Source organism: Myxine glutinosa, chromosome 5, assembly GCF_964187855.1.
Source record: "Myxine glutinosa chromosome 5, kmMyxGlut1.1, whole genome shotgun sequence".
Taxonomy (NCBI): Eukaryota; Metazoa; Chordata; class Myxini; order Myxiniformes; family Myxinidae; genus Myxine; species Myxine glutinosa.
This window is the reverse complement of record NC_136265.1, coordinates 130009219-130151540: the sequence shown is the minus strand read 5'-3', so window position 1 is coordinate 130151540 and position 142322 is coordinate 130009219. Positions and strand designations below refer to the sequence as shown.

At 47.6% G+C, this 142322-nt stretch overlaps 1 protein-coding gene across 1 annotated transcript; it reads right to left on the bottom strand.

Annotated features, from left to right (window-relative positions):
- Nucleotides 1-24244: 24244 nt before the first annotated feature.
- On the bottom strand, nucleotides 24245-77265 carry LOC137428395 (putative serine/threonine-protein kinase MARK-C). Its single transcript, XM_078778701.1, has 12 exons — nucleotides 77209-77265; nucleotides 77002-77088; nucleotides 72253-72294; nucleotides 71939-71987; nucleotides 64502-64576; nucleotides 62106-62176; nucleotides 61871-61927; nucleotides 59391-59624; nucleotides 39619-39741; nucleotides 39392-39444; nucleotides 36017-36069; nucleotides 24245-27493 (listed from the first exon to the last, which is right to left on the bottom strand). The coding sequence occupies exons 2-12, from the start codon at nucleotides 77080-77082 to the stop codon at nucleotides 27477-27479; spliced, it is 855 nt and encodes a 284-aa protein (XP_078634827.1). The 5' UTR covers nucleotides 77083-77088; nucleotides 77209-77265; the 3' UTR covers nucleotides 24245-27476.
- Between the last annotated feature and the right edge of the window lie 65057 nt (nucleotides 77266-142322).

Sequence of the window (142322 nt, the reverse complement as noted above, 5' to 3'; positions counted from 1 at the left end):
CCGCTACAGCGGGGGTTAGCCTTGCGGGCCCCATGACAATCATGGTTCCCTGTTTGAGGCAATGTTTTTTTTATGGCCGGATGCCCTTCCTGACGCCAACCCTTGGTGACGCTCTTACGATGCGCAGGGATACGGTGTACCTATTCTAAATTGGGGTACACACTGGGATCATTCATCCCAGCAAGCTGGTACTCAATTTGCCGACCTCAGAAGGATGACAGGCTGAGTCAACCCCCCTGGCGTTAATTCAGCGATCGACCGGGATTCAAACCCAGGATCCTAAGCCGGCACCCTAACCGCGAAGCCAACACCAGGCTTAAATTGTAGGCTGTTAAATAATTGAAGGAACTAAGATAAACCCCTGTGTGTCAGACCTGGTAATCATTCCTTTGTCCCTTATGGCAACACACACATGGAAACACTTAGATAGGCCCTTTAGTGCAACATTAAATAGTTCCCTTCCCTTACAATGACTTTGGAAGAAAACGGGCAGGAAGCCAGATCGAGGCACTGCCGGATGGCCGCCGCCGGCCACACCACCGGCTGGCCTAGCAACATCGGTGACACGAGTTGTAACCCACGCCACAGGGAATGTGTGATTAGTTGGCGCGGAAGGCACGAACCTCCAGCCAATCAGGGCGAGAGGCGCGAAGACGCAACTGAGAAGGAGGTTGTTCATTGGAGGGAAGGCGCTAGAAGGTTCGGTGAACAGCGGGAAGCTACGAGGCGCTGATTGGGGTGCGCACCACAGCTGACGTCACCGGTGAGGTTATAAAAGAACGTGCTGGACGACATTCTTTCTCTTTGCTCTCTCTTCTCTCTTGGCGCTGCACGATCTCTGTGCTTGAAGCTCTTGCCCTTCTTTTTGGTCTCTGCGCTTCTCTTCTTCGTCTTGAGCGGTCCTGGTGGTCGTGGGTTCGCCATCTGCGTGGTGCTTGGAGCGGTGCTCGGAGCTTGGAGTGGTGCGAGTCGCATCGAGGCCGGGTGGAGCGTGCGAGCGAGGAGGCTGGGGTTCCCTCGCGCCGGAGCTTGGAGCCGGACGGGGCCGCGTTGGACGACAGACAGATAAGGCCGCACCCCACAGAACATTACACGACAAGACAATTCTTTTCGTAATCCAGTCCTTTGTTCGTTTCAGAATTGAGGTGTATGGGATCCCAATTTAGGATTATTATTTATTCATCGTCGCGTTTCATTGTTTCGGGGTCAGAATAAATCGTTATTTTTGTACATCGAATTTGATTCCCGTTTTGAGTTAATTCCCCTGCAGGATCGGAGCTGCCGTCGGTTCCCCATAGGTAAGCACCTGCCTCCTCTTCCTCTTCCCTTCTTCCCATGGTTGATAGCAGAATCCGTATTTGTTTGTCGCCTCCATTAAAGCCAATCGGTCTTCGGCGGTCCCTGGTGTTGACTGGAGGGATTCGCACGGATATATATATATCTATATCTATCTATATCTATCTATATATATACATATATATATATATATATATTGTTGCAGACGCGGTTTTAGATGTTATATTGACCGAGCGGTGGTGTATTACCGGGTCCGAACAGTTACTCCCCGATTAGCCCGATTCCACCCGACGTTGACCAGATCGCCCCACAGATATTCAATCGGGAAACCTCTAAAGCGACCGAAAGAGAAGGAAAAGAGAAGAAGAAGACAGAGTACGGAGGAAGAACAGATTTATTATACACACACAAGCAAAAAGAAGAACGACCAAAATTATTTACAAGCAATGGATGGAAAAAAGCAGTCACACAGCGAATCGTTAACTTATTCTATTCAATTTACTTAATCCCAAGACAACGAGTAGGACAGGACGTTCACACTTACACAGGGGATATTGCAGGCAGGTAGGGCTTGAGGTGGATTGCTTGAGAGGGAGGCAAGGTCGGAGGCAGCAGCTCTCAATTCCTCGCGGTTTTTGGCGGGAAAACCCTCCGTCGCGTATCCGCTGCTGTAGACGTCACGCGCTGGTTCGGCACACCTGCTCCTCTTCTTCTGGTGGAGCCGTCTCCCTCCTTTCAGCGCGTCTCTCCAAAGCTGGTTTCCTTGCCGAGTACCTCTCCTCTTTGGCTTGGAGCGTTTCGCATCTCACCGCTCCTCTTGGTGCTGCCTCTTCGCTCATCTCCCAGGTCATCTCGTAAAGCAGTCCCTTACAGTCGCTTTTATAACTCGGGGCGGAATCAAGCCGCCGGCTGTGAGGGCACGCCTACCGGTTCGCTCACCGCGGTGCTGATTGGCCATGCGACCCTCTGGCTCACTCCTCCCCTCTATGACGGGGTGGAGACACGCCTTTCTTCTCCGAGGTTAGCACATGGGCAATGGCGGCTTGCGGGATTGAACACAACTCGCACCCTTTTTAAAGGAACTTTGGAGAGCGGAGATGTTTGGGGAAATTGCAAGGGCCTATGCTTATTTTGTTTGATACAATGCAAAGTCAATCTAGTGGGAAACACATATTTAGCCTACATAGAATAAGGAAATACACTATTTAAAAAGATATATCGTGACCTGCGTGTAAGTTTCATGGAATTAACTAGGAGGACGGCTGCGACCATTATTTACATTAACAGGGTGTTACACATAACAAAACCATACTTTTTACATTCGTTACACTTCCTCCAAAATTGTTACACTTCTCAAATTCGTTACACACTTCTCAAATTCGTTACACACTTCTCAAATTCGTTACACACTTCTCAAAACCGTTACAATATCTATATATATATATATATATATATATATATATATATATATATATATATATACACACACACATACAGACTTCGCATTTAATATGGAATATTTTTTTGTGGGGATGAACTTACTTTTCAAGATGTCTTAGAACCTAAAGTTCATTGGAATTATGTTGAAATTATTCTAGATTTTGTTCGTGTGACCTTTAAAAGAAACAAAAACCACATTTGACATTTCGAAGCAAATAAATTGATCCTTGAAAGTGATGTAAACTGATATCGAACTCAAATCACGGACAGTACTGTGTTAAACTTCTGTGCGTTTTCCAGAAGTATCTCTTTATTTTGCACATTAGCCAAAAATTTTTTTTAACAAAAACAAAAGTTAAATTACGACTGGGATTACGGACAGTAAAATTACAGTTCAGTACTTCCTGTAACCCCCACGAGCATTCAGGAGAGCACGTACACGTCGAGTCATGCTGTTCACGAGATTTGCAGGAATCGCTTGCCATGCAGTGACAATAGTCTGCTGCAATTTACGCACAGATGTCGGCTGCTGGTCCAAGTGGTCGATTTGACGCGTTAATTCTGCCCACAAGTTCTCTATCGGATTCATATCCGGGGACATGGCAGGCCACTCCATATGCTCTACACCACGGTCAGCAAGAAAGTGTTGGATCATGCGAGCACGATGAGGCCGTGCATTGTCATCTTGGAACACAAAGTTTCCTCGAAAGGCTGCACGGGCAAATGGAAGCAATTTCTTCCAGAATGGCCCTGTACTTGAACTGGTTCAGGTTTCCATTCAGAACAACCAGGTCAGTTTTGCCCCCTGCATGAAAAGCAGCCCAAAGGGTCACCCCACCACCTCCAGCTTGGACTCTTGGCACTATACAATCTTTGTTGTAGGCTTCATGCACTTGTTTGCGCACTCGGACGCGGCCATCTTGACGATAGACCAGAAATCTAGACTCGTCACTGAAGATCATGTGATTCCAGTGTCCTGGCTGCCATTGACTGTGCTCTCTGGCCCACTGCAATCGGCGCTGGCGGTGTTGTCTGGTCAGGCGTGGCTTTCTCAGGGGACGCCTGGCACGATAGCCTGCTTGAACCAGTCGTTGGTCGACTAGCCTTCTAGATACAGGCACATTTGTCAGTTGCTGCCACTCAGCCCTAAGCCGATTAGCTGACTTGGTACGGCCATTGCGGACTAACCGGTGCAGCTGGCGATCATCCCTCCTTGTGGTTCTGCGCGGACGTCCTGGCCTCGGTCTTGGAGGAGGGACACCCCTCTGAGCATTTCGTTTCAGGATCTTTGCCACCTGACCTTGAGTGATGCCATACTGCCGAGCAATAGCATGCTGTTTCATGCCAGAATTTCGTAAAGCCACCACTCCATGACAAACAGCATTGTCGAGTTGACGGACCATCTCCAGAGGAAGCGGCAATAACTTTTGGAGACGTGCAGCAGTTGTTTTCCACTAATACAGAACGCAACAACCCTTATATACCCGACTGTGAAGCCAGTCATCAAATATACCTGTCCGTACATTTTGTCACGCCACCTGTGATATAATCCTGTTGTTGACTTCTTGCTGCGACAGACAATCAGTGACATGGTTCTTTTAACAAATAAATCACCAAAGTGTAAAAGAAACTCACCAGATTGATATACTGGGTTAAGAAAGTAAACCCAATTCAAGAAAAAAATATATTCCATATTAAATGCCAAGTCTGTGTGTGTGTATATATATATATATATATATATATATATATATATATATATATATATATATATATATATATATATATATATATATATATATATTGTTGCGAATATGGAATTTGGCCTCCATATCCGCTTGTAAATATTCCCCTATTTCCCCAATACTCCCCAACTATCCCCAATCCCCCATTCCCTAGTCCCATTGTCTGTAAACAACACTCTGTAGAACCGACCTTCCCCTTTTTCCCCCATTAAATGTCGTGCCCAGGTCCACCGCATCTCATGTAGACAACTTTCGGACATCTTGCTAGTTATTCTTAGTCTATGTCAGTTAAGGACTCGTTTCCATTAATTCTGACTCTTCGTTGCACCAGAATGTGATTATATGGCACCAGTAGTGAGTTTAGGACCTTCCCATACCTCTTCCCATCTTCTTCCCCAAACAACAACAACAACTACAACAACAGAGGGGCACGGCGCTGCGCGGGGGAGTGTGCGTCCTCACACCGGCTCGGTTAGCCGCCATTGACGATGCGCTCCGACGGGGTTACCACGAAGGGGCTCCCTGTCAGCCCCTCGTCAAGGGCGGAGCCGGTAACCCCCCCGCACGCACCCAATGAGAAGCAACGAGCCGATTCCATCTGGGGCGGAGCTAACGAGCCGAGGGCGTGTCACTCCCCGCCGGATCTACGCAGCCACTTGCCGGATGTGAGGTGAGATGCGCCCCCAGCTTGGAGAAAGAGAAGTCACTACCTCCGAGCGCTGAGAGACCTCCTGCATCTTTTGGGCCGCGCTATCCTGTCCCTGAGCACAAGGTGCACCTTGTGCTGGCCATCGAATACCCGCTTTCCTTGCCATCAATCCCCGTGTGAGTCAGCCTTTTGTCCCGTTTATCTGTCGTCTGTTGGGGTTAATATAAGAGTGTGTCTAAGTGCCTGTCTTTCTATGATGTCCCTCTTGTAGTTGTAATCTAACCTTCCGCCTTAATATAATCTCCTCCGGAGGTCTTGAGAACCGTATCCCTGGTGTCGTGTCATTTTAATCCCAGCCGTGTGTCTTTTCCTTCATTGATCTAGCGTAGCGCGATTAGTCAACGTTCGGGTATAATCGGGTAACTTGTGCAGACGTGGTCATACCAAACCGCTCGGTAAACTAACATCCACCACCGCGTCTGTAACAATTGGTGTCGAGGAGTGGAATTCGAACCCGGGACTAAATTTATTAGGCCCAAATTTGTAGTAGAATCGATTCGGAGCGCGTTTCCCGCGCGAAATTATAACGGCGAAATTTGAATTTGTTATACGAAAATAAAAACCCGAATTTTGAAAGTCGCGCTATGGCAGACCAAGACAGCTGGGGTCCGGTAGAGGAGAGTGAGGCAGGGTCGGTCCAGGACCAAATTGAGGGACGCGAGGAGAGCGAAGCAGTGAGGGTAGCAGGTTCGCAAAATAGCGCCGTCACGCACGAAGTAGCGGGCGCGCAAAATGGCGCCTCGCAGATGGCCACGGCGTCCACGCCCGCGACCGTGGCAGCGCCCCTGGTGGATTTGAACCTTTTTTTTCTACAAATGAAGGCCCTTATGGCCCAGAATAGTGAGCAAATGAGGGCTAATAGTGAGCGATTGGAGGGCCAAATGGGGGTAATGAGGGACGAAGCGAGGGCTCGGAGTGAGCAATTGGGGGTAATGGGAAACCAAATGGGGGTAATGGGGAACCGGATGGATGCTCAGGGTGAGCGATTAGAGCGCCAAATGGGGGTAATGAGGGACGAAGCGAGGGGTACCGGTGAGGGGTTAGACAATAATTTTAAGGAGTTAGACAAGAAATTTGGGAAGTTAGACAATAATTTTGAGGGGTTAGACAACGGGATAAAAGAGGTGAGAAATGGGTTAATAGGGTTAGAAAACAGTATGGAAGGCAAATTGAGGGACATGAGGGACCAAGCGGAAAGGGAAGTTAACCAAATGGGGCAGCAGATAGAGGGGGTCAGAATGGGGGTAGAAGCCAAACTGGATGCTCACAGGGAGGAAATGGAGCAGATGAGGGTGGCATCTGGGCAGGAGATGCAAGTGATGGGAGAGGAGATCAGGAGAGGAGTGAGTGAGGAGGTCGGAGGAGTGCGCGAGGAGGTGAGGCACTGTAAGGAGCGCATGGAGAAGGAGGTGAGAAAGGGGACTGTAAAGTTACAAGGGGGCATAGAGGACCTGACGAAGGAGGTGGAGCAGCTGACGGTGGGACAGACGGAGTTAGTGGAGCAGGTTCAAAGGAACACTGCGGTATTAGGAGGTTTAAAAGCGACACAAAATGACCTAAAAAATGACTTGGTAGCGACGAAGAGGGAATGTCAGATGGTACGTGAGGGACTGACAACGAGGTTGGACGAGGTGATAGAGGTAATGGAGACGAAGGACCGGCAGGTGAGGACGCACCTGGAAACGGTCAAGGTAGCCTTAGAGGATGAGCTTGAGGAGACGTACCGGGGAATAAAAGAGGTGAAGCAGAAATTAGAAGAAGTGGAAGAAGGGGTGAGCGAAATTAAGAAGCGACGGATAGAGGATAAGAAAGAGATAAAAGAGGAGATAAAAGAATTGGTCCGAAGTCTGTGTCTGGATCGTGATGATGTGCTCATTAACCGGATGAGGGATTCGCAGGTGATGGAGGAGAAGCGAAGAGGAAGAGGACCCGGTGTAAGTGGTGACCAATATGGTCGTGCGTATGATGCGCCAGGTGATTTAAGCAGCTTGGGGGTCGAGATGGACCCGGGTGTTCGTGAGAGGCCGTTGGTGAAGTGTGCGACAGGTCTGGTGTGCGAAAAAGGAGGTGTGCGAGAAAGTCCGACTCTGGGGTGTGTGAGGAAAAAGTGCGTGCCAAGGAGTGAGGGTGCTGGCGAGAGTGAGTCGGTCGTAGCGCGGGTGCGAGGGGGCACATGGAAGCGCGGTGTGGTGAGTGTTACAGAGGGTGTAACGGGAGAGTGTGCGCGAGAAAGGTGTGTGACGGACAGGTGCATGAGGAAAGAGTGCGCTGTCAAGAGTAAGGGTGAGTGCGCTGTCAAGAATGGAGGTGAGAGTAGTGAGAGTGACAAGGAGAGTGAGTTGGTTGTGACAGGTGAGCGAGGATGTACACCTGGGATGGAAGGATGCACACCTGGAATGGTAGAGCGTGAGTGGGAATGCACGCTGGAGTTGGTGGTGAGGCACGTGGTTGGGTGTGCGAATGAGAGCACACCTGTGGTTGTCACAGAGGAGGTGACAGAGGAGGTGACAGAAGAGGGGGCGCGAAGAGGTGTGTTGGTGAGGTGTGCGACCAACGAATGTGTGCCAAAGTGTTCGGTGGTCAGGTGTGTGACCAAGGCTGTGAGTGGAATGAGAGTACCTGGGTGTGTAAGGAAAGGTACGAGGAGCATGGAGACGGCTGGATGTAGGAGCACGAAAGGGGTAGCGTATGCGTGTAAGAACCCAGGTGAAGCATCGACGGTAACCAGGTTAGAGGTTAGGTCGACTTTTAGCCGAAGCGGGCCCTCGGTGCGTGCCGGGCCTCGCTTTGAACGGCCGCGTCCGTGCTCCACTAGGCGGAGCGGGCAGCTGGATAGGAAGGGTCGTCATGGCGACCACTTTTTGGTGAGACGTGCCGGCAGGTCGAGAGCGGGACATTGGATGGCTCCGTGCCGAGATGGTGCGTGGGATCTCGGCACGGGTAAGCCCCCGTCCCTGCACCGAATGCCGGACGCATCCAGCCGCTGGCACGGAACAACCTGCATTCATGGCTTGGCTTTACGAAGCCGGGCTTTGGACGGGAATTGGCGCACCGAGAGGCATTAGTGAGTAGACTGGGTGATGAGGTTAGTGTTTTGGACCCAAAATTAGAGAAAAACAAAATTTGATGATTGGCAAAGGATTGGCAGTAGTGATTGGCAGATGATGAGTAGGATTGGCAAATTTTTAATTTGTTGAAATTTGATGTGCAAAATTGGTAGTGAGCGATGGGCCCGGTGGGTAAGGCTGGCATCCCTGCCACCCTTCCCATGTGGGGCAAATGCGCAATAGATTATGGGGTGTATGGCAGTGAAAACTAGCCCGGGTGGGTTAGGTTATATTGATAGGGATCTAGCGAAGATGACATTAGGTAACGTTAAGTTTAGTTAGTGACTGATACCTGTAGTGGGGACGCAGGTAGATTAGTATGGATGATAATGACGTGGGAGCGCAATAGTTTAAAGGGACGACTGGGAAGCGCAAGTTTTAGAAGGGAGTAGTTAGCTGAGATGATGCTGTGTGTGTGAGAATTGAACAGGTGTGATTGCACAGGTGTGCAACTGGACAGGTGTGTGGAACAGTGTGTGAGTAGTGAGTGTGTGGATCAGCGCGAATGCGCTTGGGGAGAGAAGGGTGCAGGTGGCACCAGGTGTGAGAGCACAGGTGTGCAAGTGCAGGTGTGTGGAGTAGTTGGAGTAAGTGGTACGGAGTGGTGTGCATGGTGCGAAGGTGTGAATGGGGGAAGAGTGGACCCCCATCACGGATACCCGGGGCGGGTAGTGTAAGTGTTAGGTAGAGGGTACAGGTAAATTGTGGTTGGATATTGGCATTTGTGGTGCGGTTGCAGAATGGTGTTGTGGATGGGTGCATTAGTGTTGTGGAAATGGCTGGGCGTGTAGCCTGTTAGTGTGTGTAGTTGGTTGGGCACTCCACCACTGTGAGGATGTCGGCCAGGTGAGGCCGCAGGTGGGCTCTGGGAGCCGGTAGAGTTGTGGATGGGGCCCGAGGATCCGGAGGATGGACCCGGGTAGCCCAGTGCCAGAGAGGGCACCGAGTGGGGAGAGCGCCAGAGGGCCTTCCCCAGGTAGTTAGGTTAGGGTAAGGAGCAGGTAAGCTCGGAGGCAACTGCAGTGGTGGAGGTGTGCAGGTGGGTAGACCCACTGGGAGAGGTACACGCCACAGCCCAGAAATTGTGCGAGGGCACCGGGAGATGAATCGGGGGAGTGAGACCCCAAATTGAAAAGCACCACAGTTTGGCCAATGGGAATTGGTTTTTAGAACCCATAGTGTAAGAGGGCCAATGGTTTGGCCGGAGAAAGACCCCGGGTAGTGTAAAGTTGTTAAAGTCATTTAGGAAATAGTTAGGATTGATGAACCTGTCGCACCATACGCAGCCACTTACCTGTGGTGATGATGATGACTCCACACCTGTGTTTTCTTTGTCTTGGTGCAGGAAATGAGAATTGCTGTGAGGATTTGTGAGACGCATCACGACGTGGATGAGACATTGGGGTGATTCCATCTCTCCCTCCCTAGGAGGGACTGATGATGAATTGGTGATAGCAAATTATGATGTTGAGTTGGAGATGGCAAATTTTGATGAGAGTTGAAAATGGCAAATTTGATTGGTTAGGAGGGAGAGAAGACGAATTTGGTTTATGGGAGGAACGGGGAAGACAGTAGGGATGTTTGTTGATTTGTAAAGTAGATGTTTATGGGTAGTGTTGTGTTTTGTGGATACAGTAAGGGGTAAGGGAGGGGCCATGTAGGTTACCTGGTGGGGGGGGGGGCGTACGATAGGAACGTACCTGTCTCACCTGGTTCCCATGTGCCCCCAGTGTGCATCATCTTGTATTGCGTGCACTTTTGCGCCCTTACCACCTTACTCACTTGTCTTCTTCTTTTGTCTCCCACCTCCGAGGATCTGGCTTTGGGGTAGAGAGAGAGGAGAGAGAGGTGCTGGCTCCGCAGTTGTGGGCCTGCACTTTCGCTGCTTGCTGCTTGGATCGATACACCATATGGACCGCAATGTTTGTGGCCACCCACAATGGACCGCAGTTCTTTTGCGGCCAAGCACCACCCGTGGAAGGACCTATGGGTCAACGTGGCACCGATGCCAAACAGGTGAACCACTCTTAGTTGGCCCCCTGGCGGCCACAATACAGAAATGGACGCGGTTGGCGCCTTTCTTGATTTTTTAAAGAAGTAAGAAGGCCAAGTGCACCACATGAAGGCAAGACCAGCGGCAGAACATCGGCCGGCTGCGACACCACCGGTGATTTATAAACACTTTATTGGTGCACCGGATGGTGCTCACTGTGTGATGGGGTGGTGCTTTTCGTGCTGGGAAAGGGTGCTCTGCACGTTATTAAAGGCCGTAGGCCACAGAGCACTCGTGGGTTGGTGTATCGATGCTGGCATGCGTGCTCTCTCTATGCATAACATCTGCATGTGTCCCTCCAAAGACAGGTCCTGGATCGTAGTGTAAATAGCAGCGTAGTCTTGTAAATAATGCTCCCTACCGGCTGTATGTTTAGTTTGCGAATTCTTTCCGCAATTCGGTTATCCTGTGGGTGTGTTTCTGTGAGGAGAAGGGTGCAACGTCGCAGGGGGACATATTTACTCATTTGTGAACATCTGTAAAACTGTCGCACTCAGGGTAGAGTTAATAGTAGAGGGAACTACATCTGCGTGCCACACTAAAGTAGGTAAAAATTTATCGGGTCGGGACGCCCCGAGGGTAGAGAAGGGTGCAATGTTGCGAATATGGAATTTGGCCTCCATATCCGCTTGTAAATATTCCCCTATTTCCCCAATACTCCCCAACTATCCCCAATCCCCCATTCCCTAGTCCCATTGTCTGTAAACAACACTCTGTAGAACCGACCTTCCCCTTTTTCCCCCATTAAATGTCGTGCCCAGGTCCACCGCATCTCATGTAGACAACTTTCGGACATCTTGCTAGTTATTCTTAGTCTATGTCAGTTAAGGACTCGTTTCCATTAATTCTGACTCTTCGTTGCACCAGAATGTGATTATATGGCACCAGTAGTGAGTTTAGGACCTTCCCATACCTCTTCCCATCTTCTTCCCCAAACAACAACAACAACTACAACAACAGAGGGGCACGGCGCTGCGCGGGGGAGTGTGCGTCCTCACACCGGCTCGGTTAGCCGCCATTGACGATGCGCTCCGACGGGGTTACCACGAAGGGGCTCCCTGTCAGCCCCTCGTCAAGGGCGGAGCCGGTAACCCCCCCGCACGCACCCAATGAGAAGCAACGAGCCGATTCCATCTGGGGCGGAGCTAACGAGCCGAGGGCGTGTCACTCCCCGCCGGATCTACGCAGCCACTTGCCGGATGTGAGGTGAGATGCGCCCCCAGCTTGGAGAAAGAGAAGTCACTACCTCCGAGCGCTGAGAGACCTCCTGCATCTTTTGGGCCGCGCTATCCTGTCCCTGAGCACAAGGTGCACCTTGTGCTGGCCATCGAATACCCGCTTTCCTTGCCATCAATCCCCGTGTGAGTCAGCCTTTTGTCCCGTTTATCTGTCGTCTGTTGGGGTTAATATAAGAGTGTGTCTAAGTGCCTGTCTTTCTATGATGTCCCTCTTGTAGTTGTAATCTAACCTTCCGCCTTTATATAATCTCCTCCGGAGGTCTTGAGAACCGTATCCCTGGTGTCGTGTCATTTTAATCCCAGCCGTGTGTCTTTTCCTTCATTGATCTAGCGTAGCGTGATTAGTCAACGTTCGGGTATAATCGGGTAACTTGTTACCACGAAGACGCATCGGCACGTGGTCATACCAAACCGCTCGGTAAACTAACATCCACCACCGCGTCTGTAACAATATATATATATATATATACACATACACACATACTAGCAAAAGTAGCCGGGTAACAATGAGTCGATTCCTGACGGGAATATGATATCCGCAATCTGCGTCCACCATCTCGAGCAGGGGTTCTTAACCTTCTTCCCTACTTGCACCCCTTGCAAGGCACCAAGTAGTTCTCGCACCCCTGTCCCCACTGTCATGAAAGAATAATAAAATTATCATGGCTATCAATAACAGATTCATCATAGTTTTAAATTTATTTATATTTTACAAATTTACATATTTGGCAACTAAATGATTCATTACAATACCAAGGTAACTTCAAATTAGTATTCCATTTGCTCGTACTTTGCATGGTGTGTTGCAAGAAATTGTGCTTGTGCACCAAGCTCAGTGACTTCCTTGCTGTTGTTTGTTCTCTATGATGGTATGGAACCTCGGCGTCTTGGAGCTGAGTGCTATTCGCATGCCGTGCTGAGCATCCAACCGATTTCTGCACTTGGTTTTGATATGAAGCAGACACGAAAATCCAGTTTCACACAGATACGTGGTCGCAAAAGGCACTAGCACAGCGAGAGCCTTCCTAGCTCCTCCGGGAAATGTTTCCAGCTGAGACGCCCAAAAGTGCTCCAGATGTCCCTCGGTGAACTCCATTTGGATTCCATGGTTGCTTCTCAAATCGATGAGATCTTCTTTGACGTCACTGTCATCATCAATATCCTCCAAATTTATCCGGAAAGGGTGCCTGATCCAGTTATCACACGCTTGCAGCTCTGCACCCGAGAAGTAACCATGGAATGAAGTTTGCAGCATTTGAAGATTTTCAATAATAGTTGAAAGCCAGGTTGCAAGGAAGCATCCTCAGTGACTGTTCCTTCAAGGGATGGACAATTCACCAAATTTCCCTTCGTTACACGCCTAATCCATAAAACAAGTTTTTCTTTGAATGCAACCAGCTTCTCGCTTGCAGTCACAATGGTGAGCCCCTTTCCATGCAGAGAGCGATTGAGCTCATCGAGTGCTGTGAACACATCAGCCAAATAGGCAAGCATCTGAACAAACTCAGGAGAATCAAAATATTCAGCTATGTCTTGTCGCTGTTCATGGAGAAACTGCTGAATTTCCTCTCGCAATTCAAACACAAGGGATAATACACGACCACGTGATAAGCATCTCACTTCTGTGTGATACAAAAGCACAGTATGTTCTTGACCCATTTCTTCGCAAAACAACTGAAACAGTCGATGATTCAAAGCTCAACCACGAATCATGTTCACTATTTTCACACAAACATCCAAAGGAGGAAGGGGAGGGGGGAGGCAGGAGAGGAAGGGGTTCAGATATATGCTGGTGGGTGAATGTGGCTCACGTTTGAGGTAAGCGTGATGCCGATCAGGAAGATGAAGAAGCCGTACTACCAAATTCATACACTTCTGGAACTCCAAAAAACGAACTTTTTTTTTTTTTCAAAATGTTTTATATTTTTGCCTAAAACACTCCCAGGCACTCACTGATGAACCTCTGAAAGTTTGACGAAGATCCGTTCAGCCATCTCAGAAAAATGGCGAGCCACACAAAGAGACATCTCTCTTATATAGTAGATAATTAATTGATATATTAATTATAATAACTAGGGCATGCCCGTACTATATATATGCCCGTACTATATATCTATCTAAAATTATATCCCCCCCCTCTATTTACATGAAATGGTTTGGTCCATTCGCAACGCCAAAGCGAACGGCGAACGGCTTGCGAGTACAGTGACAATCCCCCCCCTCTATTTACATGAAATGGTTTCGTCCATTCGCAACGACCACAGAACCCCCCCCTCTATTTACATGGAATGGTTTGGTCCATTCGCAACGCCGGCACACGCGATCGTTCGCTGCTCTCTGATTGGTTGAATCGTTTTTTGGACATAGCTCGGTAAGTAATTGTCCGATTAATATGAAACCTTGAAAAGGCACATCCTCGGGTCCCCAGCAATATACCTGGCAAGTTAAAAGTATATCGGACCCGTGGTTGTCGAGAAACAGCGGTCACAGACAAACAAACGTACAGACAGAGATTACTGGAATTATAGATAGACTAGGGCATTGCCCGTACTATATCTATATCTAAAATTATATCCCCCCCCCTCTATTTACATGAAATGGTTTGGTCCAAAGCGAACGGCTTGTGAGTACAGTGACAATCCCCCCCCTCTATTTACATGAAATGGTTTGGTCCAAAGCGAACGGCTTCCGGAGTTTGGTAAAGAAATCGCCATCGCGTGCACAAACGCGCAGGAAAGCGAATGAATCGCAAATTCGTTTTTATTAGTTTTAAAACATAGTTTAACGCCAACATAGTTTGCAAACGTGAAATAAATGAATACGCTCTCAAATGTGCCATCCGAGGCAGAGTGTGTCCGCCACGTTCGGCACACGCGATAGTTCGCTGCTCTCTGATTGGTTGAATCGTTTTTTGGACATAGCTCGGTAAGTAATTGTCCGATTAATATGAAACCTTGAAAAGGCACATCCTCGGGTCCCCAGCAATATACCTGGCAAGTTAAAAGTATATCGGACCCGTGGTTGTCGAGAAACAGCGGTCACAGACAAACAGACGTACAGACGTACAAACGTACAAACGTACAGACAGAGATTACTGGAATTATAGATAGATAATCTATAAATTATATATATTGTACACCGCACCTTTCCTATGCCATCTCCAGGCATTGCAAATCGTCATTGCTGGGCACCGAAGGGGGCTCGGCAGTGACGCACGCTGAAAGGGAGTACTCAATTTTCACTCTGGTTGTTTGTTTTGTTTGTTTTCTTGCTTTCTTGTTTGTTTTCTTGCTTTCTTGTTTGTTTTCTTGCTTTCTTGTTTGTTTTCTTGCTTTCTTGTTTGTTTGTCCAGGCGATATCTCAGCCATCCTTTGAGCTAGGAAGCTGAAATTTCGGCACAGTAGTGAGCAAGTCCTTTGTCAAAAACGGTATTTTTTGTTTTTTGATTAATCAATTAATTGAGTTATTTAATTATTAGCGATTAATTAAGTACTTATTTAATTAATCAAATTTCCTTTCTCTTCTGACCATTAACTCAGGCACCTTTTGAGTTCGGAAGCTGATATTTGGACATGCCAATGACCAGGTGATTTGGCTGCAAAGGCTATTTTTGATTTATTAATTAATCAATTAATCAAACTAATCGATTAATTATTTAATTATTCGGTGAATGACTAAATGTTTTTTTTTTAAAGTTACAGATTCTGATGAAATGGTGGTGGTTTATGTGTTCTATGACTGAATTGATTAATAATTTAATTTTTTAATGATTATTATTTATTTATTTTCATTATTAATCATTTATTTATTTTCTTTCTCATTTGGCCAATATCTCGGGCACCTTTTGAGCTCGGAAGCTAATATTTGGACATGACATTGACCAAGTGATGTGGCTATCAAGGATATTTTTGATTTATTGATTAATAATTTAATCGATTAATTATTTAATTATTCGATTAATTACTTTTAAAAAAAAAATCAGTTACACATTCTGATGAAAGGGTGGTGGTTTATGTGTTCTGTGACCGAATTGATTAATAATTTAATTTTGTAATGATTATTATTTATTTATTTTCATTAATCATTTATTTATTTTCTTTCTCATTTGGCCAATATCTCAGGCACCTTTTGAGCTGGGAAGCTAATATTTGGACATGACATTGACCAAGTGATGTGGCTATCAAGGATATTTTTGATTTATTGATTAATAATTTAATCGATTAATTATTTATTGATTAATCGATTAATTAATTATTGATAATTCAATTAATTATTAAAGTTTTTCTTAATGAGTTATTTAATTAAATTTCTAAAAGATACATCTTCGGATGAAGCACTAGTGGTTTAGTTATGCTATTAGCCAATTGATTCAGAAAATATTTTGTGATAATCTTTTATTGATTTTAATTATACAATTAATCAATCAGTGTACACCTCTCCCTCCCAATGCAGCCTCTGAGCTGCACTGCGGTCTTGCCGGGCGCCAGAGGCGCCCCGGCAATGCCGCGCTGTAGGATATTTAATTATTTGGCATGGGGGCGGTGTACTTTGAATGTATCTTTACTTGTACGATAATATAATTATTATTATATAATTAATAATACAATAATTAATTAATATTGGGATATTAAAACCAAGAAACAGTATATAGCCAAACCAAGTTTACATACTTAAAAACAGTCACAGGAGATCTCACTACGGTGCATGTCAACACTCCTACTCGCAGGCCAGTCTACACCCCATGCTGGAACTACAGGAAATAACTCCAATACCTTTTTGCCGACTAGTTATACATGAATCCGCCACCACGATAACTCCGCCCCATCGCCGACGAGCACATACATGTATTCGCCTCTTATCTCTCGTTCTCCTTTGCACGCTACAAAACGTAATACACCCACTCTATTACATCAGCTCTTGTTTCAGAGCATAATATTTATTTATGTGGTCAATTGCATCATAAAAGTGACAAATTAAATATAATTTTTCTCCACATCCAAAAGATCAACCATGTTTGAGTACAACAAACTCGCACCCCTAACAGACCTGTCTCGCACCCCCTAGAGCACCCCTGGTTAAGAACCCCTGATCTAGAGCGAATTTTAAAAATAGATCGCAGGTACAGTGGACTCTGATGCAGTGGAGTGACACCCTATCCCATGGAAGATACACTCAGAAAATTCTTACGAAGTACCAAGCTATGCTTCTGCAAATTCAGCACTTTCAGAGATATAAAGGTGCAAAGTTTTTCGTGTTTTGCAAGATGGTGCCCATGCCACCTGACCGAACCTATGACATCATAATTATCATTAAAAAAAAAATTGATACAGGTGGAGTTGCACCTCTGTTGAAAAATTCCTGTCAAACGGACCAACGATTCCAGAGTAAAATCATACTTATTCTGTGCGGACAAACAAACAAACAGACAAATGGACTTAAATGCAATAACCTCTCCTCTGGCGAGGGTAATGAAAGGTGAGGTTAAAAACTAAATTTCCTAAATGAGGGACCCTCACTGCAGACAAGGGGAAAAGATAAATAAAAATAAATAATGTTGGTAAATAAATAATAAATAAAAACTTAGCTCTGTCCACAACGCAGAGCTAAGTGGTCGTCACCTCGAACCACCGTGCGGGAAAACTAACAATGGTGCAGAGTCGGTCTCCACAGCGTCAGTCACATACATGAAGTAATTCGGGCAGACGCTCCTTCAACAAACCACTCGATCCGAAGCGCTAAGAGTCCCATGAACTGTCGCCCCACCTTCTCCTCACAGTGAAACCGACCACGAAGGCGAACACTGCTCTCTCAGCACCAGTGAACCCGAGACAACAGCGCCCACTCAAGCCAAGAACCAGAGCGAGAGACAAGGTTGCGACCGCTTGCCACGCACGCCAGGATCAGAGAGAGAAAATGTCGTCTGCTGTTGCTTTTCCTCGGAGCGTCACAATGATGTCATCCTTTTGACCAATCGGCCAGTGCCGTCGAATCGTCCCAACCAATCGTCCTTCAGGGCGTGGACTCACGACCATTCTTGGCGCCAATGACAAAGGTCGAGGCATGGCCTCCCCGTCACGAGTTGTAGTCTAATCTCTCGAGAATGTTCGGATGACGGCGCGAGGCGGGGTTTACTGGCCCGATCGGCAAATGTGCTGGGTTTTTGTTAGCCCTGACGGCATTGGTTGTGAATGGAGCGTTTGTGGCATGCCTTTTTATTTGTAATAAAGACAGAGGGAAGATCACAAGGGGAAATTTACACACTGGAATTTATCTTTAAGCTCAATAATTGATAAGCACAAAACCACGCCCCTTATGGCGACATGCAAACGCTCTTACCCAGACAGTCGGTCTAATTAGGTACATCGAGATCCTTCTACGCGACACTCTGAGCATGCTAAACATACACAATTCTAAATTCCCTAAGGTATTTCATCCCTGCCTTCACAAACGTAACCCCTACGACAATAAACGTAATAACACAGCATAATTTTCAAATAATGACCACTCAATTGCCACTGTGCAACAAAATTATGATGTCACTTCAAAATACACTTATGGTTTAGTTTTGGTAGAATAAAGTACAATGCCCCAAATTAAAGCTTATAAACGGGGAGGAACAGATAATAATCACAACGGTCTAACCAGAGGGGCCTCAAAATGAATGTCACTGGTTAGATCTCAACCTTTAGGGTGACCATCCTCAATAAGGTGACCATCCCCCACCAGGGCAACGTACACAACTGCCATGCAGACTTCACCGTGCTGTTTAACCCTCCGGGGATCTTTGCCTGGACGAGGGTTAACCGTGACCATCACCGCCGCGCCTCAGCACATTGCACCATTCCTGTGTGTTTTATATTTCACGGCGATGGCCCCGCTTCACACAGGGGTGACAAAGGCATCATTGGCTTGAGGTTGCTGAATGAACCTCCAAAGATCTCCTCATCCTCACAACAAGGTGAGTTGTTTTGCTTTGTGATCGTACTGCTTTGAGCTCCCAAGGTTAATCACAAAGAAACTTTCTACCGTCAGATTTTTAACCACGGTATACCTGAAAATGGGTTTTATACCGTGATGGTGATGAAGTGGTTATTTGGCCCATTATTGTTGTGTTGCACTCCAGAGTTAATTTATTTACGAACCCAAGGTAATTTCTTCACTACACCTTCACTCCTTGACACTTTAGACCCTTTCCACCCATTATACCCCTTAAACTACACACCTGAGACCTTTTAAACCCCTAAGACCTCTTTCGACACTTTATGCCCCTGAGAGCCCTTTGACCCTTTACACCCCCTGAGATCCCTTTGACCATTTACACCCCTTAAGACCACTTTGACCCTTTACACCCATTATACCTCTTTAGACCCATTACTCTCTTTAGACCCTTTACACTCCTTAGACCTCTTTGACCATTTACACCCCTTAGAACCCTTCAAACATATACACTCCTTCGAACACCGATTGGCTCCTTTTAGCCCTTTCCACACCTTAGAACCTTTCCACCCATGAGACCCTTCCCACTGCTTATAGCCCTTTAGACCCCTTACACAACACACATAAGACCCTTAAAACGCCTTAGACCTCTTTTGACCCTTTATGCCCCTCAGAGCGCTTTGACCCTTTACACCTCTTCAACCAATTCAACCCTTTACACCCTTTACACCCCTTAGATCCCTTTGACCCTACACACTCCCTTAGAAACTTCCCACCCCTTTGACCATTTGCACCCTATGAGACCTCTTACACCCATTACACTCCTGAGACCCTTTATACCTATTGGACCCCTTCATCACTTTACACCCCCTTAGAACACCTTTAGACCCCTTTTTAACTCTCCACACACCTTATACCTCTTTAGACCCCTTACTCTCCTGAGACCCATTTAGACCATATACACCCCTAAGACCTCTTTGACCATATACACCCCTAAGACCTCTTTGACCATTTACACCCCTTTGACCATTTAGACCCCTCAGACCCCTTTCCATCCCCCTTAGACTCTCTCATCCCTCCCACCTCTCTCCCACTCATCTCTCCTCCTCCCTCCCCCCTCCCCTCTTTCGTTCTCTTTCTCTCTCTCTCTCTGACCTCTCTCGCTCTGACCTCTCTCTCACCTCTTTCTCACACATCTCTCTCTCTCGCCCCCGGCAGGCCATTTTGTGTTGGGCGTGGCAAGATGGCGTGCACTCGTGTTCGTGTGCTGTAGCTCTGTGCTTCCCTTAGACTCTCTCATCCCTCCCACCTCTCTCCCACTCATCTCTCCTCCTCCCTCCCCCCTCCCCCCTCCCCTCTTTCTTTCTCTTTCTCTCTCTCTCTCTGACCTCTCTGACCTCTCTCTCTCTCTGACCTCTCTATCACCTCTTTCTCACACATCTCTCTCTCTCTCGCCCCCGGCAGGCCATTTTGTGTTGGGCGTGGCAAGATGGCGTGCACTCGTGTTCGTGTGCTGTAGCTCTGTGCTTGTGTTGGTTTTCTCCCCCCATTCATTTTTCCCCATCGTGCCTTTGTCGTGTCCTTCTTTACCACCTGTCCCTCTTTCCCTCCCTTGAGACAGAGAGAGTGAGAGAAGAGCCCAAAGGTGAGAGCAGTTCGGTTCAGTTTACCTGCTCCGTCGGTGCTGTTTACCTTACTCACGTAGTGAGAACTTTATTATTTATCGATTTTATTTATTTCGTGTCCTTTCCACCTGGTCAAAGTGGAAAGGTGAGACATCGCCGTTATGGCGAGTGTTCGTGCACGGCAGGAAGGGTTTGAAACCCTAACAAGGAAACATGCCTTCGTGTGTGTCCCTGCCGAAGGTGTTCCTACCGAGGACATTATCCTAGCTGTCGGGAATGTTATCGGCGATCAAAATGTCCGCGCCGCGTCCCGGTTGAACCAAAAGTTTGTTGTCTTCGTGTCGGACGAGAAGTTGGTACACGATGTGGTTAGTACCGGTTTAACATTGAAAGGTGGGCAGTTCGTCATGGTTTCCCCGATGGACACACCGGCGATTAAGGTAATTATTTCAAATGTCGCTCCGTTTATCACCGACGATAAACTAATGGCTGTTCTGTCCCGGTAAGGAACTGTTTCACGAATCTCAACGATTCCCCTGGGATGTCGGGATGAACGAGTGAAACGTTATGAGTTTCCGGAGGCAAGTATTCATGCCTCATGGTGCTTCCTGATCGCGGCGACGACACCGGACCGAAAATTTCGTTTAAAACTTCGGTAAATGATCGTCAATATCAAATGTACGCTTCGTCAGGCACCTTAACGTGCTTCCTTTGTCGAGCCTTCGGACACGTTAAAAGGTTTTGTCCCAAAGCATCTTGTACGAAGTGCGGCAAATTGGGACACACCGATGCGGGCTGTAAAAAAGAAAATGCCCGACCGTGGTTCCTCACGCCCCGACCGTGCTTCCTCACTCCCCGACCGTGCTTCCTCACGCCCCGACCGTGCTTCCTCACGCCCCGACCGTGCTTCCCGACGCTCAAACTGTGCTTCCCGAAGCCGCGGTGCTACCTGAAGCCCCGACTGTGCTTCCCGACGCCCCGACTGTGCTTCCCGAGGTCCCGACCGTGCTTCCCGAGGTCCCGACCGTGCTTCCCGAAGCCCCGACCGTGCTTCCCGACGCCCCGACCGTGCTTCCCGACGCCCCGACCGTGCTTCCCGACGCCCCGACCGTGCTTCCCGACGCCCCGACCGTGCTTCCCGACGCCCCGACCGTGCTTCCCGACGCCCCGACCGTGCTTCCCGACGCCCCGACCGTGCTTCCCGACGCCACGACCGTGCTTCCCGACGTCCCTACCGTGCTTCCCGACGCCCCGACCGTGCTTCCTGACGCCCCGACCGTGCTTCCCGACGCCCCGACCGTGCTTCCCAACGCCCCGACCGTGCTTCCCGACGCCCCGGTGCTTCCGAACCCAGTGAGATGGCACTTGGTGATGCTAGTACTGCGAGCGAACCCATGAATGAAGAACTTGCCCTACAGACCAAAAAACGAAAAGCACCACTAACAAATAGCCCCGATGGTACGATAAAGAAGGCTGTCTTGGGCAGAGACACTGTCTCTGCAAAAGAGGGCAAAACGTCTACAGCAAACGAAAATATCGAACACCAAAGTGGAACAAGCGTTACGCCTAAGTCCCCCGTCGGTGAAGTGATGTGAGTTGACAAAGTGGAAGACGCAAAGCGGCCATCTTGGATTTTGATGTGGCAACCCAATTTTCAATAGCGTTCTCCCTTATGCGTAGATACACCCACACACCAGATTAGAAGTTAGTAGTTCGTTTATATTTCAAGATATTTCGCTCACAAGGTTCAGACATGTATATGGTGGCGGCCATCTTGGATTTTGACGTGGCGACTCAATTTTCAATAGCGTTCTCCCTTATGCGTAGATACACCCACACACCAGATTAGAAGTTAGTAGTTCGTTTATATTTCAAGATATTTCGCTCACAAGGTTCAGACATGTATATGGTGGTGGCCATCTTGGATTTTGACGTGGCGACCCAATTTTCAATAGCGTTCTTCCTTATGCGTAGATACACCCACACACCAGATTAGAAGTTAGTAGTTCGTTTATTTTTCAAGATATTTCGCTCACAAGGTTCAGACATGTATATGGTGGCGGCCATCTTGGATTTTGATGTGGCGACCCAATTTTCAATGGCGTTCTTCCTTATGCGTAGATACACCAACACACCAGATTAGAAGTTAGTAGTTCGTTTATTTTTCAAGATATTTCGCTCAAGGTTCAGACATACATGGCGGTGGCCATCTTGGATTTTGACGTGGGTTGCACCCACACACCAAGTTAGAATTCGGTCCTTCGCTTGCGCATGCCTGCACGCATGGACGGACGCATGGACAGATGCACGCACGGACAGACGCACGCACGCACGGAGGGGAAAACCATAGTCCCCCTTTCGCTCCGCGGTGCGACGGGGGACAAAAAAGGACATTACTGATTTCCCAGGTTCTGAAAATGAAGCCTGCATTGAACCAAACACTGCAGCCATTTTTGAGCCTGAAAGCGAAGCCCTACTGGTCCCCCCTCAAGTAACTGAGCGGACTGGGAAATCGTAACTCCGGCTACGCAGAGATCTGCAGCCATTTTCCAAACCATACAAAAAGAAAGCTAGCACCAGTCTGCTCGTGAGTGTGGACCAGAGCATCCAATTAAACCCCAGGAGATGCCTCCAGAGGAGCTCGTGAGAGCCGCAAGTAAGGCCCAAGATCCAGGTGGGACATTATCAGACTTGTCAGAGTCTGAGGACGAGGTGGAAATGACTGAGCTTTCACAGTCATCAGCATCTCAGTCACATATACCCCCCAAACTCATCGTGTCGTTTCTAGCTGAAACGTACAGACAACGTAACATAATCATTAAAGACTATTTTGATGATTTGTGTGCATTCATACATACTGCAAAATCCATAATTAAAACACCTGAACATTTTGACCTGAATAGATCACAATGCCACAGGTTAAGAAAATTCATCACACGTGCAGGTGTAGAGTGTTCCCAGCAACAGGCTGATTTCATCAATACAGGATGAAAACTATAAAACTTGCAACTTTAAATATTAACGGCGGTGGTGCTAGCCACCTCCGCCCGGTTCAAGTAAAAAACATATTTCAGCGGAAAAAGGTGGATGTGATCTTGCTTCAAGAAACTCACATCACACCTAATGTAGAACATGACTGGCATCAACCTTTTAAGAGCTAATGCTATTTCAGCAATTTATCAGCTTCATCTGCTGGAATCAGCTTCTTGCTGAAGCTGGGCCTGGTGTGTGAATCATGCCATTTTCAGGAGGTAATAAAAGGTCGGCTTAGCTCTCTCTCAAACTAGTAAGCCATAACTTCCATTACACCATATTTAACGTGTATGCACCAAGTGATAGCGTAGAGCGTAAGTCCTTCTACGCCTCTATGATAAATCACTTAAGATCGGTTGATTTTGATCATTGTGTGTGTGTGTGTGTCGGAGGTGATTTTAATTGCACCTTCGATCCATCAATTGATAGAAACTCTGTCGAACCCCATCCCGAGTCCCATGTACACTCATCCCATTTTTTTTAGCACAATGGGTTTAATGGATGTTTGGCGGTTGCACCACCCAAACAAATCCCAGTACACCTGGTGTCGATGCGCCAATAGTCGAGTATCCTTGGCAAGGCTCGACAGATGGTACATTAACGTACCCTTTAAAAATACTGCGGTTTCTTCAAATCTTTTCCCTTCCGTGTTTTCAGACCATCATATGGTAACCCTAAACCTTTCCTTTCCTCAACCCACAAATGGAAGCACTTATTGGAAGTTTAATGTTAGACTTCTAGAAGACAGTGTGTTTAAAGAAGCCTTTCATGTTTTCTGGGCAAGTCTAGTAGCAAAGAAATCCTCCTTTTCTTCATCCAGCATATGGTGGGATAACATGAAATCTCAAATTCGGGTTTTTTGTCAGTTTCCAATCACACAGCACAAACGACAAGCACATTACAATGGTCCGGTTGGAATTAGATATTCTAAAATTGGAGAGTAAATTGGCTCATGAAAATAATGATGCCAATTACCGGTTATTGCTTGAAAAGAAAACTCTTTTAAGGAATTTAGTTCAAGAGAGAGCAGAGCATTTTTTTTTTTTTTTTTTTTTTTTTTTTTTTAAGAGAGCAGCCGGTACATTAATTAGACTTGGAATACAAAATGTAAAATTATCAGACACCCCAAAACAAGTCTTTCTTTCATTTAGAATCTTGAAGCAAGCCATCACAGCTAATCTCTTCTGTCTTGGACTCAAGAGGCAACGTTGTTGTCAATGAGGATGATGTTAGACTAAACATTATTGAATTCTATACAAAACTTTTTGAAGAGCAGACTGTTTGTAATGATACAATGATGGACTTAACCTCTCACTTCCCCTCCCTAACTGAGGCTCAACAGTTGGAGCTTGACCTACCAATCACCCTCCCTGAGCTAACCTGTGCTCTTGCTGCCATGGATTTGGGGAAAGCTCCGGGTATCGACGGTCTACCTCTCGAATTCTTTCTGACCTTTTGGGACCTTTTAGGCCCCGAGTTGCTGAATGTTTTGGACGCTTCTATAGACTGGTATAATGCCGCTGAGTCTAATAAGAGCCGTAGTATGCTTGCTCCCGAAAAGTGAAGATCCCCGACTTTTGGTGAACTGGCGACCGATCTCCCTGCTGTGCACGGACTACAAGCTTTTTTCAAAAGTACTGGCTAATCGACTAATAAAGGTTATTGGTGATCTGGTATTACCAGAACAGAGTTACTGTGTTCCTGGAAGATCCATCCATGATAGTTTCTTTAATCAGAGATCTCATTGATTGTAACCGTGTGCAAAAAGACTTTGGAATGATGTCGCTTGATCTTGAAAAGGCATTTGACAGTATTGACCATAAGTTTATGCATCATGTATTACAGGCATGTGGCCTCGGAGCAAACTTTCGATCCTACATTTCCTTGCTATACACAGACGTATTTAGTTTAATTAAGATTAATAATGTGTTGGCTCCCCCCATCAAGGTTCGGAGAGGGGTACGGCAAGGGTGTCCAGTCTCTGGTTTATTGTTTGCTCTTTCTTTAGAGCCCCTTCTCAATCTACTGAGAAAGAAGATTTCTGGAATAGCACTTTCTCCTATGAGTCCACCGCTAACCCTATCTGCTTATGCGGATGACGTCTGCATCTTTGTAAAAGATAAAGACGATATTGATATCCTTGATGAGTGCCTATCAAAGTCTCACTCTGCTTCCTCTTTAAAAATCAATTGGAACAAAAGCAAGACGTTATGGATACCCTCCCTTTATCGCAACCTTCCTCAGCCTGTACCACTGCCGCCCCCAAACCTCCCTGCAGGGTTACTGTGGGGAAGTGAGGGAATTAAGTACTTGGGCATATTCCTTGGTTCCCCACAGTATGCTCAGAAAATTGGGACGGGGTAATTGAGCAAGTGGGAGAAAGATTGAACTGATGGAAAAGAGTTTTACCTCATTTGTCTTTCAAGGGCCGTGGGCTAGTGACCAACAACTTAGTTGCCACACTGTTGTGGCATAGGTTCATCTGCCTGCAACCACCAGAGGCCCTGCTCAAAGCACTCCAGGGCAAACTGGTGGACTTCTTCTGGGGAGGCTACCACTGGCTACGACCAAATGTGATATGTCGCCCCTCGGCTGAGGGTGGCCACAACCTCGTCGACATCAAAGCCCGCCTAATGGCCTTCTGGCTGCGGTCCATTCTACGTCTCCTCTACATGGAACATCTGCCAGGCCGGCTCCCTGCACGCCTTGTACTACAGTGAGCGGGTAGGCTCGGGTACGATTTCGAACTTTTTCAATTGAACCTCCAACATGTCGACATATCGCTCCTCCCTGCTTTTTACCAAAGCCTCTTGAATGCCTGGCAGAGCCTTTCTGCGAGTCGTCAGGCGGACACATATGTCACAAAAAGACTAGCACATGAGCCTTTGTTTTATAACCCTCTTTTTCCTAACATTCCAAAAAGTCGAGACTTTTGCCAACACTTTATAGCAGCTGGTATCGTGAAGGTGCGGCATCTCCGACATGACTCAGGGTATGGTTGGAAATCCATAAGTGAAATCGCAGACCTGACAGAGATCTGGTCCCATAGGGTGATTGCAAAAATTTTGAGGAAAATGATTCAGGTGGGACGGCAACTTGGCCTAACTTGGACTCAAGGTACAGAAGATTTGAATGAGCCAACAGTGCCTAAATTGATTGTTGAACCCATTCAAAATGATTTTCCCCCTGTTAGCGATGGGTCAAAGCTTTTCCAGACGATGGACAGCAAGGGCATCTATAATAATATATATATAAGATGTGCCTTAAATTGTTAAATGGGAACCCTTCGTTAAATGGAGTTACCCGATGGAAAGGATTGTTACCCGGAGGACCCCCCCCCCCCCCTCCGAACCGATCTGGGAAGCCATGTATAGTGAGCCCATATCAAAAAGAACAGGTGATCTTCAGTGGCGTTTGGCCCACTGGATTGTTCCCTCCAACACGTTCATTACACATTTTTCTCCTGTATCTGTTTGTTGTCCCTTCTATACAGGCAATGAAGACTTGTTTCATGCATTCATAGACGGTGTCCGATTATTTCCTTTGTTTCATTGGTTGAATTATATTGCACACAAAATGCACATTACTTTTTCTTTGAGAAATTTAATCTTTTGTTTTGCTCCTAAACAAGATCCTGCATATAAACAGTTTAGTTTCCTAATAGCAACTGCAAAACTTGCTGTTTATTCAACAAGAAAAGATAAACTATCTGGCAAACCGACAGAGCACTGCAATATCATGGTGTCTTTTAATGCATTGGTCTCAGCGAGATTGAAACTTGAGTTTACCTTTTCCAACGAGACCGGAAATCTTTAAAACTTTATTGATACTTGGTGTGTCGGTGGTTTTTGTGAGGTTGAAGAAAACGAATTGAAAATACTGTTTGAGATACTGATTATGTTTCTTATTTGATGATCATTGGGTGGTTCTTCTTTTTGTTGGCATTATTGATTTGATTGCAAGACATGTATATTGTTACTTTTTCTATTTTTGTAATAAAAGGACTCAAAAGTCTGTCTCTGTCTCTGTCTCTCTCACCTGTGTCTCTCTCTCACCTGTGTCTCTGTCTCTGTCTCTCTCTCACCTGTTTCTCTCCCCCACTTATCGACTGTAAGCGGACAGCACATTCAACAAGTGAAATTCCTTGTTCATTCAATGTACTTGGCAATAAAGTTGATTCTGACCATGACAGAGAGAAGATCCCTGAAATTTGCAGCTGAATGCAACCTCATCATCTTCACCATGAAGGAGAGAAGATCCCTGAAAGTTGGGGCTGACAGAAACCTTGTCATCTTCATCATGAAGGAGAAGATCCTGGAAAGAAGAGGCAAAATGAACATAAAACAGATATTGTGACAGAATATCACGTGTTCAGATGTGTGTGCAGTGTGCAAATTAGACATCAATTTCACAAATTAGTCTTCGCCTTCTTCTTTGCCAGCCAGGTGTTCACATACCATACATATCCCCTAGTAAGAGGTTAGGCTGAGAACATGTAGAGTAGATGAGTAAAGTAAGAGGTTAAAGCTGGTTAGTAAGAGGCTGAGAACATGCAGAATTGGCCCACGTCTTTCAGGAACTGGTTGGCTAGGCCTGACATGATTGTAGTGGGTAAACTCAGGAATTTGTAGTTTGCTCAGGGTGCCGGTGTTGACTTGTCAACTCTTCAGGAAAGACACCGAGAGATGTTTAATGTCTCCAAACTCATGCTACCAGACAGAATACCCAGCACAAGGTCCACCTGAGGGACCACACATTTGTGACCAAACACACGACCTGTGAAGCACCATTTGATTTCATGAAACGGGTGGAATCACCAGGAAGGACATTGATCAGATTATGGTTTCCACAGTTGGAAGTGAGGGCAAGCTGGCATTTCTGGCATTTACCCTTCGTCGGACCAAAAAAGCCAAATATAGTCCGACACAGGGCCTCACGAGCAAGACTAGCTCTTTATTCGACAGTGCATGGTCAGGGTGAGAAGTAAAGCAGACCAGACAGTTCAGAGGTAAATTCGCTATGTCTGTACAGCCTTGGACATAAACAACAACAATATTGCATTTTAAAGGCCATTTTCTCTGCTAGAGCGGGGGTTAGCCTTGCGGTCCCCATGACAATCTTCTCCATTTTGCCCTATTTTCTGCATCTCTCCTTGTTAACCTCCTTGCCCGCATTTCTTCTTCCACCATCTTTAGCCAAGTCTTTCTCGGTCTTCCCCGTCTTCTACTTCCTTCTACATTCATTTCCATCACTCTTCTCAACCAGTCACTTTCATCCTTCCTCAACACATGACCAAACCATCTCAACCTGTTCCTCTTCACAGCATCAATCACAGGCTCTATTCCCATCATCTTTCGCAATTCATCATTTGTCTTCCTCTCTCTCAATGATACTCCGCACATCCGTCGAACCATTCGAATTTCCACCCTTTCCAACCTTCGTTGCTGCTCTACGTTCATTACCCATGTCTCGCTCCCATAAATCATAACACTTCTCACACATGCAGCATACACCTTTCCCTTCAGCTTCAACGACACTCCCCTCATCATCAGCACGCCACTCAATTCCCGAAACTTCTTCCATGCACATCTCACTCGAGCAACCGTTGCCGAGTCCGATCCACCTTCTCCATTCAGCATGTCTCCGAGGTAGCAAAATGCTTTCACACCTTCCAGCTTCACACCGTCTCCAAGATCCAACTCAACATTTCTTCCATCTGCAGCTCCCTCTGTGCACACCTTACATTTGAATGTAGCTGCCACACTGGTTAATGACCCTCTCAGACCACTACATTTTTCATGAACCCACTCAGCGCACATTGTACACTGAATGGAGTTCACTCTGACACCCTTCCTACACACAGCACAGGGCCACTTCCCAGTTCTTTCCACCTCACCACATGCTTTACCACTTGCCATCACCTTCGTCTTTCCGATATTCACCTTCAGACCTTTTGTCTCCATACATTCCTTCCACGTGTTCATCTTTTCCTTCAGTCCATCCATACTTTCCGCAATCAACACCAGATCATCTGCATACAACAACTCCCACGGTAAACCCTCCTTTACGTTCTGAGCCAGCACCTCCATCACAGCTACAAATAGTAGTGGACTTAGTACCGACCCCTGATGCACTCCCACCTTCACCTCAAACTCACCACTGTTCCCGTCCTTCGTCCTTACAGCTGTGCACGCTCTTTTGTACATTGCCATCACTACTCTGATCAACCATTCCTCCACTCCGAACTTCATCAATGCCCATGTCAATACTTTGCGTGGAACCCGATCGAATGCTTCCTCCAGATCAACAAACCCAAGAAACAACTTCTTCCTCTTCTCCATGTACTTCTCCTGCAACTGCCTCACAACAAAAAGCGCGTCTGTCGTTCCTCTTCCTGGCATGAATCCAAACTGCATTTCGTCGATCTTCACTTTCTTCCTTATCCTCCTCTCCAACACCCTTTCCAATACCTTCATTCCATGCTCCAATAACTTTATCGCTTGGTACCAGCCACACTCCAGAGGGTCACCTTTCCCCTTGTATAGAGGGACGAGGGTACTCAGTTCCCAATCCACTGGAATGCGGCCTTCTTTCACCACCAGATTACAGATCTCTGTCATTCTCTTCACACCCCAACTTCCTGCTGCCTTCAACATATCTCCCACAACTCCCGTCGGCCCTCCCGCATTTCTACCCTTCATTGCTTTTATCGCTTCCTCAACTTCCTTCTCAGTTATCTTCTCTGCCGGTCCTAAAACTGGGTTACTCTCTATGTTGCCATCCCATATCATTCTCTGTATTCAACAGCATTTCCATATATCTTTTCCATCTTCCTTTAATTCCATCTGGGTCGACAACGATTTGTCCCACTTCATCCTTCAAGCAACTCACCCCCATCACATCACACCTCTCTTTCGCTATCTGCTTTGCAATCCTGAATACTGCTTTCTGACCCTCTTCCGAATCCAAGCGTTCTCCGAACATTTTCCTACATGCCTCCTGCGCCTTTGCTACCTCTTTCTTTGCAGCCTTCCTGGCTGCCTTATAACTTTCATGCTCTGCTGTTTCTGCTCCCGTACCCTTCGCCTTCTGCCACTCCTTGAACTTCTTCCTCTTCTCGTCAATCCTCTTTCCAACTTCATCATCCCACCACCATGTTTCCGAGTGCCTCGGTGGTCCTTTTGTCCATCCACATACCTCACCAACGGCTCCCAACAGACTAGCTTTCATTGACATCCAACCACTTTCAAGCTCAACCACATCATCCTCGACCCGACTCAGCCTCTCTTTTAATGCCTCCCTTACTGTCACCTCTTTCAACCTCCACACCTTCATTCTCGGTTGGTACTTCACCCGCCGAGCTCTCCTCGCACCTTTCACCCTTACGTTGCAGACAACCAAGTGGTGCTGTGAAACAGCCTCCTCCCCTGGGATCACCTTTGTGTCCCGGAGGTGCCCCCTATCGCCTACGCACCATCAGGTAGTCAACGGTCGTCGTCGACCCACCTGACGTGTATGTAACAAGCTTATTATCCTCTTTCTGGAACTGAGTATTACAAATCAGCTCCATCAGCAAACTCCAAAATCCTTTCACCTTCTCCATTTCTCACACCATATCCGTAACCCCCATGAACTCCGTCAAAACCATCCATACTCCTTCCCACATGTCCATTTAGGTCTCCTCCTACCACAACAACTTCCTCATCTTTCACGTTTTCCATCAGCTTCTCTATCGCACACCAGAACTTGTCCTCTTCATCGCTTCGACCAACCTGCGGAGCATATCCTGAGATGACGTTCACCAAGAGCTTTCCAATCATCATTTTCACCATCATCAACCTATCACTCACTCTAGTCACCCTCACCACACTGTCTACAAACTCCTCAGAAAACAGGACACCAACACCATTCACGCCCTCCAGGCACCCTTGCCACACAAACTTGTATTTCTGTCCCTGCCTACCCTTCACCATTCTCACACCACTTCCCTTCCATCTCGTCTCTTGCACACAACATATGTCTCCTCTTCTTCTGACCAATACTTCCACCACTTCTCCTGATCTCCCTGTCATTGTCCCTACATTCCATGTCCCAAACCTCAGAAACCGATCTCCACTTCGGGCTGTACCCTGCCCATATGTAGTTGTAATTGTCATGGTTCTCTTTTTGAGGCAATGTTTTTTTTATGGCCGGATGCCCTTCCTGACGCCAACCCTCTTAGTCGCCTCTTATGACACGCAGGGTTACGGCGTATCTATTCTTATCCAGGGTACACACTGGGAAACGTTTAAAACATGGAAATTCTGGGGGGTGGGGGGGGGGCGTCGTCAGCATCACGGCTGCGGTTTAAACATATTTAAATAATATTTAAACAAAACCATGAAAAACAATCTGGGAAAAGTCTCTAAGAGAACGTGGATTTGAGAAAGCAGGAGCAGAGGTGAAAGAAAAACGAGATATAGGGGGCGGGGCACAAGTCGAGACGAGGAGGCCGCACGAGACACCAGGGCGCACGAGGCGCGAACAAAGAAACGACTAATTACACACAAATTTGCAACAACTACAAAATCAAATAGAAACACAATACCACATGCACAACAAAATACACAGCGGAAATTTGACAAAGAAACGAACGGGAAAACACACAAACTTTGATGCCGTGGAGAGATCGAAGCAAGCCCCGTCCATCATCATGATGAAATCGTCATCATGATGAAATATTTAATTTAGAGGTAGTCACAATAAAAAGTCAACAACGTGGGGAGAGGGGCAGAGCTTCGTTCACGTATCGTCACAGACAGGTACAACATATAAATGGGGGATTCTCTTCAGGAAAAGAATAAACAAATAATGGTGGAAAAAACACTCACAGATGCATCTGAAACAGTGTTGGACAACAATGAAGAAGGCAAATTTACAGTCACGTGAAAAAGTAAGTACACCCCATGTAAAGTTTTGACCTTTTCAACATATTTCAACATACCATGATCTTCATTGCAACAATATTGATAGATAAAGGTGATATAATATAACAAATATCATGAAACATTTACATTTTTGTAGTCCATTGTATAATTTAAATAAACATAAATGCAAATTTCGCATGTGGAAAAAGTAAGTACACCCTTGGCTCTAATAGGTGGTATTGCCCCCTTTGGCAGAAACAACCTCAAGTAGGCGTTTCTTATAACTGTCTACCAGTCTCTGACATCGACTGGGAGAAATTTTTGCCCACTCCTCCATGCAGAATTCTTTCAGCTGTGCGATGTTTGAGGGGTTTCTTGCATGCACAGCTCGTTTCAAACCCTCCCACAACATCTTGATGGGATTTAGATCCGGGCTTTGACTTGGCCATTCCAGACCCTCCATTTCTTTCTTTTCAGCCATTCCTTGGTGGATTTACTGGTATGTTTAGGGTCATTGTCATGTTGCAAGGTCCACCTTCGGTTGAGTTTCAACTTTCCGACAGATGGCCTCACATTATCCTCAAGCACCCTCTGGTACAATGAAGAATTCGTAGTGGATTCTATGATGGTGAGCTGCCCAGGCCCTGATGCAGCAAAGCTGCCACAAACCATAATATTTCCACCAACATGCTTTACAGTTCATATCAGGTTCTTGTGGTCAAATGCTGTCTTTGGTTTTCGCCAAACATGTCTTCTGGTACTGTGGCCAAATAGCTCTACCTATGACTCATCTGTCCAGAGCACATTGTTCCAGAAGTGCTGGTCTTTGCCTCGGTGTTCATTGGCAAACTTTAGTCTTGCCCTGATGTTCTTTCTGGACAGCAAATGTTTCCTCCTGGCACACCTCCCATGTAGATCAAATTTGTACAGCCTCTTTCTAATGGTAGACTCGTGCACTTTGACATCAACAGTGGCAAGAGCTACCTGTCGGTCCCGTGACGATATTTCTGGGGTTCTTAGAGACGTCTTTCAGCATCTTGCGGTCTGCTCTCGGGCTGAACTTGCTGGGGCGGCCGGGCCTGAACAAGTTGGCAGTTGTTTGGAATCTTCTCCACTTGTAGATGATCTTCCAGACAGTCGAATGATTGATTTCAAATTGTTTGGAGATCTTTTTAAATCCCCTCCCAGACTCGAAGGCATCTATAACCTTTCTGAAGGCCTCAGAGAGCTCTCTTGATCTCGGCATAGTTACGCCACATACTTCAACAACAAGGAGCAAACCAAACAATGTCTGAGGTTTAAATAAGACAGGTTCCTCCAAGATCCTCTCTAACGATGTTCTCATCATTTGCACCTGAGCTGGTGCACCTGATTCTAATTTTAGGTATTTGAAGTAGTGATAAATGTAGGGGTGTACTTACTTTTTCCACATGCGAAATTTGCATTTATGTTTATTTAAATTATACAATGGACTACAAAATGTAAATGTTTCATGATATTTGTTATATTATATCACCTTTATCAATATTGTTGAAATGAAGATCAAATAGCTGTACAGTGGTACCTCGGCTTACGAGTGCCCCAACGTACGAGTTTTTCGGGATACGAGCCGTCGCTCGGGCGGTTTGTTGCTTTGGGATACGAGCCGAGATCCGATGTACGAGCTCAAAAAATTTATTTTTTTGAATTTTCCGGTTGTGGCTTCCGGTTCCGGTCACGCGGTTATCTTGCCGTGAAAGCATCTCTGCTTGGATATAAAACACGCAATCGTCGAAATACATGAGCGAGGAATCTCCTTGCTCCAGCCGGTGACGTCATCGGCGGGGATCCCGCCTCCAGAGTGGCTGGTCACGTGACCGCCAAAGCGTGTCGCGCGTGCGGGTATAATGAGCTACACCTGTGGATCACGTGACCACGGAAGCACGCCTCGCTTGAGAGGCATGGCTTTCGGTTTGCGTTTTGCTTTATAAGGCGCGATAAATGGGCTTTTGAGTGTTAGCGGTTCATGGCGTTGACGGTTCATGGCGGTTCATGGCGGTTGACGGTTCATGACGGTTCATGGCGTTGACGGTCAAAAACCCATTACATCAATTTTACCAGGCACTGTACAGTAAGTACAGTGGACACCAAATGCACGGTGGAAGGCTAGAAGTAGAAGATCGTCCAAGACAAGTGAGAATAAGCCATACTTTGGAGGAGATGACGTCATTCGCTGGTCCGATAACCAAAGATGTGGTATAAAAAACCAGGTGAGCTAACAATGCAGCAATGAAGGAATTCGGCCAAGGCACCGGCACACAACGACCTACCTACATCGAAAGACTCAATGCCAATGGTGACAGAAGCCAAGACGGCCGGCTTAAACACCGCCGAAAGACCACGGTGTACCAACTTACGATGCAGAACATCTTGCACTTAATATGATGACAACAGGTGCCATCCTCTGACGTACCATTACAGGTACAGGTACAGTACACGTGAGCACAGAGCAAAAGTTCACTGAAACCGAGATTAAGAAAAAAGAAAAAACACCTCGTGGTCCGTGCTCGATATCCGAGTTTCAATCTTTTCAAACACATGATGCTCTCGGTCACGGTATCTCCTGCGAGCTGCTTCTCCTTCAACCACACAAACAACAACTTCTCCATATCTTCATGGATAGAGGTCCGGAGCTTTGAAATAATCGTAACGCCCTTGGCTGGCGTTATAGCCTTTATGGACTCCTTCTGCTTCAAAATCGTACATATCGTAGAAGGAGTACGATCGTACTGCCTCGCCAAGTCGACAACACGCACACCTCACCTGGCATGCTCTTCTCCTCTGCTTAATAAAACCAGTTTATTTCTTTACATTCTCTTGTATTATGTACAGTATATACGAGGTCGTGCTTGTTTATACATTATTTGTTATTTATAAAGTACATTTTTGTTATTTAAAAGCACCTAACAAAAAAAATTGGTGTTTTTTTTTTGAGGCTGGAACGGATTAATAGCATTTCAATGCATTTGAATGGGAAAATTTGCTTTGACTTACGAGCGATTTGGCTTACGAGCTCCGTCACGGAACGGATTAAACTCGTAAGCCGAGGTACCACTGTATGTTGAAATATGTTGAAAAAGTCAAAACTTTACATGGGGTGTACTTACTTTTTCACATGACTGTAGGTTTGCAGATGGATATTAAAGGGATTTATATTTTAGAACCAGACAAAGCAGTCTTCTTCCATGTTCATATTTAGCACAAGACTGTGGAGTAGCAAGGATCATTGGCTGAGAAGAAGGATATACCGCTGATGCAGTGCCCACTGCTGGTAAAGGCAGGAATTTGGAATTTGTCCAGGGTGCCAGAGATAGCTTGCCTACTCTTCGCGAAGGACACCAAGTGATCTTTAACGCTCACCACCTAATGTTGGCAGACGGGACACCCAGTTTAACCACCATCTCATGTCATCCATCGTCTTGACCATGATCTTTATGAACCGCATTAACCCTTCCCAACCCAAACCTATTATTTGCTTCTTTCCTCCAACTCATTTATCATGTCGTTTTACATTTTCATTGAAATTGATTTGCTCTCTCACCATCATCTGGTACCATCTGTGATCCAGAGGTTGCCTCTTACAGATCACCATTCAAAAGTTTATTCTGCATTTTTAACTTCCTCATCTATTCTTGTCTGTTTATTTTAATGCTTGCCTTCCTCCTCTTCCATCAATATTACCAATCAGTATTGTTTTGTATTGGTTGAGGTGTTGCTCAGCTTGGCCAAATATTACACATTGGATGCCTCTGCACTATAGTTACAAAAGTTTGGAGCACGTGTGGGAAAGATTACTGTGATGAGAGGAAAGTTGTTTGTGTCACTGTCATGAGGAACAAACAGCCACCACCGACAAATTGAAAAAGTGAAAATATTAACTCTCAAAACTCACGAGTTAGCAGCTCTTCTTCAACAGATACATCTGATAATTTGGACTCAGCATTCCTGCAGAAAATAAAGATTTTGTGAAGCTGTTGTTAAATAAATGTCACAAATAAGAAACAATGTCACAATAAAAATGCAGTCGGGAAGGTGATCATCAAACTGCATCGGTTGATTGTGTTTTCTCCATTCAGACAGCAAACCACACCCTGTACTGTGTGTGCTACCCTAGCAAGTATCTTCAAACACAGTTGAGAATGAAGCCAAGAAATGTCACATGGTAAAGAGGGAGGGGGGGGGGGGGGGGGAAATAAGATCACCAAAGAGTTTTTTTTTTTTAACCACACTTTTTTCTTTCCCCTTTCATGTCCCAAGCTCCCACACTCACCTCTGAGCTCTCCAGCCTGTGATTGAATCCTAGAGAGTTCTAAAGTTCTAAAGAGGAATTCTGCAGGCTTATAAAGGATAATTCTACAGGGTTCTAAAGGGTAATGCTTATGGGTTTTGTTTTTTCTCTCCCTGTTGGTTCTCAGGCCTCACAGGCCCCTGGTGTGCATGAACCGCTGTAGTTTACCAGCATCGGTGCTGTGGTTACATGAGTGGGTGCACGTGTGGATATTTGGAGAGGCGAGTGTTTCCTGAGAAGAAGAAAACAAGACCGAAAGTCTACAAGCGGCGTAGCCGGACTTGTTTGATACTTCAGTTGAAGAGGATAGTATGACCTGGGTAGGGATACCAGTTAGCAAATAAGGTTTGTGTTAAAAACAATTTTAAGTACTGTAAGTCTCTAAGCTGTCTGTTACCATGGAAGTAAAGAGACTGTACTGATACACTGGTTTATTCCATCTGTTTTGAGTCATCAGTGAATCATACAGTTTGTGAACCATACATGTGACGCTTCAATCCAGTAACTTTGCAGTCACGACAAAGGGATTGCCATGTTACAATAATATTTACTGTATCATTTTGTTACAATAATATTTACTGTGTTACAATAATAATATTACTAACATTATTATAATCTATCTATAATTCCAGTAATCTCTGTGTGTATGTGTGTGTGTCTGTGTGTGTGTGTGTGTGTGTGTTTGTCTGTGACCGCTGTTTCTCGACAACTACCGGTCCGATATACTTGAAACTTGCCAGGTATATTGCTGGGGACCCGAGGATGTGCCTTTTCGAGGTTTGAAATTAATCGGACAAGTGGTTCCCAAGGTATGGTCACCGTACTCGCAAGCCGTTCGCTTTGGCTTTGTGAATGAACCAAACCATTTCATGTAAATAGAGGGGGGGGGGGGGGTTCTGTGGTCGTTGCGAATGGACCAAATCATTTCATGTAAATAGAGGGGGGGGGGGTTCTGTGGTCGTTACTGCCACGTGGTTTCAAAGTTTTTTTTTGTTGTTGTTTGCACGCATGTTTTTTTGCACGCACGTACGGGCAAGCACGTACGTGCGGGCACGCCCTAGTAATTATAATAATAATAATATTGTGTTACAATAATATTTACTGCATCATTTTTATTAATGTTATGATTATTACGAAAACAAGACTTTATGAAGAAACCTGGGCTAATTTGTCCCAAATGGCCTGAAGGCGAGCCATGAAGGGATGAAGCCTAAGGCCCATACGTTCTGTCGTTGGAAGACCCGTAAAACCTATGCTTTCGATATTTGAAGGTCGTTTAAACAATCGGTTTGTTTGTGTTTCACACAGAAAGAAAAATGTGAAGGTAGAGCATGGCGATTGTGATATATGACAGGGTCAACAATATGTTCGCCCTGAATGGCATTTAAATCAAAATGGTGTTGTGTGGAGTCAGCCGCCGTACACTGTAATGACATCACAGACATAATCACATCACATCATCCCTGTCATGTGACCAGATCCTCAGCTCTGATTGGTGTACTTTTGTGAAGGACAAACATACATACGGACAGACAAACACTGTTCCAGACGGCTTTGCCCTACGGGATACGCCATAAAAGTGGTGTGTTCGTGGGGACACAGGTTTTTTTTTTGGGTTTTTTTTTGAAGTTCCTTGCTTTGAGGCCTCACAAAGCAAAAAAGCATTTTGGGGTGTTCCACGATTTATTCTTATGATGTCATTGTTTTGTGATATAATTTTTGACTGCCGCTGCCAAAGTTTAAGACTCGACTAAAACAAATCCCGAGAAAATCGGAAAACGTTTGACTTTTTCAACAAAAAAATAAAAATAAAAATTGCACCAGTCCAAACGAAGCGCTCCAGTTTGCCATTTTAAATATGAAATTGGCAAAGCTGAGAAACGCACAAAATCCGTTAAAATTACCCTTAATAACCTGATAGAACAAGCTTTTAGAACCCTTTAGAATTACCCTTTTGAACCCATTGGAATTATCCTTTAGATACCTTTACAATTGCACCTCAGAACCAACTAAAATTACCGTTTTGAACCTTTAGAATTTAAAAGGGTGGGTTAGAGGTTCTTCTTCTTCATTTTTGACGGACAAACATCGACATATATATTGAAGCGGATTCACCACTGAAAAACGGTGGTGACTTGATTTGAAGCCCCTTCCTGAACGGACAGACAAACAGACTGGCGGAGAATAGATACATAGACTAGAATGGGCATTCGGACGAGCCAATACCTCTGCAAGATTCAGCAGTTTACGTTTTGTATCCCACCAAGAGGCCGGATCTGATTCCGGACGTGAACCAAAACCGAATTGGCTTGTTTTTGTAGCCTGTGCAAATCATGCACCTAGTTTTGTTACAACTAGTCTACAAAATCTGCTATATATCGTTTTTGGCTTTATCACTCATTGGTTAAAAAAAAATCACTTAAACTTAAAAGAATTATCGTATTGGGATTCGGATATTCAACAAATTTGAATCAATTCTGCTACATATCGGTTTTAGCCTGAGCTTATCACTCAATGGTGAGGAAGCACTTTTAAAAATCTCAGATCCGAATCTTCACCAAAATTTCATCATTTCATCCTTGTCACACACTCAACCTCTCCACCAAATTTCTTTGAATCCTTCAACAACTCTTTGAGATATCCTGTTCACAAACAAACAAATAGACAGACAGGAGTGAAACAACATAACCAGTGTCCACCGATGGTGGAAGAGCTGAAAACGTGGAGAGACAATCCGAACATTTAGTACGAACGTTTAGTTTTGATAAACTGGCAAGACAAATGGCACGATTCAAGCCATTAAGAGTGTGGTGATGCGTGACCTGGACGGAAGTTCATGTTTATTTTGTTCAAGACTTGCCCTGCTGCCCTATTATCAGTTCACGCTCTCTCTCACCATGCTCTTCCATGAGACTCCATGTTGCAGAGAAATAATGACAATGGAAGATGTAAAAACAGAACAAAAGGAGTGCCGGTTACCTGAAATAATTAATCGGGGAATTTTCCTTGAACCATGTGTGGTTCACAATCTCCTGCAAAACAATGGATGCGTTGGAATCAAACATGAACATGATCAGGAAACACCTCCACTGGTGAGCAATTGCATTTTTATCCACAACAACAGGAGGTCCGTGACACCAGCATGTGTGAACATTCTTGTTCATGCAAATAAAACACTGCAGATGAAAACTGCATCAATCCCTCACCGTCATAGTGAGCCTCTCCTTTGGATCTTTCCGAAGCATCGCAGCCAGAAGGGAAACCAATGTTTCCCTTGCAAATGCTGGTGGACTGTTTCCCACATTGAAGTCAGTCTTGTCATGTGACATCTGCAAAGAAGCACAACAAATGTATTTGTGACCGAATCCAAAACAATCGTCGTAATCGAATACTTACATTTGCATTATAAGCACATTCCAAACAAGCGCTCACTGGTGCAATAACCAAGGTTTGACTCAAAACGAATAAAATACATTTTCATTCATCAAATAAGTTATGGTGCACAACACAAAAGATTTTTCTTCGCTGAAAAAGAAACCCTGTCAACTAAAGAATCGGATATCAAGTACCGTCGGACCCCGCTATTCACGGACCCCGCTATTCACGGACCCCGCTATTCGCGGTCCCACTATTCGCGGTTGATAAAATGCGACCTGTTTCTCAATTCACAGATAAATGTCCCATGAATTCATGTTTGTTTTTTTTCTTTTCACAGCTGAGTTCTGTGAAATCGCGTTTTTCAGGGGAGCAAAAAAAAATTTCACGAGCTGCGAGCTTGACATATTTATAAAACCCATCTTTTACAAGCCATGCATAAAGCAGCTGGACATACGCAAAATTCTACGAGCCGAGAGCATGACCTGCTTATACTGTACAGTAAGTACAGTACCGTACATTCACTGCTGTGTACCTTGCGTTTTCATGGCTTTCACGGTTGTAAATTTTAGCCGCACTATAAGCGAGCTTCACGGGATATCCCACCAGATGTATAAACAAGTCACATCCTCCACGAATTATAGAAATCAAATGCTTCAATAAACCGATTACAGTTTGCAGTTTACGGTAAAGCATCCTCAGAGATGTTACACAATGAAAACGCTTCGGGGGATGTTCCACCAGCTGTGTGAACAAGTCAACCTCTGCGAGTTATAGAATGCAATGCATAATTTTTTTTTTTTGGTATACAGAATCGAGGCTCGTGAAAGAGCTAACATTTATTTCACAAACAAATCAAACAGACAAACAAAATATATAAAAAGAGGGAGCGGCAGACAAGATTGGGAGAGAAGGGGAAACACACAAACACAACATTTTAGAGCAGGGACATCGGGAGATGTGTGGGAGGGCGAGGGCTTGGGGGGGGAGGCGTGGGAAGGTGGGGGGGGGGGGGGGGATGGGAGAAGTATAAAACACAAGGACACCAAGGACTTCCAGGACAGAAGTTGGTATTTCAAAAAAGTGGCTTTGGGGTGAAATTAGCGGGGGTAGAAAAGATCAAGGTTGTGGATGGGGGAAGATAAGAGATGGTGGTGAACGGCTGTTTTAAAGACCGGGAGGGAGGAGTGGGATTGAAGAGAGTGAAGGAGTTTGTTCCAGAGGCGGGAGAAAAGAGAAATGAAGGAGTGAATGTGAGCAGAGAGTCTTGATTTTGGCAGTTTAACCATAAGAGGGTTGCAGGCAGAGCTTGTGCGACCTGTAGGAATATTTGGGGGACAGAGCCCAGAGAGAGCTGAGGGGGCAAGGCCGGAGAGGAGTCGGTAGAAGACGGAAAGACCACCAACCTGCCTGCGGTGAGTGAGTGAAAGGCCCTTAGAGTTTGCTTCATCGCGGGAGATTCCAATGATTCTGAATGCTTTGGTTTCAACAGCGTGAAGACGAGCTAGGTGTGAGGCAGGAGCACCTGCCCAGAGGGGAGAGCAGTATTCCATTGAGCTGCGGATGAAAGCCTTGTATGTGGTGAGGAGCTCAGGTTTGCCAAGGAAGGACTTCGCACGACGGAGGATGCCCAGTCGGCGACTGGCTTTGGAGGCCAGATTTGAAATGTGGTTTTCCCAAGAAAGATCATGGCAGATAGTGAGACCCAAAAGCTTGAGTGACAGAACTTCTTGGAGAGGATTATTCAGAAAGTGGATGGGAGGGTTGTCCAGTTGGTCATTTCGGAGAGACATCGTAAGAGTGTGAGATTTGTCAGGATTGAAACACATGTTCCACTTGTTTGCCCAGTCTGTGATTTTGTCCAGGTCTGCAGAGAGTGAGGAGGCTGCAGACTGCCGATCTGAGGGATGAGGAATGGAGCGACAGAGATTAGAGTCATCAGCAAAGAGATAGAGAGGATTTTCAAGAGAGTCAGAGAGATCATTGATGAAGACCAGAAAAAGCACAGGGCCCAGAACACTGCCTTGGGGAACTCCAGCCTGAACAGGAAGAGGAGATGAGAAAAACCCATTCAGGAGCACACGTTGACTACGACTAGAGAGGAAGTCCGCCAGCCATGTGTGGAGATTTCCATGGATACCAAAGGAGGAGAGTTTGGTGAGCAGAGCTGGGTGCCAGACCGTATCGAAGGCACGTGATATGTCAAGGGAGACAGCTCTAATTTCCTATTTGGTATTGAGGACCTCCATCCATTGTTGAGAAAGCAGAAGCAGCATGTCCAGAGTAGAATGACCAGGTCTGAAACCAAATTGATGAGCAGAGATCAAGCCATTGGAGAAGAGGAAAGATTTCATATCCGAAGCAATGATGGATTCCATGACTTTGCTGATAATTGGGAGAAGGCTGATTGGTCTGTCGTTGCTAGGATCTGTTTTTGCACCTTTTTTGTGCAAAGCGGTGATGTTGGCCGATTTCCAAGCAGATGGCAGATGACCTTGAGCAAAAGAGAGGGTGAAGAGAACAGAGAGAGGGAGTGAAAGAGCGGAAGAACGGGATTTTAGGACCAGTGGGCTGATGCCGTCAGGTCCAGTTGCAGAATCAGAGTCGAGGGTTGACAGAAACTTTTCCACCTTGTCAGGAGGAAAGGACACAGAGTCCAGGAGCAGCTGGGTACGACTGGGTACGGTGGGTACAGAGAGGGATGGGTTTGGGACACAAGATTTAGAGACAAACACAGAGTTGAGGCATTCAGCTTTTTCACGTGCGGAGTCAGCCGTGTAGCCGTTTGAGGTGAGGGAGGGGATGGAGGGGGAACAAATACCAGAAACAGATTTGACCAGACGCCACCAGGATTTGGAAGAGGGAGACAGATAAGAGAGTTCGGTCTTGAGAACGGAGAGATATTGTTTCCTGGCTCTCCTGAGGGTGGACACACACTTGTTTCGGGCTTTGTGAAAGGAAATGAGATTTCCTTCCATTGGATTTGCTTTCCAGGAGACGAAGGCAAGTTGTTTCTGGGCAACAGCCTCACCACAAGATTCCGTGTACCATGGACGGGAGAAAGGGTATCACAACTGAAGACGAGATGGGATAAATCTGTGCATGAGAGAGAGTAATTTACTTTGGAAGAATTCCCAGGATGAGTTGATGTCAGAGGCGGTAGAGATGGGAGACCAGTCCAAATGATTGATGGCTGTTTGAAGACCGTGCCGGCGTGCCAGTTGGCCTGAGTGAAAATGCCAGACTCGTCAATGCTGAGGAGGCTCTCTGAGAATGGTCAGAGAGATGTCCACTTTAACAAGCACATGATCAGATGAGCCGATTGGAGCAGAAGAAGACCAGCAGACATTTTCAGGGAAGTTAGTCATAACCAAGTCCAGAAGAGAAGATGCTCCATTGACTGAGATCCGGGTCGGGAAATTGACAGATTGTGTCAGTCCCAGTGAGTCGCAGAAGTCCTCTGCTGAGGAGCCATGGCTGGTGAGAGAGGTACCCACACCCAGCCAACTGGCATGGTGACAATTGAAATCACCACATATGAGGAAGAGAGTTGGGATGGGTAGATAGAAGTTGGTCCATATTATCAGACAGCGAGATGTAGATGGAGTCATCACTGTTTGGTGGACGGTACAACACACATATGAACAAAAGGTGGGAGCGAAGGGGAAGCCGTAGCCAAAGGTATTCCTGGGGGTGAGGTGGAGAGAGGGCAGTGCAGGGCAAGTGAGGAAGAGTTTTTTTTATAAAGATAGCAACCCCACCTCCAGGACGAGGCTCAGGTCTATCATACCGGAGGAGGGAGTAACCTGGGAGAGATACCAAGGAATCAGAGACATCATGAAGGAGGAAAGTTTCTGTTAAGCAGATCACGTCTGGTTTGTCAGAAGCAACCTGTATGGAGAGATCAGTCAGGTTTGAGCGAAGGCCCCGGATGTTTGAGGTCCATACCGTTAATGAAGAGGAAGGGGGAGCATCGGATACAGAACAGGGGGGGGGGAGGGGTAGGGTAAGATGTGGAAGAGGAGGAAGTGGTAGGGAGAGCTGTTGAAGGTGTGTCAGAGATTTCAGAATAGCTTGGAGAAAGGGAAGAATGGGGCGGACAAAAGGTTTGATGGTGATTGGGTGAGGCACAGTGAGGTGTTATTTGAGGAGGGGGAAGAGCGAGGCAGAAGGTTGGGGGAGATGAAGGTGAAAGTTGGAAGGGGGAAGAAGCAGGGAGGACGCTTTGAGGAGGAGGGGTGAGAGAGGAGTCTCGGAGGGGAGGGGTGATGGGGAAGTTTTGGAGGGAAGGGGTGATGGGGAAGATTTGGAGGGAAGGGGTGATGGGGAAGATTTGGAGGGGAGGAGCAAGGGGGAAGATTTGAAAGGGATGGGTGATGGGGAAGATTTGGAGGGGAGGGGCAAGGGGGTAGATTTGGAGGGGAGGGGTGATGGGGAAGTTTTGGAGGGGAGGGGTGATGGGGAAGTTTTGGAGGGAAGGGGTGATGAGGAAACTTTGGAGGGGAGGGGGAAGGGGGAAGATTTGAAAGGGATGGGTGATGGGGAAGATTTGGAGGGGAGGGGCACGGGGGAAGATTTGAAAGAGATGGGTGATGGGGAAGATTTGGAGGGGAGGGGCAAGGGGGTAGATTTGGAGGGGAGGGGTGATGGGGAAGTTTTGGAGGGGAGGGGTGATGGGGAAGTTTTGGAGGGAAGGGGTTATGGGGAAGATTTGGAGGGGAGGGGTGAGATTGGATTTTAGAAAGTGTACGATTAATGGGAAACGAACATTTATTGCAAAATGAATTTCTTGTGACCTTCGAGTCAAAAATACGTTTGAGGACGCTGAAGGAGAAGTGGAGTGCAGGAGAGTTTCGGGAATGCAGAAAAGAGGAACTGTTAGAGATGGAATTTTTTTTTGGAATGAATACATTTGGTGAGCAAGTCGAAAGCATCCTTTTATAGAAGAAGAAGAAAAAGGTGTTATAATATACGACAGAATACAGTTCTTCAGGGGAAAGTTTAAACATTTTTAAATTGAGCAGTCAAAACGAACTGGGGAAATGGAAATGGGGGTGAAACACGTGATCGAAGAAAAAACGAACAAATAAGAACAACGAACAAACGAATAAGAATAACGAATAAGAACAGAGAAGGAAAAAAATTTTGGGGGGTTTTTTTTTTTTTGAGTTGAGTTTTTAAACAAGGAAGTATGGTGTGAAAGATTGGGACAACAAGCGTTACGCCTAGGTCCCCCATCGGTGAAGTGATGTGAGTTGACAAAGTGGAAGACGGCAGAAAACATGCTATGATATGATATTTCGCTCACAAGGTTCAGACATACATGGAGGTGGCCATCTTGGATTTTGACGTGGCGACCCAATTTTCAAAACGTTCTTCCTTATGCCTAGATACACCCACACACCAGATTAGAGGTTGGTACTTCGCTTGTTTTTCAAGATATTCCGCTCACAAGGCTCAGACATACATGGCGGCGGCCATCTTGGATTTTGACGTGGCGACCCAATTTTCAATAGCGTTCTTCCTTGTGCCTAGATACACCCAAACACCAGATTAGAAGTTGGTACTTTGCTTATTTTCCAAGATATTTCACTCACAAGGTTCAGACATATATATGGTGGCGGCCATCTTGGAGTTTGACGTGGCGACCCAATTTACAATAGCGGTCTTCCTTATGCCGAAATACACCCACACACCAAATTAGAAGTTGGTACTTCGCTTATTTTTCAGGATATTCATCTCACAAGGTTCAGACATACATGGCGGCGGCCATCTTGGAATTTGACGTGGCGACCCAATTTTAAACAGCCTTCTTGCTTGTGCCTAGATACACCCACGCACCAGATTAGAAGTTGGTACTTCGCTTATTTTTCAAGATATTTCGCTCACAAAGTTCAGACATATATATGGTGGCGGCCATCTTGGATTTTGACGTGGCGACCCAATTTCCAATAGCGGTCTTCCTTATGCCGAGATACACCCACACACCAAATTAGAAGTTGGTACTTCGCTTATTTTTCAGGATATTCATCTCACAAGGTTCAGACATACATGGCGGCGGCCATCTTGGATTTTGACGTGGCGACCCAATTTTAAACAGCGTTCTTCCTTGTGTCTAGATACACCCACACACCAGATTAGAAGTTGGTACTTCGTTTATTTTTCGAGATATTTTGCTCACAAGGTTCAGACATATATATGGTGGCGGCCAGCTTGGATTTTGACGTGGCGACCCAATTTTCAATAGCGTTCTTCCTTATGCCGAGGTACACCCACACACCAAATTAGAAGTTGGTACTTCGCTTATTTTTCAAGATATTCATCTCACAAGGTTCAGACATACATGGCGGCAGCCATCTTGGATTTTGACGTGGCGACCCAATTTTAAACAGCGTTCTTGCTTGTGCCTAGATGCACCCACACCAGATTAGAAGTTGGTACTTCGCTTAATTTTCAAGATATTTCGCTCACAAGGTTCAGACATATATATGGTGGCGGCCATCTTGGATTTTGATGTGGCGCCCCAATTTTCAATAGCGTTCTTCCTTATGCCGAGATACACCCACACACCAAATTAGAAGTTGGTACTTCGCTTATTTTTCGAGATATTTCGCTCTAGTTTCAGACATATATATGGTGGCGGCCATCTTGGATTTTGATGTGGCGCCCCAATTTTCAATAGCGTTCTTCCTTATGCCTAGATACACCCACACACCAGATTAGAAGTTGGTACTTCGCTTATTTTTCGAGATATTTCGCTCTAGTTTCAGACATATATATGGTGGCGGCCATCTTGGATTTTGACGAGGCGACCCAATTTTCAATAGCCCAACCTTATGCCGAGATACACCCACACACCAAATTAGAAGTTGGTACTTCGCTAATTTTTCAAGATATTCATCTCACAAGGTTCAGACATACATGGCATCAGACATACATGGCGGCGGCCATCTTGGATTTTGACGTGGGTTGCACCCACACACCAAATTCGAATGCGGTCCTTCGCTTATGCATGCACGCACGCCCGCACGCAAACACGCACGCCCGCACGCACACACGCACGCACGGACGGACGGATGGACGGACGGACGGACACACGGACGGAGGGGAAAACCATAGTCCCCCTTTCGCTCCGCTGTGCGACGGGGGACAAAAACAGAGAACGAAAGTAATTGCAGCACAATCGACGGACCGCTGAGAGAAAAACAAAGCCTCAAGGTCGGACACGGTAGCCTACTAGGCCTCAAAATACGCGACACGAATTAACCGACGATTTTGTACACATGTATGAAAAATTAACACCGAGAATCTTACTAAAGACACACTATAGGTACACACACCGAAAGATAGATACAGTTTCGACAAAAACACAATTGTGAAAAATTACTTAACTTCGAAAGCGTGAGCGCATGGACAGCTTCGAAAAGACGTGACCTCGCCGACAAAGATCTCGCGAGATCTCCCAAATTAAATCTATTCTTGAAATTACCAGGTAGGCTCAATACCCACAATACTCACAATCGGACAAATAAATACAGATTGTGTCCTCGATCCCGATCATTGTTCTCGTTCCGTTGCTTTGACCTTTTGACTGTCTCTCTGCTCATCGTTCAATAATGGCTCCCAAATGGAAGACCAGTGCCGGAGATGTCGACTACCAAGAGGCAGAGGAAAGGCATAAGCCTTAGCCAGAAGGTGGAGCTGCTCGACCACCTTTCGAGAGAAGAGAGTGCAGCCTCTGTGGGCAGGCATGATGGCGTGAACGAATCCACCATCCGCAACATACCGAAGAAGGAGAAGGCCATTCGTGAGAAACTTTCAGCGAGCACTGTATCAAATACAAAGGTGGTCAGCCATGCCTGGAATGTCCACATGGAAAGGATGGAGAAGACTCTCAGAATATGGATCGAGGCCAACCTGCAGACGAGGGACTTCATGCTGAAAACCATGATGCTGAACCCTTCCCGAAACCTGCTCATAGAGGACGAGTTGGATGCCATTTCAAAGGTTTCCAAGGAGGAGGAGGTGGAGGCAAGCAGTAATGAGGAAGAGGAGTCGAGGTCCAACCACACAGTCCAGTTCCTGGGTGAGTTGCTGCATCACATGCGGGTGATTGTCTACAGGGTGCAAGAGAATGACCCAGTCGTGGAGAGGTACCTCAAATTGAAGAGGGCCTTGAAAGATGCGCTACTCCCGTACAAAGAGCTGCATCAAAACCTGCGGCAATCTTCCAGGCAACTCCCCATCACCCATTTCTTCAGCCCTGCTCCCTCCAACACAAGACCACCAGCACCCTCTCCTGCCTTCCTCTCAGCTTCCTCACCAGCATTCTCATGAGCATTCTCACCAGCGTTCTCACCAGCATCCTCACCTTCTCCTACCTCTCAGGGCTCTCCCTTAGTGCACAATTTTGCTGCACCATCATTTGGGTCGCCCTCAAAGTTCAAGGTATTCTTGGGATATTAATTCATCACCATCATCACCAACATCATCATTTGAAAGTTGCGTTTGTTTGTAAAATAAAATTCCTAAACGGTACATGATTGTGTTGTATTTTTTTTTTACTTTCACGGTACAGTATGGTATGGTTCAGCACTTTTAATAAACTGTAAGCACATTCCTTCAATAAATTGGAAATGGTACTGTACCTGGTGTGGTTTTTTTTCACACTCACGATACCGTATAGTTCAGCACATTTAATAAACTGTAAGCGCATTCCTTCAATAAATTGAAAATGGTACCTGGTTGTGGTGAAACTGATGAAGAAGAAGAGTATCGTCGGCGTTGAGAATCTTATCTGCCTATTATGGGCGGACGGTTACCGAGTGAGGGGGTTGAGTATTTGACCAGCTGAAGGCATTGCACTGCCACTGCTATGTGCTCTGGGTCATCTTGGTAAGATGAGGCTATGATTGTTGACTAGTGCCTGAGATTGCTTGGTTCATTTTATACATGTCTTGTTGTGTTTATTGGCTTTGTAGGACTAATGAGATTATTGTCTTTCATGTAGGTAGACACCAGATCGATTTCAATAAAGCCTTGTATCTTGGAGAGGTCTGCTTGAAGTATTCTTTCAATACAATGTATTGAAATCGGTATTTGAGACGTTCAAGGAGTATGGAGAAACTGATCAAGTTGGAACGTTTCTGTGGGGACCCGAATTCGAGCGACACCGCCACCCAGCTGACCCACTGGCTCCACTCCTTGAGGCTCTACACCGACTTAGTTCCGGAGATCACTGATGACCAGAAACGTAATGTTCTGCCTTGCAATGTGTCCCATGTCATCTATGAATATGTTTCTCACTGCGCGACCTATGTCGAGGCTGTGGCTACTCTGAAAGCACTTTACGTTAAACCTCGCTGCACTATTTACACGCGGCACCTCCTAGCTACGCGCAGACAGGAGAGCACAGAATCACTAGAACAATACGGCCAGGTCTTACGGCAGCTTCGCAAGGACTGCGCTATTCCAGATCGCACGGGCGTGGAATTCACGGACGATCTGGTGCGCGATGCCTTCATTACGGGGCTCCAGTCTCCCGCGATCCGGCAGCGTCTTCTCGAGAGCGAAACGCTGGACTTCAGAAAGGCTTTCGACCAAGCCCGAGTCCTGCGGGCGCGGTATGCGGCTTAGCGGAGATGGCGGTCGAACTGCTTCTGCTGTTCCCTCGCTTAACATCTAATTGCCGTCCAGTCACCGTGAAATCTAGACGGTATTCCCAGTTCGATATCCTTTTTATCGCCGAAGAAACTAAATGTCTTTTGCTCGAAGGAATCATCGAACCCAGTCGCTCACCATGGCGGGCACAGGTGTTGGTCGTAAATAGCCCGAATCATCGCAAACTTATGGTCGTTGACTACTCGCAAACGATTAATCGTTATATCCAACTTGATGCCTACCCGTTTCCTCGGATGGATGATATGGTCCGGGCGGTATCTAAATATTGAGTTTTCAGTACGCTAGACCTTCGTACCGCCCATCATCAAATTCCGATACGGGCAGCCGACCACCCCTTCACGGCCGTCGAGTCTGGACAGCGACTGTACCAATTCCGTAGAATTCCCTTCGGCGCTACGAATGGTGTTTCGTGCTTTCAATGGGCTATACAAAAGATCCTGGAAAAGGAACAATTGAAAGATGTACTCGTGTATGTTGATAACGTGACCGTGTGCGGATGGAATCAGAAGGACCATGATGCAAATCTGCGCCATTTCTTGGAAGTGGCTCGTAAATACCGGTTAACCTTGAACAAAGCCAAATGCAGCTACTCTGAGAACCATAAATCTTTTGGGCAACACGGTGTTCGGAGGGGAGATAAGGCCCGATTAGGCACGGCTCCAGCCCCTACTCGACCTTGCCCCTCCTGTCGATCAGGCGACTTTAAAGTGTGCAATGGGACTGTTTGTGCATTACTCTCAGTGGGTGTCAAAGTTATCAGAGAAGATAAGCCCTCCTGTCGAGTGCAAAACATTTCCGCTGACCTTGACTGCTCAAACGTCTTTTCAACAAATCAAGGATGACGTCGCCGGCGCCGTTGTGACTTCAATCGACGAGACGGTCCTTTTGGTGGTGGAGACGGATGCGTCAGATTGCGCCATGGCAGCCATGCTGAACCAGGGGGGCCGACCGGTGGCATTCTTCTTACCCACTTTATCTGAGAGTGAGAGGTGCCATTCCTCGATCGAAAGGAGGAGTACGCTATCATTGAATCAGTCCGCAGATGGCGCCACTTCCTCTTGGGGAAGCACTTTCACATAATCACTGATCAGCAGTTAGTCTCATTTATGTACAACGGAAAACACTCTCAAAAGATCAAGAACGAGAAGATCACGCCTTGGCACAAAGAACTGGCCGACGACAGCTTTGAGATAGTGTACAGACCAGGAAAAGATAACCATGCGGCCGACGCCTTGTCTCGGCCCATTTGCTCTGGGATGATGGTCGACGAGCTACAGTCCATACACGACGCGCTTTGTCACCCGGGCATTGCCCGAATGGCCCACTTTGTTAGCAGTAGGAACTTGCCTTTCTCCATCGACGATATTGGTCAGTTATGTATGACGTGTCAGGCTTGCGCAGAATTGAAGCCAAGCTTCTACAAGCCTCCTTTGGGTACACTCATACAGTCATACACGCTGGTCGACCATGGGAGTGACTGAACATCGACTTCAAGGGGCCCTTGCCCGGCGGCGGGGCGAATTGCTACATTCTGACAGTAGTGGACAAGTATTCACGATTCCCGTTCGCATTCCCATGCTCAGATATGTCGTCACTTAGTCATCCGATGTTTTCGGCAGGTGTTTCTAATGTTTGGGTATCCTGCATTCATACACAGCGACCGCGGGACAGTGTTCTTGTCACGGGAGATCAAGAAATTTCTCCTCGAGCGGGGGATTGCTTCTAGCCACACCACCGCGTACAATCCCCAGGGGAACGGTTTAATTGAACGTTACAACGGGATTATTTGGAGACCTGTTACTATGGCTCTGCGTACCCGCGGCCTGCCTTAGAGCATGTGGGAGCGCGTGCTGCCGGAAGCACTACACGCTATCAGGTCTCTCCAGTGTACCGCAACTAACGCAACTGCCCACGAGCAACTGTTCAAGTACCAACGTCGCAGCTCCAGCGGTCAGCCCCTACCCTCGTGGTTAGCCGAGCCGGAACCGGCTTTACTAAAGCGAACGGTCCGCCAGCGCAAATACGAACCACTCGTGGACCGAGTAGAAATATTTAGAGCAAATCCAGAATACGCGCACGTCCGTTTAGCCGACGGTAGAGAAACAACTGTGTTAGTTCGGTATCTCGCACCTTGTGGAGAGGTTAACGGGCAGCCCGACGACCGAATCAGCGAGGCAGACTCGACTACCCCCGCCCGGGCGAATTTGCGCACGGACGATGCCACTGGGGGTGCCGCTGCTTCGGATTCTGGGAGCTTGTCACCCTTGCCGCCGGCCCCGGGCCTGCCGAGCCCGGGACAAAGAAAAAACCTATTTTGGGGGGCAACACCCCGGCCCCACAAAAGACCCATATACCTCCACCTCCATACACCCGAGGAGCTTTGCCAAGGAGGATGATATTGGAGACTTCATGACCAGTCCGTCATAGGCCTACATGTTAATGGCACACCATGATCTGTCGGTTCGGTGCCGGACACACATCTCCCAACATGTACCCGATGACACAGCTGATAATACGAGCTTCAAGCTTCACCGGGAGTATTATTATTATTATTTTTGGAGGGTGAAAAACAGGGGTGCGGTTAATACACTGTCAGGGTTAATACACCAGAAAATACGGTACCCCCATAACGCCAAAGTGGATATAAAAAAAAGAAGAACTTTTTACAAAATAATTTAAAGTGAAATACAGAACTATCTAATATACATAAGTATTCAACCCCCTGAGTCAATACTTTGTAGAAGCACCTTTGGCAGCGATTAAATCTTTGAGTCTTCTTCAGTATGTATCGGCTTTGCACAGCTGGATGTGGGACTTTCTCCCATTCTTCCTTGCAGATTTGCTCAAGCTCCGTCAAGTTGGACGGTGAACAGCATTCTTCAAGTCTTCCAACAGATTTATCAATGCGATTAAAGTCTGGGCTTTGGCTGGGCCACTGAAGGACTTTCACGTTCTTGTTCTCAAGCCATTCCAGTGTTGCTTTGGCTGTCTGCTTGGGGTCATTGTCTTTGCCGCAGGCTATGGTCTTGTGCACTCTGAAGCAGGGTCTCCTCAAGGATTTGCCTGTATTTGGCTCCATTTATTGTTCCCTCTATCCTGGCAAGTCTCCCAGTCCCTGCCACTGAAAGGCAAGCCCATAGCATGATGTTGCCGCCACCATGCTTCAAAGCAGGGATGGTGTTAGATGGGTGATGAGCTGTGCTTGGTTTTCTACCAGCTATAGCGCTTTGCATTCAGGCAAAAGAGTCCAAGTTTTGTCTCGTCAGACCACAGAATCATTTGCCTAATGCTCTCAGAATCTTTCATGTGCCTTTTTGCAAACTCCAGGCATACCGTCGTGCCTTTTTCTCAGGAATGGCTTCCGTCTGGCCACTCTCCCATAAAGTCTAGATTTGTGCAGTGCTGCAGGCCTCCCTTCTCACCAAGGAACTCTGGAGTTATGTCAGAGAGGTCATTGGGTTCTTGGTCACCTCTCTGACAAAGGTCCTTCTTGCCGGGTTGCTCAGTTTAGTCGGGCAACATGAGACTACCCTGGAAGAGTCTGGGTAGTTCCATATTCTTCCCATTTCCTCATGATGGAGCTCACTGTGCTCCTGGGAACTTTCAACACTCTAGAAATTGTTTTATACGCTTCTCCAGATCTATGCCTCCTCACAATTCTATCTCGGAGTTCTACAGACAGTTCCTTGGACTTCATGGTCGCGTTTCTGCTATGACATGAACTGTCAACTGTGGGACCTCATGTAGAAAGGTGTGTCTCTTCTTTTTAAATCATGCCCAATCAATTGAATTGGCCACAGGTGTACCCCGATCAAGTTATGGAGACATCTCAAGGACGATCAAAGGAAATTGGATGCACATGAGCTCAATTTGTTATAAAAGATTTTTTTTTAAATTCACTGACATTATGTGGCATTGTGTGTAGATCAGTAACAACAAGTACAAAAAGTTTTAATTAAAACAAAAGCCGCGTTGATGTTACACAATGCCTAGATGCAGCTGTGCCTATAACGTCGATGTTATAGGCACAGGACATTCCTATTGATTCGATTACTTGATGTTATTTTTGTGCAAAGTGAAAATATATCTCGGCAATTTCTCGTGTGTGGCGACGAATTTTTAATATATCCCGGCATTTTCCCGTCTGTTATTTCAGGCGGTGTATGACTGACCATGCCGCGATTTAAAAAATATATATCTCGGCAATTTCCCGTGTGTGGCGACACGTGAACGAAGCTATGCTCCTCTCTCCACATTATTGTGACGACGTATAAATTAAATATTTCATCGTGACGATTGTCATCAAATGAACGAATTTTTAATATATCTCGGCATTTTCCCGTCTGTTATTTCGGGCGGTGTATGACTGACCATGCCGCGATTTAAAAAAAATAAATCTCAATGGACTTGAAGTTACAGGCCTTTGAGAATTCATTTCGTTCTATAAAGGGCAACTTCCATCGGATTTTCTTCCCGTTTTTTTTCAACCGAGTCTAAAATTATGTTAGCGACTGTGAAAAATGAAATGATATATCGAATTTGATTTGAAATAAAACTGTGTGAGAGAGGAAGACACCACGGGCCTACAAAACAGGCCTCAAAGCTATGCGAGTTAATAAAATGGTGGATATTTGTTTATATGAAGCCTCTCCCACAATGGGTGGAGCTATGGTTCCCAGAATGGGTGAAGCTTTGAGGTTTTGTCTTCTCTGCAAGAACAACAAGAAGAACAAGAAGAAGAAGAAGAAGAAGCACAAGAACAACAGCAGAGGGCACTCTATGACCAGCGTCTTGCGACGCGGCAAAAAAAAAAAAGTGAATTTAATCCATTTTAAATTCAGGCTGAAACACAACAAAATGTGAAAAAAGCCAAGTGGGATGAATAACTTCTCAAGACACTGTGTGTGAAACACTCAAGACTCCTTTCACGCAACACACCCTGAGGATCAGCATCTCCTTTCACACCACATTCATAATCATGACACTGTGGCGGACGCAAAAGCCCACTGGCGTGGTGACATCATTCCGCGCACCAAGTGGGCGGTGGCCACGCCCGAGGGGTAGGCGTGGCCTCATGATATACACCGGGCGCGCAGCCCGGAGTGCGCTAGTGTTACAGTGAGCTCCTGAAATAAAGACGCTTATAAGTTACCGCTTGTCCGCTTCCTCCTTGCTCGTAAGCAGCGCGCGTAACGCCGCGCTTTACTGGTGACCCCCTTGACGTTGGATCTGCCGGAGCGATCCTTCCACACGCGACGCCATTGCCATGGCCAACTTCATCAAACTTCCCGAATTTTGGGAGGCTCAGGCCGAAGTCTGGTTCGTCCAGGCCGAAGCCCAATTTCAGCTTTGGCGCCTCACCGGCGATGACACGCGCTATTGCCACGTCGTCGCCTCCCTCGGGCCCGACACGGCCGCTCGAGTTGTGTCCGTCCTTCGCCACCCACCGGACGGCCACAAGTACGAGGCACTCAAGCGGCTACTCCTAGCCACGTTCGGCCTCACGGACGACGCACGGGCCGACCGCCTCCTGGATCTCCCCGAGCTCGGTGACACGCGCCCGTCGGTCCGAATGGACCATATGCTGTCACTGTTGGGCGACGAAGCCCCCGGTTCTCTATTCCGGGCGCTTTTCCGTCGCCAACTTCCAGCGCAGGTTCGCCTCGCGTTGGCCGGGACCGGGCTAACGGAACCCCGAGCATTGGCAGCCGAGGCGGACAAGTACTTCGCCGCTTCGGACACGCGGGCGAGAGTCGGCGTGGCCGTCACGGCCCTCGTGGCTGATGCTGCTGATGCTGCTGCTGATGCTGCTGATCCACAGCATCAGCTTATACAGCATACGCAGCATGCTGATACGCACCTCGTGACCGCCGCCACGCCCCGCCCACCGCCGCGGCGAAAACCGCCACCGCGGGGAAACCCGCCAACTCCACCGGCCTGGCGGAGCCAGCCTCGCTCCTCCAGCTCCACCACCTGGTGCTGGTTCCACGCCAAGTTCGGCCACGAAGCTCGGCAGTGTCATCCGCCATGCTCCTTCAACAGGTCGGGAAACGCCTGGGCCGGCGCTCAATAGTGGCGATGAGCGCCGGCCGTTCGAGCAGCCTGCTGTTCATAACGGACACCTTCTCCGGGCGCCGTTACGTGTGCGACATGTGAGCGCAGGTGAGTGTCGTTCCCGCCGGCACGTCAGACAAGCACGCAGCGGGTGGGGGCCCCGCGGTGCTTGCCGCGAACGGGACGCCCATCCGTACGTACGGAAAACGCTGCCTCTCTTTGCGGTTCGGAGGGCAGGTTTTCCGATGGACGTTCGTCACCGCCGACGTGCCCATGGCACTGCTTGGCGCGGACTTCCTGTGCGCTAATGGGCTCCTGGTCGACGTCAAGCGCAGACGTCTTGTCCAGGCCGAGACGTTCAGCTCGCTCGCTTGTGCGTTGCCCAGCTCAACGAGCGGCTTGCCAAGCGGCTTGCCGAACGGTTCGGTTCCGGCCACGTTGGTCTGTACGCTTCCGGCAGCGGACGCATTCACCCGCCTCCTCGCCGGCTTCCCGGCCCTCACGCGGCCCACCTTCTCGGCGGGGGCCGTCAAGCACGGGGTGGCCCATCACATCCCCACCGTCGGGCCACCGGTCTACGCCCGGGCACGCCGCCTCGAGCCGACGAAGCTGGCGGTGGCAAAAGCGGCGTTCGCTACCCTGGAGCGACTCGGCATCGTTCGGCACTCAGAGAGCGCTTGGGCGTCGCCGCTGCACATCGTGCTGAAGCCCGGCGGGGGATGGCGACCGTGCGGGGACTATCGCCGTCTCAATGACGCCACGACTCCCGACCGCTACCCCGTCCCCCACATTCAGGACTTTTCCGCCCGTTTGGCGGGCATGTCCTTCTTCTCGAAGGTGGACCTCATACGCGGCTACCATCAGGTCCCCGTCAGGCCGGAGGACGTCCCGAAGACGGCGGTCATTATGCCATTCGGACTCTTCGAGTTCCTGCGCATGCCCTTCGGTCTGAAGAATGCGGCTCAGGCGTTCCAGCGACTGATGGACAGCGTCCTGCGTGACTTGGATTTTGTCTACATCTACCTGGACGATATCCTCGTCGCCAGCGCTTCCCGCGAAGAGCACCTACGCCACCTCCGCACGCTCTTCGAACGCTTGGGCCAGCATGGCCTGATTGTGAACCCCGCAAAGTGCCGGTTCGGCACCACCATAATCGATTTTCTGGGGCACCGTGTCACCGGGCACGGAGCCGTCCCCCTGCCGGCCAAGGTGGAGGCGGTGAAGGGGTTTCCGCACCCCCGCACGATCAGAGGGCTGCAGGAGTTCCTGGGCATGGTGAACTTTTACCATCGGTTCCTGCCCCGTATCGCCCAGCTCCTGCGCCCCCTGCACGAAGCTCTCCGAGGTAAGCCGGGCAAAGGCGACGTTACCTGGACCGAGCAGATGGACACGGCGTTCACGGGCGCGAAGCTCGCCTTGGCTAACGCCACCATGCTCGCGCACCCGGCGCCCGATGCACCGATCGCCCTCACCACCGATGCCTCAGACTACGCGGTGGGCGCGGTGCACGAGCAATGGGTGCGTGGCGCTTGGCAACCGCTGGCGTTCTTTAGCCGGCAGCTTCGCCCGCCCGAACGCCGTTACAGTACCTTCGACCGCGAGTTGCTCGGGCTTCACTTGGCGGTCAGGCACTTCCGCCATCTGCTCGAGGGCCGTGCGTTCACTGCCTTCGTCGACCACAAGCCGCTGATCTTCGCGATGGGCAAGGTCACCGAGCCGTGGTCGGCCCGGCAGCAGCGTCACCTCTCGGCCGTGTCCGAGTACACGACGGACATCCAGCACGTCGCGGGGAAGGCCAACCCAGTGGCGGATTGCCTTTCCCGGGCCGTCGCCCACGCAGTCCACCTCGGCATCGACTATGCCCGGATGGCAGCGGACCAGGCCGCTGACCCCGACGTCCAGGCCTTGCGGACCGCCGTCACGGGCCTCCGCGTCACCGAGGTGGCGTTCGACGGCACGGGCACGGCCCTCTTGTGCGACGTCTCCCTCGGGCGTCCTCGCCCCATCGTGCCCGCGGGCTGGCAGCGCCAGGTGTTTGACGCCATCCACGGCCTGTCCCACCCGGGCTCCAGGGCCTCCCAAAGGCTGATCGCCGACAAGTTCGTCTGGCATGGCCTCCGGAAGGCCGTCCGTGGCTGGGCCAGGACGTGCCTCACGTGCCAGCGCGCCAAGGTGCACCGGCACACCCAGGCCCCGTTGGCCCCGTTCACGGTGCCGGAACGCCGGTTTGACCACGTCCACGTGGACCTGGTGGGACCTCTGCCCCCCTCGCGGGGTTTCACCTACGTCCTCACCATGGTGGACCGCACCACCCGGTGGCCGGAGGCCGTGCCCTTGGCGTCGACAACGGCGGCCGATGTCGCGCAGGCTTTCATCGCCACCTGGGTCACCCGGTTCGGCGCCCCCTCAGACATCTCGTCCGACCGTGGCCCCCAGTTCACCTCGGAGCTCTGGGGGGCGGTCGCGCAGGGGCTCGGGGTCCGGCTGCACCGAACCACGGCCTACCACCCCCAGGCTAACGGCCTGTGTGAGCGATTTCACCGCTCATTGAAGGCCGCGCTCCGGGCCACCCTCCGCGACGGCGGCTGGGTCGACAGGCTCCCCTGGGTCCTGCTGGGCCTCCGGACGACGCCCAAGGAGGACCTGCGCACATCCGCGGCGGAGTTGGTCTTCGGGCAACCGCTGCGGGTGCCGGGCGAGTTCCTCCCCGACTCCACGGCACCATGGTCCGCGGCACAGCAGCGCTCCGCTCTGCAAGAGACTGCCCAGAGGTTCGCCCCGGTGCCAACGGCATGCCACGGGCACCCACCGACGCACGTCGCCCCGGAGCTTCGCACGGCGGAGTATGTCTTCGTCCGCCACGATGCCCACCGGACACCACTGCGGCCCCCGTACGACGGGCCTTTCCGCGTGCTGGAGACCAGGGCGAAGCACTTCACCCTGGACATCGGCGGTACTCCTGTCCGCGTTTCGGTAGACCGCCTCAAGCCGGCCCACCTCGATGTGGACCATCCACCGCCAGTGGCCCGACCCCCACGTCGGGGCCGCCCCCTTGCGGGCGGACCCCCGGCACCGCCCAGCCCCGCCGCCACGCCGCCCCCAGGTCCTGCACCCATCCCAGGGGCAGCCAGGGGCATCCCACCTGGCATCCCTGCACCCCGGACGCTGCCGATCGCCAGGGGGCGCTTCGGCCGGGTCATTCGTCTGCCCCGCAAACTGGCCCTCCAGGTGCGCGGGAATTCTGGGGGGGCGCGTGTGGCGGACACAAAAGCCCACTGGCGTGGTGACATCATTCCGCGCACCAAGTGGGCGGTGGCCACGCCCGAGGGGTAGGCGTGGCCTCATGATATACACCGGGCGCGCAGCCCGGAGCGCGCCAGTGTTACAGTGAGCTCCTGAAATAAAGACGCTTATAAGTTACCGCTTGTCCGCTTCCTCCTTGCTCGCAAGCAGCGCGCGTAACGCCGCGCTTTAACACCTTTGTAAACTAGAACGGCACTCAGTAGAGAGCATACCTCCCTCAGGTGAACAGTTTACGTTTTGTATCCCAGAGTAGACCAGAAAATCACAACACAGAATCACATTTGATCAAAAGCATCCATCCACAACTTTATGAGATATTCTGCTGTATATAGTTTTTGGCCCTATTTCCAATGGTGAAGAATCACTTTAAAATTCTAGTAGCCAGATCCGAACCCGGATCTTCACCAAAATCTAATCATTTCGTCCATGTCACATACGCTACCTCTCTGCCAAATTTCGTCCGAATCCGTCCACAACCTTTTGAGATATCTTGTTCACAAACAAACAGACAGGGGTGAAAACATAACCTCCATCCACCTTTGGTGGTGGAGGTAACAATACTCACTTCAATAATATTATGTCCATCAAATTGAAGTCCATCAAATAATTTCGTGAACAGGATGCCAAGTGCCCACACATCGACTGGGGGACCTTCGTAGCCATGCTCTATGATCTCTGGTGCCATATAGCCAGGTGTGCCCCAGTGATGGTAAAATTTTTGACCATGTATGAAAGGTGTGGCCATGTTGAAGTCAATGACCTTGACGATCCGCTGAGAGTTGAAAAGCACATTTTGTAGCTGGAGAATAAACAGATATCAATATGTTAAAAAAAAACATTAAACCTTTGGTGATAAATTATATTGAAGGAAAGATGTAAATTTAATTGTGAAGGGAAGGTAGGAAAATAAATTCCAGAAAGAGAAAAGTAAAAAAAAACAAACATCCTCTACCAATTTCAGTCAGGAGTTTGCATTGCATAATACTAGCAACGGCACCCGCCCTATGGGCGGGGCTCAAATTGGGAAGCCCAAATGAAAAGGCAAAATATCAGAAATTGAAGGTTTTTTTAAATTTTAAACGATTCATATAAACATCCGTTGAATCATATCACACACAAATCATCAAAATCTAAACAGTATCTTTAGAATTTCAATAAAAGCCACATCACTGTTCATATCGGTAAATATTATTCCATCGTGTTTCAAATCGTGATCGATACACTATGATCGTGATGATCGTGATCGTGAATCGTGATCGATAATCGTGTTCACAATCGCTATGTCGTATGTACTCCCGATACGTGTACCAAATTCCCGATACGTGTAACTGTACCAAATCAACAGTTAAAAGGATTTTGAGCCGATAGCTGTTACGGCCTTTGCAAGATCGGTGGAGACAGCAATCTGTTAGCGTATTCATCGCCCAAATAGTTATGTGGAATTCTCTCATGAAGAGATTAATGTTTAATGAACGTTTAATGTTTAATGAACGTTTAATGTTTAATGAACGTTTAATGCCCTTCGACGTCTGGGGCCGCCAGACAACGGCTGTTAAACGTTACGGCTGTTACGGCCTTGGCAAGATCGATGGAGACAGCATTTATTATACTTTCAATGAAGGACACTGTCTCAAGCCCCAGTCCCCATCACGGATGGGCTCAGCGGTTTACCCAAGCCTGACGGCGAAGGGCAAGGTACACGCTGGCCCGTCCAGTGTAGCGCGCGTGCGGCCCCAGACATCGAAGGGCATTAAACGTTCATTAAACATTAAACGTTCATTAAACATTAAACGTTCATTAAAGGATTACGAAACGAAAAGCATTACGAAATTACGTTCACACCGTCACGTCAAACACTACCGTGAACACATACATCGTCACAATGAGAACATCGTCACAATGGACATTATGCAAACGTGAATGTTATGCGGGAGTCCAAACCTGAGAATACTGGAGACCAAAGCTGAAATTGGGAAAACTAAATAGCCCATTTTACTCCTGGAGATCCCAGGATTACCCACACAAAATATAGTTTCGATCGGTTGAGCCGTTTTTGCGGTACCTTCGAACAGACGGACAGACATTTGGTGAATTATAGTAAGATGGAGGAGGGGGAAGCGAGAGTAGATAGCGAGGTTTACAAACGATATCCAAATGAGGAGTACAAAGTCGCAGGAAGTGAGACTTCTTTAGCTAAATGACAGGAATCGAAGGCCACAAGATGTGGAGGTGTGAAAGGAAAGAGAAACTCAGGAGAAGTTTCGCAATCACGGTAAGGGACAATATTATAGCAAGAGAAAAGGGCGATCTGAAGCAGGGAATTAATGAAGAGTGTTCTGTGTTGATAGAGATTAGGGATGGAAGAGTAGGTAGTCACGTATAATCAGGATCCTGGTGTGACGGAAGAGTAAGATTGAAAGGTTCATGAAGAATTCAAAATGTATTGTGGTGAGGGAAGAGAGCTGATTGTGGGTGATATTAATTTGCCAGGGATAGACTGGGTTCAGAAACAGGGAAAGGGCAGAGGAGGAATTTCATGATCTTATCCAGGATTTCTTTTCAATGCAGTTTGTCGATAATCTCATGAGGAGCAGAGTGTTAGACCTCTTATGAGGTAATAATCTGAATAAGGTGGAGAAGGTTAAGGTGGAACAGCATTTATGGACAAGAGACCATAACATAGTGTGTGTAAGTGGATTCTGGGACCACCATGAATATATATCAAAATTACACACAAATTCCAACAGTGGGTGGCTGTCTTTTTCACAGACAACAACCGAGCTGGAATGAGTATTTAATTTTGATTTCTTATTTTCTATTTATATTTGAAGTTTAAATCATAATATAATGAACACAAAAAGGGTCCATATGTGACGGATCCCGCCCTCTTTCCCTCCATTGTAGGTTTCACCCAATAATATCAATTTTGTTCATTCCTGCCCCCTCCACTTCCCACTCCCATTCCTTCCTTTGCTGCACCAAAAATAGTTTTCATTGCAGTGTCAGGCAGAACGTATCACGGTCTGCACTGGTGCAGTTGGTTACCTTTATCTTCCTGTGCACAATGTTCTGGGCGTGCAAGTACTCAAAAGCATCAGCCATCTGGAGGGAGGAAGAAATGAAATATTCAAACATGGACACAGATTGTGGTTGTTGAGATTTTACAATTTTCATTTCAATTATTTCTGTCATTTTTCAAACCACGACACAAACATCACAATGAGGGTGGAATGAGTATTTTACCAACTTCTACTCCAAATGGTAACCAACGTCTGCTCACCTGTTTCATGGGAAACCACAATCTTCTTTCTGTAAATTTCCTCAGAAAAGGAATTTGGGAAGCGAGTGAACCTGTACACAGCAGACAGGAACATACAAGGGCAAGCCAAGGTAATGAGATAAAAAAAATGTGTGTACAGAATCGAGGCTCGTGCAGAGCGAACAAATTAAACATGAAACATGCACAGACACATAAAACATACAATGAAGGGAGCGGGAGACAAGAGGGGGAGAGAGGGAAGCACACAAGCGCAAAAACAGCAGAGAACAGGGACGGTGGTAGATCTGTGGAAGGGAGAGGACTGGCGGAGGAGGGAGTGGGTGGGGAAGGGGGGGGGTGTGGGTACACTGTATAACGCAAATGAACACAACTAGGAATTACAGGAAATAAGTTAGAGAATCAAAGAGTCAGATTTGGAGTGTTTTATCGGGGGTAGAAAAGATCAAGGTTTTGGATTGGGTAAGACAAGAGAAGGTGGTGAACAGCTGTTTTGAAGACCTGGAGGGATAAGTGGGATTGAATAGAGTGAGGGAGTTTGTTCCAGAGGCGGGAGAAAAAGGGAATGAAAGAGTGAACGTGAGCAGAGAGCCTAGATTTTGGCAGTTTAACCATAAGAGCGTTGCAAGCAGATCTTGTGCCTCCTGCAGGAATATTTGGGGGGCAGAGCACAGACAGAGCTGGGGGAGCTAGGCCGGAGAAGAGTAGATAGAAGACAGAAAGACCACCAACCTGCCTGCGGTGAGCGAGTGATAGGCCCTCAGAATCAGCTTCATCGCGGGAGATACCAATGATTCTGAAACCTTTGGATTCAACAGCGTGAAGCCGAGCTAGGTGTGAGGCAGGAGCACAGGAGGAGCACAGGCACACAGGAGGAGCACAGGAGTACAGGCCAGAGGGGAGAGCAGTATTCCATTGAGCTGCGGATGAAAGCTTTGTATATGATTAGGAGCTCGGAGGTGCCCAAAAAGGACCTCTCACGACGGAGGATGCCCAGTCGGTGACTGGCTTTGGAGACCAGCTTGGAAATGTGGTTTTGCCAGGAAAGATCTTGGCAGATAGTGAGACCCAAAAGCTTGAGTGACAGAACTTATTTGAGAGGATTGTTGAGCAAGTAGATGGGAGGATTGTCCAGACAGTCTTTTTGGAGAGACAAAGTGAGAGTGTGAGATATGCCAGGATTGAAAGACATATTCCACTTGTTTGACCAGTTTGTGGTTTTATCCAGGTCTGCAGAGTGAAGAATTTTGCATTTCTGAGAAAAAAGGAGGAGAGGGGAAGTTCTTTTGTTTTTGAAGATTTGAATGTTTCATTGATAAAATAAACACAAAATGATGAAGATAAAAATTTGCTTGAAAGCTCAAAGGTCATTGAAGAGTAAGGTGATGGAGGGCCACAGCTGGATACAAGTAGGGGAATGAATGAACAGGAAGAGGGGTGGGTGAGGTCGAGAGAGAGAGAGAGAGAGAGACAGAGAGAGAGAGGGGGCTGGGGGGGGGTGGAGGGGGTTAACACAAGACACTGGAAGTGAAGGATAAAATGATAAGAGGGTTCACGGGCAAAGACAAAATATTGAGGAAAGGATAGAGAGTGACATGAGATGTTGGTGCACCACCTGCAATAAGTCTTGGAGGGGAGAATGTGATTGAATAGTTTCCAGAGGGCAGTTACAGAAATGGGAGAAAAGAGGAACCATAAAGTGTGTGTGGAAAGTCTGCACTTTGAGTATAACCAGAAGTGGATCACTGGAGGAACTTGTGTAGTGAAGGAGCGGGAGACATCAGCATCTTCCAAGACTCTCTGTCTTTTGACAGGCCGCATAAATGAGATGAGCCGCTCCGTCTGTCACGTGAGGAACTGGCAATGTGTTTCAGCCTCATCACATGACATGATAATCATGTTGAGAGCTTCTTATTTAACAGAAACCAAATCAGTTTGTGATGCTGCCATCTCTTCACCTAAATGAGAAGTTGCACAATCACAAACAGGTTTCCTGGATCCTGTGGAATATAAAGCTCTCACGAGGTCTCCATTGACCAACACAGACACCTTGTCGGCCATGAGTTTAAGGAATTATTTAGAATGATGGAAACCGCAGCTGTTTGGAAGAAAGCTTTGATATGTGATCCACGTCATGGCTGATGGTGAAGCCTATAAAGTCAAGAAAACGAACCACTTCCTGTGTCTGACCAGGAAAATAGATCAGTTGGTTGTTTTTGACAATTGTGCCTGAGTGACAGGGTGAAACTGAGATTTGTCAGAACTGAATGAGATGGTCCAACAATCAGAACATCATCATTCATGTTTTCTAATGACTAAATCATTTTGCTGCCAAAGTAAAAGTTGACTTGACAGACACAAACAGTGGATTTTCAGCAAAATTACGTCAGAAACCTCACCTGCTTCCACATACTCCATAACGAGGACCACGCGGTGATTGTATGGATCTTTTGTTGGGATGTCGATCAACTTCACTGAAAGGATACAAGATGGTGGAACACAACTTAATATGGCATAAGAAACTCTTCCAAAGTCAAACACCTTTAAACGACATGATAAACATGCACATTGTGTGTGATGACAAGTAGTCAACAGGTGAGCCTCAACATCCTCCTTTCACCATCACCATTCATGATCTTGTCTGAGAACATTTGGGCAGAACCGCACCAATCATAAGTACATCGATTAAATAAGCACAGGTGATTGCAGGAAGTGTTGAGACCAGTATACAAATGGGCCAAACGAGGTTGGAAAAGCAGGTGGGGAGGGGGGGGGGGGGGTTCTGCGTGGTGTGTGTACGGATCACAATTCGTATCGAGCAGATTTAGGTTCAGGCAAACAACTGATGAGAGTTATTCTGATAAGACTGCATTTGGCAAACACACACGATTCGGTTGGCAGAGAACATTTGATTTCCAGTGTGTTGGAGTCTCATGATTAATCACACACAAGCAAATGAAAGTGAAAAGCAAAGAACTGATAAGAGGATCCAGTTTCCAGCTTCTCTTCTTCTTTTCGGTTGTTGACCACTTTTGTTCGTACCGTGGGCACATCACCACACAATTTGAGTGCCTGTTTTGTTACTTTTACATCTTGCGCTCAGCAGTTCGTTGTTCTTTTCTCACATGGTCAATCACCATCACTAGACCTCATGAAGCCTGGTGTTGGCTTCACCGTGAAGGTGATTGGCTGAAGATCTTCCGGTGTTGAAACTAAGCCCACATCATGCCGCTGAAATACCACCAGGAGGGGTTGACTCACCCTGTTATCCTTCCGTCGTTGCGAAATGAGTACCGGCCTACTGGTAACAGGGGCACTGCATCAGCGGCACAGCCTCACTTCTGGAAGATGATGCAACCAACAGCCACAGACTGGATATGAAACAACAACGATTCCCATCCTCATTAAAAAACCATCCTTATTCAGCTTGTTCAGCGTCTGTGTCCTCTTCCCCCTGCTCTCGCTCAATATTCCTTCAACCGTCGTCCTCTTTCATCCATTACTCTGCTATCGGTGAAGTACAAGGATCTGCACCCAGACTCAATCGCTCAACTGTGCTTTCTGTTAATCCTGTACATCATCCTGTCAAACCTCAAAGACAAATCATGTCTTTCTTGGTATTTGAGGTAAATTTTAGAGGCCTTTGAAGTGAATAGAATTGCATTTCAATCTCAATATGTATATTTATTGTCTAAAAATAGCTATTCAAGTCTCTCTGAGACAAGAATTTTGATGGTGATCATTTTATTGCAAGTAATTTTCAATTTTCTTCAGATGATACAGAAGAACCATCCCTTTTCGGCCTCAGAAATTTCCTGGCATCAAAATCTATTTTAATGTCACCACAGTGTGCAGGGGATGTTGCAGAGAAGCACGAGTGGTCACATGCACTTGCAGGATGCAAAATAAATGAAATACCTCAGCTGGGACATTTGTGCCAAGAAATACACAGCACAACAACTTTACCTGCACGAGTGTGCATGTTCCGCTTCGGAGGTTGTAAAATCGAAACAGAGAGCTTCTCGTCACCAAATTTGTAATCCGAGTCCTCAGTAACCATAGGTAGGTCCAAAGCACAAGAAAAAAACAACATGACTTGGACTCGGAATGCTTAGACTCGGACAGCTTGGACTCAGACTCAGATTCGGAATCAGACCAAGTGGACTCGACTAAAACACTGGAGGTGGTGGAAGGAATTATCCTGGATAGGTCGCCACTCCGACACAGGATATGATAGAGTGCAAGCGATATTTCTATTTAAGAACAAGCAATCCAAAAGCGGGCTGACACGATGGCCTGGAGCTCTCGATGTACGCAGACTCGCCTCGTAGCCGTCTCGCCTGGGTTGGCAACTCAGCCCAGCTATAAACTATGATCCCGGTGTTTCACAGGCAGGGTGGTTCAATAATTGTGCGGTCCCACGGAGGGAGGTTAAACTAGCATCCCATCTACCACCCTCTTGAGGTGTGGATAAGTGTCCACCCCCCTGAGCTAATACTTGGTGGAAACACCTTTGACAGCAATTACAGCTGTGAGGCTATTTATATATAAATAAATATTTTGCACATGGAGTTCGCAGAAGTGTTGAGAGAATTTGCTGATTGGAGTGATCATCATCTGTGGAATTCTGTAAGATCTCAGCATCTTCCACAGGCATCCTCTGAACACGATCGAATTCCTTCTTGAAGTCAATGAAGTTGATAGAAAGAAGTGTATTCCATTCTAAACATTTATATCATTATATTGAAGGAACTGCGCTCCAACGCGAGTCGAAAGAATTGACGCGACCAAAGACGGAATTCGTCCGAGTTGCTTTATTGAAACAAAACAGCTCAGGTATTCTGACAAGCCCGTTTATCGGGCAGCAATATATATACACATTTATGTCGGGAAGTTTGCCCGGCAAAAGCTATACCGGGCATGCCCGGGTATCAAGGGCGAGCCTTGGAAAGGCGAGTCTGGACCTGCCCGGGCGTGTTTGGCTGCGGCCTGGCAAGTCGAGGCTGGGCGTGCCCGGGCGCTCTGGGCGAGCACTGGAAAGGCGATAGCGGGCATGCCCGGACGCTCTGGGCGTGCCCTGGAAAGGCGATAGCGGGCATGCCCGGACGCTCTGGGCGAGCCCTGGAAAGGCGATAGCGGGCATGCCCGGACGCTCTGGGCGAGCCCTGGAAAGGCGAGAGCGGGCATGCCCGGGAAAGACGAGACCGGGCGTGCCCGGGAGGTTCGGGCGTGCCCGGGAACAGTGAGTCCGGGCATGCCCGGGAGAGGCGCGTCTGGCCGTGTTCTGGCCGGTGCAAGGCGATTATGTACATCCAGCGGTAACCGCTACACACGCCCCTCCAGAATCGACCTGTACCGGCAGGGTCAATTTAAGGGGGGTCCGGATGACCCGGCCAAAGCGACCCCTGGAGGGTCGTGGGGAGGGGTCTGACGTGGTGGTGGGTGGTCGAGCGGGGGGAACTGTGGACGGGGGGCGGCCTCGCCGCGGAGGAAGGGCCAACCGTGGTGGTCGGTCGACGTCCATGTGCGCCGGTTTGAGGCGGTCCACAGAAATCCGGTCCGGCCGGCCGCCGAAGTCGACGATGAAAGACTTGTCGCCCCGTCGCAGGACCCGGAAGGGCCCGTCGTACGGCGGCCGGAGTGGCCCCCGGTGCGCGTCATGACGCACAAAGACGTACTCCGCTGTGCGAAGCGCCGGGGGGACGTAGGACTGGGGGCCACCGTGGCGGGACGTCAGCACGGGGGCAAATCGTCGGGCGGCCTCCTGGAGGTCCGAGCGCTGGCGAGCGGCGGACCAGGGACTGGTAGCGTCGGGCACGAATTCACCCGGGACGCGGAGTGGCTGGCCGTAGACGAGCTCGGCGGCGGACGCCTGGAGGTCTTCCTTGGGGGCCGTGCGAAGGCCCAAAAGGACCCACGGCAGCCGGTCGGCCCAACCGTCGTCCTGAAGGCCGGCCATGAGTGCGGCCTTCATGGAGCGGTGAAACCGCTCGCACAACCCATTGGCTTGGGGGTGGTAGGCCGTGGTGCGGTGCAGCGTGACCCCCAACGAACGGGCGACCGCGCCCCAAAGCTCAGACGTGAACTGTGGGCCGCGGTCGGACGAGATGTCCGCTGGTGCGCCGAAGCGCGCGACCCAGGTGGCGATGAATGCCTGTGCCACGTCGGCGGTGGTGGTGGAGGTGAGGGGCACGGCCTCCGGCCACCTGGTGGTCCTGTCCACCATGGTGAGCAGGTGGGTGAACCCCCGCGAGGGGGGCAGGGGACCCACCAGGTCCACGTGGACGTGGTCGAAACGCCGTTCAGGCACGGCGAAAGGTGCCAGCGGGGCCTGGGTGTGGCGGTGGACCTTGGCTCGCTGGCAGGCCGTGCAGGCGTTGGCCCAGTCGCGGATGTTTCGTCGAAGGCCGTGCCAGACGAAACGCGCCGACACCAGCTTCTGAGAAGCTTTCCGGCCCGGGTGAGAAAGGCCGTGGATGGAGGCGAAGATGCGGCGCTGCCAGGAAACGGGCACGATGGGGCGAGGCTGGCCCTGGGAGACGTCGCAGAGCAGGACGGTGCCCGCGAAGGGGATGTCGGCCAGGCGGAGGCCCGTGTCCGCCACGCGGAGTGCCTGCACCGAGGCGTCGGTGGTCTGGTCGGCCGCCATGAGCGTAAAGTCCACGCCGAGGTGGACCGCGTTCGCGCTGGCCCGCGAAAGGCAGTCGGCCACGGCGTTGTCTTTGCCGGCGACGTGCTGGATGTCCGTGGTGAACTCCGACACGGCGGAGAGGTGGCGCTGCTGGCGGGCCGACCACGGCTCCGTGACCTTAGCCATTGCATAGACCAACGGCTTGTGGTCGACGAAAGCCGTGAACGGGCGGCCCTCCAGGAGGTGTCGGAAATGGCGAACGGCCAGGAATAGCCTGAGCAGCTCGCGGTCGAACGTGCTGTAGTTTAACTCGTTCGGCCGGAGTTGCCGGCTGAAAAAAGCGAGTGGCTGCCAAACCCCGTCCACCCATTGCTCATGGACGGCGCCCACCGCGTAGTTGGAGGCGTCCGTAGTGAGGGCGATGGGCGCGTTGAGTACCGGGTGAGCCAGCAGCGTTGCGTCGGTGAGGGCCCGTTTGGCACTGGCGAAGGCCGCGTCCATGGCCGCGGACCAAACAATGTCATGCTTGGCCGGCTTGCCCCGGAGGGCCTCGTAAAGGGGCCGCATGAGCTGAGCAGCGCGGGGCACGAATCGGTGATAAAAATTCACCATGCCGAGGAACTCTTGGAGGGCCTTGATGGAACGGGGACGCGGGAACGTGGTGATGGCCTCGACCTTGGTCGGCAGCGGCACGGCCCCGGTCTTGGTGATGCGGTGGCCCAAAAAGTCAACGGTCGTCGCGCCGAAGTGGCATTTGACCGGGTTGACAATTAAGCCGTGCTCGCTGAGGCGACCGAACAGTGTTCGGAGGTGGAGGAGGTGCTCGGCGCGGGACGTGCTGGCGACGAGGATGTCGTCCAGATAGACGAAAAGAAACGGCAGGTCGCGCAGCACGCCGTCCATCAAGCGCTGGAACGCCTGGGCCGCGTTCTTGAGGCCAAACGGCATCCGCAAAAATTCGAACAGGCCGAACGGCGTGATGACGGCCGTCTTCGGGACGTCAGCCGCCCGGACAGGTACCTGGTGGTAGCCCCGTATCAGGTCAATTTTCGAAAAGATGACCCGTCCCGCCAAACGGGCGGAAAAGTCCTGAATATGCGGGATCGGGTACCTGTCGGGGGTGGTAGCGTCATTGAGACGGCGGTAGTCGCCACACGGGCGCCATCCACCCCCCGGCTTTGGCACGATGTGCAGTGGCGAGGCCCACGCGCTATCGGAGCGCCGCACGATGCCGAGGTGCTCCAACGCGTCGAATTCGGCCTTTGCCATGGCGAGCTTGGCTGGGTCGAGGCGGCGGGCCCTGGCGTAGACCGGCGGGCCCGTAGTGGGTATGTGGTGCTCGATCCCGTGCCGCACCGCGACGGCCGAAAACGTCGGCCGCGTGAGGGCCGGGAATTCCACGAGCAGGCGAGCGAACTCGTTCGTTGCCGGGAGGGCGCACGCCAGTTCGGTCGGCGTGGAGCTGCTCATTGTGCACGCCAGGGAGCTGAAGGTCTCGGCGTGGACAAGGCGACGTCGTTTGACGTCGACCAGCAGCCCGTGCGCACAGAGGAAGTCGGCGCCCAGCAAAGCCACGGGGACGCTGGCGGTAACAAAAGTCCATTGAAAGCGCTGGCTGCCGAAGCAGAGGGTGACGACGCGTGGGCCGAAAGTGCGTATGGCCGAGCCATTAGCAGCGACCAAAGAGGGGCCGCAAACTGCGTCCAGCCTGTCCTGCTCGGAGGCAGGTATGACGCTCAGTTGGGCGCCGGTGTCGCACAGGAAACGCCGTCCAGACGCTTTGTCCCGAATAAACAGCAAGTTGCCCGAGTGGCCGGCGCTCATGGCTGGGAATGAACGCCGGCCCGGCCGTTTCCCGACCTGCCGAAAGTGCACGGGGGCCGGCACGTCCGAGCCTTGTGTCCGAACCTGGCGTGGTAATAACACCACGCCCGGTCAGGTGGAGGCCCCGGCCGTCGTGTCGGAAGCGGGCGGTGCGGCGTGACGGCCGCCAGTTGCACCGGCAGTTCGGCCTCCAACCGCACAGGGCGCTCGGGCGTCGTGGGCGTCGCCTCGGACGGCGGCGGGCTCCAGGTAACCGCGCCGATGTGCTGGCCCGCCGAGGAGATCTTATCGGCTTGCCTGGCGAGGGCGCGGGAATCCGTGATCAACGTGCCAGCCAGGGCGAGGCGTACCGGGTTAGGCAGCTGACGGAGGAACAGCTCCCGGAACAGGAATGCCGGAGAGTGCTCGCCGAGCAACGAGAGCATATAGTCCATGCGCTCAGACGGGCGCGTGTCGCCGAGCTCGGGCAGGTCAAGCAGGCGCCGTGCGCGTGCTGCCGGTGAGAGGGCGAAAGCGCCGAGGAGGAGCGTCTTCAGCGCGTCGTATTTGTCAGCAGCCGGCGGGTGCTGGAGGAGGCTCAAGGCGCGGGCCGCGGTGGTGGAACCGAGCGCCGCCACAACATGGTGGAAGCGGGTGTCGTCCGCGGTGATGCCTCGCAGGGCGAACTGGGAGTCCGCCTGGGCGAACCAAACAGCCGCGTGAGTCTCCCAGAAGGTAGGCAGTTTAAGCGTCACTGCCGTATCCATGTCGGTAGGTCACCAATGAAGGAACTGCGCTCCAACGCGAGTCGAAAGAATTGACGCGACCAAAGACGGAATTCGTCCGAGTTGCTTTATTGAAACAAAACAGCTCAGGTATTCTGACAAGCCCGTTTATCGGGCAGCAATATATATACACATTTATGTCGGGAAGTTTGCCCGGCAAAAGCTATACCGGGCATGCCCGGGTATCAAGGGCGAGCCTTGGAAAGGCGAGTCTGGACCTGCCCGGGCGTGTTTGGCTGCGGCCTGGCAAGTCGAGGCTGGGCGTGCCCGGGCGCTCTGGGCGAGCACTGGAAAGGCGATAGCGGGCATGCCCGGACGCTCTGGGCGTGCCCTGGAAAGGCGATAGCGGGCATGCCCGGACGCTCTGGGCGAGCCCTGGAAAGGCGATAGCGGGCATGCCCGGACGCTCTGGGCGTGCCCGGGAAAGACGAGACCGGGCGTGCCCGGGAGGTTCGGGCGTGCCCGGGAACAGTGAGTCCGGGCATGCCCGGGAGAGGCGCGTCTGGCCGTGTTCTGGCCGGTGCAAGGCGATTATGTCCATCCAGCGGTAACCGCTACAATATTATCAATAAAATCACACACAAACTTTATTAACTTTGAGTGAAATCCACACTTACTGATGTTTGGGTGATTTAGAAACTTCATTATCGAAGCTTCACGTGAGAGCTGCAAAAAAAAAAAAATTAAAAGAAAGAAGGAGAAAAGAGAAAGAGAAAATTATACAAATTCCTTCTCCAAGCTGGATAAAGGTAAAGTCACACCATCACAATAACCACAAGATTGTAACTCACACACAGAGACGCACAGCCTCAGGGGCCAAGAGACAAAGATGTATCACAGACAAAAGTTCTGCCAGGAGAGTTCAGGGGTTAAACTGTGTTCTTACTTCAGCAATTAAAACACCACTATCTCCACATAAATATAAACTTACATGCATTGAATATTTCAAAGATCTTGCCTTCTTCAAAGCAACCTGAAAGAGGGGACAAGAGATCGTATTATAACATCTCAGGTACAACAACAACAACAACAACATGCATTTTAAAGGCCATTTTCCCTGCTAGAGCGGGGGTTAGCCTGAGTACAACATCTCAGGTACAATGCAGGAAAATGAGTAGAACAAATGATGTTGGTGTGTCGCGATGTACAATTATTATTTCTGTTTATACTGAAGAGCTAAATGAGAGAAAGGAACAATTTCACACAGACGGGGAATAAAAAGGTGAATAGGTAAACGATTACATCAACACACCACAAGTGAATCTCGTCGAGTGGTACAAATTGGCAGAAGGACAAAACATTGAGGTGCAAGGGACGAGGGAGTAGAAGAGGATGGGGGCAGTGATGGGCATCAAAGTGTTCATTTGGGGGGGGGGGGGGGGGAAGAAAAGAAAAAGCAATGGTAGGAAAGAAGAAGCCCCCTCAACTTTGCATCAAGGGGTTTTCCCCATTATGTTTGGTGAGATTTCTGACACACAACCATCATCTTTTTTTTCTTTCTTTTTTTATACTGAATCGAGGCTCGTGAAAGAGCTGACAACCGCGAGGGAAAGACAGTACAGGGGGACCGCGAGGGAAAGACAGCACAGGCGGACCGCAAGGGAAAGACAGCACAGAGGGCCCGCGAGGGAAAGACAGCACAGGGGGACCACGAGGGAAAGACAGCACAGGGGGCCCACAAGGGAAAGACAGCACAGGGGGACCACGAGGGAAAGACAGCACAGAGGGACCGTGAGGGAAAGACAGCACAGAGGGACCGCGAGGGAAAGACAGCACAGGGGACCGCGAGGGAAAGACAGCACAGAGGGGCCACGAGGGAAAGACAGCACAAGGGGACCACGAGGGAAAGACAGTACAGAGGGACCGCGAGGGAAAGACAGCACAGAGGGGCCACGAGGGAAAGACAGCACAAAGGGACCGCGAGGGAAAGACAGCACAGAGGGACCGTGAGGGAAAGACAGCACAGAGGGACCGCAAGGGAAAGACAGCACAGGGGGACCGCGAGGGAAAGACAGCACAGAGGGACCGCAAGGGAAAGACAGCACGGGGGACCACGAGGGAAAGACAGCACAGGGGGACCGCGAGGGAAAGACAGCACAGAGGGACCACAAGGGAAAGACAGTACAGTGGGACCACGAGGGAAAGACAGCACAGGGGGACCACGAGGGAAAGACAGCACAGAGGGACCGCGAGGGAAAGACAGTACAGGGGCACCAAGAGGGAAAGACAGCACAGTGGGACCGCGAGGGAAAGACAGCACAGAGGGACCGCGAGGGAAAGACAGCACAGGGGCACCGCGAGGGAAAGACAGCACAGTGGGACTGCGAGGGAAAGACAGCACAGAGGGACCGCGAGGGAAAGACAGCACAGAGGGACCGCGAGGGAAAGACAGCACAGAGGGACCACGAGGGAAAGACAGCACAGGGGGACCACGAGGGAAAGACAGCACAGGGGGACCACGAGGGAAAGACAGCACAGAGGGACCGCGAGGGAAAGACAGTACAGTGGGACCGTGAGGGAAAGACAGCACAGGGGCACCAAGAGGGAAAGACAGCACAGTGGGACCGCGAGGGAAAGACAGCACAGAGGGACCGCGAGGGAAAGACAGCACAGAGGGACCGCGAGGGAAAGACAGCACAGGGGACCGCGAGGGAAAGACAGCACAGAGGGACCGTGAGGGAAAGACAGCACAAGGGGACCGCGAGGGAAAGACAGTACAGAGGGACCGCGAGGGAAAGACAGCACAGAGGGACCACGAGGGAAAGACAGCACAAGGGGACCACGAGGGAAAGACAGCACAGAGGGACCGTGAGGGAAAGACAGCACAGAGGGACGGCGAGGGAAAGACAGCACAGGGGACCGCGAGGGAAAGACAGCACAGAGGGACCACGAGGGAAAGACAGCACAAGGGGACCACGAGGGAAAGACAGCACAGGGGACCGCGAGGGAAAGACAGCACAGAGGGACCACGAGGGAAAGACAGCACAAGGGGACCACGAGGGAAAGACAGTACAGAGGGACCGCGAGGGAAAGACAGCACAGAGGGGCCACGAGGGAAAGACAGCACAGAGGGACCGCGAGGGAAAGACAGCACAGAGGGACCGTGAGGGAAAGACAGCACAGAGGGACCGCGAGGGAAAGACAGCACAGGGGGACCGCGAGGGAAAGACAGCACAGAGGGGCCACGAGGGAAAGACAGCACAAGGGGACCACGAGGGAAAGACAGCACGGGGGACCACGAGGGAAAGACAGCACAGGGGCACCACGAGGGAAAGACAGCACAGAGGGACCGCGAGGGAAAGACAGTACAGTGGGACCGCGAGGGAAAGACAGCACAGAGGGACCGCGAGGGAAAGACAGCACAGGGGCACCAAGAGGGAAAGACAGCACAGTGGGACCACGAGGGAAAGACAGCACAGAGGGACCGCGAGGGAAAGACAGCACAGAGGGACCGCGAGGGAAAGACAGCACAGGGGGACCACGAGGGAAAGACAGTACAGTGGGACCGCGAGGGAAAGACAGCACAGTGGGACCGCGAGGGAAAGACAGCACAGAGGGACCACGAGGGAAAGACAGCACAGAGGGACCGTGAGGGAAAGACAGCACAGGGGCACCAAGAGGGAAAGACAGCACAGTGGGACCGCGAGGGAAAGACAGTACAGGGGGACCGCGAGGGAAAGACAGCACAGGGGTACCGCGAGGGAAAGACAGCGCAAAGGGACCGCGAGGGAAAGACAGTACAGGGGCACCGCGAGGGAAAGACAGCACAGGGGCACCGCGAGGGAAAGACAGCACAGGGGGACCGCGAGGGAAAGACAGCACAGTGGGACCGCGAGGGAAAGACAGCACAGTGGGACCGCGAGGGAAAGACAGCACAGAGGGACCGTGAGGGAAAGACAGCACAGTGGGACCGCGAGGGAAAGACAGCACAGAGGGACCGCGAGGGAAAGACAGCACAGAGGGACCGCGAGGGAAAGACAGCACAGAGGGACCGCGAGGGAAAGACAGCACAGGGGGACCACGAGGGAAAGACAGCACAAGGGGACCACGAGGGAAAGACAGTACAGAGGGAACGCGAGGGAAAGACAGCACAGAGGGACCACGAGGGAAAGACAGCACAGAGGGACCGCGAGGGAAAGACAGCACAGGGGCACCAAGAGGGAAAGACAGCACAGTGGGACCGTGAGGGAAAGACAGTACAGGGGGACCGCGAGGGAAAGACAGCACAGGGGCACCGTGAGGGAAAGACAGCACAGGGGCACCGCGAGGGAAAGACAGCACAGGGGGACCGCGAGGGAAAGACAGCACAGTGGGACCGCGAGGGAAAGACAGCACAGAGGGACCGCGAGGGAAAGACAGTACAGTGGGACCACGAGGGAAAGACAGTACAGAGGGACCGCGAGGGAAAGACAGCACAGAGGGACCGCGAGGGAAAGACAGCACAGGGGGACCACGAGGAAAAGACAGCACAGGGGGACCGCGATGGAAAGACAGCACAGGGGGACCACGAGGGAAAGACAGCACAGGGGGACCACGAGGGAAAGACAGCACAGGGGGACCATGAGGGAAAGACAGCACACGGGGACCACGAGGGAAAGACAGTACAGTTGGGACCATGAGGGAAAGACAGTACAGAGGGACCGCGAGGGAAAGACAGCACAGAGGGACCGCGAGGGAAAGACAGCACAGAGGGACCGTGAGGGAAAGACAGCACAGAGGGACCGTGAGGGAAAAACAGCACAGAGGGACCGCGAGGGAAAGACAGCACAGAGGGACCGCGAGGGAAAGACAGCACAGAGGGACCGCGAGGGAAAGAGAGTACAGAGGGACCGCGAGGGAAAGACAGCACAGAGGGACCGTGAGGGAAAGAGAGTACAGAGGGACCACGAGGGAAAGAGAGTACAGAGGGACCACGAGGGAAAGAGAGTACAGAGGGACCGCGAGGGAAAGAGAGTACAGAGGGACCACGAGGGAAAGAGAGTACAGAGGGACCGCGAGGGAAATTGAGTACAGAGGGACCGCGAGGGAAAGACAGCACAGAGGGACCGCGAGGGAAAGACAGCACAGAGGGACTGCGAGGGAAAGACAGCACAGAGGGACCGCGAGGGAAAGACAGCACAGAGGGACCGTGAGGGAAAGAGAGTACAGAGGGACCGCGAGGGAAAGACAGTACAGAGGGACCACGAGGGAAAGACAGTACAGAGGGACCGCGAGGGAAAGACAGTACAGTTGGGACCACGAGGGAAAGACAGCACAGAGGGACCGCGAGGGAAAGACAGTACAGAGGGACCACGAGGGAAAGACAGTACAGAGGGACCGCGAGGGAAAGACAGTACAGAGGGACCGCGAGGGAATCGGTCACAGATTGCACATTATTTGTTCATTGTAATCACATGTATGATGTAATCTTCTGCAGGAGTAATGCGAGGCCTGCAAGTCAAAAGAAAAAGCATCGTTCATCTCATCAGAAAGAGAGAAAACACATTCAGATTGAGGAGAATTTCCTGATCCCTTCGCTCCCATCCTTCCTTCTTCCATGTGTCTCTCTGTCATGTCCCTCCACACTGCCATCTGTGTTTTCCACCATGTTCTGTTCTGTGTTCTATCTCACTCTCCCGTGTGCTGTTCCCTCTCCCAAAAAGTGAAATGAAGACAGAGGAAGTATACCACAAGCTCGTACCTCTTCTGCTGAGTTGACATTCTTTGCTTTGTAAACAAATCCAGTCCTTCCTTCTCCAATTTTGGAGATAACCTCCCACATCCTGAACTGAAAACAATGGCACAAACAGAGCTTCACAACAGTGCTTCTGAAATAAAACAGTAATAACAAAGCCATGTTTGAATGATTATTTCACATCAACTCGATAATTATCATCATCATATTCACGTTCCATAGCCTCGTCAGAGCAGATACTTGGCCACAATGCTGGTCACGTCGCCACTCCGGCTCAGGAAGCTCGGGCACGAATTGGAAATGTGCTGAGGGTGCCAGCGATAGTTTGCCAGCGATAGTTTGCCAGCGATAGTTTGCCAGCGATAGTTTGCCTCCTCTTTGTGAAGGACACCATGGGATCTTTAATGTCCACAAACTAATTCCGGCATAAGGATGACCAGTTTCACGTCCAACCGAGGGACGGCACACACATTGATGAATCACACGGCCTATGAAACACCGGAATGACAGTTCATAGCTGGGTTGGAATTCAAACCCAGGCTCGGCAGCTCACATCAACGACTGGAAGATATCTCATGGGAACTAAAAAGGAGGAAATAATTGGTACTGAAGGAATTGCGCTCCAACGCGAGTTGAAAGAATTGACGCGACCAAAGACGGAATTCGTCCGAGTTGCTTTATTGAAACAAAACAGCTCAGGTATTCTGACAAGCCCGTTTTTCGGGCAACAATATATATACACATTTATGTCGGGAAGTTTGCCCAGCAAAAGCTATACCGGGCATGCCCGGGTATCAAGGGCGAGCCTTGGAAAGGCGAGTCTGGACCTGCCGGGCGTGTTTGGCTGTGGCCTGGCAAGTCGAGGCTGGGCATGCCCAGGCGCTCTGGGCGAGCACTGGAAAGGCGATAGCGGGCATGCCCGGCCGCTCTGGGCGAGCCCTGGAAAGGCGATAGCGGGCATGCCCGGACGCTCTGGGCGAGCCCTGGAAAGGCGATAGCGGGCATGCCCGGACGCTCTGGGCGAGCCCTGGAAAGGCGAGAGCGGGCATGCCCGGGAAAGACGAGACCGGGTGTGCCCGGGAGGTTCGGGCGTGCCCGGGAGAGGCGCGTCTGGCCGTGTTCTGGCCGGTGCAAGGCGATTATGTACATCCAGCGGTAACCGCTACACACACCCCTCCAGAATCGACCTGCACCGGCAGGGTCAATTTAAGGGGGGTCCGGATGACCCGGCCGAAGCGACCCCTGGAGGGTCGTGGGGAGGGGTCTGACGTGGTGGTGGGTGGTCGAGCGGGGGGAACTGTGGACGGGGGGCGGCCTCGCCGCAGAGGAAGGGCCAACCGTGGTGGTCGGTCGACGTCCATGTGCGCCACAGTCCACAGTTTGAGGCGGTCCACAGAAATCCGGTCCGGCCGGCCGCCGAAGTCGACGATGAAAGACTTGTCGCCCCGTCGCAGGACCCGGAAGGGCCCGTCGTACGGCGGCCGGAGTGGCCCCCGGTGCGCGTCATGACGCACAAAGACGTACTCCGCTGTGCGAAGCGCCGGGGGGACGTAGGACTGGGGGCCACCGTGGCGGGACGTCGGCACGTGGGCAAATCGTCGGGCGGCCTCCTGGAGGTCCGAGCGCTGGCGAGCGGCGGACCAGGGACTGGTAGCGTCGGGCACGAATTCGCCCGGGACGCGGAGCGGCTGGCCGTAGACGAGCTCGGCGGCGGACGCCTGGAGGTCTTCCTTGGGGGCCGTGCGAAGGCCCAAAAGGACCCACGGCAGCCGGTCGGCCCAACCGTCGTCCTGAAGGCCGGCCATGAGTGCGGCCTTCATGGAGCGGTGAAACCGCTCGCACAACCCATTGGCTTGGGGGTGGTAGGCCGTGGTGCGGTGCAGCGTGACCCCCAACGAACGGGCGACCGCGCCCCAAAGCTCAGACGTGAACTGTGGGCCGCGGTCGGACGAGATGTCCGCTGGTGCGCCGAAGCGCGCGACCCAGGTGGCGATGAACGCCTGCGCCACGTCGGCGGTGGTGGTGGTGGAGGTGAGGGGCACGGCCTCCGGCCACCTGGTGGTCCTGTCCACCATGGTGAGCAGGTGGGTGAACCCCCGCGAGGGGGGCAGGGGACCCACCAGGTCCACGTGGACGTGGTCGAAACGCCGTTCAGGCACGGCGAAAGGTGCCAGCGGGGCCTGGGTGTGGCGGTGGACCTTGGCTCGCTGGCAGGCCGTGCAGGCGTTGGCCCAATCGCGGATGTTTCGTCGAAGGCCGTGCCAGACGAAACGCGCCGACACCAGCTTCTGAGAAGCTTTCCGGCCCGGGTGAGAAAGGCCGTGGATGGAGGCGAAGATGCGGAGCTGCCAGGAAACAGGCACGATGGGGCGAGGCTGGCCCTGGGAGACGTCGCAGAGCAGGACGGTGCCCGCGAAGGGGATGTCGGCCAGGCGGAGGCCCGTGTCCGCCGCGCGGAGTGCCTGCACCGAGGCGTCGGTGGTCTGGTCGGCCGCCATGAGCGCGAAGTCCACGCCGAGGTGGACCGCGTTCGCGCTGGCCCGCGAAAGGCAGTCGGCCACGGCGTTGTCTTTGCCGGCGACGTGCTGGATGTCCGTGGTGAACTCCGACACGGCAGAGAGGTGGCGTTGCTGGCGGGCCGACCACGGCTCCGTGACCTTAGCCATTGCGTAGACCAACGGCTTGTGGTCGACGAAAGCCGTGAACGGGCGGCCCTCCAGGAGGTGTCGGAAATGGCGAACGGCCAGGAATAGCCCGAGCAGCTCGCGGTCGAACGTGCTGTAGTTTAACTCGTTCGGCCGGAGTTGCCGGCTGAAAAAAGCGAGTGGCTGCCAAACCCCGTCCACCCATTGCTCATGGACGGCGCCCACCGCGTAGTTGGAGGCGTCCGTAGTGAGGGCGATGGGCGCGTTGAGCACCGGGTGAGCCAGCAGCGTTGCGTCGGCGAGGGCCCGTTTGGCACTGGCGAAGGCCGCGTCCATGGCCGCGGACCAAACAATGTCATGCTTGGCCGGCTTGCCCCGGAGGGCCTCGTAAAGGGGCCGCATGAGCTGAGCAGCGCGGGGCACGAATCGGTGATAAAAATTCACCATGCCGAGGAACTCTTGGAGGGCCTTGATGGAACGGGGACGCGGGAACGTGGTGATGGCCTCGACCTTGGTCGGCAGCGGCACGGCCCCGGTCTTGGTGATGCGGTGGCCCAAAAAGTCAACGGTCGTCGCGCCGAAGTGGCATTTGACCGGGTTGACAATTAAGCCATGCTCGCTGAGGCGACCGAACAGTGTTCGGAGGTGGAGGAGGTGCTTGGCGCGGGACGTGCTGGCGACGAGGATGTCGTCCAGATAGACGAAAAGAAACGGCAGGTCGCGCAGCACGCCGTCCATCAAGCGCTGGAATGCCTGGGCCGCGTTCTTGAGGCCAAACGGCATCCGCAAAAATTCGAACAGGCCGAACGGCGTGATGACGGCCGTCTTCGGGACGTCGGCCGCCCGGACAGGTACCTGGTGGTAGCCCCGTATCAGGTCAATTTTCAAAAAGATGACCCGTCCCGCCAAACGGGCGGAAAAGTCCTGAATATGCGGGATCGGGTACCTGTCAGGGGTGGTAGCGTCATTGAGACGGCGGTAGTCGCCACACGGGTGCCACCCACCCCCCGGCTTTGGCACGATGTGCAGTGGCGAGGCCCACGCGCTATCGGAGCGCCGCACGATGCCGAGGTGCTCCAACGCGTCGAATTCGGCCTTTGCCACGGCGAGCTTGGCTGGGTCGAGGCGGCGGGCCCTGGCGTAGACCGGCGGGCCCGTAGTGGGTATGTGGTGCTCGATCCCGTGCCGCACCGCGACGGCCGAAAACGTCGGCCGCGTGAGGGCCGGGAATTCCACGAGCAGGCGAGCGAACTCGTTCGTTGCCGGGAGGGCGCACGCCAGTTCGGTCGGCGCGGAGCTGCTCATTGTGCACGCCAGGGAGCTGAAGGTCTCGGCGTGGACAAGGCTACGTCGTTTGACGTCGACCAGCAGCCCGTGCGCGCAGAGGAAGTCGGCACCCAGCAAAGCCACGGGGACGCTGGCGGTAACAAAAGTCCATTGAAAGCGCTGGCTGCCGAAGCAGAGGGTGACGACGCGTGGGCCGAAAGTGCGTATGGCCGAGCCATTAGCAGCGACCAAAGAGGGGCCGCAAACTGCGTCCAGCCTGTCCTGCTCGGAGGCAGGTATGACGCTCAGTTGGGCACCGGTGTCGCACAGGAAACGCCGTCCAGACGCTTTGTCCCGAATAAACAGCAAGTTGCCCGAGTGGCCGGCGCTCATGGCTGGGAATGAACGCCGGCCCGGCCGTTTCCCGACCTGCCGAAAGTGCACGGGGGCCGGCACGTCCGAGCCTTGTGTCCGAACCTGGCGTGGTAATAACACCACGCCCGGTCAGGTGGAGGCCCCGGCCGTCGTGTCGGAAGCGGGCGGTGCGGCGTGGCGGCCGCCAGTTGCACCGGCAGTTCGGCCTCCAACCGCGCAGGGCGCTCGGGCGTCGCCTCGGACGGCGGCGGGCTCCAGGTAACCGCGCCGATGTGCTGGCCCGCCGAGGAGATCTTATCGGCTTCCCTGGCGAGGGCGCGGGAATCCGTGATCAACGTGCCAGCCAGGGCGAGGCGTACCGGGTTAGGCAGCTGACGGAGGAACAGCTCCCGGAACAGGAATGCCGGAGAGTGCTCGCCGAGCAACGAGAGCATATAGTCCATGCGCTCGGACGGGCGCGTGTCACCGAGCTCGGGCAGGTCAAGCAGGCACCGTGCGCGTGCTGCCGGTGAGAGGGCGAAAGCGCCGAGGAGGAGCGTCTTCAGCGCGTCGTATTTGTCAGCAGCCGGCGGGTGCTGGAGGAGGCTCAAGGCGCGGGCCGCGGTGGCGGAACCAAGCGCCGCCACAACATGGTGGAAGCGGGTGTCGTCCGCGGTGATGCCTCGCAGGGCGAACTGGGAGTCCGCCTGGGCGAACCAAACAGCCGCGTGAGCCTCCCAGAAGGTAGGCAGTTTAAGCGTCACTGCCGTATCCATGTCGGTAGGTCACCAATGAAGGAACTGCGCTCCAACGTGAGTCGAAAGAATTGACGCGACCAAAGACGGAATTCGTCCGAGTTGCTTTATTGAAACAAAACAGCTCAGGTATTCTGACAAGCCCGTTTTTCGGGCAACAATATATATATACACATTTATGTCGGGAAGTTTGCCCGGCAAAAGCTATACCGGGCATGCCCGGGTATCAAGGGCGAGCCTTGGAAAGGCGAGTCTGGACCTGCCCGGGCGTGTTTGGCTGCGGCCTGGCAAGTCGAGGCTGGGCATGCCCAGGCGCTCTGGGCGAGCACTGGAAAGGCGATAGCGGGCATGCCCGGACGCTCTGGGCGAGCCCTGGAAAGGCGATAGCGGGCATGCCCGGACGCTCTGGGCGAGCCCTGGAAAGGCGATAGCGGGCATGCCCGGACGCTCTGGGCGAGCCCTGGAAAGGCGAGAGCGGGCATGCCCGGGAAAAACGAGACCGGGCGTGCCCGGGAGGTTCGGGCGTGCCCGGGAACAGTGAGTCCGGGCATGCCCGGGAGAGGCGCGTCTGGCCGTGTTCTGGCCGGTGCAAGGCGATTATGTACATCCAGCGGTAACCGCTACAGTACAATAAATTAATACAGCAATTCCACCATTTATGTCGTAACGTAATTACACCACTACCAGCCTTGCGTCGCCTCAACTCACACCTACATCGCTTTATAAACCATACCTTTTATTCTCGAACGTTTTCAGAACTTACAAGACTGATAGAAACGCCATAATACATCGCAAAGTACAAAATTGGGAGATTGCAAAATCGTAGACAGAACAACTGTACGTTTGTGTACTTGAATACAGCTGTCATTAATCAAAAAGAGAGGAATATCACCGGTAAAAAGTGAAATACAATACGGTAAGTGGCGACGTTAGGAACGCGTCCCACGCTTATCTTGTTAATGCTAATGACAACTAGAACGACACTCTTCGACGTCATGACATCCACTGAAGTGCCTCCACCCACATTATTGCAACATTATTCATACTTGTACCAAGTTTGATTTAAATCCATTCATCTGCTCTCAAGTATCACATTTTTACCGAACATGGCCTCTGACCTCACCAAAATCACAGAATCATCTCACTTCTCACATTTGATGCCAACGTATAAACAGTTCATCTTTGCATTATAATATACACTGAAACCAAGTTTAGGCAAAATCCCATCACTGATTCACACGTTAGTACAGTGACAGGTTTTTACAACGTAGCCAAAGCCGCCGGGAACAGTGTTTGTCCGTCCGTATGTCCCCTCAAACGTATACCAATCAAAGCTGAGGATCTGGTCACGTGACAGGGTGATGTGATTACGGCGGTACGGACGCTGACTCTCCACACTCTGGATGGACAACATGAAAACATAATGCCCCTGGCGGCTCCGTCCGCGGAGGCATAACGATTGTTTTGATTTACGTCGTTTTGATAATCGTCGCACTTTTCAGAACGCATCCCCGATGCAAACTGAACTATTGCTGTAAAAAGGTAATCAAATGTCTTGCTTACCACGACCTGCCCCACATCGTACTCTTCATCCTCATCACTGCAAGGACTCTCATCATCTTCACCAGGAAGGAGAGAAGATCATGGAAAGAAGAGGCAAAATGAACATAAAACAGATATTGTGACAGAAAAAGATCAATGGACAGAATATCACGTGTTCAGATGTGTGTGCAGTGTGCAAATTAGACATCAAATTCACAAATTAGTCTTCGCCTTCTTCTTTGCCAGCCAGGTGTTCACATACCATACATATCCCCTAGTAAGAGGTTAGGCTAAGAACATGTAGAGTAGATGAGTAAAGTAAGAGGTTAAAGCTGGTCAGCAAGAGGCTGAGAACATGCAGAATTGGCCCACGTCTTTCAGGAACTGGTTGGCTAGGCCTGACATGATTGTAGTGGGTAAACTCAGGAATTTGTAGTTTGCTCAGGGTGCCGGTGTTGACTTGTCAACTCTTCATGAAAGACACCGAGAGATGTTTAATGTCTCCAAACTCATGCTACCAGACAGAATACCCAGCACAAGGTCCACTTGAGGAACCACACATTTGTGACCAAACACATAACCTGTGAAGCACCATTTGATTTAATGAAACAGATGGAATCGTCAGGAAGGACATTGATCAGATTATGGTTTCCACAGTTGGAAGTGAGGGGAAGCTGACATTTCTGGTTAACCCTTTGTCGGACCAAAACAGCCAAAAACAGTCCCACACAGGGCCTCACGAGCAGGACTAGCTCTTTATTCGACAGTGCATGGTCAGGATGAGAAGTAAAGCAGACCGGACAGTTCAGAGGTAAATTCGCTACGTCTGTACAGCCTTGTTGGACACAGTACAACATATACAGTCACGTGAAAAAGTAAGTACACCCCATGAAGAATTTACTTTTTCAACATATTTCAACATACAGCGATTTGATCTTCATTGCAACAATATTGATAGATAAAGATGATATAATATAACAAATGTCATGAAACATTGACATTTTGTAGTCCATTGTATAATTTAAATAAACATAAATGCAAATTTTGCATGTGGAAAAAGTAAGTACACCCCTACATTTATCACCAATTCAAATACCTAAAATTAGAATCAGGTGCACCAGCTCAGGTGCAAATGATTAGAACATCGTTTTTTTTGTTTTTTTTTGTTTGTTTGTTTTTTGTATACAAGATCGAGGCTCGTGAAAGAGCGAACATTAATCACACAGAAAGACAAACCGACACATAAAACAAATAACATCGGGAGCGGTAGACAAGATGGGAAGAGAGGGGGAAGGACACACACAACATTTGAGAGCAGGGACCGAGAGACATGGAGACATCGAGAGATCTGTGGGGGGGAGAGGGCTTTGGGGGGGGGGAGGCATGGGAAGGGGGGGAGGGAGAGGTATAAAACACATGGACACTGCCAGGACTTCCAGGAAAGAAGTTGGAATTTCAAACAAGGTGGATCTGGGGTGAATTAGTGGGGGTAGAAAAGATCAAGGTTTTGGATGGGGGAGATGGTGGTGAACATAAGATAAGAGATGGTGGTGAACAGCTGTTTTAAAGACCTGGGGGGAGGAGTGGGATTGAAGGGAGTGTGGGAGTTTGTTCCAGAGGCGGGAGAAAAGAGGAATGAAAGAGTGAAGGTGAGCAGAGAGCCGAGATTTCGGCAGTTTAACCATCAGAGGGTTGCTGGCAGATCTTGTGCGACCTGTAGGAATATTTGGGGGACAGAGCACAGAGAGAGCTGGGGGAGCAAGGCCGGAGAGGAGTCGGTAGAAGACAGAAAGACCACCTACCTGCCTGCGGTGAGTGAGTGAAAGGCCCTCGGAGATAGCTTCATTGCGGGAGATTCCAATGATTCTGAAAGCTTTGGTTTCAACGGTGTGAAGCCGAGCTAGGTGTGAGGCAGGAGCACCAGCCCATAGGGGAGAACAGTATTCCATTGAGCTGCGGATGAAAGCCTTGTATGTGGTGAGGAGCTCAGGTGTGCCGAGGAAGGACTTCGCACGACGGAGGATGCCCAGTCGGCGACTGGCTTTGGAGGCCAGTTTGGAAATGTGGTTTTCCCAAGAAAGATCATGGCAGATAGTGAGACCCAAAAGCTTGAGCGACAGAACTTCTTGGAGAGGATTGTTGAGAAAGTAGATGGGAGGGTTGTCCAGTCGATCTTTTCGGAGAGACATAGTAAGAGTGTGAGATTTGTCAGGATTGAAAGACATGTTCCACTTGTTTGACCAGTCTGTGATTTTGTCCAGGTCTTCAGAGAGTGAGGAGGCTGCAGACTGCCGATCTGAGGGAAGAGGAATGGAGCGGCAGAGAGTGGAGTCATCGGCAAAGAGATAGAGAGGATTTTCCAGAGAGTCAGAGAGATCATTGATAAAGACAAGAAAAAGCACAGGGCCCAGCACACTGCCTTGGGGAACTCCAGCCTGAACAGGAAGGGGAGATGAGAGAAATACATTCAGGGCCACACGTTGACTATGACCAGAGAGGAAGTCCGCAAGCCATGCATGGAGATTTCCATGGATACCATAGGAGGAGAGTTTGTTGAGCAGAGCTGGGTGCCAGACCGTATCGAAGGCACGTGATATGTCAAGGGGAGACAGCTCTGATTTCCTGTTTGGCATTGAGGACCTCCATCCATTGTTGAGACAGCAGAACGTGAACTTGTCTGAAACCAAATTGATGATCAGAGATCAAGCCATTGGAGAAGAGGAAAGATTTAATATCCGAAGCAATGATGGATTCCATGACTTTGCTGATAATTGGGAGCAGGCTGATTGGTCTGTAGTTGCAAGGATCTGTTTTTGCACCTTTTTTGTGTAAAGCGGTAATGTTTGCTGATTTCCAGGATGCTGGCAGATGACCTTGAGCAAAAGATAGGGTGAAAAGAACAGTGAGAGGGTGAGATGGAGTGGCAGAGCAGGATTTTAGGACCTGTGGGCTGATGCCGTCTGGTCCAGTTGCAGAATCAGAGTCGAGGTTAGATAAAAACTCCTCCACCTTGTCAGGAGAGAAGGACACAGAGTCCAGGAGCAGTTGGGTTCGACTGGGAAAGGTGGGAACAGAGAGAGATGGGTTTGGGACAAAAGATTTGAGGCAAACACAGAGTTGAGGCATTCGGCTTTGTCACGTGCGATGTCAACTGTGTGGCCATTTGAGGTAAGGGAGGGGATGGAGGGGGAACAAACACCAGAAACGGATTTGACCAGATGCCACCAGGATTTGGAGGAAGGAGACAGGTTTGAGAGTTCATTCTTGAGTGAGGAGAGATAGTGCTTCCTGGCACTCCTGAGGGTAGACAGTAGACACACACTTGTTCCGAGCTTGGTGGAAGGAACTGAGATTGCCTTCAGTTGGATTAGCCTTCCAAGAGGCAAAGGCAAGTTGTTTCAGGGCAACTGCCTCACCACAAGATTCAGTGTACCATGGACAGGAGGAAGGGTAAGACAACTGAAGACGAGATGGGATAAATCTGTGCATGAGAGAGAGCAGTTTGCTTTGGAAGAATTCCCAGGAAGAATTGATGTCAGAGGCAGTGGAGATGGGAGACCAATCCAGACGATTGATGGCTGCTTGAAGACCGTCCCAGTCGGCCTGAGTGAAATGCCAGACTCGTCGACGCTGAGGAGGCTCTCTGAGAAAGGCCAGAGATGTCCACTTTGACAAGAACATGATCAGAAGAACCGATTGGAGCAGAAGAAGAGCAGCAGACATTAGCAGGGAAGTTTGTCATAACCAAGTCTAGAAGAGAAGATACTCCATTGGCTGAGATCCGGGTTGGGAAATTGACAGATTCTGTCAATCCCAGTGAGTCACAGAAGTCCTTTGCTGAGGTGCCATGACTGGTGAGAGAGGAACCCACACCCAACCAGGTGGCATGATGACAGTTGAAGTCACCACATATGAGGAAGAGAGAGTTGGGATGAGTGGATAGAAGTTGGTCCATGTTGTCAGACAGTGAAATGTAAATGGAGTCATCACTGTTTGGGGGACAGTACAGAACACATATGAACAAAAGGTGGGAGCGGAGAGAAAGCCGTAGCCAGAGGTACTCCTGGGGGTGAGGAGGAGAGAGGGCAGTGCAAGGAGAGTGAGGAAGAGAGTTTTTGATAAAGATAGCCACCCCACCACCAGGACGAGGCTCAGGTCTATCATACCGGAGGAGGGAGTAACCAGGAAGAGATATTAAGGAATCAGAGACATCTTGAAGGAGGAAAGTCTCTGTCAAGCAGATCAAGTCTGGATTGTCAGAAGCAACCTGTATGGAGAGATTAGTCAGGTTTGAGCGAAGGCCCCGGATGTTTGAGGTCCATACCGTTAATGAAGAGAGAGGGGGAGCATCAGGTACAGAACAGGGGAGGGGAGGAGTAGGGTAAGATGAAGGATGAGAGGGGGAGGTAGGGAGAGCAGTTGATAGTGTGTCAGAGATTACGGAAGAGTTCCAAGAAAGGGATCTTGGAGGATCTTGGAGGAACCTGTCTTATTTAAACCTCAGACATTTAGTTTGGTTTGCTCTTTGTTGTTGAAGTGTGCGGCGTCACCATGCTTCGATCAAAAGAGCTCTCTCAGGCCTTCAGAAAGAAGGTTATAGATGCCGAAGAGTCTGGGAAGGGATGTAAAAAGATCTCCAAACAATTTGAAATCAATCATTCGACTGTCCGGAAGATCATCTACAAGAGGAGAAGATTCCAAACACCTGCCAACTTGTTCAGGCCAGGCCGCCCCAGGAAGTTCAGCCCAAGAGCAGACCGCAAGATGCTGAAAGAAGTCTCTAAGAACCCCAGAATGTCATCACAGGACCTACAGGTAGCTCTTGCCACTGTTGATGTCAAAGTGCATGAGACTATCATTAGAAAGAGGCTCCACACATTTGATCTACATGGGAGGTGTGCCAGGAGGAAACCTTTGTTGTCCAGAAAGAACATCGGGGCAAGACTAAAGTTTGCCAATGAACACCTAGGCAAAGACCAGCACTTCTGGAAACAATGTGCTCTGGACAGATGAGTCAAAGGTAGAGCTATTTGGCCACAGTACCAGAAGACATGTTTGGTGAAAACCAAAGACAGCATTTGACCACAAGAACCTGATACCAACTGTAAAGCATGATGGTGGAAATATTATGGTTTGGGGCAGCTTTGCTGCATCAGGACTTGGGCAGCTCACCATCATAGAATCCACTATGAATTCTTCATTGTACCAGAGGGTGCTTGAGAAGAATGTGAGGCCATCTGTCGGAAAGTTGAAGCTCAACAGAAGGTGGACCTTGCAACATGACAATGACCCTAAACATACCAGTAAATCCATCATTGAATGGCTGAAAACAAAGAAATGGAGGGTTCTGGAATGGCCAAGTCAAAGCCCGGATCTAAATCCCATCGAGATGTTGTGGGGGGATTTGAAACGAGCTGTGCATGCAAGAAACCCCTCAAACATCCCACGGCTGAAATAATTCTGCATGGAGGAGTGGGCAAAAATTTCTCCCAGTCGATGTGAGAAACTGGTAGACAGTTATAAGAAATTCCTACTTGAGGTTGTTTCTGCCAAAGGGAGAAATACCACCAATTAGAGCCAAGGGTGTACTTACTTTTTCCACATGCGAAATTTGCATTTATGTTTATTTAAATTATACAATGGACTACAAAATGTAAATGTTTCATGATATTTGTTATATTATATCACCTTTATCTATCAATATTGTTGAAATGAAGATCAAATAGCTGTATGTTGAAATATGTTGAAAAAGTCTAAACTTTACATGGGGTGGACTTACTTTTTCACGTGACTGTAAATGGGGGATTCTCTTCAGGAAAAGAATAAACGAATAATGGTGGGAAAACCACTCACAGATGCATCTGAAACAGTGTTGGACAACAATGAAGAAGGCAAATTTAGGTTTGTAGATGGATATTAAAGGGATTTATATTTTAGAACCAGACAAAGCAGTCTTCTTCCACATTCATATTTAGCACAAGACTGTGGAGTAGCAAGCATCATTGGCTGAGAAGAAGGATATACCGCTGATGCAGTGTCCACTGCTGGTAAAGGCAGGAATTTGGAATTTGTCCAGGGTGCCAGAGATAGCTTGCCTACTCTTCGCGAAGGACACCAAGTGATCTTTAACGGTCACCACCTAATGTTGGCAGACGGGACACCCAGTTTAACCACCATCTCACGTCATCCATCCTCCTCACCATGATCTTTATGAACCGCATTAACCCTTCCCAACCCAAACCTATTATTTGCTTCTTTCCTCCAACTCATTTATCATGTCGTTTTACATTTTCATTGAAATTGATTTGCTCTCTCACCATCATCTGGTACCATCTGTGATCCAGAGGTTGCCTCTTACAGATCACCATTCAAAAGTTTATTCTGCATTTTTAACTTCCTCATCTATTCTTGTCTGTTTACTTTAATGCTTGCCTTCCTCCTCTTCCATCAATATTACCAATCAGTGTTTTTTGTATTGGTTGACGTGATGCTCAGCTTGGCCAAATATTACACATTGGATGCCTCTGCACTATAGACTTTACAAAACTTTGGAGCACGTGTGGGAAAGATTACTGTGATGAGAGGAAAGTTGTTTGTGTCACTGTCATGAGGAACAAACAGCCACCACCGACAAATTGAAAAAGTGAAAATATTAACTCTCAAAACTCACCAGTTAGCGGCTTTTCTTCAACAGATCCATGTGATAATTTGGACTCAGCATTCCTGCAGAAAATAAAGATTTTGTGAAGCTGTTGTTAAATAAATGTCACAAATAAGAAACAATGTCACAATAAAAATGCAGTCGGGAAGGTGATAATCAGACGACTGCATCGGTTGATTGTGTTTTCTACATTCAGACAGCAAACAACACCCTGCACTGCGCTGCCTTACCAAGTATCTTCAAACACAGTTGAGAATGAAGCCAAGAAATGTCACATGGTAAAGAGGGGGGTGAAGATAACCAAAGAGTGTTTTTTTAAACCACACTTTTTTCTTGCCCCTTTCATGTCCCAAGCTCCCACACTCACCTCTGAGCTGTCTAGCCTGGGATATAATCCCGGCTCAGCAATATACTGTCATCCTGGTAATTCACAAACAGCGTGATTCATCAATGTGTGTGCCATCCTTCGGATGTATGTTAAACCTGCCTGCAAATGACGTTTTCCCACAGCCACGTGCAGTATACTAAAGAAGTTGATCTGCACCTCAAAGAGGCAAGTACTTTAATGGAGAGTCGAAACAACCCAACATTTTATCAAAATGCCTATTTCAAATACAGTACTCACTTGCAGCAAGCCTCCACATTAGCAACCACTGACTTTGAAAGTCCAATATTGGATGGATGAGGGAAGTGCAATGCATGTAGTGCATCTAAACTTTCAGAAGGTTAAACAAAGAACTAACTGGATGAGTGATAGGAACCCAAGAGTGGCTGTGAATGGGAATGTGTCTGCCTGGAAGGATGCAAGTAATGGAGTACCTGAGGGATCAGCACAAGGACCGTCATCATTAGTGACTAAACTGACACCAATCACTGGCTTTACTAGTGGGGAGGGTGACTGTGACACCCTGCCAGGACTAAAAACAACACCTGACAAAGGGTGGATGAGCTCCCTTCAGGAGCCAACGCCCTTCCAGTAAGGAGATGGGGTCTCTTGAAAGACACCCATTTGGGGTAGGAAAATTAATTTTTCCATTGGCCGAGACACTTCCTCCCTTCTGCACAGTGGTCCTGTGAAGAGGTTTCCGTATTTCAGGATGAGGTGAAGGTTTTGCCAGTTTTCCCTCTTCTTTTTCCTTGTAGCTCTTTTCATGTTGTGGCTTTCAGCCTTGTTTTGGGAAAATAGTTTTTTTAATACATATTCTCCAAAAACGAAAAAAAATACTCAAAGTTTGCATGTTGCCTAAGGGTACCCCAAGTGTGGTTTCTGTCTGGGTAGCATATCTGTGGGAGTGGGTTCAGGGTGGGGAGGACACCCCAATTTTTTCTCTGAAAATGTGTATCGTATAGTCCCACCCGGTGGTATCGGTATCCGGTATGACAAACAATCTTCTTCTTGTATGAAGAAAGTTTAAACAACTTGATAATGCGCATTCTAGTATGTTGAAATCTGAGTGAGAATCATTCAAAGTGTTTGATTGTTCATTTTAAGTGGGAGTTGTTTACCGTTTTACCGTAGTTAAGTTGTTTCCCGTAGTTGTTTTCCGAATCGTTTACCGTGGGAGTTGTTGTATGCAGATGATCTGGTGTTGATTGCGGAGAGTATGGATGGACTGAAGGAGAAGATGAACAAGTGGAAGGAATGTATGGAGGCGAAAGGTCTTGAGGTGAATATCGGAAAGACGAAGGTGATGGCAAGTGGTAAAGCATGTGGTGAGGTGGAAAGAACTGGGAAGTGGCCATGTGCTGTGTCCAGGAAGGGTGTCGGAGTGAACTCCATTCAATGTACAATGTGCGCTGAGTGGGTTCATCGAAAATGTAGTGGTCTGAGAAGGTCATTAGTGTGGCAGCTTCAGAAGACTTATCATGTCTTCAGTCAACGGAACATCTTCTCTTCTGGACTTGGTTATGACTAACTTCCCTGAAAATGTCTGCTGCTCTTCTTCTGCTCCGATCGGATCATCTGATCATGTCCTTGTTAAAGTGGACATCTCTCTGACCATCCTCAGGGAGCCTGCTCAGCGTCGACGAGTCTGGCATTTCACTCAGGCCAACTGGCACGGTCTTCAAGCAGCCATCAATCATCTGGACTGGTCTCCCATCTCTACCACCTCTGACATCAACTCATCCTGGGAATTCTTCCAAAGTAAATTGCTCTCTCTCATGCACAGATTTATCCCATCTCGTCTTCAGTTGTCATACCCTTCCTCCCGTCCATGGTACACGGAATCTTGTGGTGTGGCTGTTGCTCAGAAACAACTTGCCTTCGTCTCCTGGAAAGCAAATCCAACGGAAGGAAATCTCATTTCCTTTCACAAAGCCCGAAACAAGTGTGTGTCCACCCTCAGGAGAGCCAGGAAACAATATCTCTCCGTTCTCAAGACCGAACTCTCTTATCTGTCTCCCTCTTCCAAATCCTGGTGGCGTCTGGTCAAATCCGTTTCTGGTGTTTGTTCCCCCTCCATCCCCTCCCTTACCTCAAACGGCTACACAGCTGACTCCGCACGTGAAAAAGCTGAATGCCTCAACTCTGTGTTTGCCTCTAAATCTTGTGTCCCAAACCCATCCCTCTCTGTACCCACCATACCCAGTCGTACCCTGCTGCTCCTGGACTCCTTGTCCTTTCCTCCTGACAAGGTGGAAAAGTTTCTGTCAACCCTCGACTCTGATTCTGCAACTGGACCCGACGGCATCAGCCCACGGGTCCTAAAATCCTGCTCTGCTGCTCTATCTCACCCTCTCTCTGTTCTCTTCACCCTCTCTTTTGCTCAAGGTCAACTGCCATCTGCTTGGAAATCAGCCAACATCACCGCTTTGCACAAAAAAGGTGCAAAAACAGATCCTAGCAACTACAGACCAATCAGCCTTCTCCCAATTATCAGCAAAGTCATGGAATCCATCATTGCTTCGGATATGAAATCTTTCCTCTTCTCCAATGGCTTGATCTCTGATCATCAATTTGGTTTCAGACCAGGTCACTCTACTCTGGACATGCTGCTTCTGCTGTCTCAACAATGGATGGAGGTCCTCAATGCCAAACAGGAAATTAGAGCTGTCTCCCTCGACATATCACGTGCCTTCGACACGGTCTGGCACCCCGCTCTGCTCACCAAACTCTCCTCCTTTGGTATCCATGGAAATCTCCACGCATGGCTGGCGGACTTCCTCTCTAGTCGTCGTCAACGTGTGGCCCTGAATGGGTTTCTCTCATCTCCTCTTCCTGTTCAGGCTGGAGTTCCCCAAGGCAGTGTTCTGGGCCCCGTGCTTTTTCTGGTCTTCATCAATGATCTCTCTGACTCTTTCGAAAATCCTCTCTATCTCTTTGCTGATGACTCCACTCTCTGCCGCTCCATTCCTCTTCCCTCAGATCGGCAGTCTGCTGCCTCCTCACTCTCTGAAGACCTGGACAAAATCACAGACTGGTCAAACAAGTGGAACATGTCTTTCAATCCTGACAAATCTCACACTCTTACTATGTCTCTCCGAAAAGATCGACTGGACAACCCTCCCATCTACTTTCTCAACAATCCTCTCCAAGAAGTTCTGTCACTCAAGATTTTGGGTCTCACTATCTGCCATGATCTTTCTTGGGAAAACCACATTTCCAAGCTGGCCTCCAAAGCCAGTCGCCGACTGGGCATCCTCCGTCGTGCGAAGTCCTTCCTCGGCACACCTGAGCTCCTCACCACATACAAGGCTTTCATCCGCAGCTCAATGGAATACTGTTCTCCCCTATGGGCCGGTGCTCCTGCCTCACACCTAGCTCGGCTTCACGCTGTTGAAACCAAAGCTTTCAGAATTATTGGAATCTCCCGCGATGAAGCTATCTCTGAGGGCCTTTCACTCACTCACCGCAGGCAGGTAGGTGGTCTTTCTGTCTTCTACCGACTCCTCTCCGGCCTTGCACCCCCAGCTCTCTCTGTGCTCTGTCCCCCAAATATTCCTACAGGTCGCACAAGATCTGCCAGCAACCCTCTGATGGTTAAACTGCCGAAATCTCGGCTCTCTGCTCACCTTCACTCTTTCATTCCTCTTTTCTCCCGCCTCTGGAACAAACTCCCTCACTCCCTTCAATCCCACTCCTCCCTCCAGGTCTTTAAAACAGCTGTTCACCACCATCTCTTATCTTCCCCCATCCAAAACCTTGATCTTTTCTACCCCCGCTAATTCACCCCAGATCCACCTTGTTTGAAATTCCAACTTCTTTCCTGGAAGTCCTGGCAGTGTCCATATGTTTTATACCTCTCCCACCGCCCCCTTCCCATGCCCCCCCCCCCCCAAAGCCCTCGCCCTCTCTCAGATCTCTCGATGTCTCCATGTCTCTCGGTCCCTGCTCTCAAATGTTGTGTTTGTGTCCTTCCCCCTCTCTCCCCATCTTGTCTACCGCTCCCGATGTTATATGTTTTATGTGTCGGTTTGTCTCTGTGTGATTAATGTTCGCTCTTCCACGAGCCTCGATCTTGTATACAAAAAAAAAAAAAAAAAAAAAAAAGCTCCATTCAAGTGTGAGGTTGGCACAGAGGGAGCTGCAGATGGAGGAAATGTTGAGTTGGATATTGGAGACCGCATGAAGGTGGAAGGTGTGAAAACATTTTGCTACCTATGAGACATGCTGAATGGAGAAGGTGGATCGGACTCAGCGACAGTTGCGAGAATGAGATGTGCATGGAAGAAGTTTCAGGAACTGAGTGACGTGCTGATGAGGAGGGGAGTATTGTTGAAGCTGGAGAGAAAGGTGTATGCTGCATGTGTGAGAATTGTTATGATTTATGGGAGCGAGACATGGGTAATGAATGTAGAGCAGCAACGAAGGTTGGAAAGGGTGGAAATGCGAATGGTTCGACGGATGTGCGGAGTATCGTTGTGAGAGAGGAAGACAAATGATGAATTGCGAAAGATGATGGGAATAGAGCCTGTGATTGATGCTGTGAAGAGGAACAGGTTGAGATGGTTTGGTCATGTGTTGAGGAAGGATGAAAGTGACTGGTTGAGAAGAGTGATGGAAATGAATATAGAAGGAAGTAGAGGACGGGGAAGACCGAGAAAGACTTGGCTAAAGATGGTCGAAGAAGAAATGCGGGCAAGGAGGTTAACAAGGAGAGATGCAGAAAATAGGGCAAAATGGAGAAGATTGTCATGGGGACCGCAAGGCTAACCCCCGCTCTAGCAGGAAAAATGACCTGAAAATGCCTGTTGTTGTTTGTTTTACTTACTTAGTGTATGTATGCTTTGTGTTGTGACAAGCCTTCTTCTTCTTCTTCTTATCATGTCTGCAGCACTTTTGCCTAGGTTGAAAAGAATTGAAACGTCAGTTTCTTGTACATTTCTTGCGGTAGATATATCCAAAAACAAGTTTAAAAAGTCAAGAGGAGGAAAATAAAATTATTTACCTCAGACGCTTCCAACAACTGATATTCTTTTTCTTCGATGGTGAAGACTTGTTCATCTTTGGTTCCCTGCAAAAGAACAGAACTCTTCATTTACAACTGAGTAAAAAATGTGCTAAATCGGATATCATATACATTCTCCATTTCAACAACTTACAAAATAATGTCCCCTCCAGTAAACATCACGTAAACTAAAACAATGTGGGCAAAGGTGTTTAAAAGAAAACAAAAAAAACCCACACGATTTGGTCAAGACGGGTGGACAGACGAGTGAATGTGCAATCGATGCGTTTCAGATTTGGAAAAGACCCCGCAGAGTTACATCAAACACATAACATAACCCTGGAGTTCAGATATTTCCACAGTGATTGCTTCGTTAGGTAACCCACCCTCGAACCGGGGGAAAGGGAGATACGTTGTGATTGTGGTTTGAACCTTCCCCATTGTTCTCTTCCGCATTCCCAATCGTTCATTTTCCTTCAATCCTCTTTCCCAAACCTTCATTTTCCTTCAATCCTCATTCCCAAACCTTCATTTTTCCTCTCCATATTCGAACCTCATTTCCAAACTCGAATTTACTGACACCTGCACTTGAACTGATGCCATTTTCAAGCACCCATTCTCAAACCAATATTTCCTGACACCTGGATTCGAACCCATGTACCCAAAGGAATATTTTCTCTCACTTACACATCATGTGCATTGTCACCACAACACTTGTTCTTCTTATCATGTGTGGTAAACTTTTGCCTAAGTTGAAAAAGATTGAAAAGTCAGTTTCTTGTACATTTGTTGTGGTTGATATATCCAAAAACAAGTTTGAAAAGTCAAGAGGAGGAAAAGAAAATAATTTACTTCAGATGCTTCCAACAACTGATTTTCTTTGTCTTGGATGGTAAAGACTTGTTCATCTTTGGTTCCCTGCAAAAGAACAGAACTCTTCATCCACAACTGAGTACAAATGTGCTAAATCGGATATCATATACAGTCTCCATTTCAACAGCTTAAAAAATACTGTCCCCTCCAGTCAACATCACATAAAATATAACAAGCGTTACGCATAGGTTCCCCGTCGGTGAAGTGATGCGAGTTGACAAAGTGGAAGACGCAAGGCGGCCATCTTGGATTTTGACGTGGCGACCCAATTTTCAATAGCCTTCTCCCTTATGCGTAGATACACCCACACACCAGATTAGAAGTTAGTAGTTCGTTTATTTTTCAAGATATTTCGCTCACAAGGTTCAGACATATATATGGTGGCGGCCATCTTGGATTTTGACGTGCCGATCCAATTTTCAATAGCGTTCTTCCTTATGCCTAGATACACCCACACACCAGATTAGAACTTGGTACTTTGCTTATTTTTCAAGATATTCCGCTCACAAGGTTCAGACATACATGGCGGTGGCCATCTTGGCTTTTGACGTGGCGACCCAATTTTCAATAGCGTTCTTCCTTATGCGCAGATACACCCACACACCAGATTAGAAGTTAGTAGTTCTTTTATTTTTCAAGATATTTCGCTCACAAGGTTCAGACACACATGGCGGCGGCCATCTTGGAATTTGACGTGGCGACCCAATTTTCAATAGCGTTCTTCCTTATGCCTAGATACACCCACACACCAGATTAGAAGTTGGTACTTCGCTTATTTTTGAAGATATTCCGCTCACAATGTTCAGACATACATGGCGTCAGACATACATGGCGGCGGCCATCTTGATTTTTGACATGGGTTGCACCCACACATCAAATTAGAATTCGGTCCTTCGCTTACGCATGCACGCACGTACGCACGCACACAGGCACGGAGGCGCGCACAGACGCACGCACGGAGGGGAAAACCATAGTCCCCCTTTCGCTCCGCAGTGCGACGGGGGACAACAATGTGGGCAAAGGTGTATAAAAGTGGACATAAAAAAACCATGATTTGGTAAAGATGGGCGGATGGACGAGTGAATGTGCAATCGATGTGTTTCAGATTTGGAAAAGACCCCGCGGGCAAAGAAAAGACCCTGGCGATAATTTGCCAACTCTGTGCAAGAGACGTGATGGCATCTAACAACCACCAACACGCCTAGAGCTGGCAGATGGTCCTCTAACTTCATGTTCTCTTGTGGGACGATCAGGACGATCAAAACATCAGGATGGCCGTTAATATCTGGGCAAGATTCCAACCCAGGCTAAACACCTCAAGGGAAGCACCTCAAAGCAATCCTTCAGCCCAGAAACCTCTAACCAATGGTCGAGGAAATATTTAAGGGGCAAAATGTGATCGAGATATGACAGGTTGAGCTTCATTTCCTTTCGGAAAAACAATTTATATCGTTAGTACAGATAATGTCATGACATTCCAAAGGGGAAATTTTCTCTTACTCACATGTTATGTACAAGAAAGCCACAAGGTTTCTTGTTCTTCTTCTTATCACGTCTGCAGCACTTTTGCCTAGGTTGAAAAGAATTGAAACGTGAGTTTCTCGTACATTTCTTGTGGTAGATACAGTCACGTGAAAAAGTAAGTACACCCCATGTAAAGTTTTGACCTTTTCAACATATTTCAACATACAGCTATTTGATCTTCATTTCAACAATATTGATAGATAAAGGTGATATAATATACCAAATATCATGAAACATTTACATTTTGTAGTCCATTGTACAATTTAAATAAACATAAATGCAAATTTCGCATGTGGAAAAAGTAAGTACACCCTTGGCTCTAATCGGTGGTATTGCCCTCTTTGGCAGAAACAACCTCAAGTAGGCGTTTCTTATAACTGTCTACCAGTCTCTGACATCGACTGGGAGAAATTTTTGCCCACTCCTCCATGCAGAATTCTTTCAGCTGTGCGATGTTTGAGGGGTTTCTTGCATGCACAGCTCGTTTCAAATCCCCCCACAACATCTCGATGGGATTTAGATCCGGGCTTTGACTTGGCCATTCCAGAACCCTCCATTTCTTACTTTTCAGCCATTCCTTGGTGGATTTACTGGTATGTCTAGGGTCATTGTCATGTTGCAAGGTCCACCTTCGGTTGAGCTTCACCTTTCCGACAGATGGCCTCACATTATCCTCAAGCACCCTCTGGTACAATGAAGAATTCATAGTGGATTCTATGATGGTGAGCTGCCCAGGCCCTGATGCAACAAAGCTGCCCCAATCCGTAATATTTCCACCACCATGCTTTGCAGTTGGTATCAGGTTCTTGTGGTCAAATGCTGTCTTTGGTTTTTGCCAAACATGTCTTCTGGTACTGTGGCCAAATAGCTATACCTTTGACTCATCTGTCCAGAGCACGTTGTTCCAGAAGTGCTGGTCTTTGCCTTGGTGTTCATTGGCAAACTTTAGTCTTGCCCTGATGTTCTTTCTGGACAGCAAAGGTTTCCTCCTGGCACACCTCCCATGTAGATCAAATTTGTGCAGCCTCTCTCTAATGGTAGACTCGTGCACTTTGACATCAACAGTGGCAAGAGCTACCTGTAGGTCCCGTGATGACATTCTGCGGTTCTTAGAGACTTATTTCAGCATATTGCGGTCTGCTCTCGGGCTGAACTTGCTGGAGCGGCCTGGCCTGAACAAGTTGGCAGTTGTTTGGAATCTTCTCTACTTGTAGATGATCTTCCGGACAGTCGAATGATTGATTTCAAATTGTTTGGAGATCTTTTTAAATCCCTTCCCAGACTCGTAGGCATCTATAACCTTCTTTCTGAAGGCCTCAGAGAGCTCTTTTGATCTAGGCATGGTGACGCCGCACACTTCAACAACAAAGAGCAAACCAAACTAAATGTCTGAGGTTTAAATAAGACAGGTTCCTCCAAGATCCTCTCTAACGATGTTCTAATCATTTGCACCTGAGCTGGTGCACCTGATTCTAATTTTAGGTATTTGAAGTAGTGATAAATGTAGGGGTGTACTTACTTTTTCCACATGCAAAATTTGCATTTATGGTTATTTAAATTATACAATGGACTACAAAATGTAAATAAAAAAACCACCATTTCGGGGCCATTTTTCCCTGCAAAGCGGGGGTTGGCCTTTTCGGGGACCGTTGTTGTTGTTGTCTTTTGGTCCCCTTTTTGAAGCAATGTTTTACGGCCAGATGCCCTTCATGCCACCAACCCTGTTTGTCGCCTTTTTACGATAAACAGGGAATTACCAGTATACTGGCACTCAATTTGCTGACCTTGGAAAGGATGACAGGCTGAGTCAACCCCCCTGGCGTTAATTCAGCGATCGACCGGGATTCGAACCCAGGATCCTTGGATATCCTAAGCTGGCACCCTAGCCGCTAGCCCAACACCAGGGACTACAAAATGTAAATGTTTCATGATATTTGTTATATTATATCACCTTTATCTATAGATACTGTTTAAATGAAGATCAAATAGCTGTATGTTGAAATATGTTGAAAAAGTCAAAACTTTACATGGGGTGTACTTACTTTTTCACGTGACTGTACATCCAAAAACAAGTTTAAAAAGGCAAGAGGAGGAAAATAAAATTATTTACCTCAGACGCTTCCAACAACTGATACTCTTTTTCTTCGATGGTAAAGACTTGTTCATCTTTGGTTCCCTGCAAAAGAACAGAACTCTTCATTCACAACTGAGTAAAAAATGTGCTAAATCGGATATCATATACATTCTCCATTTCAACAACTTACAAAATAATGTCCCCTCCAGTAAACATCACGTAAACTAAAACAATGTGGGCAAAGGTGTTTAAAAGAAAAAAAACAAAAAACCACACGATTTGGTCAAGACGGGTGGACGGACGAGTGAACGTGCAATCGATGTGTTTCAGATTTGGAAAAGACCCCGCAGAGTTACATCCAACACATAACATAACCCTGGAGTTCAGATATTTCCACAGTGATTGCTTCGTTAGGTTACCCACCCTCGAACCAGGGGGGAAAGGGAGATACGTTGTGGTTGTGGTTTGAACCTTCCCCATTGTTCTCTTCCGCATTCCCAATCATTCATTTTCCTTCAATTCTCATTCCCAATCCTTCAATCCTCATTCCCAAACCTTAATTTTTCCTCTCCGTATTCGAACCTCATTTCCAAACTCGAATTTACTGACACCTGCACTTGAACTGATGCCATTTTCAAGCACCCATTCTCAAACCAATATTTCCTGAAACCTGGATTCGAACCCATGTACCCAAATAAATATTTTCTCTTACTTACACGTCATGTGCATCGTCACCACAACACTTGTTCTTCTTATCGTGTGTGGTAAACTTTTGCCTAGGTTGATAAAAGATTGAAATGTTAGCTTGATGAACAGGATTAAAGAATAAAATTGATATATGTGGGAAAATTACACACCTAGACCGGAAATCGAACCCAGGTCCTCAGGAAAACCATACCAGTGCTCTGCCATCTGAGCTATGTGGGCGACCCTGATTGAACATGCAATTTTCCCACATATGATTGCCACTCTCTTTCCATCAATGCTTCCGGGGCACTCGCTGCCAAGCATAGGAGCACCAACGGCCTGAACACGAAAGGTCTTGCTCCATATATGGTGTTTATAATAGCGGACATGGATTTGTCCCCTCAATATATGGTGTTTATCAAAGCGGACATGGATTTGTCCCCTCCGTATGTGGTGTTTATAATCACAGACATGGATTTGTCCCCCTATTGGAGGAAGGCCGTCTTGTGTTCAGGCCGTTGGTGCTCCTATGGTTGGCAGCGAGTGCCTCGGAAGCATTGACGGAAAGAGAGTGGCAATCGTATGTGGGAAAATTGCATGCTTGGTCAGGGTCGCCCACATAGCTCAGATGGCAGAGCACTGGTACTGTTTTCTAGAGGACCTGGGTTCGATTCCCGGTCTGGGAATGTAATTTCTCCACATATATCTTTTTTAATGTTAGCTTCTTGTCCATTTGTTGCAGTATATATATATATATCCAAAAACAAGTTTAAAAAGCGAAGAGGAGGAAAATAAAATTTACTTGAGCCACATCCAAAGATTAGGTTTCTTCGCTGTAATTGACGGGAAAGAATGCTTCACACCGTCATCATCTGAACAGGTGGTCTTGTTCATGTTTAGTTCCCTGAAAAAGAACAGAACCCTTAAATCCACAACTGAGTGCAAATGTGCTAAACCGGATATATGTACATTCTCCATTTCAACAACTGACACCACAATGCCCCAACACTAAACATCACAAAAAAATACAACTTTAACAGGCAAAGGTGCATAAAAATAACAAAAAAACCCATGATTTTGGTCGAGATGGGCAGGTGGACAAATTAATGTGCTCTCGATGTTTGTTCATCCATCAGCTGACACACATCATTCCCTGATGATGATCCTGTACGTCCTCCGCACTCTCGCACCACTCCTTCCTCCCGCCGGCAAGTGATCATAAGTAAACTAGAGTTCATAGAACACCTTACTTCCTGCAGTCTTGAGAAAAATATACGAAGCATCTTTTCAAATCTTGCTTTGCTTTTCCGGGCACGATCTATGTTTCCTACAAGCCAGGATTTTGTCCAAATCTCAATTTCCCCAAAGCTGAGAGCATGAGCTCATCAAATAGGATTGGTCGAGATGGGGTAATATTTTGTCCAAGTACTGTGAAACGGGAGGTTTGGGCAAAAATCGTAAAAAAGGTGATTTGTGTTCTGCAGTGTTCAAGTATTTAATTCATTTGAAATAAAAAGTTTTAAAGGCTCTAGAAACTATTTTTTTCGTAGGTTTACCGCCATTTATATTTTTATACCACCTTATTTAACACGTTTAATTCTCCATTTGTGGCTGGTGTTTGTAATTTTTATGAGGTTACTAAAACAAGAAGTTTCATGTTTGGAATGATTTTCAATTTCATTCGCCTGACAGACAGGCAGACAGACTAACACAATTACCTTACTCCTCTGTGTGGTCAGGACGAGATTCCGTACCAATTCCAGAGTCAAACTTCTGCTAATCTGCCATTTCATGTTCCCATTCGTGTTGTAATGTTCAAAATATCAAATGAAATTGAAATCAAGTTTGCTCCTCGATCATAGACAGACACGGTGAACCAACTCCTTAACTTTGGTTTGCACTTTGCTCAAGGGGTAATAAAACTGATGAATTCACCGAAATGATGGTGTTGTGGTGCTGTGCAGGGAAAATGGCCTTTTAAAAAATGCCTGTTGTCACACTTCTGTGAGTTCGGTGATGCACTGGAGCACATGCTGCAGGACCTGTTTGTTGTTTGTGTTGCGGATGATCGCATACAGCACCGCCTGTTAGCTGAAATGACAATGGAATTTACGACAGCCAAAAACATTGCCATTGCCATGGAGAATGCAGACAAAAATGTTGCTGACATCGGCATCACTTGCTCTTCATGCGGTCAGGCACAGACCAACACCACCGTCAATCGTGTCGAACAACCTTCATCACAGCGACGGAAAATAAATCCTAGACCTAGACGTCCATCACAAATGAGTTATGGGAACAACAGGTGTCATCAATGTGATGGTAGGCATTCACCAGATGAATGTCGCTACAAAAATGCCACATGCCATTTCTGCCACAAGAGTGGCCATATCACTCCAGCTTGTCTCTCGCGCAAACATAAAGAGAAAGCGGGTGGTACAAAGACACACCTCATTGGTACGGAGTTGTATGCTGACGAGGCAACGTATGCTTCTGGCGATACCTCCGAGATGCACGATGCACAGCACATATTTCATTTCTTCTCTAAAAACAGAGCAGAACCTCTGCTGGCTCTCGTCGGTATCAACAATCGACGTTTGGAAATGGAGGTTTACACACGTTCCGCTATTTCGCTCATCAGCCCAGCTGCTTTCAACAACCTGTGGCATGAACCTCACCGACCCAAATTGCACCAGATGTCCCATCTACTCTCTACCTACACCGGTGAACAGATCAAATCCTGTGGAACTTGTGACGTCAACGTGACTTACGGCAGTCCTATCATAAATTCAACCTACCCCTGATCGTCATCCCAGGTGAAGGACCATCATTACTCGGTGGAACTGTTTGGAGGTAATTGAACTCAACTGGAAGCTGCTTCATTAATTTTGTGCAACCAATGCATCAAAACCACTTGAAGCAGTCCTGGCCCCAGATATCCAGACATCTTCAACGATGATCGGTACTTTGCGGGGTTACTCCGCTAAACTAAACATTGAGAAAGATGCTAAACCAATTTTCTGCAAGGCTCGACAAGTTCCTTTTGCTCTGCGTGAAAAGGTTGACAAAGAGCTCGATTGACTCCAGGAACTTGGGATAATACTCAAATTGCCATTGCCAATGCAGATAAGTATTGCCAGTTCAATACTCAAATTTGGCTGCACCTGTTGTCCCCGTTGTCAAAGCTGATCAGTCTATTCGTCTTTGTGGTGACCATAAAATGACAGTCAACAGATGCTCAGCACTAGACAACTATCCAATCCCACGGATTGATGATTTGTATGGCAAGTTGAGTGGAGGCCAAAGTTTCAGCAAACTCGACCTCAAGTCAGCATATCTTCAACCTCTTCACGAGGAAGAATCAAAGAAATACCCGATAATCAACACGCACCATGGCCTGTACAAATATCACCGACTGGGTTTTGGGGTGAAGTCTGCCCCAGGGATATATCAGCGTTGTATGGACAGTTTGTTTGCTGCAGAACGGCACGTTGCGCTTTATCAGGATGATATCCTGGTCACCGGTTCAACAGAAGCAGAGCATCTACACAACCTAGAGGGAGTCTTGAAAAAGCTATCGGACTCCGGCCTCCATTTAAGGCTCAATAAGTGTGAGTTCATGGCACCATCAGTAACATACCTGGGCCACAGAATTGACGCTCAAGGCTTACATCCAACCAAGGATAAAGTCAGAGTGATCAAGGATGCACCAGGTCCAAGAGACGTGACAGAACTGAAGGCCTACCTCGGCATGCTGCAATACTACAGCTGCTACATCCCACACATATCGAATTTTTGGGTCCTCTCTATCACCTGCTGAAGAAAGGAGTCTCATGGAACTGGCTGGGGTACTGCACAACAAGCAGCTTTCCAGAAGTCAAAGGACCTGCTCCAAGCGTCAAACGTACTAGTTCACTATGATCCTGATAAGGACATCGTACTGACGTGTGATGCTAGTCAGTATGGTGTGGGGGCAGTGCTGTCTCATGGTATGCCTGATGGTTCAGAGAAACCATTAGCATTTGCCTCTAGTACATTATCTCCTGCAGAAAATAATTATAGTCAGTTGGACAAGGAAGGCTTAGGAATCATTTTTGGAGTCAAAACGTTCCACCAATACCTATTTGGACAACACTTTGTTGTCTATACTGATCACAAAGCACTGATTAGCCTGTTTGGTCCAACCAAGGCAACATCCGACACGCTACCACCCAGGATTATATGATGGTCGTTGCTACTCACTGCGTACGACTACCACATTCAGTATAAACCCGGATATGCCATTGCCAACGCAGATAGCATGAGCCGTCTACCATTGCCCGATGATTTGGTCGCCAACCCACTGTTACCTGGCAGTGTGATCGCCTTGATGAATCATCTGGAGGACTGTCCCATAGATGCCAACCATATTTGCACCTACACACAATGTGATCCAGTCCTTTCGAGAGTTCTCCAAGCCATACAGCTTGGATGGCAATCGCCACCTGATATGATCCTGCCTATATGATCCACCTGATATGTTCTCCAAGCCATACAAACAGGGACCCTGCCTCTGTTTCTTACGTGGCACATCAAAATGAACTGAGCATGGACAGCGGTTGCATATTGTGGGGATGCCGTGTAGTGATTCCGCAACATCTGCGTTCCAGGGTAATGGAGGAACTTCATGAGTGTAATCCTGGAATAGTCAAGATGAAGTCACTGGCTAGGAATTATGTATGGTGGCCAAATATAGACACTGATATTGAACAGGGTGTTCAACTTTGCTATCCCTGCCAAAGCACCAGGAATGCACCAGCGAAGGCACCGCTGCAACCCTGGGAATGGCCCACCGAACCGTGGCATCGAGTTCATCTAGACTATGCTGGACCAGTAAACGATCAGATGCTACTAATCATCACTGATGCCCACTCAAAGTGGATTGACACTTACACAACACATAGCACTACATCAGCTGGAACAATAGAGAAACTGAGACGTTGTTTTGCTACACACGGCTTGCCCAGAATTATCGTTAGTGATTATGGTACATGTTTCTCTAACTTGGAATTCGCCGAATTCACACGCAGGAATGGTATCAGACACAAATTTGTCAGTCGACAACACCAAGCTTCCAATGGCCTGGCTGAACGTTCAGTTAGAGTCATCAAGTCCGGACTACGCAAACTGCATGACGGAAACCTTGAAACCAGGCTCTCGCATCTGCTCCTCAACTATCATACTCCACTTCATGGTACAATAGGAGTAAATGAAACGACACCTAAAGACCAACCTGGACCGTCTGAAGCCAGATATGGCTTCTCGAGTGTATAAGAGCCAACTTAACCAGAGGTTGCATCACGACAAGTCAGCAATGAGCCGCTCACTTCACACCGGGGATCCAGTGTTCTCCCGCAACTTTGGTGCAGGTGCTGTTTGGTTGCCTGGCGATGTCATAGACAAACCTGGGCCACTGTCGCATACAATATGCTTGCATGATGGGCGGATTGTCCGTCGACACCAAGACCACGTTGTCTACCGTCACTGCAGCCTCATCGAACCTCCAATACTGCCTGTCGTTATACCAGAGCCTGAACAGCAACAATCCATTGTTGTGCGTGCACCTGGGAATGTCATGCCTACAACGGGCGTATCTGATCCACTCATGCCTGAAATCGATGCTGCCGTTTCACCTGCAGGCAGTGAGGGTGCCTCTCCTATGTGCCTGTGACGCAGCTCATCCAGAAACAGCGAAACCAACTCTCCTGCACACCTGCCACGCCGATCAACCAGAATCAGGAAATGCCCTGATCGTATGGACCTATAGATGTGGCAGTCAGTCATCTTGTTGCATAGGGGTCGTTTGCCCCTGACTCTTTAAGTTGTGTTATTCTAGTTTTCCTAAACTTCAAGTTGTGTTGTTTTAGTTTTTCTAAACTTAGCACCGTTTTGAGTTGATTCACTTTTGCCAAAATATTGCTCATGGTTTTCACAATTGACATTTTCACATTTGATACAAAAATGTTGTATTTGGACTGTTGGTCATCACCCAGCTAAAAGGGGAAGATGTGATGTACGCAACATCTAGACCTCACCATTGACAACATACAACAAGCGGATATGGATGTACACGTCACTTCCAGGTTGGCGGACCCGGGAAGCAGCGTTGTGCTTGCTGCTTGCACAATAAAAGCCACTCTAAATCGAGCTGAATTGGTGTTCTTTTGGTGGAAAAACACAGATGGGGTTGTGGTATCGTGCGGGGGGGGGGGGGGGGGTGGTTGTGGAAATGCGCAAGTGTGGAGGGGTTGTGGCAACATGCAAGGGGGCGGGGGGTTGTGGTAACGAGCAAGAGGGGGGGGGGGTGTGGGATCGTGCGGGGGCGGGGGAGAAACGTGCGAAGGGGGATGAGGGGTGGACGACAATTGTCAATGCCCATGAAGAGCCCCGTATTTCTCATCATACTAAAATAGGCCATTTGGTGTCTGTCTGTCTCTCTGATAAATTTTTGACCCCGATACATCCCGTCGATGCTTATCCAATCTCAACCAAACTTGACAGGATGACGAAGGGTTACACAATGAAGGTTGTAGCACATTCATTTGCCCCCCTCCCCAGGGGGTTTCTCCCCCCCCCCCCCCCCCCCCGAGGAGTTTTTCCCCACCATTGCAGTCAACGGGGTTGCATGTTGAGGTGTATATTCATATTAAGTTAGCTTTATCGTGGCGTTTTTCCAAGACCACTTCGAATAACAAAACTAACAATAATAGCCGGCGAAGCCGGTGTTGTCAATAAACGAGTACGTATTATGTTGAAAACCTGATTATGCCTTGGCTCGAGAATCCGAAGCGCAGTGGAGGCAGCCATCTTGCGGATGCGGAAGTATGCATAACAAATTTAAAACGTTCATTAGGAGTTTCTTTCACCCGTCATCGTTTGAGTCACAATCTTATGCACCTCCAATGTATTAATAAAATAATTTAAGACCAACATCGGCCCGCACGGGCCTGGTTATCTTCAACAAAACGTGTCACCAAACACCGGACCCAATGAGAGTCGAGCATTTGCAAAAATATTTCTAAAATGAAATCACTCAATGGTGGCCGCCATCGACCGGATGCGGAAGTTTGCATAAAACAATTGCGAAAAAGTTCAATAGGAGTTTGTTTCACCCGTCGTTCTTTGATTCAACCGCTCAACCTACAACTACACGCTCAACCTCACCACACCCAATGGATATTCTTACATCAATAAACCACGCTCGGAGGGCCGAGGTGGTGGAATTGCCGTTATTCACCGACAAGACATCAAGACCAACCTCATCTCCATCTCATCTGCTCCATCATTTGAACACCTGGCTTTTAAACTCTCTGGTCACACACAGTCAGTCATGGCTGTTGTCTACCGCCCTCCCAAACCACACCCATCATTCCTGTCTGACTTCTCCTACTTTCTGACCCAGCTATGTTCCCTCTCCCCCTCAATCCTCCTCCTTGGTGATTTCAATATCCACATGGACTCCACTGACTCCACGCTAACCACTGACTTCACTGATTTACTCACCTGCTTTAACCTCACTCAACATGTCAACTTTCCTACCCATAACCGTGGTCACATTTTGGACCTTGTCTGCTCTACTGGACTAATTTTGCACCATCTCTCTGGCTCCGACCTCACTCTCTCTGACCACCTAGCCATCACTCTGACCATCAACATCCCCACCCCAGCACCAAGGCATTATCGCACTATCAACTTCCGTAAGCTAAACGCTCTTTCACCTACCTCATTCTCATCGACCCTCTCTGAAAAAATGTCCACTTCTCCCTTCGTTGACCTCCACACCCCTTCTGACCTCACTGACTACTACAACCACACTCTCTCCCCTCCTGCCTTGACCAACTTGCGCCTATAAAAACCAAAACAGTTTCTTTCACCCATTCTGCTCCCTGGTTTACCCCTGAACTCCGCCTGATGAAAACACGTGCTCGCCAACTTGAAAGACTCCGCAATAAAACAGGTCTCACAGTTCACTCCCAGGCCTACAAGGACCACATACAACACTATAAAGATGCCCTCTCCCGCGCCCGCTCCGCCTACTACTCTCAAATTATCCACTCTGGCTCCGGAAACCCAAAAGCACTCTTCTCTACAATAAACAAACTCCTCAGCCCCCTGAACACCACCACCCAGTCATTCACAATAGACAACTGCATCTCCTTCCTTTCATTCTTCCAACGCAAAATTGAAAACATCTACAACAGCTTGACCACCGCCGCACCCGCTCCCCCTCAAACCACCTGCCCCCCCTTATCCTGCCATCCCCTGTCTCAATTCTCCCCAGTCTCCCCTACTGACCTCTCTGAACTCCTCATCGGAATGAAAACTGCCACCTGCACTCTTGACCCCATCCCCTCCAGCTTTGTCAAGGCCTCCCTTCCTGCTCTCTCTCCACTTATCATTGCAACAATAAACTCCTCCCTGTCTACAGGCATCGTCCCACCATCCCTCAAAATTGCTGCTGTTACCCCCATTCTGAAAAAACCTGGACTAAACCCTGACACCCTAAATAACTTCAGACCCATCTCCAACCTACCCTTTCTGTCAAAGGTTTTGGAACGCGCTGTAGCCACTCAACTCAAACATCACCTCTCTGCCAATAACCTGTATGAAACATTCCAATCCGGATTCCGCTCCAACCACAGTACTGAAACTGCTCTCCTCAAAATCACCAACGACCTTCTCCTCTCCTCTCCTCTGACGCTGGCAACCTCAACATTCTCATCCTCCTCGACCTCAGCGCCGCCTTTGACACCATCGATCACACCATCCTCCTCACCCGACTTGAAACCACCTTTAACATTACCGGCACTGCCCTCTCTTGGATTAAATCATACCTCTCTGACAGACGTCAGTTCATCTCCATCAATAACTGCAAATCCCCTACTGCTCCCCTCCCCCAAGGTGTCCCCCAAGGTTCAGTTCTTGGCCCCCTCCTCTTCATCCTTTACCTGTCCCCCCTCGGTCACTTAATCCGCCGTCATGGTCTCCAATTCCACTGCTTCGCCGATGACATCCAGCTTTTCATCTCCACCAAGTCCATCTCCACCGCCACCCACTCTATCCTGACAAACTGCATCACTGAAATAAAATCCTGGCTTCAAATCAACTTCCTCAAACTTAACTGTGATAAATCTGAAATAATCATCATTGGCCCAAAAACGCTCACCAAGTCCACCCATAACTTTGCCCTCAACATCGACGGTTTCCCAGTATCCACCTCCCCTCACATCCGGAATCTTGGCATCATCTTTGACCAAACCCTCTCCTTCGACAAATACACTAAACAGATCACAAAGACAGCCTTCTTTCACCTGAAAAACTTCGCCCGTCTCCGTCCATCCCTCTCCTCCGTGGCTGCAGAAACCCTCATCCACGCCTTCATCACTTCCCGTCTGGACTACTGCAATAGCCTCCTTTATGGTTCACCCTCAACAATCACCAATAAACTCCAATACATTCAGAACTCCGCTGCCCGTCTACTCACCCATTCCTGGACCCGTGACCACATCACCCTCGTCCTTTACAAGCTTCACTGGCTCCCCATCTCCCAGAGAATCCAGTACAAAATCCTCCTCTTGACCTACAAAGCCCTCCATAACCTGGCCCCATCCTACCTGGCTGACCTCCTCTCCAGACACACTCCCACCCGCAACCTCCGCTCTGCTGGTACCAACCTCCTGACCCCCCCCATCCGGACCAAATTTAGATCCTGGGGGGACAGGGCCTTCTCCATCGCTGCTCCCACCCTCTGGAACTCGCTACCTCACACCATCAGAGACTCCTCCTCACTCACCACATTCAAAACATCACTCAAGACCCACCTGTTCAACACTGCATTCAACATTTAACCCACAGCATCTAACCCCTGACTATCTCCTCTCCTTCTCCCTCCTTTGTGCTTTGAATATTTCCCTATTGATTCTTCTTTTTTTGCAATTGTTTTTATGTTTTGCTATGCATTATGTTTTGCACTCTGTCAAAGCGTCTTTGGGCTTCCTGAAAAGCGCTATATAAAATAAATGCATTATTATTATTATAATTATTATTCACAATCTAATGAAACCTCTAATTAATAATTAAAATACGTTAAGACCAACCTCGTTATCTTCAACGAAAATCGTCATCAAACACCAGAACCAATGAGATTCGAGCATTTGAAAAAATATTTTTTTTAAAGCTTATTACGCGTTTTGGAGGGTGAAAACGGCGTCAAATATTCTAACATTGACGAAGAATTATTTTTTAGAAATCTCGCGGCCGTATGGGATAGTTTTTCACGGCCAGAAATACGGTATAAGCGGTTTACATATTTAGTTTAGAAATACGGATAGTTTTTCACGGCCGGAAATATCTGAAGTTGAGACAGAATTCACCGAATTAATCACTGCAAGCTAACGTCTTCTGGTGGAGGAAGCTGCCGTGCCCGGAGAGTCAGAGAACCAGCCCTGGCGCCTGACAGCGACTGAAGTTAGAAGACGACACACATACGGTACTGTGAAAACGTATGTTAAGCCCAGTTAAAATTTCTTAAAATAGGCCCTAAGCTAGCACATCGTATAGTTACTTCCTTAAGCTTCTTGTGACATTTATTGTATGCACGTATTGCCATTGGGGAGGACTCTCTGCTCTTCTCTTTTACCAAGTCTTACCAGGCACGGTACCTACTACACCTACCAACTACCTACCTACCTACCTACTACCAACTACCTAACCTACTGATGCCATGGTGATGGGTAAAACAGTGGCAAGAGGTATGCAGGTATTGGGGAGGACTGTCTGCTCTTCTCTTTTACAAAGTCTTACCAGGTATGGTACCTACTACACCTACCTACTACCAACTACCTAACCTACTGATACCATAGTGATGGGTAAAATAGTGGCAAGAGGCTTTGGCTTCGCCGGCTCATTGCGGCTTTGCAGTCGGTACTAGTAGCATCTATCTATAATTCCAGTAATCTCTGTGTGTATGTATGTATGTATGTATGTATGTATGTATGTATGTATGTATGTATGTATGTATGTATGTCTGTGACCGCTGTTTCTCGACAACCACGGGTCCGATATACTTTAAACTTGCCAGGTATATTGCTGGGGACCCGAGGATGTGCCTTTTCAAGGTTTCATATTAATCGGACAAGTAGTTACCGAGCTATGTCCAAAAAACGATTCAACCAATCAGAGAGCAGCGAGCTATCACGTGTGCCGAACGTGGCGAACAGACTCTGCCTCGGACGGCACATTTGAGAGCGTATTCATTTATTTCACGTTGGCAAACTATGTTGCCGCTATGTTGGCGTTAAACGATGTTTTAAAACTAATTAAAACTAATTTGCGATTCTTTCGCTTTCCTGCGCGTTTGTGCATGCTATGGCGATTTCTTTACCAAACTCCGCAAGCCGTTCGCTTTGGACCAAACCATTTCATGTAAATAGAGGGGGGGGATTGTCACCGTACTCGCAAGCCGTTCGCTTTGGACCAAACCATTTCATGTAAATAGAGGGGGGGGATATAATTTTAGATATATATATAGTACGGGCATGCCCTAGTAGTATTAATGTTATTAAAAAACAATATTAATACCATTAATACCCCACCTCCACAAGGTGTTTTTCCTCCTTGATAGAAATGTCGAGTCAACGTTTGTAAATATCTTATCATGGCGTTTTCGTGGGTGCAACGACCTCCACCAGCGGTAACAATATTATAAACCACAAACACGTATGATTAGCTTTTTTAAACAGTCGCTAATGCTGTTTATAACACTAAATTAACAAATTTAGAGGAATCCCGACATCCGTGAGGTATGTTTTACTTACAGAACTCAGCGAAGATCTACTGTGCTCTATATACCCCACAAGGGTTTGGTTAATAACGACTCTTTCTGCCGATACCGTGGCGTTTTTCGAAGTTAACTTTTGAAACTCGCTCCTGCTGTTTAAAACGAAACTGAAATGGAGGAAGCCCGGGTTGTGCTCATTTACCAAGCAGCTAGCTAGCGCTTGCCAAGCCAGCCGTTCCTTAACGGTTTTGAATGGGAGTGCTTGCTCGAATGCTTAAACCACTTGGCGATCTCTCCCCAAGAAACATGGTGAATGAACACACACCCAATGTTCTTGAGACCCGACCATAGATCGACTGTAAAGTGTAATCTATATCTATATACCCCAAAGAGGAAGGACCCTGTCTCCCCCTCCCGTAGTGAGCGGGTGTACTAGTCCTTTTAAATGCTGAACAAGTGAGGAGGAAGCAGCACGTACCATTTTTAAAGTCTAGGCCTATGGTATGACTCGGCCGGGGTACGGGGTTTGATCCCCCCCGACGTCTCCACACACACGGCGGACGTTCTCACCAAAACACCACAGAGTTGGCTTTTCCCCGATTGGGATTACGAGGGTTTCTGATGAGGGATTGAAAAATCGGATTCTTCGATGGATTGCAGGGTTTGGAGTTTTGTGGTTAATTCGCTTAAACCACGTTACGTACCGAGAATACCACACAACTCCCAATGACTCGGAGAAGTAAGTTCGTATTTAGTGCGAACACAATCAAGGTGTCTCATCCTAAAGCACCTCACGCTCACAGAGATCATCATTAATAAATAATAAACGACACTAATGTCATGTATGAAGTGCAAATAATCACCGTTGTATCCCTACACCGTAACCGCATTGTACCACTACGCGCGAGCTCGGATGGCGCTGAGGTGAATCGGGCCTGTCTCGGCAGAATGAATAAACGTGTACGACAATTGATCGTAGTTTGTCGAGATACTTTACATGGCGACGAGGGTGGGATACAACGGTGATTATTTGCACTTCATACATGACAACTAACGAGGTGAGGACGTGTTTTTCCTGAGGAGGTGAGTTCGTACATTGATGATTAACATTAACACACAATACTCGACATTTTAAAGATTAAATTCACTTAATGTTGTGAAAACCCGTGACAGGTACCTTCGTCGCGATGTCTTCTAAGAAAGACCCTTCTTGGCAAATAAAAATCGTGCGGGGGGGGGGGGGGGGGCGGAGGAGGTGTGTGGAGAAAGATTCAATGAAAAAGTCCACGAGCTCACGAACACACGTTGAACACCACGAGATATCGGCATTGAAATGATTGTTCGCAAACAATATTCGGTTGTTCCGTTGTCACCACGTCATACATTTGTGACGTCAGCCTTCCTCGTATTTAAATAATGAGGAGTTGAAGGGCGATCAAATTGGTACATTCTAAGTCTTCATTATAATTGCTTATTAATTTTTAAATAAATTAATCGTTATATATTTATTTTGGGGAAGAGTTGCTTTCGGGGTGGTTTGGGACACCGGAAGTGTCTTGATCGTATTTTTATTTTAATCACAATAATAGTAATGTCAATGTTAAAACCCATTCTTGAATTATTACATTGTAATTGATTTAACAGCCAATAGGAGATGTTATTTCCATTTAACCTCCTCAACCTCCTCACACGAACACCCCTCCCCCGATAATCTGCATGTGACGTCACCATATTTGCGATCCGCCATGTTGGATTACCACGGACAGCAAACTCAAGGAAACCACGTGGATTGTATCATCGTTTCTGCTTTTGTTAAAATGGTGAATTTTGCGCTGTATTTTGTTGTGTTAATTGGGCCAATAGGTCAGATTGGTTGTCATGTTATAGACTGCTTACCAACTACCAAGGGCGGATCCAGGGTAGGGTTGCCACCTTCAATGTGGAAAAATAAGGGACACCCCACCGCCCCGGCCCCCCACTAGAACATTTTGAAATTGTTGCCACTTTTAAGCCATGTTTCATGCTTTTATGGACATACACATCTCTCTACGTAAAGTGTGAGCAGCTGAGTATGACTAGTTCTGTGGATATGAAAGAAACTTCACAGGTTCAGATCCACTGCTTAGGCTGCGGATCAGAAAGATTGCATTTTACTGACGTGTAAGACTCATCCATTGGCATTGGCTATGTAGTCTGTGCTGTCCCACATTGTTGGCAGATCAATGAAAATACATCTTGTCTGAGCAGCAGTATAGATAATGAGATTCAGTCAATATCTCAGTTAAATCTCACATATGTGCATTCCTAAAGAGCAGATTTGTGTAAGTTTTCCTTTTACTCAACACCACATCAATTAATTGACTGACCATTCTCTTCCGCAATTTTTGATTGGGAACATCTGCGCTATGTCTTGCGAAACGGTTTTGGTTTTATTAACTATCATGTCATTCTAACCATTGCGAAGACCTAGTGTATTATGAAAGGATGGTGTGCATGAAAATACAGGACAAATCGCGTCCCGTATTGACTCGATACGGGACACTGCATTTAATCTCCAATACGGGACGATCCCGTATTATACGGGACGGGTGGCAACCATAATCCAGGGGGCGCACCCGGCCCACTCCCCCAAAACCTAAACCCCTCCATCAAAAATACCTATTTTGGGGGTAAGCGTCCCGTATTGACTCGATACGGGACACTGCATTTAATATCCAATACGGGACGATCCCGTATTATACGAGACGGGTGGCAACCCTAATCCAGGGGGCGCACCCGGCCCACTCCCCCAAAACCTAAACCACTCCATCAAAAATACCTATTTTGGGGGTAAACCGCCTCCTCACCAACTCTCCCTCCCCCACACCTCACCCCTCACCCCGTATATCTCCTCTGACCCCAATTTTTGTAATGCTTTGAACAAGCAATGGTACATCACGGGTGAATAAGGTCGTGGTGAAGTTTATTTGAAATTGTGTATGTAGTTTCAGCCAAAAGAACAAATAGCTACTTTGGGGGTGTGGAGGGGGAAACATGGCCTCCCCCTCCCCCCCCCTCCCCCCGTAGACTCCGATTGTTTTCATGCTGGCCACAAACGTTGGTACATCACGGGTGACAAACGGAACGTTGTGGTCTAGTTTCATCGGAATCGTATGTGCAGTTTCTTTGAAGAAAGCAAATACCTATTTTCGGGGATCAAACCTGGATGCACTTTGACCCCTGGTAAACCCCCCTAGACCTTTTTTTTTTCTTTTTCTCAAGGATAAATACATATCCATTCTCAAGGAAAAATACATATCCATTCTCAAGGATAAATACATATCCATTCTCAAGGATAAATACATATCCATTCTCAAGGATAAATACATATCCATTCTCAAGGATAAATACATATCCATTCTCAAGGAAAAATAAATACCCATCCACAAGGAAAAATACATATCCATTCTCAAGGAAAAATACATATCCATTCTCAAGGAAAAATACATGTCCATCTTCATAGAATTACATGAGAACACGGAGGGAAAGGTTCGACATTGGAACCCCATCTGAACCCTTTCCCATCAATAACGGTATTGACGGATGTGTTTTAGCACCAACTTTGTTTTTTATTTTATTCATGCTTTTCTTACTCATGTCACGTTGGATTCACACACCGTATGGAAATACAATATTCAATAGATGGCAAACTATTCATTCTGAGAAATGTTCAATCAAAAACGCTGCAGTATCACGATCAATGGTCTACCAGTAACCATGCAGGCATTCTATTGTGAAGTATTTAGATTTGTACCTGTGACCTGATATTTGAATACGTTTCATAGTACAGTATCCCTGGAGATCGTCCTGGTAGTAATTTGATATTTCATTTTGGATGATTACAGAATATCCATTTCCGACACTTTAACATGTTGTAACCATATCAGATGTTTCAAACAATGGCAGCAGTTACCTATAAAAGGAAATATAGAAATGCATTTGTTTATGTATGGTGGACCAACTGCAATCACTTTTTGCACTGTTTTCCTCCCAAGCTGACAAATCTGTCATGTAATCAGCATGCATAAAATATTACCAAAACAGTATTGCTAAGTGGAAAATGTGGTGGTGCTGCATCGTTTGCACGTAGTAAGTGCAGTATGGTCCTTGTGATTCGCGTTGCAGTGATTTACTCTTGTTAACAGGGAAAATGTAAGAGTAAGCCGTCTTGAAAATATGACACTGATGAGGCAGCGTATGTAATTTATAGACAGAATACTCAGGTTAAGATTGTATGTGTAAAACGGCTTGTTAGCGGGCGGAGCCAGATGAGGACTTTTCGGTGTCTGGTCAGTGCACCACAAGCCATGGTGGCGTAGTCTGCTATGGAGCCCTGAAGAAGTGATAAACTCTTTTTATTGTTGGGGCTAACCCAATATTTTATTATTGGGGCAGGGCGGTCCAGAGGATGGCACCTTCCACAAGCAACAGCCAGGCAATGATGGGAGCCGCAGCAGGCAAAGGCTGTCCCATATTATGAAGAGCGGGCTAGAAAACACGCCATGCAGAAGCTTGGTGGAAAATACCAGAAGTTCATGAGGCCTGGGTCTGCAGGTGCGCCCATGGCAGAGTTGCAGTGTCACCCGTTGAAAAGACAATCGTTCTCTGTTTCTCTCATTCTTTGTCTCACTGCCTAAGTTTATCTCGCTGACTTTCTTTCGTCACCAGGACAGGGTGGACTGCTCTCTGGAGATGTGGATGCTGCTTCACAATCCCTCGCATCCACTGCACCCTTCCTGGTCCTGAGCTGTACCATCACCCTGCACACCACTCATCACACCATGGGGAAGTTCTCACCTGCTTACCCCACTGTTTATTAAGTGTGTGGTCTGTGGCGCATTGTGAGGTTAGGATTGTTCTTTATACATCACTGTAAATAAGATTGCGTGTCCCCGCCCCTATCTTCGTGTTTGTTGACACTCTTGGTTTGTTCTGTTTTGCACTTCCCGTCCACCTTTGTCCTCGTATTCATTATAAATAAACCCTTATAAGGTAATTGAAACGTCTTTCATCCTTCTGCTTCCCGTGTGTGCAGCCACCAAATTTAATTCATTAGGGTGACCTTGAGGAATAATGAAGTTGCACAATCGTTTCACTGAATGCAGTAGTTTGAGACCTTTCGGACGTTTGCAGGATGAAAGATACTGGTGCATACAGACCGTGTTAACAGAGGCTGCCTGATGCGACATCTGTATCAGGAGTGGGGGATTTGTCCCGACACCCTCACCAAGGAAAATGTAAAAGTATTATTCGAGCAACATTGAACATCGAAAGGATTTATTTTGAATTTGACCGTGCAGAGTAAAGTGGACAAAATAGTGGATGTCCACGTAATGGCGGACCATGTGGAGCATGCGGTCGGAGTCGAACTGAGGGAGGAGTTAGGTGAGCAGCATAGGATAGGAACCTCCCTCACTAATGACGTCATTCGAAGTTCTTCTCCAATGGGTGTGAGCGTCGGTCAGGAGTCTGGTGTGATGGGTTTGCAGGCTTTAATGGAATTGTTGGGAGACAAAAAGGGAGGAATGAATAATTTGGGAGAACAAATTAGGGTTGAAATTAAAGAAAATATAGATCATTAGAGAGAAGAAAGTAGAGACGTGACGAGGAAATGAAAGAAAACAAGGATGATTTGAGAGAGCAAATGAGAGAAATGAACAAACACAGTGAGATTTTAGGGGCACAGTGGCAAGCACAGATGAAAAGTGGAATGGCGGGTTGGTTTAGGGGGATAGCAATCAAGGAAAATTCCACTGGGATGTTTGTAAATGGTTATGGCCTGGAAAGACATTGCGCCAGTGTGGACATCACTCTGCTTTGGTGGGAAGAGATTGTCTACGTGACATGCCAGATAGAGGCTTTAGATGGGGAGAAGTTAGGCTATGTGGTGTGTAAAGCAAACTACATGCTTTGCGGTACAGCGATCATGGGCGCAGTTAGACCCTGCAGAGATCCTTGTGACATGCCAGAGACCAACGAGGTGAAACTCAGCACCAGCTCCGGTACACTCGCAGCATCCACGTCTCCAGAGAGCAGCCGAGCCGGTGAGCCAGCTGTTTGGACTTGTGACGTGTGGGGTTATGGGTGAGCCTGCTCAAGGTGGGAGCGAGGTCAGACTGCTGGTGAGCGGGTCCAAGCCTGCGCTGGTGAGCAAGGTTGCACCCGTTGAGGTGTGTTGGCTGATGTTGGCGAAGGTCGTACTGGGACCCAGTGTGTTCGAGGTGGACCTGTGGGGGTCTACTCGGTGCCCGGATGTATCGACCCACCACGCATGGGGTGTGTGCTAGCAGCTGCGGGGCACGGCAAAACAAAGTTTCAGCAGTGAAGAAATAAAAAAGAAACAGGCCAATGTGGGCCTATGTCAGTGGGACCCACAATTTGTTTTCTTTTAATGTTTTTGTGTGAAAGTAGGAGTTGTGAGCCATAAGTAGAGGACACTTCATGACAATGGAGAAAGGCTGAAAGAGCGAGAGGCTCAAGGCCAGCAGCACATGCAGGAGGGGGTAGCAATCCCCTGAAGAATGGGGCCATAGTACACAGCCATAATTGACAATGTTTTTCAAATTCATTTTTAAGCAGGCTTGGAAGGAGTTGGACCCCTGGCTGCATAATTTGGACCAGGTGGGGTTAATGGAGTCAACTTTGTGTGAGATTGCCCTGATAAGTTTGGTTGTTCCAGGCAACTGGGGAGCTGTACTGGCAGGATTTGTGTGAGTGATCTGACCACTTGGTGTGCCACAAACCAGGCCCCTTGGGGAGTCTCGTGGTGTGCGACATCCCCTGCCCATCGGGGCGTCGTTCAAGCGAGTGTCTAGTGCTGGTGTGTTAGCCAGACCATGGAGGTGGTTGAATTCTCCGGTGAACCAAGGTGGTTCGACCATGGAGGTGGTTGAATTCTCCGGTGAACCAAGGTGGTTCCTCCTGGGCACCCACATCATCCCATGGGAGGACCACTCGTGGGAGGTGTGACCTTGGTGGCGACACAAATGAGGGCCACTAAGGACCTGAGAAGGTGGCCGCCCGGGCACGCGGCCTAGCAGCCTCTCCCTAAGGCTATGGAACAGCCCACATGAAGAGACCTGCCATGCTGGGCTGGTCTATAGACGTGGCTCTCAATCTGCATGGACCGGGTATGAGTACTGCCCACCAGACACCGACCGGAGCATCTGTGGAGCATTATGGCATAAACTGGAGTGACGGATAAGTCCCAGAGAGGCAGCATAGACTTCCACAGATAGTTATTTGTGATTAATTGCCTCTCAGTTTGGGAAGAGAACCCTGGGTTTAATTGCCATGGGTATAGGAGTAGATTGGCTGCAGCAGACACGACTGGTATTGAACAGGCTGCCATCCCATTGGTACCAGTTATAGGATTTGTATTAAATTTACCTTTGCCCATTATATTAAATATTAAATTTTTCCCATTACATTGCATCATATTAAATTTACCATTTGCTTTGCTTCTGGCGGTATGTAGTTGAGTTGGGATGTTCCTTGCCCCAACTGTAAAGTTGTAGATTATTTACACTGAATGCAGTTGTTGGAGACCTTTCGAAATTTCAAAGGATAGAAGAAAGATCCAGAAAAGCAGATGGCCTGTGTCAACGGAGGCTGTCTGACATGTCAGTATTAAAAGAATATGTAGCTGACATATAATTGTAACGTCGCCTCGGTATTATATCCTATTTCAACTCAGCCGAGTCTACGCCACTTCAGCTACGAGTGGTTCACTCCACCCTGACTGCCAATCTACCCATGTCACATCAAATGGAGGAATGCATATCTGTAGCATGGCTGTACCCAGAGCGATAAACCCATGACTCCAATCCTTTTGGATGTTATAATGTGGAACACTACTTCATGTATCAACCATTCATGAACCATGCTGTTGCGCAGAGCGTTGGTGATACTGACGCAGTTTATTTGGCTCCAGTTCCTGGATAGGCTGCCAATCCCACACAGGAAGTCAGGGCAGAAATTTGGTATTGAGCCAAAATACCAGCAATAGCTTGCCTACTCTTCTCTAAAGATATGGTGGGATCTTTAACGTCCACCAACTATGCGACAGACTGGACGCCATTGTAAAGTTTATCCATAGGACAACACGCACACATTCATGAATCCCTCTGCCTGTGAAACACTTGGACTATAGCTGGACCATGATTCAAAGCCACATACGACAGCGTGGAGGCGAGTGTGCGTGCCTCTAGTATAGGCCATACGAAAGGACACTTCAGGTCTGCCAAGTTTAAAATATCTATGCTGAGAAATTCCTGAGTAATTGGTCCTCTGAAAATTCCCATCTTTAGTTTTTTTTTTGTTTGTTTGTTTTTTGTTTTTTGTATACAAGATCGAGGCTCGTGAAAGAGCTAACATTAATCACACAGAAAGACAAACCGACACATACAACATATAACATGGGGAGCGGTAGACAAGATGGGGAGAGAGGGGGAAGGGCACAAACACAACATTTGAGAGCAGGGACATCGAGAGATCTGTGGGAGGGAGAGGGCTTTGGGGGGGGGAGGCATGGGAAGGGGTGGGGGCGGGTGGGAGAGGTATAAAACATGGACACTGCCAGGACTTCCAGGAAAGAAGTTGGAATTTCAAACAAAGTGGATCTGGGGTGAATTAGCAGGGGTAGAAAAGATCAAGGTTTTGGATGGGGGAAGATAAGAGATGGTGGTGAACAGCTGTTTTAAAATGCAGAAGCCCACACGTGAGAAAGGTTGATGTTGCCATTAACAACGCCCTCCGCATTGTAGCTGGTTGTTTGAAGCCCACCCCGACATTCCACCTGCCAGTCCTAGCGGGAATCGCCCCGGCCGGCCTCCGACGGGAGGCTGCTACCCTCGCCCTGGCAAGGAATGCCCAGAAACACGACTGGCACATCCTGCACAACACCACAACGATAGTGGCGCCTCCAAGCAGACTAAAGTCCCGCCATCCCTACAACAAAGCGGCACAAGAGATGCTCAGTTCTATCCCTGAGGACCTGTCTAGAAGCGCATGGCTGGCGGCATCTTGGAAGCAGGTGTGGGAAACGGCCGGGCCCACCCGCATCCACCGCTACATCTGGGACCCAGGACGTGGCGTCGTAGGAGAAGACCTACCACGCCGGCAATGGACCTTGCTGAACCGTCTACGTACGGGGGTCGGCCGCTTCAAATCATCGCTGAAGATGTGGGGCCTGGCAGACAGCCCCGCGTGCGAGTGCGGCGAGCCTGAGCAGACTGCCGAACACATAATTACCACCTGCCCCCTATACAGACCACCTTCAGAAGCCGGCCTCTTCGACGTAGGACCAGAGACGAGGGCATGGCTGCACGACACTGAGCCGGCCATCTGATGATACACGAAAGAAGAAGAAGAAGCTGTTTTAAAGACCTGGAGGGAGGAGTGGGATTGAAGGGAGTGTGGGAGTTTGTTCCAGAGGCGGGAGAAAATGGGAATGAAGGAGTGAAGGTGAGCAGAGAGTCTTGATTTTGGCAGTTTAACCATCAGAGGGTTGCTGGCAGATCTTGGGCGACCTGTAGGGATATTTGGGAGACACAGCACAGATAGAGCTGGGGGAGCAAGGCCGGAGAGGAGTCGGTAGAAGACAGAAAGACCACCAACCTGCCTGCGGTGAGTGAGTGAAAGGCCTTCGGAGTTAGCTTCATCGCGGGAGATTCCAATGATTCTGAAAGCTTTGGTTTCAACAGCGTGAAGCCGAGCTAGGTGTGAGGCAGGAGCACCGGCCCATAGGGGAGAACAGTATTCCATTGAGCTGCGGATGAAAGCCTTGTATGTGGTGAGGAGCTCAGGTGTGCCTAGGCAGGACTTCGCACGACGGAGGATGCCCAGTCGGAGACTGGCTTTGGAGGCCAGCTTGGAAATGTGGTTTTCCCAAGAAAGATCATGGCAGATAGTGAGACCCAAAAGCTTGAGCGACATAACTTCTTCAAGAGGATTGTTGAGAAAGTAGATGGGAGGGTTGTCCAGTCGGTCTCTTCGGAGAGACATAGTAAGAGTGTGAGATTTGTCAGGATTGAAAGACATGTTCCACTTGTTTGACCAGTCTGTGATTTTGTCCAGGTCTTCAGAGAGTGAGGAGGCTGCAGACTGCCGATCTGAGGGAAGAGGAATGGAGCGGCAGAGAGTGGAGTCATCAGCAAAGAGATAGAGAGGATTTTCCAGAGAGTCGGAGAGATCATTGATAAAGACCAGAAAAAGTACAGGGTCCAGAACACTGCCTTGGGGGCACTCAAGCCTGAACAGGAAGAGGAGATGAGAGAAATCCATTCAGGGCCACACTTTCTCTATTATACAGAGAATATCAGAATTCCAGGATTAGTTGACTGCCTTTGGGTCTACAATCTCACCAAATATCAGCATTCTCGTCCCAGTAGGTATGAAGTTGTGGGCTCGTATTCAGATCAAACTCGGTGTGCTCCTGAGTTGGGTACACATGGGCTCTCTCACGGTCATTTGGGGAACTAGTGTTGATGTTTTCCGCTTTTTTCAGCAATGAAAACAAACAAAATATTGCAAGCACCATGTTTGTAGCATAGAGTAATCTTCTCTGTTACTGAAAGGGGTTTTTAGTGTTCTTATGTCGTTTTAACTTGGAAATATCAAGCCGCAAAGACAGTCGCAGAATTCCTTTTTCAGGCAAAACCCTATTTTGCAGTTTCCCCTATGCAATGACCACGAGCCATACCTCAGTTAAATAACCACGATCAATAGACTGCGCCAATATCTAATGCGCCAAAGAATTCCATATGTCTGCATGATATGCCTTTGGCGTTGATAGAATGCAAACATGGCTTAAGTTACAAAAGAACACAGTTGTGGAACCCACCAGGTAAACTTCGGGTAAAGAGGTGACAAGGGAGGGGTGGGTGGGTGCAAAACCAAAACAACTGTAGGATTCCACGTGGAGTACTTTTAACCCAACACTCAATACCATCTTGACTAAAGGAATGTATGAAAAAAGTAGTCCCACTAATGCAGGAAGCAAACTCATTTTCAATCCACCTCTCGCAGCATAGCTCACACCCTCACAGGTGTGTATATGTTGTCTTCCTCTTTTGTAAGTGCACATGGCATCTGATTACATTATTCCTGGGGGTCATGGCTGTGCTGCCCATGTGGGTTAGAGGCAGGAATTTGTTAGGAAATGGGCGTGAGTGTATTATTCTTCCTCGTCCACATCCTCCACCATCCTCCATTTTCCACAAATTCCTGCGTTAACAGACAAGTGATGATGGTGACAGGCGAAGGTGATCGCTGGTAGTCTTTAGTCACAATACCACATGTCGGTGGAACAAGCAGGATGGTTGCTTTGTGCTGGAAGTTGAGGCATTAGCACAATTCGACAGCCACCTGCACGACTACGCATACCTTCATAGGATCCGCTCTCCTCATCCCACATAGGGAGAGGATTCGAAAAGATGCCCGAAAATAGTTTGGCTCACTCAACCTGATTGGGAAACCGCTCTCAATAGGGTTTCCCTCCAAGCGGTCGAAAAACAAAGAAACCAGAAAGTCTAACTGTTACTACATGGAACGTACATACACTGAGGGCCAATAACAACTTGGGACCCGAGAGAAGAAGTGCACACATAGCTAGAGAATGAATGAGATATGACATGGACATCAAAGCCTGAAGTTAAATCAGATTCTCTGATGCTGGGCACTTAACTGAGCACGGACAAGGATATTCTTTCTTGTGGAAAGGTAAACTTTCAGAATCCAGAATCCATGGAGTCGGTTTCGCATTACAAAACTCTTTGATAAGTAAATTAAATGAGTTTCCTGTTGGCATCAACAAAATAGTCTTCCCCTAAGGAATTTACATCATCACTTACCTATGATGCTCAGGTAAAGGATGCGTAATATGAATCTCTTCGTACAATTCTCGTAAATGTTCCCACTGACGACAAAATCATTAGTTTCGGTGATTTCAATGCAGGGGATTGGAAAACAGTGATAGGCAAAGAAAGAGGAGGAAAAGCAAATGACAATGGTTTGCTTCTTCTGAGTAAACGTGCGGAACACATAATTATCATCATCGACAAATTGTACAAACAAAGTAATAAGTTCAAGACATCCGAGAGGCAACTTCATTCAAAACATTGGCTACGTCGTGTCAGAGCCCTTGACCCTCAGGACATCATGATAACCAGGACCATGCAAGGTGCTGATGACTATCGGACGGATCCAAATTACAGATCCAGAATGCCCCTGAACGATGAAAACAAAACGCATCAAGAAAGAAAACAAATTCTGAACAACTTAAAGATGAAGAAAACATTTTACTTCCAAGAGGTGCTATTGGAGAGAAACTTTGCGATATCCCAAATACAGCTGTATCGGTACAAGAACAATGGCATGCGTTATAAAAACAATATTGTTGGTGCTTGTGAAGAATCTATTGGTTTCATGAATAAGAAAAGTCCATGTTGATTGGATGAAAATGACAATGTCACCAAGCAGCGAATCCGTCGGGAAGGTGTTTCATTCACAGTCTGGCAAAACAATATTCCTTCTGAGGCCAAAAGAAGAGGAGACCATGATCTCCGTTCAGAAATCCAACGACAAATTTGTGACGTCAAGAAGAAATGTTTCGCAAAGAAAGCTGAAGAAATTGAACAAGATACAGATAGTGATGACATGTTTATTTCTTCATCGATGTCCAATATATATCTGGACCATCTTCTGACCTGGTAGCCCAAATTTGATCAACAGGCAGAAGTTTCCTTTTAAAAACAGTCGGTACGATAGACGAGAAAACAGATTTCCTCCCGATTTATAGATTCCATGTGGAATTCCATCAGATCTGGCTGTTTAACCTGAGTGTGATTCCCAAAGTGGGATGAAGCAATTGGTTCACTCCGTATATCTGTCTGCAGACGTCATTGCACATAATTCTACTGTTTATTTATTTATATTATTTCAATTGAATGATAAACTTGAGCACTGTCGCCTTGTTGGCACTTCCAAAAATCTTCAGTGCAAAACAAGGACAAAATATTGCACCATTTTACACAACCTCGGCCAAGCAAATTTGCCGTTCCTGTCTCTCTTTCTCTCTCTCTCTCTCTCACTCTCTCTCTCTCTCTCTCTCTCTCTCTCTCTCTCTCTCTCTCTGTCTCTGTCTCTGTCTCTGTCTCTCTCTGTCTCTCTCTCTCAGTTTTGGGGAATATCGATATTCAGACAACATCGCAGCTCAAAGGAAATATCAATCGTGCTGGGAAAGCAAGAATCCAAACGACCCTTCCCACATCCTTTTTCTCCAGACTGCTTGGGGTAAGGTATTCTATGAACTCTCTAGTTTATCCTTTTGGAATTGTCGATTTGCCTTTCACACCTCAATAAAGCTTGGGCCTATATAAAGGTCTGATTTTGTGGGAAATTGTGATGTTTCGTTAATTTATCTCGTCATTGACAACGGTATCTCGATTGAGGAGCTCGGAGAAATGATCTTTTCATCTGTTGAGAATACTGTCTTAGTCTGTTAAACATGTGATTTCAACAGACTGTTCCACAAGATTTGTAAGATGCAATGATCATAACCATGTACAAGAAGAAAGGAGACAAATCAAATTGCGTGAACGACAGTGGTATATAACTCCGGTCGATAGGAGGAAAGTTACCGTCTCGTATTCCCACCAACACACTTGTCCCATTGGAGAAATAATTCCTTCGGGAATCCTTGTGTGGTTTTACACCTAATCGTGGAACAGCAGATTCAATTTTTATCGCCCGGCAAATACAAGAGAAAAGCAGAGAACATCATGAAGATTTGTAGATCGTTTTTATTTACCTCGGAAAAGCTTTTGACTCCAACGAAATGCCTTGTGGAGGACACTTCAACATTTCGGGTAACCCTCAAAATGCATATCCATCCTGAAGGAAAAATACATATCCATCCTCATGGAAAAATACATATCCATCATCAAGGAAAAATACATATTCATCCTCATGGAAAAATACATATCCATCCACAAGGAAAAATACATGTCCATCCTCATGGAAAAATACATATCCATCCACAAGGAAAAATACATGTCCATCCTCAAGGAAAAATACATATCCATCCTCAAGGAAATATACATGTCCATCCTCATGGAAAAATACATGTCCATCCACAAGGAAAAATACATATCCATCCACAAGGAAAAATACATGTCCATCCTCATGAAAAAATACATATCCATCCACAAGGAAAAATACATATCCATCCACAAGGAAAAATACATATCCATCCTCAAGGAAAAATACATGTCCATCTTCATGGAATTACGTGAGAACAAGGAGGGAAAAGTTCGACACTGGAAACCCTTCCGAATCCTTTCCCATCAAGGGCAGCGTTGAGTAAGGATGTGTTTTAGCAGCAACTTTTTCATTTTTATTTCTGTTTTTTTTTCGACAAACACTTCGGATTTAGATTCGGTATGGAAATGCGATATTGAATAGACGGCAAACTATTCAATTTGAGAAATCTTCAAACAAAATATTGCTGTGTCAGGATCAATGCTTCACCGGTAACCAGGTATTCTCATGTGAAGTGTTTAGATTTGTACCTGTGACCTGTTTAAAAAAAAAAAAAACTTTTCATGCTACAGTACCCCTGGGGATATCCTCAAAGTAATTTGGTGTTTAATTATGGATGATTGCAGAATAATGCATAAAATATTACCAAAAGAGTATAAAAAGGAATATGTCGCTGACATATAACTATCCCACCGAAACTACTATTTCCTATTTCAATTTAGCCAAGTCTACGGCGCTTTAGCTACGAGTTGATCAGTTCATCCTGACTACCCCCACTCTACCCATGCCACACCATATCCAGGAATGCATATCTGGAGCATGGCTGTACCGAGGGTGATCAACCCTCTTCTCCATTTATTTTGAATGTCATAATGTGGAAACACACCACTTCAGGTATCGATCATTCATGAACCACACGCTCTTACACAGAGTGTTGGTGCTGCTGAAACAGTTTCTTCAGCTGTGTGTCCTGAACGGGTTGCCAATCCAACACAGGAAGTAACGGCAGGAATTTGGAATTTGGTTAGGGTACCAGTGATAGTTCGCCTACTCTTCGCGAAGGAATCCGTGGGATCTTTAACCTCCACCAACTAATGCCAGCAGACGGGATACACAGTTTAAAGTCCATCTGAAGGACGGCACACACATTGATGAATTAACCTGCCTGTGAAATATGGGAATGACAGTTTATAGCTGGGCCGTGATTCCAACCCAGGCGAGACAGCTTAGAGGTGACTTGGCGTATCTGCAGACCATCCTTCCAGCCACTTTAGGTATGCCAACTTTCAACTCTCTGTCCTGAGGAATTCCTGAGAAAACGCCCCCCAGAGGATTGCCTTAATTCTATTTATGAAACGCCCACTCTTTGAATTTCTCCATCTATCTTCTATCTTCTACATGCTATATATATATAAAAGAAAGTTTTTCTTTGTTTGTTTGTTTGTTTGTCTGCATGCGCTAATCTCCTGAACGGTGAAAGATATGAGGAAACCTCTGATACAAAAAATGTCGGGACGGGCCCCGGGAAGGTTATAGGCTAGGTGGCGAGGCCGGTCTGGGCCCACTTCGCAATTAAAAGCTTAGCTGAATTATAGTAGTCAATGTTCTACGGCCGCGATTAAAAGCTAAATTATAGTCGTCAATGTTCTACGGCAGCGAGTAAAAGCTGAATTATAGTAGTCAATGTTCTACGGCCACGAGTAAAAGCTAAATTATAGTAGTCAATGTTCTACGGCCGCGAGTAAAAGCTGAATTATGGAAGTGAATGTTCTACGGCCGTGAGAAAAAGCTGAATTATAGTAGTCAATGTTCTACGGCCGCAAGTAAAAGTTGAATTATAGTAGTCAATGTTCTACGGCCGCGAGTAAAAGCTGAATTATAGTAGTCAATGTTCTACGGCCGTGAGTAAAAGCTGAATTATAGTAGTCAATGTTCTATGGCCGCGAGTAAAAGCTGAATTATAGTAGTCAATGTTCTACAGCCGCGAGTAAAAGCTGAATTATAGAAGTCAATGTTCTACGGCCACGAGTAAAAGCTGAATTATAGTAGTCAATGTTCTACGGCCGCAAGTAAAAGCTGAATTATAGAAGTCAATGTTCTACGGCCGCGAGTAAAAGCTGAATTATAGCAGTCAATGTTCTCACCCCACAAGTAAAAGCTGAATTATAGTAGTCAATGTTCTACAGCCGCGAGTAAAAGCTAAATTATAGCAGTCAATATTCTACGGCCGCGAGTAGAAGCTAAATTATAGAAGTCAATGTTCTATGGCCGCGAGTAAAAGCTGAAGTGTCGAAGTCAATGTTCTACGGCCCCGAGTAAAAGCTCAATTCTAGTCAATGTTCTACGGCCCCAAGTAAAAGCTGAATTCTAGTCGTCAATGTTTTACGGCCATGAGTAAAAGCTGAATTATAGCAGTCAATGTTCTACGGCTGCGAGTAAAATGTGAATTATAGTAGTCAATCTTCTACGGCCGCGAGTAAATGCTGAATTATAGTTGTCAATGTTCTACGGCCACGAGTAAAAGCTGAAATATAGTCGTAAATGTTCTACGGCCACGAGTAAAAGCTGAATTATCGTTGTAAATGTTCTACAGCCGCGAGTAAAAGCTTAATTATAGTAGTCAATCTTCTACGGCCGCGAGTAAAAGCTGAATTATAGTCGTCAATGTTTTATGGCCACGAGTAAAAGCTAAATTCTAGTCGTCAATGTTCTACGGCCGTGAGTAAAAGCTGAATTATAGTAGTCAATGTTCTACGCCCACGAGTAAAAGCTGAATTATAGTAGTCAATGTTCTACGGCCGCGAGTAAAAGCTAAATTATAGAAGTCAATTTTCTATGGCCGCGAGTTAAAGCTGAATTATAGTCGTCAATGTTCTACGGCCACGGGTAAAAGCTGAATTATAGTTGTCAATGTTCTATGGCCACGAGTAAAAGCTGAATTATAGTCGTCAATGTTCTATGGCCACGAGTAAAAGCTGAATTATCGTAGTCAATGTTCTACGGCCACGAGTAAAATCTGAATTATAGTAGTCAATGTTCTACGACCACGAGTAAAAGCTAAATTATAGGAGTCAATGTTCTACGCCCACGAGTAAAAGCTCAATTATAGTAGTCAATGTTCTCTGCCCACGAGTAAAAGCTGAATTATAGTAGTCAATGTTCTTCAGCCGCGAGTAAAAGCTAAATTATCGGAGTCAATTTTCTACGGCCGCAAGTTAAAGCTGAATTATAGTCGTCAATGTTCTACGGCCACGAGTAAAAGCTGAATTATAGTCGTCAATGTTCTACGGCCGCGAGTAAAAGCTGAATTATCGTAGTCAATGTTCTTCGGCCACGAGTAAAAGCTGAATTATAGTAGTCAATGTTCTACAGCCACGAGAAAAAGCTAAATTATAGTAGTCAATGTTCTACGGCCACGAGTAAAAGCTAAATTATAGTTGTCAATGTTCTACGGCCGCGAGTAAAAGTTGAATTATAGTAGTCAATGTTCTACGGCCGCGAGTAAAAGCTGAATTATAGTAGTCAATGTTCTACGGCCGCGAGTAAAAGCTGAATTATAGGAGTCAATGTTCTACGGCCGCGAGTAAAAGCTGGATTATAGTAGTCAATGTTCTCGGCCGTGAGTAAAAGCTGAATTATATGAGTCAATGTTCTACGGCCACGAGTGAAAGCTGAATTATAGTAGTCAATCTTCTACGGCCGCGAGTAAAAGCTAAATTATAGTAGTCAATGTTCGACGGCCGCGAGTAAAAGATGAATTATAGTAGTCAATGTTCGACGGCCACGAGTAAAAGCTGAATTATAGTAGTCAATTCATTCAAAAAGAACCCGGGCAACGCCGGGTGCATTCAGCTAGTTAATCATAAGACAGAGTACAGCTGTCCGAATTCCAGGATTAGTTGACTGCAAATATGTCTACCTGCACACCATGTTTCAGCTTTCCAGTCCCAGTAGAAGCAAAGTTGTGGACTTCGTATTGAGCTCAAAACAGGCGCACTCCTGAGGAGGGTACACATGCTCCCTCTTTCGGTCATTGGGGAACTCGTGTTGATGTTTTACATTTTTTCAAAACGAGTTATTCAATAAACAAAGATTACACACACGAAGTTTCCAGTACAGAGTCGTCTTCTCTGTTACTCAAAGGGTATTTAGTGTTCTGAGGTTACTTGGCCTTGGGCATATCGAGTTGCAAAGACAGTCGCAGAAATCATTTTTCGGACAAAATCGTGTTTTTCATTTTGTATAAGGCGATGACCATGTGGTACGTAAGTTAGTGAAATTGCGAAGATCGATAGGCAATGCCAATGTCGGATGCACCAAGTAATTCCATAGGTCTGCATGATATACCCTTGACATTGTTGGAACACAAACTTGGCTTTCGTGCCAAAATAACACAGTTGTTGCCTCCATGACGTCAACTTCAGTGGGGGGTCCTTTCAAAAGAAATTGCAGGATTCCACGTGGAGTATTTTTAACCCAACATGCATTCGCCTCCTGGCTATTGGAATATACAAAGAGAAAGTAGTTCCGCGATTCCAGGAACCAGACTCATTTTGCAGCCACTTCTCACAGCATTCCTCACCCTCATGGGAGAGTGTATGTGTGTCTTCCTCTTTTGTATGAAGCACATGGTTTCCAGTTACATCATTCGCTGTGGGGCATGGTTGTGCCCCCTTTGCAATTCTCATGTAGGGTAGCTTTGAGCAGGAATTTGTAACCTGTTCATGGTGCTGGTGACAGCTGACCTACTCCTCGTGCAGGACACTGTGAGATCTTTAACGTCCATCAACTGATGCTGGCAGACGGGACACCACGTTTGACGTCAATCTCAGGGACGGGACACACATTGATGCCTTGCCCTACCTGTGAAACTCCATGGTGACTGTTTATTTCTGGTTGAGAATTCAAATCCGAGCTAGACAGGTGAAAGGTGAGTGTGCATACGTCAGAGGTGGAGGTGTTTGTGTGTGTTTTCATCTCATTCTCATCCATATCCTCCACAACCCTCCATCTTCTTCAAAGTCATGCGGCGACAGACAAGTGATGACGGTGGGAGGCAAAGTGATCGTTGGGAGTCTTTAGTCACGACGCGGCACAGAGCCGGTGCAGGCACGATGGTCGCTTTTGCTGAGAATTGAGGCAACAATACAATTCGGTAGCCACCTGCAAGACGGGAACAGACCTTTATAGGATCCCCTCAACTCACCCTGCACGGGGAGTGGGTAAATTAAGGTGCCCTTAAAATATTTTTTCTCCCTCATCTTGATTTGGAAACCACTCTTTATAGGGTTGCCTCCGAGGCGGTCGAAAAACGAAGAAATCTAACTGTTGCTACGTGGAGCATACACACACTGATGCACAACAAGGTTCCAGAATCCACAGTCAGTTTCACAATACCAAACTCTTTGATAAGTGTATTAAGTGAGTTTCCCGTTTCCATCAATGAAAGATCGATGACTTTAAGTCTTCGACGAAGGATACTTATGTTCCCCTAAGGCCGAAGTGAACTTGATATTTTCATCATCAGCGCTTATGCCCCATGATTTACCAATGATGCCGAGGTAAAGGATGCTTTCTATGCATCTCTTGGTACAGTTCTCATAAATGTTCCCACTGACGACAAAATCATTCTTTTGGGTGATTTCCTTGACAGGGTTGGAAAAGAGAGTGCCCTGTGAAACAATTTGAGAGGCAAAGAAAGAGTAGGAAAAGTAAATGACAATAGTTTGCTTCCTAGTAAATGTGCGGAACACATACTTATCATCATCGACAAATTGTATGGACAAAGTAATAAGTTCAAGACATCCGAGAGGCAACTTCATTCAAAACATTGGCTACGTAGTGTCAGAGCCCTTGACCCTCAGGACATCATGATAACCAGGGCCATGCAAGGTGCTGATGACTATCGGACGGATCCAAATTACAGATCCAGAATGCCCCTAAACGATGAAAACAAAATGCATCAAGAAAGAAATCAAGTTCTCAACAACTGAAAGATGAAGAAAACATTTTACTTCCAAGAGGTGCTATTGGAGAGAAACTTTGCGATATCCCAAATACAGCTGGATCGGTACAAGAACAATGGCATGCGTTATAAAAACAATATTGTTGGGGCTTGTGAAGAATCTATTGGTTTCATGAATAAGAAAGGTCCATGTTGATTGGATGAAAATGACAATGTCACCAAGCAGCGAATCGATCGGGAAGGTGTTTCATTCACAGTCTGGCAAAACAATATTCCTTCTGAGGCCAAAAGAAGAGGAGACCATGATCTCCGTTCAGAAATCCAACGACAAATTTGTGACGTCAAGAAGAAATGTTTCGCAAAGAAAGCTGAAGAGATTGAACAAGATACAGATAGTGATGACATGTTTTATTTCTTCAACGATGTCAAAGCTATCTATGGACTATCTTCTAACATGGTAGCCCCAGTTTTATCAACAGGCGGAAGTTTCCGTCCAACAGACAAAGACGGTTTCCTCAACAGAGGGAAAGATCATTTCTCTGAGCTCCTCAATTGACATACCGTCGTCAATGATTAAGTGAGCTTTATGAAGGTGTGAAACGTAAATCGACAATTCCAAAAGAATAAACTGGAGTTCATAGAATACCTTATCCACGCATTATTGAGAAAAAGGACGTGGAAAGGGTCTTTCCAACTCTTTCTTTGCGTTTCCGAGAATGATCTATATTTCTTCCGAACCACGATTTCAAATTATTCAACTGGAAGGTTTTGGATATAATTCAAGTGAAACCATAACGGCACTCAGTCGAGAGCATACCTCCACCTGGTTGGCCATATCACTGAATGGTGAAGAATCACTTTTAAAAAATTATACTAGCTGGTTCCGGATCTTCACCAAAATTGAATCGATTCTTCCTTGTCACACACACAACCTGTCCAACAATTTTCGTCCAAATCCATCCATAACTTTTTGAGATATCCTGCTATGTATCGTTTTTGGCGTTATCTCCCAATGGTGAAGAATCACTTAAAACATTAAATAATTCTCATATCCCAATCCATATTCAGATCTTTTACCAAAATTGAATCCAATCGTCCTTGTCAGCCACCCAACCGGTCCACCATAGTTTGGTCCAAATCCATCCATAACGTTTTTGAGATATCCTGCCATGTATCATTTTTGGCGTTATCTCCCAATGGTTCAGAATCACTTAGAAAATTAAATAATTCTCATATCCCAATCCATATTCAGATCTCCACCAAAATTGAATCCAATCGTCCTTGTCAGAAATGCAACCGGTCCACCAAGTTTGGTCCAAATCCGTCCGTAACTTTTTGAGATATCCTGCTTTGTATCGTTTTTGGCGTTATCTCCCAATGGTGAAGAATCACTTAAAACATTCTAGTAGCCGCATCCGAATCCGGATCTTCACCAAAATCTAATCATTTCGTCTTTCTCACGTACACTACATCTCTCCCAAATTCGTCCGAATCCGTCCACAACCTTTTGAGATAACTTGTTCACAAACGGATAGACAAACGGACAGACAAACAGACAGACAGGGGTGAAAACATTGGTGGCGGTAATAAAACAAAAACAATACAATCACATACAATGACCTATGTGGACAGACAGACAGAGTGAACGTATTGCTTAACCCCACTTTGCTCTTCGCACACGGGGCAATCACCCGCATCCGATGGAATTCCAAGTGAAATCGTTAAATGTGGATACCTAGTGCTTTCTCATTTTTTACACAAACTTTTTTTTTACATATGGAATCAAGAGACTGTTCCACAATATTTTTAAGATGCAATGATCATAACAATGTAGAAGAAGAAAGGAGACAAATCAAATTGCGTAAACAACTGTTGTATATAACTCCCGTCTATAGCAGGAAAGTTACCGTCATGTATTCCCACCAACACACTTATTCCATCAGCGGAATATTCCTACGGGAATCCGAGGGTACTTTTAGGCTTAATCGTGGAACAGCTGATTCACTTTTTATCGCCCGACAAATATAAGAGAAAAGCAGAGAACATCATGAAAGTTTGTGGATCGTTTTGCTTTTCGGGGGAAAAGTTTTCGACTCCAACGAAATGCCTTGTGGAGGACACTTCAACATTTCGGCTAACCCTCAAAATGCATACCCATCATCAAGGAAAAATACATATCCAACATCAAGGAAAAATACATATCCATCCTCAAGGAAAAATACATATCCATCATCAAGGAAAAATACATATCCATCCTCAAGGAAAAATACATATCCATCCTAAAGGAAAAAATACATATCCATTCTCAAGGAAAAAATACATATCCATCCTCAAGGAAAAATACATATCCATCCTCAAGGAAAAATACATATCCATCCTCAAGGAAAAATACATATCCATCCTCAAGGAAAAATACATATCCATCATCAAGGAAAAATACATATCCATCCTGAAGGAAAAATACATATCCATCCTCAAGGAAAAATACATATCCATCCTCAAGGAAAAATACATATCCATCATCAAGGAAAAATACATATCCATCATCAAGGAAAAATACATATCCATCCTCAAGGAAAAAATACATATCCATCCTCAAGGAAAAATACATATCCATCCTCAAGGAAAAATACATATCCATCCTGAAGGAAAAATACATATCCATCCTCAAGGAAAAATACATATCCATCCTCAAGGAAAAATACATATCCATCCTCAAGGAAAAATACATATCCATCCTCAAGGAAAAATACATATCCATCCTCAAGGAAAAATACATATCCATCCTCAAGGAAAAATACATATCCATCCTCAAGGAAAAATACATATCCATCCTCAAGGAAAAATACATATCCATCCTCAAGGAAAAATACATATCCATCATCAAGGAAAAATACATATCCATCATCAAGGAAAAATACATATCCATCCTCAAGGAAAAATACATATCCATCCTCAAGGTAAAAATACATATCCATTCTCAAGGAAAAAATACATATCCATCCTCAAGGAAAAATACATATCCATCCTCAAGGAAAAATACATATCCATCATCAAGGAAAAATACATATCCATCACAAGGAAAAATACATATCCATCCTCAAGGAAAAATACATATCCATCCTCAAGGAAAAATACATATCCATCACAAGGAAAAATACATCTCCATCACAAGGAAAAATACATATCCATCCTCAAGGAAAAAATACATATCCATCCTCAAGGAAAAAATACATATCCATCCTCAAGGAAAAAATACATATCCATCCTCAAGGAAAAATTCATATCCATTATCAAGGAAAAATACAAAATGCATAGGAATGCCTTGTGGAGGAATCTTTAACGTTTCCGGAAACGCTTAAAATACGTATCCATACACAAATAATTATTTTTCTGAAATTTTCAGTCAAAAACGATAATCACACCGCAATATTCAAACTACTTTTGCACATGAGACATGACTCTGCCATTTTTACCCAGTCTGCTGAAGAAATGCAATTCATTTTATCGATTTTTACTAATCCGCACCTATCGTTTCTCCCATTTTAAATGCAGGTAATTTAAAACGTTTTTTACTGACACATATCATTGTTTTCCCCTCAATATAAATGCAGTTCATTTTAATTATTTCTATTGGTACTGTTGCAGTTTAGGAAACCGCTCAGAGGCAATGGCAACCACCATACAGGTCCCGTAGTGTAGTTATTTCTGTAGTGTAATATTAGAATGGCTCCTTCCCCTTGAGTTGTGGGATATAGTGTCCATAAATGTGTTGGTGAAGGGTAGAGAGTTTTTTTCCCCCTTTTCTCTCCATTTCATAGGGTTAATTGTAAATTCTATATGAGCTTTGTGGGCGCACCGTACAATGTGTGCGCTAATTTGCATATCGCGCCAAAAGCTGGTTTGAATCGTGTGCCAAATCTCCCCTTGCCCTCATCTTCTTCCCTTTTGATACAAGATAAGGACACCACACTTTGCTTTTATTGAACACGTTTTTTGTTACACATTATTTTGGTTACATTATAATTTTCACGGCAATTTCCCTTGCATTAAGACATCATACACACCATTCATCGACACCCAAAAAAAATCACCACTCGCCACAATGTTTTCTCCAACCACACACGGCTCGCTCACCTTCTGCCATCATCCTCACCTCATCCACCTTCGGGGCGTTTGCTGCAGGAAGCACGGAGAGGGGATCGCTGGAGGTGGCGGCTAGCACTTTGTTCGCTGGACTTTGTTATACCTCAGAACAGACGGGCGTTAATTGGCCATTAGCATTGTGTGGACATCTAATCACTCTGCTCCGTATGTCTTACAAAACAAATATGCGCTCCCAACATTCATTCTGCGCCGAGGGCAAGTCGCTACTCCTCCCGCCGGTGTTATCTGCAGAGCTCCATTCTGTGCCGAATCGGAAGTCACGTCTGGTGGAAATCAGCTGCGAAAGTCTGGCGAGGGTGGGGTGAAGCAGCGATGTGCCAATCAGCATCCCGGATTCTGCCCAGAACCTTCTAGATTGCACTGGCAGGCCCCGCCATTGCTAAGGGATTATAAAAGCGCTACGGGCAAAGGCTCTCTCTCTCTCTCTCTCTCTCTCTCTCTGTCTCTGCCCACCTCTCTCTCTCTGCCCACCTGTCTGCCTGCTCTCTCAGTGTGTGCGTTGGTGGGGGACCTGGGCTCGAGGGGTGGCGCTCGCATTGGTGGGTTGGAGCTGGAAGCCTTGGGGTGGATGGAGCGAGCGAACCAATTAGGGCCAAACCAAGTTATGCTCACATGTTCCTGTTAGACTCTCACATAGTAGGCTATCATCTCATACTTTCTTTTGTCAGCTTTCTTTTATTTTTATCGTTCTTTCTTAAAACGCAGACACACTTTTGCATTTCTTCTTGCATTATTTGCATTCCATGCACCTCACCTGCAACTCAACACTCAATCCACCATAGTCACCTCAGTATTCTTCCCATCTTTACCCCTCCTTTAGTGTCATGCTTTCCCCGGGATCTTCACACTGTCTCTATCTTCTGCTATTTTCTCCCTCCGTGAATGTCTGATGGGCACCCTGTATTGTGTAATAGTGATAGATAAGGCATATGTTAAGGTTTTGTTCTCGTCCATTTTTTTTCCCACTTGTAAATATCACTGCACCCTTAATTGTAGCGATTGTTTGTCCATTTTGATTTGCATTCCCCATTGTTCACTTTGTGTGCACCTTCCCCTCCCACAAACATTAAAGCCCTTGAGTTCCCTCCCCCCAAATTTAGTGTGATTCCACCTGTGCCTTGTACCATAATTGTAATAACTCCCTTGTTGACATTCCTTTCTAATCTGTTCATGCTTGTCTTTTCCTCCATTGATCCAGTGCTGTTCGCACTTAGTGTAGCTAGGGAGATAATCATTCCCCAAAATAATTGGCTAATTAGTCCGGCATGTATCAAACGGTTGCTCAGCCGGCCTTATTAAAGATCTAATTGAGATAAGATTGGTGCATAGCCGAGGGCGCGTATCCCGGCCTGAAGGTCACGTAACATTCAGTTAAACGGTATTAGACGGCGGACACTGAAGCACGTGGTTAACTGGTTGGCATCCGAGGTTGATTAGCAACCTTCTGCGTCACAAAGTTATTAATGCGTGGTAGCCTCAGGCCCGGTAAGTTTGAAGTGAACCAAGGCTACCCCCCTCTCAGTAGACCCGAAACCCGGGATCGCAACAATACCATCATTTTCCCCTCAATATAAATGCAATTCATTTTAACAATTTTTATTATGCCTCCGCCGACTTCGTCACCGGAAGCATTATGTTTTCCATCCTGTCCATCCATCCGTGATAGGTTTTCGTTCCCGAGATAACTTGAGAACAGCTGAAGGGATCTTAGTCAAACTTGGTGCATGTATGTAAAATGAGGTAAAGATGAACTGATTCGATTTTGGGGTCACGTGGTCAAAGGCCAAAGGTCAGGTCATGTCAGGTAAAAAAAATGTGATAACTTGAGAGCAGCTGAATGGATTTAAATCAAACAGTGCAAGTATTATAATGATGTAATAATGTGGGTGGAGGCATTTTACCCTCAACATAAATGCTTTTCATTTTAACAATTTTTACTGTTGCCATTGTTTTCCCCTCAATATAAATTCCGTTCATTAAGGCTTTTGTTTTTTTTGTATACTAAGTCGAGGCTCGTATAAGAGCTAACACATATAACATATAATAAAGAGAGTGGGAGACAAGAAGGGGAGAGAGAGGGAAGCACAACAACGTAAGGGAACAAGGACATCAGGAGATCTGTGGAAAGGTGAGAGCTGGGGCAGGGTGCATGGGATAAACAAATGGGCACTACTCGGACATTTGGGAAAGGAAATGGATTTTGAAAAAGGTGGATTTTAGGTGTATTAACGGTGGTAGAAAAGATCAAGGTTTAGGATGGGGGAAGATAAGAGATGGTGAACAGCTGTTTTAAAGACCTGTAGGGAGGAGTGGGATTGAAGAGAGTGAGGGAGTTTGTTCCAGAGGCGGGAGAAAAAGGGAATGAAAGAGTGAACGTGAGCAGAGAGCCTAGATTTTGCCAGTTTCACTGGAGGAGGGTTGCTGACAGACCTTGTTGCTGGCAGACCTTGGGACAGAGTACAGACATAGCCGGGGGAGGTAGGCCGGAGAGGAGTCAGTAGAAGACAGAAAGACCACCAACCTGCCTGTGGTGAGAGAGTGAAAGGCCCTCGGAGTTAGCTTCATCGCAGGAGATACCAATGATCCCAAAAGCCTTGGTTTCTACAGCGTAAAGCCGAGCCAGGTGTGAGGCAGGGGCACCAGCCCAGAGGGGAGAACAGTATTTCATCAAGTTGCAGATGAAAGCTTTGTATGTGGTGAGGAGCTCAGAAGTGCCAAGGAAAGACTTCGCACGACAGAGGTTGCCCAGTCGGCGACTTACTTTGGAGGCCAGCTTGGAAATGTGGTTTTCCCAGGAAAGATCATGGCAGATAGTGAGACCCAAAAGCTTAAGTGACATTACTTCTTTGAGAGGATTGTTGAGAAAGTAGATGGGAGGGTTTTGCAGTCGGTCTTTTCGGAGAGACATAGGAAGAGTGTGAGATTTATCAGGATTTAAAAGACATGTTCCACTTGTTTGACCAGTTTGTGATTTTATCCAGATCTGCATGGAGTGACGAGGCTGCTGCCTACCGATCTGAGGGTTGAGATATGTAGCGTCAGAGGGTGGAGTCATCAGAAAAAAGATAGAGAGGATTTTCCAGAGAGTCCGAGAGATCATTAATGAAGACCAGAAAAAGTACAGCACCCAGAACACTGCCTTGAGGAACTCCAGTCTGGACAGTAAGGGGAGATGAGAGAATTACATTTAGAGCTACACGTTGACGACAAAAGGAGAGGAAGTCCGCAAGCCATGCGTGGAGATTTCCATGAATACCATGAGAAGATTTTGGTGAGCAGGGCAGCATGCCAGACCATATCGAAGATAAGTATTGTTGATACTTATCATCGTTTTCCACTCAATATAAATGCAGTTTATTTTATCAATTTTTACTGATACTACCGTTTTTCCCTCAATATAAATGTTGCGAAGACAAAAATGCTTTTCCAAACCGGCTCCAAGCTCCAGCGCCACCCCCACTCCAAGCACTACAATGAATGGCACGGCCTTAGTCAGTTGTTTATTTTCCATACCTTGGCAGTATTCTCTCAAGAAATGCAAGCACTGACGAATATATCGAAGCTCATATAAAATCTGGCTATGCAGCTTATGTTTTTGTATGTTTGATTGATATCCCATGTTATAATAATAAAGACTTGAAAACATCAACCCATATACAAGTTTACAAAGCCGTAATAATTCCAACTCTCTCATATGATTGTGACATCTGGTTACCGGCTGAAGGCATATAAAGTCACTTGAGCTTGTCCATCAATGCTTTCTTCGCTTCATTCTCCGTATTCAATGGGAAAACTGCGTTGCCAACACACTTGCTTTCTCCTTGACTAACAGTGGCAGTTTAGAGTCCTTCGTAATAAAGGTCCAGCTGCAATGGACCGGACAACTCTGTCATTTGCCAGACTCAAGACAACCAAAACATGTCCTATACTTCCAGCAACCAAAGCAGCGAAAAGCCGGTCGGCAAAGGAAATGATTAAAAGATGTTTCGAAAGCCAAAATGAAGAAGTATGAAGCAACTTTTAAACAACCTGGAAGAACCCATTGATGACCGTACTGTGTTCACAAGGAGTTAATCAGTTTGAACCTGGAAGAACGCAGCATTACGAGGAAATACGTCGACAACAGATGGAGTCAACGACTTCCGATGAGGAACTGCGGCCAAAGCTGTGGCTCCCTGAAGTCATCTATGAGCACACCAAGGTCAAGGTTATCGAAAACTGCTGCCCAGTGACTTATTTAGCGATTATCATCATCCATTTCATCAACTTCAACATCCCTTTTGCCGGGTGGACATCATCCATCATCGAGGTTGTGTGTTTGTGGGGTACATGCGTGTGTGTCCACATGCAGACCAACCTTAATAAAATAGCTGAAACAGGATGTTGTTTGATGTGTGCTAACTGCGGTGGGAAGTAACGAAAAGCTGACATTTCGGTCGTTAACCCTTTGTCGAAGTCATAGAGAAACGAGCACCCATCAACGCTGAGGAATGTGAACGGCACTCGCCTTCAGTAGCAAGACTAGTTCTTCATTCCGCCTTAACAGTTTAATAAAGTTGTCTCATGTTATCATGACTTTCTTTTACACCTTATTTAACCACAGGATCATTTTTTACCTTGAATGTGGATTACGTCAAAGGAAATTAAACAAAGTTCCTGAGCGTGCCCGCAGTGCCCGTGATTTGAGCTACGCTTAATCCATAACATTTTCATGTAAAATTTAACTGTAAGTTGATTTTATACCTTGAATGTGCTTTACATTCAGGTTGTAGGCAATTAATCCTGTATTATAACTTTTCTCATCTCTTCAGCCTGTCTGTCAGTGTGTCTGAGTTGTCGTCAAGGGCCACACTTTCATATTTCTAGTCCTTATGGAAGAGGTTTTTCTGTGTGTAGTAGGTGTCCTGCTAGTTCACATATAAATGAATTAATGATGTTGATCATTACAGGTTACATTTTACTTAAGCAATGTATTTGACTTTCTTGAAAATCCCCTTTATGTATTTGCTGATAACACCACCCTCTGCTGGAACATCCCTAGTCTTACAGATAGGCAGGCATCAGCCTCTTCCCTCTCCTCAGACCTTGACAAAATCACAAACTGGTCAAACACTTGGAATATATCTTTCAATCCTGACAAATCTCACACTCTGAGGATCTCTCTCTCTCCCTCCTCGAAAGGATCATCTGGTGAACCCTCCGATCTCCTTACATGACAGTCCTCTTGAGTAAGTTCAGTCATTCAAACTCCTGGGTCTCACTATCAGCCATGATATTACTTGAGCAAACCACATTTCAAAGTTGGCCTCCGAAGCCAGTCTGGAGATCCTCCGTCATACAAAGTCCTTGATGGCAGCTTGACGGAGTACTGCTCCCCCGCTGGGCAGACGCCCCTGCCTCACGCCTTGCTCAGCTTGACGCCATGTAAACTAAGGCCTTCAAGATCATAGGAATCTACCGCGATAAAGCTGAGTCGATGGGCCTATAACTTTCCCATTGCAAACAGGACAGTGATCTCTGTCTTCTA

Excerpts from the sequence above, each read along its gene's own strand:
- LOC137428395 (XM_078778701.1), bottom strand. The coding sequence starts at position 77,082 with ATGTGGGAGGTTATCTCCAAAATTGGAGAAGGAAGGACTGGATTTGTT. Across the intron at positions 64,577-71,938 it reads TCTAAATCACCCAAACATCA|TGAAGTTGATCGACATCCCA; the intron begins GTAAGTGTGGAT and ends GTATCCTTTCAG. Across the intron at positions 59,625-61,870 it reads TTGTGCACAGGAAGATAAAG|CTACAAAATGTGCTTTTCAA; the intron begins GTAACCAACTGC and ends TTTATTCTCCAG.